Raw genomic sequence first — 144,179 nt, forward strand, 5'->3', positions numbered from 1 at the left:
AACACACGTGCTCAGAGACAGAATTTAAAGCAGCAGTTTTCTGTTAAAATCTCTAGTATGATCACTGGTCTTAGAACACTAAGCACTTCAGTGGTGCCCATAACCTGGCCATTCTCTGTCTCTCTTCATTTTGTCTCATCTAAACCTGTTTCTCTTCACTTTTTTGGTCTTTATCACAGCAAGAATATGGAACCAGCCTAAACTTCCATCAGTCTATGACAGAAAAGGAAATGTGGCACCGATACACAATTACACTGTGTAAAGACTTTAATAAAACTATGCGGACCAGAGATGGTTCAGTGGCAAATTACATGCCCAGTTCTTGTGTGGTTTGGTTTCAGTTTCAACTAACAGTAACTTCAGGTCCAAGAAGCCCATACAGGTTTCTGCTCTCAGGAGGACCCTGCAATCATTCACACACACCCCACACCCAGGGCATATTACATGTTTTATAAAAACGGAAATTAGGAAATTAACAGGAAAATGAATTTGGAAAGCATTATTAAGCAGGTAATCCAAACCCAGAAAAATCCACATTCTTGAATATGCAGATTCAAGTCTGCAATTTATGCATATAATGTACTATATACAGGTGCTGAGTGGGAAAAAGTCTAAAAAAAATAGAAGAGACCATGAGAGGGTAAGACTAATTGAGAAACTATAGAGGGAGGGGTGAGGGTGGTGGTACAAAATGACATACGGGATATAAAGACAGACTGGATGGGAATTTTAAAGTCGGCAGAACCACTGGGTGAAGACTAATATACTAAAACACCGCTGGGAAATGCCACAATGCTAATACTTTGGATGTTAGTTTAAATAATTATCCAATTTTGATGGGATAAATTTTGTTTCTAAAAGATGTCACTATCTTGTTTTATTTTTTTCCCTAACGATTCTATCTACATTTGTGCCCATTTCCAAAACCTGGGTAATTCACTCCCAAGAATCCTAATTTCTGAAAGCTGAGCATATGCTAGCAGGGTATAGTTTTTTCTCCACTAATTGTTACTAAGCTGTATTGTTTTACACTGGGCTGAAGGCCCCATTAGAGGACAACAATATATCTTAGTGTCCATTCACCACCAGTTGTCCATGCTGACAGGTGGTAATGTTGGATGAAGGGATGATCCCCAAGTGGCTAAAAGATGTGAGCAAAGGATTTCTACTATTTTTAAAACGATGGCATGGGAGACAGGAAGAGTGCCCGTGCAGAAGTCAGGTATTCGTGGCAATTATGCCTGTGATCTCAGCAGAAGGGATGCCGAGATGGCATTTCCAGAGCAAGCTAGTAAAGCAAACTAGTGTATAGGGCAATAGCCTCAGGTTCACATGACTTCAAACATGGACACCTGTTTGGGCATGTACATGCACGTGTGTACCCCTACCCACTCTCACCAAAACAAAACATGACGTTTGTGGTGGCAGCAATTCTAATTTTTAAAAGGGGCTATTTGACTTGAAAGCATACCACCGGATTAAATGACACAATCCTTAACGCTAAATTTTGCCTCTTCTACTCTCTTTCAATTCATCTACAATACAGAAAAAAATAGCAGGTGTTTTGAGGATGAAAATTACTCACTTAGAAAATTGTAATGTCATCTAAAAGTTAGTGCAAAAAGCATTACTAAACTTTTATTTCCACAGCACTTGATAATTTATAGTGGATTTACTAAGGCTACCCTTTAAAAACTTCACCTAGTAAAGACAGATTAGCATCAGCTTCATCTCATTGACGAGGAAGGGGCTTGGGTGGCTGACCTGTTTGGTCTGAGCTACACTGGAAACAAATTCAATCTTGTTTTCCAACATCGAACTTAACATCTTTTTTGCTATATGCTGCAACACCTTGAATGGTCACTTTTTTAAAAAAACAGTATCCCTATTTCTTATCACAACAGGCAAAAATACAACATAAGGAAAAACAGTAAGATTGCAATAAAACACTCAAAATCTTCCTCAATGACACAAAGACTTAAAACACCAGTATAATTTTCCATGTTAAGTGGCCTAAGAAATGTTTACTACTATTGGCACTTTATTCTGAAAAGGCCTAGGGATGTATTTGATGGAGAGGGCACAGGAGGGCTGTAGCCGATGTGAAGTGTTGGAAGGAGGCTTGCCTGAAATAAGAAGTTAGCAACAAAGACAAGTGCATCTTAACACATGCAGAACTCGGAAGCTGCACACACAGTATACATGGCATCTTTATAATCCTACCCAGCTTAGTTCAACTGGGTGGTTTCCAGTTTCCATTAATAGCATCTCAAAAGACTCACATATAAGCTAACATGAAATTCACATCTATTTAAGCTGTTCCCGGATAGGTCAAACATTTTTATTTTCAAGACGTCCTGAGAAACTAATTATACTGGGACTTTTTTTTGTCTTTGTATTCCCGACAACTGAGAACATACATCAAGTATCTCTTGAAGATTTAAGATAAGCCAAAAATCAGTTGAGGTGGAGTAGGGCCCCCTTCCTAAATGGAATGTCAAAACTATGTAACATGGGAAAAATAAAACTGACAATGAAATGTAACTATTTTACATAACCTTCACAAGCAACCACAGTGGTTATCACTATGTCGTAGATTAAGAAAATTCAGGCTTATGAAGGTCCCACAGCATTATCATTTAGTGTCATCAGTGCTTACACTTTAGAAGATGCCACTATAATTAAGTATACTTTCACATTAGAACATTCCAGATTTAGAAAGGGGCTAAAACCAAAACAGTATTATATATTCTACCTGAGTCAACTTCTACTGATGTTACAAACTTGAGGCTTCATAGAACTGTGAATTCTTTAGCCAACCTGACCAACTTCTCTCCATTAAGACTGAATACATTAGGGACAAAACACCTTGAAATTTAAAGTTTTAGGAGGCGTAAACCATCACCATCTTGTGTGTGTGTGTGTGTGTCTGTACACAAGAAAACTATTGAGCCAAACAAGACAAAGTAAAACAGCTTATTACAAACATATAATGCATTGTCACTTGTTAGAAACTTTTTATAATCTAATTGATTACAGTTTTAAATTATAAACCAGAGGAGCAAGAGAAAAGTTCACTTCAAAGAGGATGGTGACACAAATGGAAAAATAGAGGGCAGGGATGGGTGGCTGAAGCAGTACCAGGCTGACACAGCAATGAGGAAGGTAACAGGCAATGGCAAAGCAAGACAGAACAGACACCTGCTGTACTGTATGTGTGGGGGAACGGCCCCTGCTGGCACAGTACTCACCAGCTAAGGCCATAGCTATCTGTGCTTCCAAGGGAAGTCAAAGGGGCATTTAAAAGGTGCAAAGTGAAAAAAAAAAAAAAAGACCCAAGGCTGCCTTCCCTCTTAATACGTTGACCAAGCTAGGGCTAGAGTTAATTGCACTAACTTTTAAGTCAGTTCTAGTAGAAATTTCCCTCCCTTCTATGCTAACACTAAGTATTAAATACAGAGCCACAACGATTTCAGCCATACTGACCTATCAACTCAAATATTGTTTATTAATACTAACAGCAACTCTGCATTTCCTTTAATCGGTACAACGCAAGTCAAAAGTGGACTAAAAACCCAGAACCTGAATTTTCGTTACAATTAAGTCATTACTAACATATGTGGCTTCCTATTTATTCTTCCCGTCTCACAAGAACTGTCTATTCTAACTTAAAATTACTATGAAATGCAACACTTCCTAAGGGAAGAAAACCGGAAACAAAACCATATCCACTCCTGTTTTACAGTGTGCCTCATGTTTTTATGTCTAGAAATCCTGTTCATATGCTGTCTCTCAGCTGGTGAGAGGTTCCTTATGATAACAGGTACTAACTGTCCTTGGTTTGTGGTTTTATGTTAGGTAGCAAGGGAGAAATGCAAGACTGCCAAGTTAAATGAGTTCAGATATAAAAGGAGAGACATCTGAGACAAGGGAGAAAATACTGTGAAATACAGTCTTGAAAAAGGTTCTTGGGCTATGCAATTAAAATGGGGGAAGGCTGGGGGAAGTAAAACCAAGGTTATATAAGGCTGCTGTATTTCTTTCAAACTCTTTTAATAAAAAATTCTAATTTTCTTGATTTAAGAACAAAAATGCTATACAACACTAATACCAGATAAAGGGGACAAGCTGAAACAGAAAAGGAGAAAGAGAAAAAGCAGTGTCCTAAAGGAATGAGGCTGCAAGATACCTTTGTGCAGCTGATGGGTAAGTTTATATGTAGACTTTAAATGTAGCAGTTCTTCATTAGTTATGAGCACTTATTTTCACATATATACATGTATCTTCAGAAACACTTGAGAGTCGCCAAACTATTATTCACTGAAAAGAACAAAACTTCCTTAGAAAAGTATCAGTGTCTTCATATTGCAATCGTCACAATTATCAACTGTGATGCACAAAGAGATTACACCGAGTGGCTTGGCTGTTACAATACTTTGTTCACTAAGAAGGAGAGGATCATACACAATGACAGAATATGGAACAAACTCTTTGATGGGAATGATTGTCAATGGCAAAATGAGGAAGGTACTGGGAAAAGAGGTACAAGTCAGTCTGCAAGGTTCAACAGAGCTGAGTGGACAGGTTTCTATCAATTATGTTTTTTCTCTTCATCTTTACAGACTTATTTTCACTTTGAGTAACTGATAAATCTATAACATATATTTCTTATAAAACCAAACTAAGAAGATAATTTAAGGAAAATAAAATCAGATTTAAGTGTTAACTATTCAAGATTCTGAAATGATTATGTAATGAAGACTGACAACTAATATTCTAATACCAGTTTAATAATTTTTCTCATTTCTTTTCAGACTTTCTAGAAACGAGTGTTCAGTTAAAATAGAATCCCATGTGTGCTCAATTTCATCAAACAATTCTATATTCTCATCTTCTAAATGGAGACTGATGCTCCCATTAAATCTCCTGGGTTATTCACAAAAACACGCTGTTTCTTCCATCTTACACTGAAAAACCTTTATTAAGTAATGTTAGCACTACCTTCAAGTTTCATGGCAAATTTGAACGGTTTATAAACAATCTCCTTTTTATGGGTAGTCTTGTAACGAGAAATAGCTATACTTTATTACTCAACTATCAGATAGTAGAAATGGAAATCTGAAGCTATATCCAGAGAGTCCTTTTCTTGGGCAGTGAAATGTAGTCTGTAAGTGCATGCTACACCCTTTCCTTAAACAAGTGACATTTAAACGATCTTAAAACATTAACAAGGGGCTGGAGAGATGGCTCAGAGGTTAAGAGCATTGTCTGCTCTTCCAAAGGTCCTGAGTTCAATTCCCAGCAACCACATGGTGGCTCACAACCATCTATAATGGGGTCTGGTGCCCTCTTCTGGCCTACAGGTGTACACACAGACAGAATATTGTATACATAATATTTAAAAAAAACATTAACAAACATTTCTTTACAATACTAAGAAAGACACTGGGATGATGTGGATTGCTGGTAACTAGGTTTACTTCAGGCAAACCTGGCGGGCTGGGAATTCTAGCATTTTAATATTTTTGTTTGTTTTAGAGACAGTGTCTTACTTATCCCAGGCTAGCAATCCTTTGCTTCAGCCTCCTGAGTGCTAGGATGTAACCTTATAAAATAAACTTAAGAGTTGACCAAAAGCATAGCATGTTGGGACATATACTACCTGAACTTCACAAAAACCGTTGGAAGGAAGCAATGAATGTACAGGCTTAATTTTACTTACAGGCTTAGGAAAATTATTCTTCTCTTGAAAACTATATACCTGGTAGTCCAAATAGATCTACATGAACTAATTAAGTTAATTAATACTTTTCTACCCTAACCTTAAATCCTCAATACCGTTAGTTAGTATAGCTTTTAATAATTTACAGATGTTTATTACAATCTTCCTGGCAAAGGTCTTTAGCTGTTTTCACACACAAAACTAGGTTTCCAACACTGAATGTAAGCAATATGAACCCCTTACTTAAGGAGGTGATTTGAAAACATTTTCAAATAAAATCTTATCTAATATGAAAAGAAACAGTTTTTCTCAACTATGTATTTAAAGTCAAGTTATTTGTTTCTAAATTCCCAAGACAAATCTTCTAACAGAACAGTTATCCCTAACAATATTTTAACGTTAGCTACTGGGAAAGGGAAGGTTGAGGCAGTGATAATATAAAATTGATAGTACTTTTATTTAATTTTTTCTTAACAAAGTGGGCTATTTTAATCAAATGCATTGAACTTAAAGAATTCTAGAGTATCAAAATTCCCACTTCAGTATCTTGATACTTTTAAAATAAGACTGTGTTAGCGGAACTATTTTTAAAAAAGGGTAAAAACTAGCCACCACATGCTTGAGTGGGAAAACTTGGTCTCGGGTTATCCTCATTAAAGACATCAGCAAATCCTTCAAGGCCATCAACTAGCATGGAGATAAAAACCCCCTTTCGAGTCCTGGAACCATCATGCAATACTGAGGCAAACACTGGCTGTAAACTAACAGAATTAAGGCACTGGCGATCTCCCATACCATGTCACTGTATTGCCACAGCACTTTAGGAAAAAACACAAATGATCACTCACGGCTTCCAAGCAACACTCAAATTCTTAACTCTAAAACAGAATCATTTTTCACTTACTGTTATTTATTTCTTGGAGCTGAGTGAACTCTTGCATTAGAACAGTACTTTTAAACATGCTCTTCATTTTAAAAAATTATCTTAATGTCTACATTGTGTGACTTTGAGGTATACATGTGTAACTCCCAAGTGAGTTAACACCAATATTTGTATATAAAAAGTAACCAAATAAATAATTTAACTAGCACCCGACAGCATCGGTAGAAAGACTGAACACTGCTGTGCCAGCACTTAAATACCGTCTGCCCAAATAACCTGAATGTATATATCCCCACCCAACTAAAGGCAGGTGACACACTCCTTTCTTTCCAGCCACACCAGAGCCCTTTGCTGTAGCTCAGAAGGTAGTCTAAGATTAGTAGGAAATCTTGAGCAGACACAAAGATGAAAGATGAAACTGCAGCAAGAGAGCATGGCAAATCCAAAAGATCTATTAGTGCATAAATCTATAGGAAAACAACAACAACAACAAAAGAGATAGAGAGAATTAACGAGCTACAATAGAAGTTATGTCTTTAAAGCAGATTATAAACAGGGTGGGAAATGTTTAATATGTGTCCTCCTGAAAAAGCAGTTACCGTCTTTTGCATTAAAAAAAGGAACAGCTGGTGCATTTTCACAGCATCTAGATTTATTTATGGTATAAAGCCATAGGATTGTAATATTATTACTCCTTTCCCACCCTGGCAGAGAGTAAACATGAATTCAGAAGCACAGTGGAGTGAAAACAAAGGAGAGAGAGAAAAGGCAGCAGAGAAAGACAGAAAGGTGAATACAGAGCTACAGAAGTGTTTATTGAGCATGCTACAGAGGTAAGCAGAGTACACACAAAATGAAATTAAACAACCATCAAACCTCCCAACTTTGTTAGAAAATTAATTTTTAATTGTGCCGCTTTCAAACTATACTGAATTTTACATTTCTAAGGATGTAAAAACTCAACTAATAGAAAATATACATGACCATTCTGTCTACATAGATAACAGAATCTATGAATCTTGAAACTAAGTACATCAATTTCAAAAAGTATTGGTCATTTAACAGAATCAACAATTCAGATTGACGAACTGTTCAAATAAATTTGACCTGTAGATTCTGAGCCATGTTTTTATTAAAGTCAGATCTATTCCTAAATACAAAATATTTTGAAGATTTATTAAAACTGAATATTACAATGCAAGGTAAATTAAGACTAAAGGCACATAAACTTTGGTCCCACCTGGTTGTCAGTTTTAGAAAACTGCCACAAAATTAATCTTCCTGCAAGTTTTCGCAGTACACTTTCTTTGTCTTTGAAAAATACATGCACCAGTTCCTGAACTAGCTAGACCAGTCTGCACATGCTCAGAAATCCACAACCATTTTCCAAATCTTAATTACAAACTAAGGATGGCAATATATATTTAAATGCACATAAGTCATGTCAACTTCAAAACATCTACGAAAAATATTCAGCCACAAACAAGACATTACTTAGTGCTGACATTTATATGATACGTCCCACAAGAGTGTGTACAAAAAGGTTAAGGTTCCACAACGCTTTCCACATAGGGCTCAAACGTACAGAAATCACTTGCTGTCTTAAGAAATTAATACTCTGCATCTTGTTAATTTTAACTAATGCCTACATTCATAACTGAATCTAGACCAGATTTGTGAGATACAAAAGGCCAATGTTTTCAAAAGCAATAAAGCCTAAGATAGTAGAAACTAAAAATGCTGCTTTATTCTTTCAGTATCAAGTATCTTATTAGAGTAAATAGAAAGAAATGTGATAAGCCAATAATTCAAAATAAGTTCCAAGCAGGAGAAACAAAAACTTAACCTTTTGACACACCCCTGCCTAAACATATTTTAATTCCCATATAACGATGTGCCCTAAACAACCAATTCTTTTTTCCTAGTAAATGCACAACAGCAACACTAGTTTTCCTTTGTAAGGCACGTATGTCAACTAAGTAGAAAAAAAGAAAAAAAGCAAACTTAAACTAAAAATTTAAACAGACAAGAAAAATGGCTTCCCTATAGAACAGATGAAACACAGCAGTTAGTAACTCTGCCTTTACATACGCCATTTCACTTTATAACCAAGGAATGGTAACAGCATGAAAAAAATCAAACTCTGGTCCCCACTTTTCTGAACAGTCAATAGGTGATGACACCAAACAATGTGATTTGCCCACAATCTTCAGTTCCCTTCCTTAAATTGTTGACTTGGAGAAAGACACTCTCAGATGATGGTTTTCACCAAGGTTATAATTATGAAGGTCGATCAAAGCCTGAATAGCTTCCTCCACTGTTGCCATCTGAAGAAGAGCCATTTTGTGATCTCTTCTGAAACAAAATTATGAAATTAGATACTTCATAAGAGTTTAAACATTTGTTTTTTACTCATCTGAGGTTAAACAAAGACTACAAAAATGTTTGAAGAAAATTTTAATTTCTATCAAGTCACAAATTTAAAGACAAAGAAGCGTGCTTACTGAAAAAACTTAAACGCTTTCACAGTGCCCCCGGTGTTAGCAAACAGAGTTCGCAGATCCTCTTCTGCTACAGAAGGACTAAAAAAGATAGGCAGAAAGAGCAAAAATTAAGAGGAAACCAATAACAAGAATCATGCTTTGCTAAACAAGATGAATATCCTCAGTAAGCAGCTGAAATACTCACGGGATATTAGACAGGTGAAGGGTGGCAGAAGGAGGAAAAATGTTTTGAAAGTTTTTGGATCCAGGTTTTTTAAAACGGTGCAATGGGGAATTACCAAAATCTTTTGTTAGCCCTTGATCATCAAGTCCCTCTCGAGGTAGTTGCACAGTCTGATGTTTAGAGAGAGTAACACGAATAATTTTTCCATACATTTTCTGCCCATTAAGATGATTCATGGCTAGAAAATAAAGACTATCTATTAAAATATGAAAGTAATATTTCCAATTTGAAAAATTTGAATTTCCTTACAATTTAAAAATAAATCATGAATTTTGCATAGGAACTGGTAGTTAAAACTTAAATTTCATTTTCAATTTCTACTAGACAAGGTACTGTAGCAAAGAGCTTCTTCCACTGAAAAAGAAACTCTACAAACCAGCCTTCCGTGATAACACTAAGGATAAACTGGGCTAGGCCACTGCTAATGCTCCCACCCTTCTGCTGCTCACTTCCTACTGTGTTCTATCTCCTGGTCAGCAGGGTTTTGCAATGGTTCCTCTCAGTTCCCTATCAAATTTATGTTCCCTCTATTTCTCATTGGCCACTGGCATTTTTTAAAGATCTGGATAACTCAATTCTTTATCTGCCTTTCTGTTGAATCTTCTTCTTTCCACCCCACCCACCCATTCTAAACACAGAGCAGTAAAAGACTTTCACAGGTTATGAACCTGATCTTGTTAATACTCAGTACATACAAATACTTAGGAACACAATCTAAACTTACTTTTTAACATAGTTATACTTCCCAGTCTGAGCCTTATTTACTTTCTGGCTTCTTTGCAGATATTTATTGATGGTATGTAATAACAACTACTGTATCAGTGCTGGGAAGCGGTGAAGTAGTAAGACACGATCCAAGCCATTATGGAGTAGCATCTCGGACTGTATTTCTTATACTATGCAAGGCCATATTATACAGGCCCATATTTCTACATGGTATGGCAGCCAGAATTTCAGGCCAGTTTGAGACTGCCACACTGGAGGTGGTCACCTAGTGTTTCCAGACAAATGGATGCGATGCTTAACAAAGGGTCAGGATATGCTAATGTTGCTCTGCTCCTTTTTTGTAATTTGGGAGGTCCACAAGGGAAAGAGGTGTTAATTCAGTCCATGACAGAGCAGGCATAGGTATGAAGACATGACAAAAATGGGCATAGACAGGGGTGGACACGGCCACAATTAATCTCCTGGCTACCTAGGAAACAATGCTAATGAATTTCGCCCTCGGTTTGCGCTTTGGTATAAAAGCTGTCTGGAGAATAAACACTGGTGAAATTTTCAGGATTTCTTGAGGGATTCCCTAAAAACCCCCTCCCAATAAAGTCATGTGGGTTGTGTACTTCTTCCCACGCCTCCACTTTGGTCAGAGAAATAATTTATGGTACAGGCTGGTTCTGGACTATGACAAAAAGGCCTTTTAAATCATATGTTGTAAAAGTTCAGATCTCACTAAATATCCTTTATGGATATCCTATACCTTTAAATTCACCAAAATTTATTAAAATCATTATTTTCTCCCTTCAGATTGTGATACACATAAAGATAAAACAATTGTGCCTATACAGTAGTGTAAAAATAGGACATCACAGGGCTTCTTGATGTACCTGTCAGGTTGTCATTAAAAGAAGAGAACTTGCCTAATATTAGAAGTGGGGTTGTTTTAGTAAGTTTCTTCACTTTGTAAACAACACAATAGTTAATACTGATAGTGACAGGAGCTATAATGTCTAGAAGGCAAGCTTCTGAAGGATTATCTAGATCAGGGGTTCTCAACCTATAGATTGTGACCCTTTTTAGGAGTCAAATGACCATTTCACAGGGGCCCATAACAGATAACATACATATCAGCTATTTACTTTATGACTCATAACAGTAGCAAAATTACAGTTATAAAGTAGCAACAAAAAGAATTTTATGGTGGGAGTCCCCACGACATGAAGTGTATTAAAGGGTCATAACATTGATCAAGATTAACTCAGAAGGGAAGACCCACAATAACTATGGACAGCAACATGCCATGGGCTTGCATCCTGGACTACACAAGGTTATATAAAGCAAGCTGAACTCCAGCTAACATTCATCATTCTCTGCTTCCTGGCTAAGAATTCAATGTTGCCAGCTGCCTCAGCTCTTACTAATTTAAGTACCTCACTGTGATAATAAATACCTTTAAACTGTAAACCAAATAAACCCTTTCTCCCTTAAGTTTCTCTGGTCAGATATTCTGTTGAAGCAAAGAAAGAAGCGGACATATTCAAGATGCTCATAATGGGTAAAAACATTAATAGTACAAGTAAGGGTGGCTCTATCCAAGCTCAACAAGACAGCCTTCCATGTATGTTAGCACCCTGGTCTGGAACTCAATCATACTTTGAGCATTGTGTTATGGCAACCAAGCACAATAAAGACAAAAATATCACTTGTTTAAAGTAAGTCTTAGTAGTTACTGTAGCCGGGCAGTGCTGGCATATGCCTTTAATCCCAGCACTTGGAAGGCAAAGGTAGGTGGATCTCTCAGTTTGGTCTACAGAATGAGTTCCAGGATAGCCAGGACTGTTTCACAGAGAAACCCTGTCCTAAACCCGTCCCGCAAAAAGTTACTGTACAGAAGCAACAGTGATATGGGTCTATAGCTCAGAGGACCTGCCTAACATACGCAAGATCTCTGGATTTCTTGATTTGATTTCCAGAACCAAAAAACACAAAAACTACTCAGTGATAATAATAATGTCAATGAGTCACCTCAAAAGAGACAGGCACACAAACCAAGGAGAAAGCAGTAGCTCAAACACCCATGTTAAAAGATAGCACATTTAACATGGGTATTGTCATTTTAAATCAGAAACTCATATAGTTTTCTATTCTAACTGAGCTAAGTTAACAGTTTCAGATAGTTATAACATCAAAAAACATTAATCCTATTTAAAAAAGTAAATTTCAAAGCTTAAAAAAATGTGAATGCAATCAGAATAAGGTAGCATCACTTAAATCTTAATGAATTAAATTGTTAATTTAATTAGCTTGGTGACGCTAATACAGATTACAGATTATTACGTGCTAGGTATACAGGTGTATTCTAGACTGAAGCATGTAGAAAACAACAATATATATGTAACTGGACTGATTACATTTTACCATTAACCACTGGCAAAGGTTTCTCATTTTGTAAAACTTAGCATCTCTAAGGAATTTTCCTTTTCACTGCTAAGTTGAATCGATATTTATAAATGATTTTGGAATACAAGGACATTAACCAGGGTTTTATGACCTATCTGAACAAGGAATAGAAATCTTAAAATGAATTCAGAATATTATTCTTACCAAGCTGTGACTGGTTCCCATCAGCCATCTGTATCAGAGCACTGTCTTTCTTATTGTACAAAATCTTCACGCGCTGCACATCTCCATAAACACCTTTTTGTGGAGCCACAAAGAGGTAATCCAGAAATGGAATTAATTTTATATGTAAGCCAGCTAAAGATTATCTGACACATCAATGAAACACTCAGACATCAACATGATCACTCACTCAATCTCACCATTTGCACAAATGAATAAAGAAGGACAAGATTTTGAACAGTGAATTTTGAAAAGAATAATTTTTGATAAACCCTCAAAGCTATGTGAATGATATTAAATTAAAAACCATGCAAAATAAATCAGCATGCATTAAAACAAACTTTGTGTCTATGGAGAGTTTTAAATAGCAAAGAAAAATAGCAAAAGATTTACTATTCAACTTTAAGCCAAAGTGCTAGCTACAAATAAGAATTAAGGTGAAACAAAAAATCAAATCAATAATAAAAGTATAGTGCTAACAATAACATACCGAAGAGGGTAAACAGACTTTGGGGCGTAACCATCTTTAGAAGGAGAGAAGAGCAAGCAGCGTAAGACAAGAAGAGAGAAGAGTCGAGGAAGAGCGGAGATGAACAGATCATCCATAACGAAGGGTGGTTCCCGCAGAATGGTGAGGTGGTCATGGATCATGGTTCAAGGCGGTTAATTGGGGCAAGTTGGTCCGAGGAACATTTGTTCAAGCACAGAAGCATGAACATAGGGAATGGAGACAGGGAATGAAGACAAGGACAAGGAAAATAAAGGATAAGACAGGGAAGGGAATGGGCATTTGGGGAAAGACAAGGAAAGGGGAGGTGAACACACAGGGAAAAGGATGAAATGGGGAAGGGAAACAGCAATGCAGAAGAAAAAAATAAGGAATTGGGGAACAAAAAAAAAATAAAATATAGGTCAGTACATAGGAAATGCAGGAATTTGGTCAGAAAATGGTTGGTTTATGTACTGTACAAGAAAAACTGAGCAAAATGTAGTCATCCAAGACAAATATGGGTAAAGTACATCTATATCAAAGAGTAAATTACAGCATTTCATCTCAACATAGGGAAGGAATGCATGCATAGGAATTTTAAACTTTGAACTTTAACTGCATAAGCATGGCTGGTTATGAAATGCAGGCAAAGTCTTAAAACAAAGGCACTCTGATCCAAACACTTTAGCATGCAGAACTGTGAATAGTAACAGTATTAAATGATAAAATTAGTTATATCCATTATTAACAGAGGCCAATCATAAATGAGACAAATACTCAAATTAGACACCATAAACTGATACATTTGAGGGTCCCACATTTCATACCAGCTTTCATAGCAATCAAAATAAAATATACCAGACATAAAATGTACAACTGAAGAAAATAACAGCAACTTTATTTAACAAGAAGGGAGCAGGGTAAAGTTGATATATTTGTAGAAGACAATGACTAAAAACTGCAAAGAAAAAATTACTAAGAAAGACTGGAAGAGTGCCTCGTCAAGATCTTTGGAAGAACCTTCAAAGAAAAATGTATTAGAGTAGTTCACATAAAATAAGATTAAAAAAAATGCAATGACACATAAGCATGAAATGAACAAGCAAATCATTAGAAAAGGCAAAGGGCAAAATTGTTTTCGAGTTACATTTGCAAAATTAGATCACATTTGCCTTTGAGAACAACAGAAAAATAAAAAGCCAAACTACGGTACTTCACCATATTTTTCTTAGGAAAAATAGGTAGCTATATTAAAATATATAAACATATATAAAGATATATGACTGTCTAAAAAAACAGTACTACCTAAACAAGTATGTAAATTTTATTCAGAAGCAGAAATACAAAAGATATTTTGGCTAATGAATATACATAAAAGGAAAGGCAAGTGCAAAATGAAATAAATATGAAAACTTTCACAAATGAAATGGAGATGAAAAAGCATTAAAAATTATTTCACTAACCTCTTCATTTAAATTGCTAACCAACAGGACTGTATTGCCACCAGCTGAGACTCCAGGCATACCCACTCGGCCAGCGGCAGCTGCAGCAGCTGCTGCAGCAGCATTTGGAATAGCCAAAGGACTGAGAGCTCCTGGAACAGCTGCAACAGGAAGCCCTAATTTTAAAATAAAGCATATTTTACGAAACACACACAAGTCGTTTACAAAACCAATTTAAGCACGATGGCTGCATGGCTTATGGTTGGCCGGTCCAAATGGTTCCTGTAAGTTAATTTTTAAGATGTTTAGAAAAATGTTTTGTTGGTGTGGAGCAATTATAGAAAAATAACTGATTTCAACAGTCATTTATTATTTGAACATATTTGTACATATTATTTGTACATACCTGTAAAATGTTAGCATATTACAGACATGATAGTTCTGTATCTTCCCTATGGAAAAGCTAACAAAGTATGAAGAATCAATTTTCACTTCCATGATTTACAGTAAGAGGTAAATATAAGAAAACCTTCAAGACAAGGGTACTCATCATCCCATTTCTACAAGTGTTGTCTCTTTTATAACCTAATTTTGAAACCATTCTGCACTTAACAAATATATATATATAGATCAGTTCCTATAAATTTCAGCTACTGCAGACAAATCCTCTTAAACAATTCACACAGAAATCCTAAAGAAAATCATAGACAATTTGCCTTAATTTCTACTCAAGTAAACACACAATGAAGCCCAACTACTTCTACCCTTAAATTCTTATTCACCTATTTTTCATTAAGTACAATGCTACCAACACCGAATTTACACTTTCCCATGAAAATGACACAGATCTCATGACATACTTGCTTAGAAAGAGCCCTTTGCTGTGGCTGTGTAAACTCTTTCTCTCTTTGCAGCGTTCTTATGTGCTCCTGTGAGGCTGCAGCTACCTTCAGGGCCAGAAACTTACACTTTCTTAGCAAGGTTGAGGTGGGCTTTGCATCGTCTGCTCTGACCTTCCACTGAAAGTCAAGGACAAAATTCCTAAGTTTCTGACATGGTCACCTCCTCCAATTCTTCATTCAGCTCTTCCTCCTTTCCTGTGAGTACTCGATCACTAGAATGAAGATTCTCATTTATGAAGTTGTTCTGGGTGGGGGTATTTTGCAGCTTTTTGCCCACTTTCCTTGGTTGTTACGTTTTATTTCAGAATGTTCCAGCTTAAGGAAAAATAAGAATACAGTAACAAACCACCAAGTATCATCATATGTGTTCAGTAATCCCGGCCCAACCTTTTACTGGCTACTAAGCCATTTTATTCATTCTTGTATGTGGTATGTGTTCTTGATAATAATGGAAGTGTACTTTGTTGCAGCCCCAATGTTTTGTGTTGCTCTTTGGCTTCATGTTTTAAGCTAGGTTCTCTGGGAACCTGAAGCTCACTACCTCAGCGAGCTAGGCTGGCTGGCAGATAAGCTTCCACAGCCCCTGACCCCTAGCACTAGGGTTACAGTAGTACTGCCAGTCCAGGCTTTTTCTGAGGGTTCTGTTCTTTGGGCTTGACACGGCAGGCACTTTACCCACTAAGCCATCTCCTTGTCCCTGACTTATTAAATATAACACTTCTCATGACATCTCACAGGTTATGTCCATTTAACAAAATATAATTGTATTTTTTGTCAAGGTATGTATATATGTATATACACTTATTAACTAGATACTTGTACTCAGTAATTTTTTTTTCTTACATTCTTGTGCTAAGTGACCTTTGCATGATTAGAACAAAAAAGTAACAACATTAGGAAAACACCCAGTATTTTCATGCAGTTTGGCTGAATGTACAAAGCATTCAACTTAGGTTGACAATACAATTATTTAATAATAGTGGAAATACCAGATGTAGTAATTATATTGTCAAATCATTTCTTTGTTTTAGTGGCTTTAATTGACTACCTCTTGGAAGAAAAGCTAATTTAAAATGCTGTTAAATTCCATGGTCTTTATGAAACTCAGAATTAGTCGTGGCAAAATTAAACAAACAAAAACAAAGCCACCAACTGCAATACACTGAGTGCAATAGAAAAACAAGTGCTCCATGTTAAGCATCACATTTTAATACAAGGATTTCAAAATTCAAAAACAATTGTTTGATAAGTTCTTTCCCACAATAATACATAAAGTCAACTTCATTTATGGGCTACTTTCAATTCATCATTTATGGGCTACTTTCACTTCTAACAAGCAAGGAAAAGCTCTCAAAGCCATTAACCCAGAAAATTTTCCCTGAAAAACCAACCATAACACAAAAAATAAAATAACATCAAGAATCCCCAATCCCCTAGTATTTTCTCTGTACATCTGGCCTCTTAACTTAGCATCTTCTGTTTACATAGTAGAGTTTTCCTGTGCTTTATACCCAAGCTAAAGAAATTTTGAAACCTTTCGGTTTCATGTCCCCCTTTACACTTAAAATTACTGAGAAAAACAAGCTTTTGTTTACCTAAAGTATTTACCTGAATTATATCTACTGACATTTGCTACAATAAAATTAAAAATAAGAGAACATACAATTATGCACCCTATTAGCCTTAAGGGTGATATAGAAAACAAGACCCCTAAATACACCAGTAAGAAAATCAAAGTCAAAAAGGCAAAACTTATTTTAGTATTAATGTCAGAAATTTTGACTTTGTGGACCCCAACAAGCATTAGGAGACTGCCCACAATCTTCAGTAACACTTTGTAAACATTATGCTTTATATAAAAAATACAAAGGAATTTAAAAGACAAACAACTCATTTCAAAGTGCAAAAGAATACCAGGGTATACGGTTAAAATTACTACTAAGACAGTTCTAAATCACTTCTTACTCATTTACCTGTTGAGTTTTCAAAAAAAATATTCTCAAAATATAAACAAAATCTACTTAAATTTTCTGAATAGATTTCCTACTTTACTTTTGGCAGAAAAATAAAACTTCTTTTAAGATACATTTCTACCATGACAGAGATTCAATAATCTAACAAAATTATCAAAAATTTAAAATTCAAACCTCTAACTACTTAAGCATAATAGTTTTAAAAAATACTTCAGGCTTTTAAATTTGCATTTTTGGGTTTTATAAGGGAGCAAACTTAATGGTAAAATATTTAGATAAAGCTTTAGAACAGGAAATGCGATAAAACTAAAAAATTATCTAAATGAACCTAAAATAATTGAGAATTAAAAGGCAAATGCTAATTGTTATAGACTCAAGAGACAGTTTAAACAGTCTCAGCTGATTTCAATACATATTATGCCTTAATAAAAAGAAAACTTTCATGAAAGAAAAGTTTGGGCTCAAAACAGAAGCAACTTACCTCCCTCTTAGTAAGAAAGGAGGTAATAAAAATATTACCAGAATGTAAAATTTAAGTTTTGAAGACCCCAATACTATTTTTATCTATTTAAATGATAATTCACAATCTATTATCACTACTCCTTGGTTATCAAGCTACAAGGTAGGTTAATCAAATTATGTCAAAGGATGTGGACAGTTATGTCATAAGCAACCTGTTTATGGAACCAGTCGTTTAAGACCTGTGGTAACCACTACTTTTTCGTAATAACATGCTATGCTTTTCTATAGTTTCTTCCCCTAGGTTGGTAAAAGGAAAACTACCTCCACTTCCAAACTATAGGCATAGCTTAAACGCTTATCAAACATTAAAACCTCTGTAGACAGACTTCAGCTTTTCTTCCCAAATAATTTTCTCTGAGAAATTATCTTTGATCAACACAGACATTTTTCAGATTTTACCTAAGGCTATAAGAAAACTTAAAAAACGTTTCACGGTGCATTATCTTTACCAATAAAATACAACTTCTATATAAATGCCAACTGAGTTATTTTACAAGATAACTGCTCATTTGTAAAACTTAAACACATCATATACATAAGATTTACAATTTAGGAGAATAAACTATTATTTTAATGATTTAGAAACTCTATAAGCTAAATACATTAACATATCTTCCATTACTGTAATAAGCTACTTGAAACCAGGTACTGTGAAAAGTTTATTTGGCTTTTAGGCAGTCACATATGGTAGGAGCGCCTTTAGGTACTGGTGTTAGGAAAGAAGTACCTGTGGGAAGAGATGGCAAGGGAAGGTACGTGGAAAGAGCCAGTCCCATTGTTTTTCAGAAACCTTATCTCAAGAAAACCACTAAAACAATTCTTTCACAGGACATCCCACAAGAATCTCCTACCAGATTCCTCTAAAAAGTCTCATCACCTCTTAATACTGCCACAAAGGCTTTGATCAAGTCTCTAAACCACAAACCTTTGTAGAAACAATATCTTAACTATCATTAGCTATTGTCAGTTTTGGCCCTAACTTTCAGTATGAACACGATAAAAATTCCTTCTAGGTCTCATAATGGTCCTATTTAAAAGGTGTATTTTCTAAGCCTCAATACCTTCATTATTTCTTGATCCAATATACAACCAATTCTATTAATCTTAGCCTGATAAAAACAAGTACCTGCCATTTTAACCTGAAAAACAAATACCTGCCAACATGTAACAGACATTTACTACATGCTAAACACTGAGTAAAACCCTTCATATGCACCATTGTATTTAATTCTGGATTATCGCCATTATGTCCATTGCAAATGTATAAGCCAGAGGGTAAAGCTAAGTCAGATTTTCAATGTAGGAGTGCTGGAGTTCAACTCCCAAGTGAACTCTGCCACACTGCAAATATTCACCCTTGGGTAATGCTTTACTTTATTAGGCCATTTCTCCTTCCTTTGACACACATCTTCTGGGTATTAATTTACTGTTGTCTTTTAATATCATCTACTTCTTCCTAATACACTTTTTGGGTGAATAATCTTATGGCACATACTGCACCGAAGAGCCACTTCTAATTTTAATCTATTACAGCCATCAATTTTCATTTTGAGAACTGGAAATTGAAACCACGGCCTTGCAATTGGTAAGGAAGAAATTTTACCACTATTTTCTCAGCATCAATCTTATTTTGATACACAATATGATGTATACTTCCAAAATTTAATTTCAAAATTTATCTTGTTCTCTTATATTTGGAAAATTGTAAGATGAAGTTTTTGTATTAACCTCTGGCTTCTAAACTCACAAATCTTGCCAAAATTTACACTAAAACTCAAAATTCTCCATTATACTAGGCACGGTGGTACATGCTTTTAATCCCAGCACTGAAACACAGAGGTAGATGGATTTTTGTGCATTGGAAGCCAACCTGGTCTATATAGTTAAGTTCTAAGTCAGCCAGGGTAACACAGTGAGACCCTGCTTCAAAACAAAATTCGACACTAAATCTCCTATTGTCTGATAAAGATCTTCATATTTCATTCTTTGTAAGTAATCATCAATAAGATATAATACTTTAGCACTAATTTCCCACATTTCTTCATCTCATGCTACTATTTTAGACTCTATTAAGAGTAAAAGCCTTTAGTATTCTTGTTTTTAGCTCCCAAATATACCCAGCAACCAGTTTAAACCTAAATAGATCATCCTTATTCAACTGCTCTGACTACTAACAGATCCTTCCTTCACAGAAAGGTTCTTAACCAATTATTTTGATTAAATGCATCTTAATAAGATAGTTACAGAATACTTGTAAATTTATCTCTTTTGACGCTAAGAGGCTAATAATTCCAATATAAAATTCATATTTCACAGATAACAACATTCCTAAGATCTTGCTCTGTAAATTTTTGTGGCACCATTTCATTCATATTTTCCCAGTTATTACATATGCCATTCAAAATATTTGCCTCTCATAAAATAAAGCAGAAGCTTTATAGTGTATTTGTTTATACCAGGTCCTTGGTGCATAAAACCCTCCCAAAGGAAGATCACTCATTTCACTGTACTCAAAACCACACTACGTGTATTGGTTCACCTTCAAATTACAACCAGTCTTGTTAACCTCTTTCCACTTGAATACAAAATCTGTGAGATCAGAAACCTTCACAGTAACATTAAGAAAAAAAATACGCTTAAAAATCAAGAATCTAATTGGAATGTTTTGTTGCATCTTCTGATTTCTATTTTGTGAAACTCTCCTGCAAAATCTTCACCTTAAGCCACAGACTGTATACCATGTCATCTTCAACTGCATAGAGAGGTCATGCACATCTTTTGAAACATTTCTCTATTTACTCATTATTATCTGTAGCTGTCCATTTTTAAAAATACAAATTTCTGGGGCTGGAGAGATGGCTCAGCCGTTAAGAGCATTGCCTGCTCTTCCAAAGGTCCTGAGTTCAATTCCCAGCAACCACATGGTGGCTCACAACCATCTGCAATGAGGTCTGGTGCCCTCTTCTGGCCTTCAGGAATACACACAGACAAAATATCGCACACATAATAAATAAAAAATAAATAAATAATATTTTTAAGAAAATACAAATTTCTGTTTTATTATTCTGGGGAGATAAGGTCTCACTAGGTGGTCCCGATAGTTCTTGAACTCATGACACTCCTGCCTCAGCCTCCAGGTAAAAGACTACATGTGTTTATGATTACAGTGAGTTTCACCTTAGAGTGCACTGTCATGGAATTCAGGCTACTACTCAGTCTTAAAAATACTAACTCTTTTGAGTACTGGGATTATAGACTTGAGTCACCAGTTGTTCCCCAACTTCTTTTCTAAAAGAGTTAGGATTTAAACATGTGAAGAGTTTTAAAATTCAACTACAGTAAAATAGAAGACCGGTTAATAAACCAACACTCTACATCATTGTCTAAGATCATCTTTGTTCAAATATCACACTCACAAACAGGAGATGCATTAAGATTGCTGCTGAAATAACATGGTATATTAACTTATAATAAGTTTTACAAGTAACTAAAATAATGTTTAAAAGGTATAACTATATAAGCAAGCAAGTCATTCAAGAACATTATCAAGTTATAATGCACTGTGATAAAATATTACTAGACCGTAGAATTTCTTAGCTACATAATAATCTTATAGGAACATCCTCATGAGATGAGCCCATTGCTGAGGGAAACACTCAGTGGTTCTATTTCATGTTTCTGTCCAACACATGACATGAAGAGGTTTAAATAGAGGTGGAATCTTAAATCATTATTTTTTAAACTGGTATTTTTCTAGTCATTCTGCAGGTAAAAACTATTCCCGAAAGGATCTGTCTAGATATTTAACAGTGGGGCCAAAACTTTAAATAGCAATGAGAGAAGGGAGACAGTGCTAATCCTTGTACCTAAGATTCATGTGCTTACAGCTTTTTTCATTGGCGCTTCTTTTTAGAAAGGTACTTAATTTCACCACTGTCTTAATTCATTGATAGGAGCCTTGCTTACACACAAAACAAGCAGCATTTCTGTATTTCTAAGCACTGGTTCTACTAATGGTTCAGTAAGACATTTCTGAATCCCTGAACAAATTTAAAAAATATTAATATCTAAAAATAGCATTCTTTGTTTTTCTAACATACGTTAAGTGAAAGCAGAGGTGCTAGTACATATACTTGAAACAATGAGACCACTACTATTCCTCACTGCTCCAATACTCATTTGCTACTGTCTGCATTTGCAGTTTTTCTCCTGTGACTGTTATAAAATAAACATAATACATATAATGTCTCATAAAAGTTGTTTAAACACAGAATAACAAAAAAGCAGGCCAGTAGGCAAATGTAATTTCAGGAAATGCTTTGTAAAGAGAAAACTGACAGAAAGGCACTAACACATCCAAAGTAATCCTGAAAAAGAAAATGACAAAATGATGGGAACCTTTTTATATTAATACTTAATATGGAGCTAAAATAACCAAAGCAATCTGGTACCGACAAAAACATGGAAGCATGGATTGATCATACACTCATACACAAACATACAACCAAAACTAAATCCAAACCGTATTTCTAATTATTATTTGAAAAAGTAAAAATGTAATTCAACAGACATTTACTGTTGGTCTACAAGAATCTGCTAGTTTAAAAACAACATAAAAAACAACAAACTGTCCCAAGCCTCATTCCTCATACAAAAATAATTCAAAATGGATAATGAAATTAAACTATATAACTGAAGAACACCTTCACAATCTAGCACAAGTCACTGAGACAAAAGCCAGTAAATAAAGACTTCATTAAAACGATTAACACGCTCTATGAATGACTCTGTGGAGAGGATGAAAAGACCCAGCCCACATGTTCTGTCATATATGGATTTAGACTCTAAAAAGAGACGAGAAAGTAGGGACGGGGAAGTGAAAGAGGAACAGGGAAGGAGGAGTAAACAAGGAAAATAAAGGGTCAGATCAGTTATAATTAAATGACATTACAAGCTTTCATCATTTTACTAGCTCACAATCACATCTGTCTTTTGTTCCCACAATTCTTGGTAAAAGAGATGTGATATAAATTCCTCTGCTATTTATTAAAAACCAATACATAAACTTGGCAAAAATTAATACTTGAACCCATCCATTCATAAATTATTGTAAAAATACAACTATTTACAGCAAATGCTATGTCTAGCAACTATTTTCTTTAGAAAAAGAGAATGAGGAATTTATTGCTCTATAGACACCTAGGGATACAGCTGAGAGATGCAGTGTATCTCTAAAAAGGACTGAGGTCTTAGATTTAATCTCCAGTACCACCTTCAGCCCTGAAAGTCAGTGAATGGAAAACCAGAATTGTTCTGCACACACTTTATTATATAAAGTATAGATCTAGTTTATTAAGGAGGAAAACATCTAGGTTTTACTAACTAAAGAAAAAAAAGTATGTGAAGGGAGACAATCTTTGTAACTGCTCGCTCACTCTTATGAAAGACACTAAGGCAGGACTCCTTACTAAACCCATTAGCTGGAGAATGAAGGCTTCATATTAACACAAGGAGTCACAATCAATCTCCAGCATAACTAAGTTAGTAAACATGGAAGAACCAGATGTTACAGGTCTTTTTCCAAGATAAGCCCAAATGAAGAGAATAGAGGAACAAATTATGATACACAAGAATATAATCAGAGCAACATAAAACTAGCAATATCTTTTTTTTGGGGGGGGGGGGGGTTTCGAGACAGGGTTTCTCTGTGGCTTTGGAGCCTGTCCTGGAACTAGCTCTTGTAGACCAGGCTGGTCTCGAACTCACAGAGATCCGCCTGCCTCTGCCTCCCGAGTGCTGGGATTAAAGGCGTGCGCCACCACCGCCCGGCTAAAACTAGCAATATCTTAAAGTTTAAGGATTATCAAGCCAAAGAAACTGATGTTGGGGCAAAGAGAAGGGACTGTCACATGATGAAAAGGAATTAAGGAGACAGCAAAGAATTAAGAGCTGGAGGGGGAAAGGGCACCAAGGAAACAAGGCCCTTTAAATAAAGAGGATCAGCACCCGTAGTGAAAGGCAGCAAGCACAGTGTCAGCATGTGTCTGCACCAGCTGGGGTCCTAGAACTAAAAGTCAAAGTGGACACATGCCCTGTACATGTCTCTATCCCTAACCCAGAAGCAATCTCCAATAGATACCTTCTTGCAAATGAAAATTAAATTTTCTCCTACGGAGCCTTACTGGGGAAACAAACTGCTCATAAGGGTAGGCCTCGTGCTCAGCAGTTAGATGGCCAAAATGAACTCAACAGTAACTCTACAGGTTCCTTGTTTATAATATCACTTCACGGCCTTTTGTTTTCCTCTTCTTTATTTTTGTCTTTTATAACACTACATATATCTTCTATTGTGGCTTCCAGTTCTGTGTTTTCATAGGATTCCTGAGAGTGTGAACAAGTGAGTTTCTGTGCTTCTAGCTGTTATTTATGCCTTTTTTTGGGGGGAGAGGGGTTTTTGTTTGCTTTCTCATCTACTTTATTTTATTATTCTTCTTTAAACCTGTGTGCTTTCTACTGAGAGACAGAAAGGGATTGGATCCAGATTGGGGGAGAGGAACTGAAATAAGTAGAAGAAGGGGAAACCATAATCAAGATTATTATGTAATAAAAAACAAATCGATTTTCAATAAGTGAAAAATAATTTTAAAAAGAACAAAAATCCACTGCCTGTCTGGGTTATGTAAGCATGTATGAGGCTGACAAACAAAACATTAAGATTGAAGGCAGTCTGCACTACAAAGATTTGCAAGGCCAAACTGTAGACACAGTGAGATCCTTGTTTCTATTAAACTAACCAGACGATTCTTGGTGTGGTAAAGATATATTATGTTTTGGAAAGAAAATCTGGGAATACTGTGGTGATAGTTGAGATGTAACACGTGGGATCAATGCTTTTATTCAAAACCCCAAGTAAACCCATGGCTATCATTACTGATATGATTACAGAAATGCAGGATTCATTCTAAGACAGTGATTGAAATATAAACGCAAACTGTGAAGTATTACCATGTGAATGACCCATTAAAAAGCAACAGATAAAAGCTTTAGAGTTTTGAAATAAGCTTACTTGGGAATTTTAAGGTTAGGCATACAAAAGAAGAAACACAGTATGTCAAGAAAACTCCTAGTAACTTAAAACATGTACTACTTCAGTCACAATAAGAAGTAGTGGTTACAGAGATACCAAATACTACTATATAAGGGGTCAGTTTATGTGTTCATTAGAATGGACTTCAAATAACGGCAAACATTAAACTCATATCACATACATATACCAACCATTTTACCTATTTGCAAGTAGATGTGATAGTTACACATTTACTGTATTTTCAACATTTGTCTGGTTTTTAAAATGATGGACATTAACATAAACTAAAATTATAAGAGCTACTTTCTTCTTTCTCAAACATAAATTTTGAATTCTGTTTAAATAATAATCTTGAATTAAAAGTAGTATTAGTTGGGGATGGAGACTGTCCAGTGATTAAGAGTGCCTGTTGCTCTTGCAGAGGACCTGGGTTTGGAATCTGGAGTTCACATGGCAGCTAACAACTGTCTGTAAACTCCAGTTCTGCAGGATCTGATGTCCTTTATAGGCATTGGACACACATGGTATACAGACATACATAGAGAAAACACACATAAATAAAAATGAAAATACTACAAATACCAAAATAAAAATCCCCAACACACATTAAATTCATGAAAACTATTAAATTCTGACACTATAAATCAGGTTGCTTATTCTAACAAATTTTCCTCCAATCTTCAGTCCATCAACAATCAGCTGCTCATTTTACACTGCATTTTACATAATTAGCACAAATGCACTGCAGGGCAAGGTAAGAGTCCAAAGGAAGAGCAATACACATTTTATAGAAAAATCCTCAATGACAAATTTTCAAGATTTATGGTACATTATACCACACTCCCATTTTTAATTGTGTTAATACTTTTGTTGTTTTTGCACACTGCTAAAGCAATCAGATTAACCCTAAGAAGTAGGCATAAAGGGCTTAGGCTTAAATATCAAATCTGAAGCATACATATTTTGATAAACTTAACATTCTTTTTCATTCCAATTTTTCTCCTTTTGTTTTAGGTGAGTTATAAGGACAAAATGAGGTGACAAAAAGGGGATAAATGAATATACTTTTAATTATACTTAGCAAGTTAAAGTTTTCCTTATAATGGAATTCATATACTCTTCTGAACAGACAAAACAAAAGCTCGTAAAATATGAACATAATTTTTTAAGGTTTAATATGTAAAATTAATTATACTTACAGGAGTTTAACAGGTACTTTTCCACCGAACAATGGAAGAAAGTTGGTATAGACAGTAAAAATCATACCTAAAAGGGATGTCTCCTTGGCAAATGCTGCAGCAATAGCTGGGTCTAATGCAGGCTGGCCATCTCCAGATGGAAGATCGGGTCGTGTATAATCCCTACTTTTATCATTGTTGTATTTTACATTCAAATTCACAAGTTTGGAAAAATCAATCCTTAGGGTACAGCAAGCATTATAAATATTTTGACCATCTAGGGCCTGTGAAAGTGAATAAAATGAATCAGCCATTTTAAATTTGAAAATAAGCAAAAACAGGAAAGGGATTACAATTTCATACATTAAGCCAGGCTACTTCCATTCTAAGTGTGTTAGTTTTTACCATTCACTGCCTTCATTAAACAGGAAATGCTATGTAACTCTAAAATACCATTTCATCATTGATGCTAACACTTTCTAAGAGCTTAAAAAAAAAGTAATAGTTACACAAAGTCAGCCCTAATAACATTTATTCATTTGAACAATCTATTTGCACACATTTTATTAAGAGTAACACTAATATGAGTTGTTACAACTACTACCGGATGCCACACTGTATGAAGTTGCCTCGGACCAAATAAATGCAGCCCCAAGATTTGTAACAAATCTCACGAAATGAAATAAACACTTAAGATGAATTGTTTGACCTGAATCAGAATATCCTGATAAAATTAGAAAGATCAATGTCATTCCAGGAAATTCTGGAATAAAAGAGCATCAAGTCTAGAGTTAAAAGCCTAGACTTAAACCACTATTTAACCCTGAGTATCAATATACTAATATAGAAAATAAATATGATAAGGACCACTAAGTTTCCTTACAGGGCTATTGTTAAGAATAAATTAAGGATGCCACATGTGAAAGTTTATCATGAATTATTAACTATATTACTATTATAATGACTTGCTGCTGTTGTATATCAATCATTTCTAGTCTAACAAGATATAATGTAGAAACAAACTATAAATGGGAATGAGTTAATTTTAATTAGAAGAGAGACAATATCTATTAATAAAAAAGTAAACTTCTACAGTTGGTTAGGTATTTAAAGTACATAAAGTTTGGAATTCATTCAAAACATTAAAATATTCGTTCTTTCTGGAACAATAACCTTTTCCCCTTGATCTACAAAAATGTTAGGACTATTTACTAAAGAGCAGGAAAAAAATTCATCATCAGAAGATGACAGGGATGGTGAAAACTAAAGATATTTCATACACATTATAACAAATGACATTTGGATCAAGCAAATCATCACATAATAACCTATCATGTAAAAGTAGTCACCAAATGTATCAACTTCATCAACATTTAAGGTAAGATAATCCAACATCCTCCTATGGAGGCAAATAATGCACCAAAAATAAGTTGTCTCTTTACAATAAGTAAAGGCATTACTGTAGGGAGAATGCGAGCCAGGAGACAGAATCTGCAATTTCTATACAGTCTGAATGGCACTGTTAGTAACAAGTGTTGCAAATGTCTACCAGTGGGTGAGTAGACAAATTTTACTCCTAGGTAAACATTTAAATATTATCAGGGAGCATACTAACTATTTGATTATTATTAAAAGAGAAAATAACATATGAGAAGAGCTGGCTTGGATCACCATCCCTAGGTTAATGCTAACAGTACTGACAGAAATTACCCAATCTAAAACAGATTTCTGAAAGCATTATTTTAAATTAAAGCAATATTAAGGTAGTGTTCCAAATTATCCACAGTCAATATAGCAATTGTTACAATACCCTTTGATATTTTCAATTTTAACTTTTAGAAAATATCTGCATGCAGATGAAAGATACACAGTTACACACAGACTGGTACGAGCTGGAGAAACACCGAGACGAAATTGAAATTATAATCAGGTGGAACAAAGGAGAGCAAAGCAGAAATCCAGACATTTTTCAAAAGGTTTCTGAAGAAAGGGAGAAGGAAAATTAATGCCTAAAAAAAAATTATGCAAGCTTCATTTCAAGCTGTGCTTGTATCTCTAAAGAGGAAGTGATACACAAACCCGTCCTGTGGTGCAGCCATTAGGAATGCAATGATCTGGCTTGAGCAAAGATTACTGGCAATTAAAGCTCAAGATAATGTGTAGCAAGCAGACTTCTCAAATGTTCCTACTTTCAACAAAAGTTTAGACACTAAGCAAAAATAACTAGGAAAAATTTGCCTAAAATTAAATTAAAATTTAATTAAAATTAAATTTTATAGACCAAACACAAGCATCAAAAATAAAGTTAAAATGTTAAAACAGAGTATACAATAAGTATACAGCGAATGTGCACTAATTGTATGTAACTGTTATAGTGAGAGACTGTTGGGCATAAGACTTAGCTGATGCTTAAGGGAGCTCTAAGTTAAGTCCAAGTTCTCTAAATATCTTACTATCCTGTCCAGTAGTTGATGAGAAAAAAATTTACTCATCAAAAATATAAAATAGGGCTTTTAGCAGTAATAAAGTAATTCAAATCAACTAACCGCAACAAAACTCTACACTAGATTATGTACAATTCTTTAAAACTGAACCATTATAAATTCTTATGAAGGTGGAAAGTTAAAAACTAAAAGGTAGTATTATTAAGCAAGTTTAAGCAAACCATCCACAAAGCATGATCTCATTATGTCTCTCAAAAACATCTGCATAAAACTGATTTCTTTGTAAGGACTGAGGGACATGCTCTTAGTGCTACAACCACCTCAGTTTTAATGTTGCTGTAAAAGCTGAAGAGTAACCCACAAGTATGCAAAAGATTCTAGAAGATGCAGCACCAACGTCTAGTATCTATAAGGAAGACATATTCATGAGAAACTGTTTCTAATGAAAACAAAAAACTGTTGGTACTCACACATTGGTGCTATAACTTCACTGCAAAAAGCAACCTAAATTCTAGCACATATCTTGCTATTTAGAACTGGGGTATGTAAATGCAGTTAGTTTTATTCATTCCAGTTTTTACAATGTTATTAGAAAGGCAATGGAAGAACACCTTTGCTGCCCAGTATACTGCATGAGTTTTCTTACAAAATTATGAAGACCATATACTTTATGTTAATGCTTAAGAATTATTGTTATGGCTTCAGTTTATCACTTTAAACGTCAGAGCTCAATAAATGAAGCAAAGAACAAAGAAGACATAGTATCTACTCATTCTAACAGAAAAAAAAAGTCCTCCTTGTAAGAAATAATTATAAAGAGCGAATATAATTTAAAGTACAATATAGAAAGAGTTCTCTACAAAGAAATTCCTAAGCTGGAATTTGGTTAAAACAAACAAACAAAATAAAACCCAGTTGAAGTTGTGTAAGAGATGAAGAGAAAAGCCATTATTAACAAATGAAATGGCAACTAAGTCTCCAAGATCAGAAAATATACATCTACACAGCATTTAAAGACGTTTAACATGGATGAAAAAGAAGGAAATGAGACTTGAGAAACAATTTCCTAAGCTATGCTAATGACTACAGACTTTATTCTAAGGACAAAAATGTTGTCACTGAAGGACATTAGGAATGTAAGTAATCGGACTAAATTGAGGTCATCATGTATGTAGTCTGTGGAAAAATATTGGAAATGCCAAGATCTTGAACTGGTGGATTTCAAAAGAATACCACAGATGCTAAAGCAGAGATTTGCAAAACGATGTGTCTTGATGACTTAGACCAATGCTTCTCACACTTTTGGTCAGGGACCAGCAGCTCAGGTCATTCTCCATAAAATGAGTTTGTGTCAAAAATTCTGATATTCTCTAACAGCCTTTTAGGTATTTTTTAATGCCTGCCTTCTTTGTTGCATGCTCCCCGCCATGATGATAGTTATGGACTCTATCCTCTGGAACTCTAAAGTCTTCAATAAAGTCTTCTCTAAGTTGCCCTGGTCACAGTGTCTATTCACAACAGAAACGAAACTAAGACCCCTGTTCCTGTAAATAATCCTTGACACACACACTCATACATAGTGCATAAGTGTACACACAGACATGCACACAGCAGTTAATATGAAAAAGAAAGGGAACTAGTATGGAAGAGGAAAGAGATCAATAGGAATGATAGGGGAACAAAAAAGGTCATAATAAGTGAGTCTGATTAAAATATATTGTATATAGGTATGAATGCTATAATAAGGGTTATATACATTATTAAGCAAGACAAAATATACATTACTTGTTATTAAACACACAAAAAATTCTATCAGCATAAGCACTAAGTAAACAACAGCTACAAATATGTGATTTTGCACTGACATAAGTTTATAAAAAAAGAAAGCATTTTGAATAACACCTGTTCAAACTAGGATGAAAACAGCGTTGAGGAACACACCAAACAGGAATTCAGGAATCAGAATGAGTATCTTGAAATAGGATGGCAAGAAAGAATAATAACTCCATGTTTTCTGGCTTGTTAATGAGAACAATGTTGGCATCTTGTGCTGAGAAAGGGAAATGAGAAACCAGAAGTTGCAGTGAACATTCTATGTTTGAAAGTGTACAATGATTGCCTAGAATCCTAGTCTGGGTCTTTTAGTAAAGTTCTGAGTGAGACAAGTTAGTGTAAGCACTATTCTAACTAAGCTGTGTGAATAGAAGTCTACCCAACAGAAGCAGGGTGTGGAAGGGTGAAAGAATCACTGCAGAGGAAGGAGAAATCTGGGTAAAAAGTATGAGAGACGAGAAGGGAAAAAAACAAGGCAAAAACAAAAACAACAACAACAAAAAAAAAAACAAAACAAAAAAGTGGGATTTCAAGCTGGGCAGTGGTGGCGCATGCCTTTAATCCCAGCACTGAGGAGGCAGAGGCAGGTAAATCTCTGTGAGTTCGAGGCCAGCTTAGTTTAAAAGAGCTAGTTCCAGGACAGGCTCTAAAACTACAGGGAAACCCTGTCTTGAAAGATCAATCAATCAATCAATCAATCAATCAATCAATCAATCGATGTGGGATTCTCAGTGTCAAATATTATCTACAGATTAAGCAAGATAAAGAATAGAAACTACTAATTAAACTGAACTACTCTAATGACCACAGCTAACAGTTGAAGGGGAGTTTTGGTAAGCATGAATAAAACCAAATTACAGTAGAAGAGAAACGAGAAGGATATAAAAAATGAGCAGCAAACAGCTTTCTTAAGAAGTCTGATTATAAATGAAAACAAAGAAAGGATGGGGGATTGAGAAACATGTAGGGCAGGAGAATCAGCAAGATCTGAAGTAAATTCACTAGAGCTGAGCATATTTGAGATCCTGGAGATAAGCAGTTGAAATTGGAAGATAAAAATCAAAGTAAATGAGAAAACTGTAACTAACATAGCCCAAGGCAGCAAAGAATGAGGTCTAAGAGTCTGTTCTTTACTGATTTTAAACTGGTGATGAAATGATGAAATATGCCTTTTATTAGAAAGTCAGGTATAAGTGTCAGATTTTGCTAGAAACTACTAGAAGTCCCATCTGATGTTTTAAAAATCAGACAAATTAAAAGTGAGGACACAGCGAAGTGTAATCTAAAAGTGCCGACTAAAAGATTGTGCAAAGATTGCCCCAAGAACGACTACTTTCTGACCACACTAACAAAACGGAAAGCATTTTAAGTACCAGATAATATTATTGAATGTAATAATCATCAAAGGGTTTCCCATATCATTTACATGTCAAAAAAACAGAGCAAGTTAAGAGTGGAAAGGAAACACCCCTTTGCTTCTCTAATAGGCTGAGCTGCCAGAATGTTTGCTTAAGAAAGTGTATTACTGAACTGTGTGGTGGTGGTGCACATCTTTAATCCCAGCACTTGGGAGGCAGAGGCAGGTGGATATCTTGAGTTCGAGGCGAGTCTGCTCTACGGAGTAAGTTCCATGATATCTAGGGCTACACAGAGACATCCTGTCTCCCAAAAGTGTATTACTCTTAAAATTATCACTTTTTTAGACTTCTATCATAAAGAATATTACTGAGTATATGTAAATAATCACAAATGTGTATGGTTGGATGATTATCTGTACAAAAGAATATATATAACAATTCTGGTTCTTTACCAATGTTAACTATAGATTATTTCAGACAAGATACATAGAACAGCTATTTTATCTGTAACAAATGTAGCATAAATTCTAATATCTCTGGTTTACTGATCCTGTCAGTATTTTCCTCTGATTAGGCAGATAAGAGATACACAGACACAAACAAACAAATATATAATACATATCAAGAAAATGTATACGATTTACAAATGTCTGACATTGTGGAAAATGCTATAAACTCACAGTGTCTAGTCATTTCCAATAGTATAATTTCATACCACATTAATTTTGGGAACTCGATAAATATAAAAACTGTCCATAGTTGGGAGGCAAGGCATGTGAAGAATAATTATTTAGTGCAAGAAAGAATTTTAAAAGTTAACCGGTATCTGAAAAGAAAAGCATAGTGAAATAAGATTATATAACCTGAGAACAAGCAGTTTAAGACTGAAATCCCTGAAAATTTTAAAAATAATAAAGCTATTTAAATCTTAATACTGTTTTATATTAAGAAAGTGAAAAGTGCTATTATTACAATTATGCCATTGTTACTATAGCCTTTTGCCATCTGAAGCATTTTTTACTAGCCAAATATGACACTGTAAGTGAAAGCAAATGAAAACAATAAAAAATTGGTCCAACTTTCACAAGGATAATTTTGATCTGAAGGAATCAATGAAGTAGTAAAGAACATGATTAGTACAAAAATAAGTAAAAAAAAAAATAGGTTGAGACCAACATAAAGAGCTGACTTAACAGTTTCAAAACATTTACATTAATATGAATTTTTAAGGGTTTAATATTTAAATGAGATGGTATGACAAAAGAAGTTAAACAGTATAAGCATCATTGAATAAATTACACAGAAAGATTTAGGCATTCAGAAAGAATCTGAGTTTCCAATGGCATCATGACAAGTGGTAATTTTATTTCTCTATAGTCTCAACTTCCATATCTAAAAATAAAAAATGATATGACTGTAACACAGACTAAGAATCTAAAAATAAATTATTAAGAATTCTTTAAAAGACCGCTTAAGAAACGATGTAATTACAGCTGATCAGAATGTCTGCACTACATCTATATTGAAGTATCTGAACCAAATTACCTTGAAAAGTTACTCTCAAACACCTATCAAAAGCTACATAAAACTGTTTGCACATACAATGCAATCCTACCATCTTACCAAGATAAGAAAGTTTTGTACCAAATGAACAAATTTATAACACAAGCCTATGTTACAAATGACCATAACAGCTACAGTTATTTCTAAAAATAAACTCTACATTAAATTAATACCAGAAGTCAATGAAAAACACATCACTATCCCAAGAGGCTCAAACTTACTAGTTTTGCTTGTTGAGCATTTACTGGATCACCATACTGGAGCAAAGCCTGAAACTGGTTATTTTTTGTAAATGTGATTATCTTCAATACAGCACCAAACTTAGAAAATATCTGTGAAAACATTTAAATCAAGGCATTATTACCTACTATATTATTTCTTCAAGTTATAAACAAATATGCAAATTACATTACACTTACTTGGTGAAGGACATCAAGTGTTACAGGGTAGTACATATTGTCAATAATTATTCTAAGTACTGGACTCTGGGCCGGAGTCACTGCACTCTCACTGACTGTGGTGCCACTAAGAGGTGTATTCGCTGTCTGGACAGCTGTCACAGCTTGAAGAACTGCTTGAGCACGCTGAAATTTGACAAGACAAGAAGCTTAGTAGCTCAGCCATTATTTACACTTACATTTTGTTGCATATTATACTACTGTCTCTTTATAGTTCAAATATTCTACTATATTTGTTTCAAAACAGTTACCTAAGTACTACAGTATCAATGCTGACACAAATAGGAAATGCCATTTATTTAAAAACAAACAAACAAACAAACAAAAAGTACCTGGACAGATATTTACACCCAGAAACCATTCAAAGAGAAACTCACTGAATTACAAAACCTTAACTTCATATTATTCACTCTATGAAACAGATATACTGCAGGAAGGGACTGTAAGTGATCTTTCACTAAAATTACCATTAACATTATTTCTAATACAATCTTAGCAATTGGACACTGGATTAAAAACAAGTATTTTTCATACTAACACTCTAGAATTTTCTGAGCAGAAATTAATGTGGTCTCCCAGAGGTTAGGCCAGATCTAGGAACCTTAGTCTGTACCCCCCTCCCCTGGCCTCCATATCCTGATCTACAACTTTGAAAGAGGGCTTTGGCCTTACAAGAGGCCAGGCCAGAAAGGACATATAACCCCCCAAAAAACAGAGGACATCCTACTGAACCTGAAGACACGCTAGTCACCAAACCCTTGATTATTTATGCCAGAAGACCAGAGAGAAAAGAGAAGTCAAGAAACAAATCACCCATCTAACAAATACAAATATAGGAATTAACACCTAGTTCTAAAATCATCCCAAATTCAGATGCCTACATGCAGTAATCAATAACAGAAAAGGCAATCTTCCATCACTATACCCAGCTATCCTACAGCAGCAAGACCTGAGCAATCCAACACAGCTGAAGCACAAAAAAACAACCTAAAATATTACTTTATGAAGATAATAGAGGTCCTTAAAGAGGATATGAACAAATTCCCTTAAAGAAATTGAGGAAAAGACAAAAAAATGTGAAATCAGTAAATCCCTATAAGAAAACAAAACAAAACAAAAAAACAGATAAAAGAAACAATTTAAGACCTGAAAACAGAAATAAAAGCAAAAAAGAAAACACAAACAGAGGGAATCCTGAAAATTGAAAATTTGGAAAAGTTAACAGGAACTACAGATGCAAGCATCACCAACAGAATACAAGAGATGGAGGAGAATCTCAACTGTTGAAGAAAACAATAGTGGAAATCGATTCTCAGTCAAAGAAAATGTTAAATCTAAAAAGTTCCTAACACAAAACAATCAGGAAATCTGGGACACCATGAAAAGACCAAGCAAAGAACAATAGGAATAGAGGGAGAAGAAGAAACACAGCTCAAAACGCACCAAATATATTTAACAAAATCATGGAAGAAAATTTTCCCAATCAAAATAAGGAAATAAGGATATGCCTTTTAAGGTACAAAAAGTTTACAGAACATCAGATAGATTGCATCAAAAAAGAAAATCCCTTCTCATAATAATCAAAAAACTAAGCATATGAAATGAAGAAAAAATAATAGTAAAAAATATTAAAAAGTAGGTCAAGTAACATATATAAAGACAGACCTACTAGAATCACAACCAACTTCACAAAAGAGACCCTAAATTCCAGAAGGGCCTAGACTGATGTCTTGCAGACTACAAAACCAGGGATGTCAGCCCAGACTACTATATTCAGTAAAAACTGTCAACGACCATAGATGGAGAAAACAAGATATTTCATGACAAAGTCAAATTTAAACAAAATCTACACAAAAACCCAGCCCTATAGAAGGTACTAGAAGGAAAACTCCAATCCCAGGAAGTTAATTAACTACACCAGGAAAACACAGGCAATATATTTCACACCAGCAAAACCCAAAGACAGACATATAACCACACCCACACATACACATACCTCCACAACCACCAACACCAACAAAATAACAGAAATTAACAATATTGGTCATTAATATCCCTCAATACCAAAGGACTCAATTCACCAATAAAAAGACATAGGTTAACAGATTGTCTACAAAAACAGGATCCAAGGAACACTGCATACAAGGAACACTCACAATCAAAAACAGACATTAACTCAAAGTAAAAGTGTGGGAAAAGATTTTCCAAACAAATGGACCTAAGAAGCAAGCTGGTAAAGCTATCCTAGTATCTAGCAAAAGACTTCCAACCAAAATTAATCAAAGGAGACGGAGAAGGGCATTTCACGTTCAATTCACCAAGATGATGTCTTAATTCTGAACACATTTGTAAAAGAAACATTACTAAATCCTAAATCACTCAAAGAGCCCCACACCATTAATAGTGGGGGAATTTAACTGAATGAACAAGTCATCCAGACAGAAACTAAACAGAGAAATTACAGTATAATCATTATGATTCAAATAAACCTAACAGGTATCTACAGAACATTTCACCAAAACACCTTCTCAGCACCGCATGGAACCTTCTCCAAAAATGACCATATACTTGGCCACAACTCACAAGATAAAATTAAAATAACCCACTGTATCTTTTGACACCATCATGGATCTAAAGCTCAATTTCAACAATAGAAAAGTCTACAAATTTCATAAAGAGGAAATAAAGAAGTTAAAGACTTCCTAGAATTCAATGAAAATGAACACACAACATGCCCAAACTAATGGAACACTATGAAAGCAGTGCTAAGAAGAAAGTTCATAGAACTAAGTGCCTTTGTGAAGAATTTGGAGATCTTAACAGCACACTTGAAGAGCTCTAAAACAAATAAAAAAAGGAGACACACCAAAGCAGACAGCAGGAAATAACCAAACAGTGCTATAATTCATTAAATAGAAACAAAGAGAATACAAAGAATCAATGAAACAAAAAGTTGGTTCTTCAAGAAAAAAAAGATAAACTCTTATCTAAATTAACTATTAAGAGGTAGAGAAAGAATATCCAAAACAACAAAATCAAAAATAAAAAGGGGAGATAAGACCCTGAGGAAATACAGAAAATCATTAGGTTATACTTAAAACCTATACTCTACAAATTGGAAAATATGAAAGAAATGGACAATTTTCTTGATATATACTACATATAAAAAATTTAAATAGAACGATAACCCTTAAGGAAATAGAAACAGTCATTAAAATCTCCCAACCAAAAAAATCCTACCACGTTTTCAAAGATGAGCTAATGCCAATACTCTACAAATTATTCCACAAAATAAAGACAGATGGAACATTGTAAAATTATTTCAATGAGTACCTAGTCACCCTGATACCCAAACCACAAAAAGACCCAACAAAGAAAGAATTACAGACCAATTTCACTCATGAACATTAAATACAAAAATACTCAATAAAATACTGGCAAACAAAATCCATAAACCCATAGAAAAGACTATCTACTATGACCAAGTAGGTTTCATCCCAGAGATGCAGGGATGGTTCAACACACAAAACCTGTTATTGTAATCTACCATATAAGCAAACTGAAAGGGGGAAAAAAAAAAAAAAAAAAAAAACAATGATCATCTTCTTAATCCTAAAATAGCCTTTGACAAAACCCAACATTCCATCATGGTAAAAGTCTTAGATCAGAGATACCAGAGACATACCTAAACATAAAAAAGGCAATTTACACTAAACCGATAGACAACATCAAATTAAATGGAGAGAGATTCAAAGCAGCTCCACTAAAATCAGGAATAAGATAAGGCTGTCCACTCTCTCCATATACAGTCAATATAATACTTCAAGTGTTAACTAGAACATAAAGAAATTAAAGGAGATCAAGGGATTACAAGTTGGAAAGGACTAAGTCAAAGCATCATTATTTGCAGACGCTATGATAGTATACATAAGCAAGCCTAAAAACTCTACCAGGGAACTCCTCCAGCTGATAAAACACCTTTAGTCAAATAGCTGGATAAAAGACTAACTCAATAGTTCCAGGACAGGCTCCAAAGCCACAGAGAAACCCTGTCTCGAAAAACCAAAAAAAAAAAAAAAAAAAAGACTAACTCAAAAAAATTAGTAGTTCTCCTATATACAAATGATAAATGGGTTTAGAAAGAAATGAGTATGAATACCCTTTATAATAACCACAAATAATAAAAAAAAATCTTGGGATAACTCTAACCAAGTAAGTGAAAGAATTTATGACGTGAATTTCAATACTTTGGAGAAAAAAATTAAAGAAAGTATCAGAAGAGAAGATGGAAAGATCTCCCATGCTCTTGGATCAGAGGATTAACATAGTAAAAATGGCTATCTTACCAAAAGCAATAAACAAATTCAATCCAATCCCCATCAATATCTCAACACAATTCTCACAGACCTTGGAAGAACAGCACTCAATTTCGTAGGAAAAAATAAAAATCCAGAATAGCTAAAATAATCCTGTGCAATAAAAGAAATTCAGGAGGTATTGCCATCCGTATTATAGTTTTTATAGTAATAAGAACCACATGATATTGTCATAAAAAGAGACAGGCAAATCAATGGAATCGAATCAAAGTCCCTGACATATATCCACACACCTAATGGACACCTGATTTTCAACAAGGAAGCCAAAATTGTACAATGGAAAAAAAGAAAACATCATCAACAGATAGATGGTGCTGATCTAATTGGATATCAGCATGCTGAAGCATTCAAATCAAACCATATTCATCATCCCATACAAAACTAAGTGGATCAAAGACCTAAACATAAATCCAGTTACACTGAAACCAATACAAGAGAAAAGTGGGAAATAATCCCCTACACATTGGCACAGGAGACAGCTTTCTGAACAGAACACCAAGAGCAAAGGCGCTAAGGACAATTAATAAATGGGACCTCATGAAATTAGAGTTTCTGTAAGGCAAAGCACACTGTCAGTAGGACAAAAATGGCAGGTTACAGAATGGGAAAAGATCTTCACCAACCCCACATCCGACAGGGAACTGATTTCCAAAGTAGAAAATAAACTCAAGAAATTAGGTATCAATAAACCAAATAATCTGACTATAAAATGGGATATTAATCTAAACAGAATTCTCAACCGAAGAATCTCAAATGATCAAGAAACACTTGAGAAGTACAACATCCTTAGCCATCAAAGAAGTGCAAATCAACATGAATCTGAGAAACCACCTTACACCTGTCAGAATGGCTAAGATTAAAAACACAAGCAACAGCTCATGCTAGAGAGGATATGGAGTAAGGGAACACCCCTCCATTGCTGGTTGAAGTGCAAAGTAAAGTCAGTGTAGTGGTTTCTCAGAAAACTGGGAAACAACCTACCTCAAGACCTGGCTCTATCACACTTGGGCATATACCCAGAAGATGCTCATTCATACCACAAGGACAAATGCTCAAGTATGTTCACAGCAGCTTTTTTTGTAATAGCCAGAACCTGAAAACAATCTAGATCTTCATCAATCTAGGAATGGTTTTTAAGACACCAGGAAAACAGCAAATGGACAGAACTAGAAAAAATTATCCTGAGAGAGGTAACCCAGACCGATAGAGACAAACATGGTATATAATCACTCATCAAGTAGATATTAGCTGTAAAATAAAAGCTAACTATACTACAATTCACAGAGCCAGAGAGACTAGAAACAAGGTGGGGAGGTGCGGGGGAAAGGAGGGCGACCCAGATCTCCCTGGGAAGGGAAACAGAGAGATTTCATGAGTGGACTGAGGGCAAGTGGGGATGAGAGCATGAGTGATCAGGATGGAGGGGAATGAGCGGAGAGGAAGAGTGCTGGGTGGGGGAGAATTACTACTAGGGGGCATTTCGGGGTCAGGTCGAAGCCTGGCACAGGAATCTCCCAGGAGACTATGTGGAGGACTCCAGCTTAGACTACTTGCAATAGCAGTTAAGTAGCCTGAATTGGCCATATCCTGTGACCAGACTGGAGCCTGGCCCAACTGTCATCAAAAAGGCACCGTCTAGCAACTGATGGAGGCAGATGCACAGAACCATAGCCAAACAGGCAGCAGAGTTCAGAATCCTGTGGAAGAGGAAAAAAAAGTGTAGGAACCAGAGAAGACAAAGGACAAGAACACCACATGAAGGGTCACATAATCAATTAACCTGAGCTCACAGAGATTGAACGGACAACTAGGAAGCCTGGGACTGACCTACACTCTGCATATATGTTACAGTTGTGTAGCTTGGTCTTCTTGTGGGACTCCTAAAAGCTACATCAGGGGCTGTCCCCAACTCTTTTATTGGCTTTTGGGATCCTATTACTCATATTGGGTCACCTTGTCCAGCCTTAATACATAGGGAGGTGCTCAGTATTACTACAACTTGATAAGCCATGTTTTATTGATACTCATGGGAGAATAGCCTTTTCCTGGATGCAGACTGAAGAGGAGGGGACTGTGGAATGGGAGAGAAGGGGAGGTGGTGGAAAAAGTCTGGGGGAATGGGGAGAGGCTAAAGTTCAGATATAAAAGAAATGGATGAATTTAAAAATTAAAAGTAAAAATAAATTAAGGTGGTTTCTAGTATAACTGTTGAAAAAATTTCCAGATATATTCTGAAGGATATTTTTTAGAGTATTTTATGGTAACACATCTTTACTTGCCTCTCTTTTATTATGAAATATCAAAATGCCTATAAGTGAATACAATGCATCAAATACTAAACAATAGGGTGAGAATGATTTTTATCAAATTTCCAGAAGCAAGAAAATGAATGGAAACATACTAAGAAAACAGTGAACACACAGCAAGCTGGGAATTGAACTGGCAACAACAACAAAGGAAAGGTATCAGAGCAACAACTGGCAGGATGAAAAAATAGGGAGCACAAACACAGATTAATAGAAAGTCTAGAAGATGAATAAGCAACACAATTCTTGCTTCTGACTCATCACCTCAACATTAAAAACAACAAAAGATCCCTCAAAAGAATCAAAGGTGCTAAAAGGCATGTTTGCTAGTTCAAAATAAATGGCTCTGTGACGGGGATGGTGGGGCAGAGTGGCTCCATCATGACATCTAATTCCTCATTACTTTAGTCTGGAGAAAATCATGTAGTCTCAGAAAATTCTAATTGTGCATTCTAACTTGAATAAAAATGAAGAGCAAGAACGGAAAATAAGAACAAGTTAAACTAAAAGATAAAACTGAAGGAGATACCACTCAAACTCTGCAAAACTATTTTAAAAATTAACTGTACTTAGAATCTTCAAAGAACTGAAATGTATTCTCCGTGCTCAACTACAATGTAAAAACACACAAAACAAGTACACTAAAGGGCTTTTGAAAATTAAAAACTTGACTTAATTTGAACATTCCTTCTGTGTGTAATCAAATAGACTAGACTAAGTGATTTATTCCCTAATCACTTTGAAGTTCATTATGCTAAAGTCCCCTCTATGTGGAGCTTTAAGTAACCATTACTATTTAAAATTATCTATCTAGGGATTCCCTATTTTTGTTCCCTTTCTTGTATATTTCTTTCTTTTCAATCTTCTAAAACTGATGAAGGAAGGCACAGCCCAGTGAGAGTATTCAACTACCACGTTCAAGACATTGGATTTAATTTATCCATAATAATACACAGAATGATGTGTTCAAATATCAAAAATTAAAACAATAAATAAAACTAGGATGAGTTTCTTTTTAAGGAGACAGTTTACTAAGTGTAATAAAATGCACATAGAAAGACATGCTGTACATGACCTCACATCGAGAACCTCACATAATCAAGCTCATAAAAGTAGCAAGAAGACTGGCTTCCGGGGCAAAAAAGATCCTTGAAGGATGCTCTTTGATCAGGATAGGTCTGAGTGGTCTATGCCAAATCATGAAAATTACAGCTACTTGTAAATTTCAAAATATTTTAAACATTCTCACCATTAAGAAATTAGGTATTTCAGGTGGTAAAGAAGCTAATCTGATTACCCACAAAGGACAAATATAAAAATATCACACTGTACTCCTTAAATACGTACATTCATGATTTGCCAATAGATATTAAATAAATGCAAAAAAAAAAACTGAATAAGAGGTACAGAACAGATACTTCTTTTGGCATACTAACTTCTTTGATTCAAAGTGAATGAAATCTTTATTACAAATTAAAACAATAAAAGCACATGGCATGTTAACCCTATCCCTTAAGAAAGTTTTACAGCTTATTTTTCGTATGCTATTAAAAATAATTTCAAGTCACTTTTCACAAAGTGAGAAAAATCTACAAGAAATGAAGTTTTTGATATAACAAATAGCCAGATACATTCCTATCTTACTGAAGCAAATACATATAGTAAGCTTTAAAAGCACTATATTAAAGAAAATGAAAGTTCTTAGACCATTACAGCAATTTAACATGTTTGTGTCTAAAAATATTCTTATCTATTTTAACAATAATTTAAAATATTTTCTGTACTATATTTTCAAAAGACAAATTCATACAATCTTGATTATTAGTTTTTTTCGAGAAAATATATCTTTAGGGTAAAAAAATAAAAGCAAAAACCTTTGATAATGAAAGAATACTAAGAATCAATCGCCGACACTGCATTTCCTAACTTAAGTTTAAGCAACAGAATAGTACAATTTATAGTAACAAATTCAAGCTCATCAACGGTCTCTCCAACCTCTCCAGCTCCCCTCCTGCATCTAACTTCTAGATCCAGCTGTGACTACAGATGCTTGTCAGTGTTGGTTCGTTTTGCTGTTTGGTACTAGGAACTAAATAAACCCAGGACCTCAAATATGTTCAACCAACCCTCAGTTCTAGTTTAAACTTTAAAATGTAACAAGAAATAGAAATTTCTGACAAAGTACTTAAATAGTAAAACTAATCTAATATTAACTTAGACCATGAAAATGAGTATCAGAAAGTCACATATTTTTATAAATAAATACTTAATATGTACACATATAAACTAAAATATTCTAAAGATAACAAGAAAATGCATACAGAAGTTTATTTTCTATTCATATATACTATTTATGAGATTCATAAGATGCTATCAGCTCTATTATATATATACCTATATACCACTCACTTGGTTTAATGTATTATCTGTCTTTAGTTCTTTGTGATTGGAGTACTGGATGTAAATTGGTTGGTTACGAAGATGAGGTGTCACAGCAGAATAGTAATTAACCATAGTAATAGCTGCTTCCTCTGTTGCCAGTTCCAAAAATGCCTGAAAATGAGTTTTAAAAAAAGCACAAAACCCAAAAATATGAATTAAATATTTAAATAAGAATTACAAATTTTAACCCAAACTCAAGTATTTGTGTAATCTAGTTTGCTAATTAAACATTGCCTAGACTATAACCCTCAATTTACATCAGTATTTTAATGAAGAGAATTTAGTATCTTATTGAAGGACTGGAAGAGGTGTCTGTTAAAGAGTTTGTTGCTTTGGACCCAAGTTTACATCCCAACATCCATGTATATAGTGCCTCACAAGTGCCTTAAACTACAATTCTCTTCGGCTACCGTAGGTACCTCCACTCACATACATATACCCACACACATATAAATAGTTTGAAAATAATACAACTTAGAAATATTTTAATTTTAAATGTACAATTCGAGGTAATTCAAGCAATACCCTTTGAGAACAAACTATGTCTGTGTTCCATCTATGACTTACATGATATGCTCTGCCCCATAAATCTGTTTCTAACAAAAACTAGAAAAAAATAAACATTTTCTAGTACCAGAATTTTACCATTACTACCCTAGAGGTCTAATTTAAAAAAATATAAAGGGAAAAATTTAAAATGACCACCATAATTTTAACATTAGCTATATTTTAGAGAATGTTAAGTTTCATAAATTCTTCTAAATAGAGTCATTAAATATTTTTAAACAAAATTTCATGTTTAATATATCTGGATCTTATGCTACTGTTACATTTACTGAACAAGTATCTAAAATTTAAGACTGATTTCTACTAATGCTACCAATAAGCAAGAGATGCTACTAGTGTCCCTCGTTTCTGCTATTTCAAAAAGAAAAACGACTTTTTAATGAGGTAACAGACAATTCTCCTTCTGTGTGAGGTTTAGCATGTTAGCAATGCTTGAAGAACTGTACCTGGTTTTTTCCTTTCAGCATAAGGATGTTAGTCACCTTACCAAAAGGTAAACCTAAAGCAATGACTTCCGTTTCAGTCACTTCACCAGGCAATTTTCGAATATGGAGTACACGAGAGGGAGCCCCATCCATTTTATCTTCTCCTTTAAACTTCTTACTATCATTACCGTTGGCTGAAAGATATTCAAAAACACTCTTTATATTTTAGTAAGACAAAAGTACACAGATTTTCCTTATTTTTATGAAAAGCCAAAAATAATCTTAGAACATAGGTGAGTAAATATGAATTTTTGAAAGCCTAAAATTAGGCTTTTAAAAGAATGGAGAAATTTTAGCCATGTGCACAGTCTATGTAGAGAGAATAAGTAATCAGCAGAAAAATTAGAATTCAATTTCCTTTTTTTGTTTTTTGAGACAGGGTTTCTCTGAAGCTTTGCAGCTTGTCCTGGAACTAGCTCTCGTAGACCAGGATGGCCTTGAACTTACAGAGATCCCCCTGCCTTTGCTTCCAGAGTGCTGGGATTAAAGGCATGAGCCACTATTGCCTGGCTAAGATTTAATTTCATACAAAAACTGTCCAATGACTAAAGTACGTAAGTATATCACCATTTAATTTGTTTTATAGACTAACAGATAACAGCAAACTCCCTTAACCCAAAGAGATACATTGCAAAGCCCCATTCTATATCTATGAACAGCTAGGGAAAGCTCTACAGATGGTTTTTCTATGTTACAAGCATATGGCAAGGTTTAATTTATATTGGGCACAGTAAGAGCTCACTAAGAACAAGTAATAAAACAGAATGAAACAACAACATAATGAAGTAAAAGTACGTACTTTTGAATCATTAAAGTAGACTGGCAGTATCCATTTCAATAAATAAATCTGCATTCATTATAAAGTTTCACCAAAAAAGAAAAACTCTCTGTAATTACAGATGCCTATAGATTAGATAATATTTCATATGGAATTGTGTGTAAGGCATCTCTATATCTAATCAGTTGGTCGTAATTTACTAAATACTTAAGTGTATTTCTAAGACTTCAATTGACATAAAAAATTCTTATACATGCTAATATATTCACAGATACTTTTTAAAATAAAATTTAAATACTTTATGATGCCACAGTGTACACGTGAAGTCAGAGGACAACTTGCCTAAGTCAGTGCTCTGCTCCATGTGGGCCCCAGGAATCACATGTAGGTTACTAAGGTTGGCAGCCAATGCCTGCTGAGGCTCCCAGGAGCCCGGAAGCCTCTAAGCGTACCATTTATCATATAGTAAGTACTCAGTTCTGAAGCACGTTAAGGACAGTTTCTACTTTTAAAATCCAAACAAATGAAACTTTAAAACTATTTCTACTCTTCTCTTAAGTCAAATCCTGTTTCCTATTTCAATCTAATATCAAAGTCTTAATGAGTAAAAAGAGCAATCTCATACTGGACCCTGTGAAAGAATCATGTTGCTCTGGCTTCTTTTGTAATTATCTTCCTCACAACTGCCTATGTTATATTGTTGTTTGTTCAAAATATTCTTAAGATCTCCTATAATTCATTACAAATTACCTTTGCATTAAGATAGCACTCTGGTTAAAAACAATGTTAAAAAATGAAATAAGCACGCACCTTCATCTTTAAGTCTATCACTTTTCTGGACCAGCCTTTAGGGACCACCACTGACTGAGGACTATTTCTCTTTTATTTAATTAATTTATTTTATATCCTGACTACAGTTTCCTCTCACTCCTCCCATCCTCCCCCCCTGCCTCCCATCCCAATCCACTCCTCTTTCCTCTGTTTCTGTTCAGAAAAGGGCAGGCCTCCATGAGTATCAACAAAGCATGATAGTATCAAGTTGTAGTAAAACTAAACAACTCCCCTTGTTTTTAGGCTGGGCAAGGCACCCAGTATGAAGAATATATTTCAAAAGCCAACCAAAGCATTAGGGATAGCCCCTCCTCCCATCATTAAGAGTTCCGCAAGTAGACCAAGCTACACAACTGTCACTATATGTAGAGGGCCTATGTCAGTCCCGGGCAGGCTCCCTGGTTGTTGGTTCAGACTCTGTGAGTTTCTATGAGCCAGGTTAGTTATTTCTGTGGATTTTCTTGTGATGTCCTTGACCCCTCTGGCTCTCTTCAGCAGGATTCCCGAAGCTCAGCCTAATGTTTGGCTGTGGGTCTCTACCTCTGTCTCTACCACCTACTGGATGGAAACTCTCTCATGACAACTGGGGTGGTCTTCGGAGATGACTGACAACGAATGGATCGGTCAGCAATCTGATCACAGGAGATGGCCAGTTCAGGATATGTATCCACTATTGCTAGGAGACTTAGCTGGGGTCATCCTTTGAGATTTGTGGAAGTTTCCCCTTGCACCAGGTTTCTACCTGACCCTGAAATTTCTAGTCCTCTCTTTCAGTACTCTCCTTCTCTATTCAGTCCTCCACTGGATTGTTCCCATCACTACCCGCCCCCAATCTCCATCCAGGAGATCCATTCTCCTTGAGCCAAACTGAGGACTATTAACCTTCCCTTACTGGATCTATTTCAATCACTTGAAATTTAAATATAAATATTTAGATTGTTCTGTAGTTACACAATATAGTTTTACAAATATGGGTTACACAAAAGTGACAGAGCCATTGTTCTAATTCTCTATTGTAGCCTTTTATTTACAGTGTTATGGTTAAGCTTGTATATCTGACTGGATTTGGAGTTATCATGGAAACACATATGGCATATATATAATGGTATATTCTGGATTAGTGAATATGATTTAGTGAATATGAACTTGATTTATTGTGAGTAAACAATTTCTAGGAGAGAAAACAGCAGAATCCTATCGTTAAGTTCAGATCCTGCCAAATAGAGAAACCAACCTTGATTGATCAGAATTGTTTCCCTACTTCCAAAGTGCTAGAAGGAACTATGCAGGCTGCTGGCAGAGAAAAGATCAATGGTCTCATCTGGCAATGGACCCACATGCTACAATACCAGCCTGTTTAGAAAGATGTGGGTGGCTGCCCACTGATGCAATAGTAGCTCAACAGCTATAGCAATATACCACCCACTTTCTGCTTCTCTGAAGCCTGCTCTACTGTAGGAATTCCATGTCTGTTACACAAACCTGTTCAAAAGTCTGAGACCATAGGCACTGGGGAAAACTCACTATTGTTTTGCTAAATAGTCATGTTGTCAAACTACCTTCTAAATATCTATTCATACACAGAGATCTGTATTGCTCTCAAGTCTAGTAAGAGGCTTCTTTTTGCAGTGTGTAGCAGACTCACAGCTGATCAAAGTAATAAGCACATTAATGCCTTCTTGTGGATAAATCATCTTATTAACCTTCCCCTATTCAAGGTTCAGTATGTGTAGAAACACGGGCAGAAAGATAAGAGCTGATGAAAAGGGGTGAAAGTTGTGAAATACAGATTTCTGGATATGACCAATGCTGATGGACACATTAATTCACAGCAGCTATGGTTACCTATTTAAGATTAAGCCAAGCAAAATTCCAACACAGCATGTGGAGGAGGCACAAACTGCACATGCTAATGATGAATGGCTAATGAAGGTCTCTTTTGGAGACATGTCTGCTGGCATTTTACCAGTGCCCCAGAAGATGACCATACAGTCAAGCTAATATGGACAACACTAACTAAAGGAGTTGTTGGTAACAACGACAAAAGGAATCACTAAGCTGGGAAGAGGACAGGATAACAGGCAATAAACAGGAGGGAGGTAATGGTGGATAGATATCATCAACATATAATATATATGGACTTTATGAGTAAATTAAATATATTTGAAAGAGAAACTGCCAAATTATTTTCTAAAGTAGTTTTAGAATTTTACATTACAACAGTATAATTATCAAAACTCTTACACTTTCCAATACTTTATGTGATTATCTTCTTTGCCTAATATCTGTTCAAGATTTTGATCAATTTCTAAAACTGGGTTGTTCATAATCTATAATCTTACTGTTAAACATGAGTTTGCCCATTTATAAGTTTATATACAATCTTGTTATTAGTTTTTTTGTTTTGGTTTTTGTTCTTTTGGTTTTTAGAGACAGGGTTTCTCTACGAAACAGTCCTGGCTGTCCTGGAACTTCCTTTGTAGACCAGCATGGCCTCAAACTCACTGAGAGCCACCTCCCTCTGCCTCCCAAGTGTTAGGAGGCATGTGCCACCACCTCCCAGCTTTTAAAATTAGCTTTTATAGCTATACTCTTTGTAAAAAAATATTTGGCTACACATGGCTTGCCTTTGTCTCTGAAGGGCAGACATAGTTAATTCTTTTGTTTTTCAATGACTTTTTGAGTCACTACCTACAAAGTTTGTTTTCTTCTAAAATTTTTTAAGCTTTTAGATTTACATTTACAACACAGAGTTCATTTCCACCTATATCAGAAGACATAAATCCAAAAATCACTTGCAATGGGATAAGAAGGCAAAAAGCTACATAGTATTCCTTTAAATCTCTTTTCTCCTCACAAGACTTTGTACCTCCCATAAACCTGCTGCCCATAAATCTGTGCAGACTTACTTTTGAATTCTCTCTATTGTGGTCAACTGACCAACCCATTTATCTTTAACCCAAAACAGTATGCTATGTACCGCAGAATTATGTAGTGAGAGTTTAGCGTATACTTTAGGGGTCAACCCATCAGAGATGCATACCTTGTTTAGTCATTATCAAAATCAGACAATCTTCCAGCTTTTTCACCATTTTGTACTAGCTACATTTTTATCTTTTCATAGAGATATCACTAAGATTTTAGTATATAAGCCCAATTTCAGAATATTTTTATGTTAAAGTCAACATTATATTACTTAATGTAAAATATTAAGAACTCTGTCAAAGTAATCCCATTTGTTTTCACTTTTGGGCTGTTGTCATAATCTCATCTACATAATAAAGCCTACAATACAAATGGAACCTTGCTAGTATCAAAATTCTGATTATGACCCCTACACCAATTCTGTCTGCCTAAATTTCTACAATTTCCTTTTCTTCAGGACCCATGCCTCCAAATTCCACATGTTTATAATTCCAATGAGTTTCTTGGTTCAGGGAAGTTTTTCTGCAGAGAAGCAGAAGGAGTAGGAGGCTCACTGCAGGAGTTTCCACTCAGTTAAACATACTTTCTGTTCATCAACTCCAACAATCAACTTTGATCTGGAAGATGACTGGAAAAGGGGTCAAGGCTACTACAGTTACTCATCTATAGCTGTAGATATTAATTTTTAAAATATTCCTAGTACAAATTACTATTATAAATAAAAAAACTTAACAAAGCAGAACTGCAGATATGTGAATTTGTGTGTTCATTCTCAGAATCATGGCACTACGATAGTTTCAGAAGTGCTATACAAAAAAATATTAATACATACTAGAAATTCATCTTTACACCAGCATACTACAGTTAGCAAATATAATCTTACCATTTTTAGTTAATTGAAACATTAGGACTGTTTATAAACAATTAACTGAAAGATAATTGTTTATTTTATCCTTTTTGTTTATAGAAAAAAGAAAACTGGCTTCAGGAAAATAGGTGTAAAATGTAGTTTTAAGGTAAATTAACCTAATAATATGATGTGGGAGTCCCCTCTGTATGCTGTGAATACCATTGGTTAATAAAGAAGCTGCTTTGGGCCTACTGCAGCGCAGAATAGGGCAAGACAGAAATTCCAAGCAGACAGAGGAGGAGAGGGTGGGAGGAGTCAAAGAGAAGTCATGTAGCTGCCAAAGGAGAAGGATGCTTGCGGGAACTTTGCCAGCAGGCCACGACCTCATGGTGATGCACAGATTAATAGAAATGGGTTAATTTAAGATGTAAGAGCCAGCTAGAAATATGCATAAGCTAAAAGGCTAAACAGTATGGTAATTAACAGTTTCTGTATGATTTTTTTGAGTCTGGATAGCCGGGAAACAAACAGCCTCCACCTACAATAACAATAATGATAGAGATATTAAAATATTTCTGATTTACCCAAGAAGAGCTCTGTGTAGATTAAATAAATCCTAAGTAGACGACAAAATGGAAATTCATGAAAATATTATTAGCGCAAAGAAATAAAGATGAAAATAGATAGAAAATAATTGTGTTGGTCAATTTTGGTTTTTTATTTACAGTACAGGCAACAAGGTTTTGATTATAAAATAATAAAGTTTAAAATATTGTCTACCACCAGATTTGATCATTACAGTGTATGTGTTTAATGTTAAACTGTAAACAAGTATATAGAATCTGTGTCACTTAACAAAAATAAATTTTTAACAACAGTAAGATAAGGGAAAGTTTCAATACTGGATATGACCAGTGGTAGAGTATTTCCCTGGCAGGTGTAAGCACTTGTTGTGCAACAATCTTTGTGCACTGTAGATATATTATTCTCATCGGTTACTAAAGAGCTGACTGGTCAACAGCTAGACAGGATAAGGTTAGGTGGGAGAATAAGACTAAGAAAATGCTGGGGAGGAGGAGTCTGAGAAGACACCATGAGCCGCAAAGTGAGCAGGATGGGAAGTAAGGATATAAGGTAAAGAAGTCTTGGGGCAGCACAGGTTAATAGAAATGAGTTCATTTCAGTTAGAAGAGCTAGCTAAAAACAAGTCTAAGCTATTAGCCGTGGTTATTTGGGGAGTGGCTGACGGGACAGAAAAGTCCACCTACAAGTGCTTGATTCAGTCCCTAGCATCAAAATAACAAATAAATTGAATCAGATTTAAACTCTGCTTCTTCATAAAATCATCAATTTCGGGTTTCAAAACAAAAGCTGTTCTAACCGAAGTTTTAACGTTCTGTCCTGGAAAACAGTAAATGAGGGCTGCTAAGACAGCAACACTTACCTGTAACTACCATGCCACTCATATTAGAGTTGGGACTACTGAGAACACTGCCTGAGAGTAGCTCGTCAGATCCTCTCTATAAACAAGCAAACAAACAAACAAACAAATTACCATAAGACACTGCACTTAAACAATACCAAAGCATATCTTTTATTTCTAAGGTTTCAACTACTGCACATGACAAATCCCTAAGACAATGGTTCTAAACCTTCCTAATGCTGCAATCCTTTACAGTTACTCATGCTGTGGTGATCTTCAACCATAAAATTATTTCATTGCTACTTCATAACTAATATTGCTACTATTATGGATCATAATATAAATACCTAATATACAGGATATCTGATATGTGACCCCTGTCAAGATTGTGACCCACAGATTCAAATTGATGCCCTAAAACAAAGGATAACTTCATCCTTTTTTATTTTTCTTTTCCACCTGTATCAAGAGAAAGTGTTCATTTCCTTCTTTTTACCCAAAGTTCAAGAAAGGAAAGGTTAAAGTTTCATAATCAATTTTTTCAAAGGCTACACATCAACTGCCTGCCAAAAAGGAAAGAATAGGACGGAGGAGATAGTCTTTCTCAAAAGCATTATTTGAATCTTTCATTCTACTAGTTTTATGCATTCAGATAAATCAGGTCTTTAGGAAATTCAAAATTCAAAATGGGGAGCTATTAGTTACCATAATCCAAAAAAAGAGGTATAAATATCATCAACAAGAACACTGAAGACAAAAGCAACATCTAAAGAATGAGAAAGTTCACTACACAAAATAAGAGAGAAATTGACTCATTTTAAATACTTTAGGGAAAAGTTATGTCTTATATGTTCAAACTACTCAATGTTTTAGGTATTTGAAAGTATCTGAATTTTATAAAAATATACCTTACTAGACTAACATTGAAAATAAATCAACTGTTTTGTCTATTTTAAAAATGTATGTATTTGCTAGATGGACACTAATATTTAAAATAACTAAATAATAGTGACTGACTTAAAGAACTTATCAGAGTAAGTTGAACAAAAAATCAAGATAATGAAGTATAAAATAGTTTTATATTACAAAATATAAAAAGACAAAATCAAATTGTTATATACACAAAGTTGGCTTCCAACTATAGGGTTTCCTACAGTAAATAAATTCAGCCCTTATCTAAATCATTCCATATCTGATTCTAAAAGTAAAAGGTGGGAGGAAATAAAAGGGGCAAGTCTTAGTGTTTTACTTAGCCAAAGAAGCCATACAACCCTTTAGAAGGGTCAGAGTGTGATGTCTAAGCATTCACTACCATCCTTACAAATAAATACCCTAGTTTCCAAAAGAAAACACAACATCCTTTCAGATGTGTATTATCACTGTATCCTTTCTTTCCACTCTACGAAATGGTAACTACAAAGCGATGGGTAGGAAATCCCTGTTCTGAGTCAACTCAAAGCCTCTAACTGACTCATTGCATGCAGAAGGCTTCTCTCTTCCTTCTCCCTACCACAAACCTTCACAACGTATGGCAAAGTTGTTGAGTTTTTTAAATTTTTTATATGGTGGAAACTTTTCTACAATATTGATGTTAAAATTACTACATTAACTAATGGAATTTTACATGAACTCTTCGCAACATAGTCATTTAACTTTGATGCTATAAAAAAATCACACAATGATAAGTGATGGCTGTTTCACTGTAGTGTCTGTTAAGAACAAATCAAACTTGTAATATTTAAATTCAGAATCAAAACCTATTCTAATATGTAATCTGTAATCTCCAAAACTCCAAAACATCTAAAATGTCAACCTGTTTTACACTCCACTAAAAAATTTATATATAAAAATAAGTTTGAATGTCTCTTGGTAAATAAGTATGATTAGAAAAACTAAGACATCTATTACAGTACAAATAATCATTTCAAAAAATTATATCATTGAATTAAGAAAGTTTTTGTCAGAGGAATGAATATGATTTTTTTTTTAAAAAAATGCAAGTCATGCTGGGTGGTGGTGGCGCACGCCTTTAATCCCAGCACTCGGGAGGCAGAGGCAGGCGGATCTCTGAGTTCGAGGCCAGCCTGGTCTACAAGAGCTAGCTCCAGGACAGGCTCTAGAAACTACAGGGAAACCCTGTCTTGAAAAACCAAAAAAAAAAAAAAAAAAAAAAAGCAAGTCATTTGTCATTAATTTAAAAGGTATGAATGGGTTTTTTTCTGTTATTAAATCGTCTTCTGCTTATCATAATTGAACCTAACTACCATCTACTGCTTCCTGCAGGGAGTTCTGAGGGCTGCCAATTGTAACAAGCAGAAGTTGAGGAAGTTGGGAAGTCCATGGGCCCTACTAAGTGGAAGACTGACCTCTAGCCAAGCATTTTCTACTCTAAAGATGCCAGCCTAAGAAATCATGACCTGCAAAAATTAAAAAATATCAAGTTCCAGAGAAAAACTAGACTTTAAGAAAATGATGTTACTTATCCTTAACAAAAAAAGATGAACAGGTGTGAGTGTTGGCCTCTCATGAAATGCTGGAAAAGCATATCACACTACCCATAAAAATACACAGAACAATGACACACCAAACAGAACTATCACAACCAAAGGTTACATTTGAAGAACTATTAACAATACAGATAAACCTACAGGAATAATAGCAAGAAAAAAGAAAAATTAGCAGTTACACAATATCAGACCCAATTAGCCAAGAACAAAAAGCATAGGGATCATAAATGCAAGATGGAAGAAATCTGGTTTGTTGAAATCATTTTCTTACACCATCAGAAACTTATTTAAAAAATTATTTTTATTTCAAGAATCCCTACAAAGAAACTAAATTGGAAAGGAAACACTAGTAAAGACCAGAAATATGTAGTCACAAAATCCCCACTGGAAAAACTATTAAAGTAATTAAAAATGATTAAAGTTCACATAAAATTGCAAATATATGTATATGCACATCATACACATATATGGTCTTCATTTTCATTTTCTGGCATAAAATTCCTTACAAAAATAATACTAATGAGACTACTGATGGTTGCAATGCTCAAGGCAGGTTCAGGATAGCAGCTGGTCACTGGAGGAAGACCAAGGATGAAGAGAGGAGGAGGAAAAGGTTAAGTTGATCATCAACAGTCAATGGTTTGATCAAACATGCCTATGTAATGAAGCCTCCAGAAAATATTAAAAGGACTAGTCCAGTTTCCAAGTTTAGCATGTAGAGATTCCCAGACACAGGAAACCTAAAAAAGTTCTACAGCCCTTCTCCCTCACCTTGAGCACCTCTTCACCTTACCATTAATAAAGCTTTAAGTCCTTTTCTTTAGTAAATTAAGTGAACCCAAGAAGATAACTGTGGGAACTACACATTTCAAGCAATGGCACACAACCAGGGGCTTTTGACAGGCATACCAAAATGGAGAGAAACTTGAAGACTTGATTATTTTTTTTTTTGCATACAGAACTAGCAGCCCACAAAATAGGAGAAAATCTTTACCAACTATACATCAGACAGGTGTCTATATATAGAATTTACAAAGTGCAGAAATTATATAACAAGGAAATAAAAAACAACCAATCAACACATAACAAAGAATGAACAGTGTTAAAAATAAATATGTCCAATAACTATCTTTAAAAGTATTCGATATCGTTAACAACCAAAGAAACACAAAACTACTTTGAATACCACCTCACACCAGTAAAAATTACTACCATCACCAAATCTCTCCCTTTCCCTTTTAGTAGGGGTGCAAACTAATACAGCTATTGTGTAGAAAACAGTTTGGAGATTTCTCACAGTTAACAAAGAACTACCACATGACCCAACTCTTTCACTTCTCATTATATACCCAGAGAATCCCCCCCCCCCAGTTTACTGCTGCTTTGTTCACTATAACAAATAGGGATTAAGCTAGCTACCTATCAACAGACGAATGGATAATGAAAACAAATATTTACAAGTAAAAGAGAATATTAAGTTATAAAGAAAAAAACTAAAAAAAAACTGCAGAAAAAAATGGACTTGAAATGTACAGTATTAAGCAGGATCACACAATCTCAGTAAGGAAAAAAAAACCTGCATGTTCTCTCCCATATGTGAAATGTATTTAATACATGCTTATGTGTAAATAAATGTACATGTGGTTAAAGTAACATGCTATAGAGAAGAAAGCCTAAACATAAGGGAATGAAGGAGGCCTGAAAGCAGGCAATGAATATGAGTTATGAAAGAAGATAAATATAAAACAACTTTATTTCTAGTTCTAATTCTGTCATGAATTTTTTGTTCTTGGTAGTAGTAAGTGTATGAAATATATTTGACACTGAAAGTGAAAAGTTTATGTGAAGCTCCACATTAAAAATAAAAGCCAAAAACAATGTACACTTCATTAATCAGGAGAAAACAGTAACAAACAAAAAAAATCACAACACACCAGACTAGCAGAAATTAAGAAACTACATACTTAAAGTACCAGTAAGAACTTGACATGTAACCCTTCTATGTTAATCTGAGACATAAATCGGAATGAAACGCTGGAAATAGTCTACTACTACTGGGCAAAGTTAACATACTCAAGTCTCAGTGCATACTTTTCAAAAAACAGTCATACATATACCAGCACTGTTCAACTTCATAAACCTTATCACAAATATCTACCAAATGAGATAATTTGAACATTTCCACAGAAGAGCTCTCCACAGTATTATGCAACTGCACATATAATTTAGCTAATTACGGAAATCATCACTGAATGAAAACAGAAGTCACAGCCACAGTCAGGTGTAATGGCTCACACTGGGAATCTCAGCACCCATGGGGCTGTTGCAGGACAGGCACAGGTTGAAGGCCAATCTGGGCTACATAGTACGTTCTAAGCCAGCCTAGACCACAGTGTAAGACCCTGCTCCCCACCCCCGAAAAAAAGACAAATTATAGAAAACATATGAGCACATTATTTTCATAAAATGAATTACATTTGTGCACTCGTGTTCCTAAGTTCCTAAGAATCTGGGAGAATTAGCTTTTGGATCCGTAGGGGGGATCAAACAGGTAAATGCTCATAGCCTGTGTATGATGTGGCATAACTGCTTACAACCTGTACACATTTCCAGATATATATTAAGTCTCTAAATTACTTAAAATATGTAATATAGATAAAAAATACATAAGACAATGTAAACAGCAGAGATAATGCATTGTTTACATTAAGAAAGTCTTCACATAAACAATTTGGAGGTAGTATTTTCAATCCAAGGTTACCTGCAGGCAGAACATAAGCCAATGAACATGGAAGACCATATGTTAACCTTTTGCATTTACATGACAAAAATCATATTGGAAAGAGTAAAGAAAATCTTTAGAGCACACCTATGTTAAGATACAGAGGGAAGTAAAAGCTGATACAGGCATACACCTATATGGTAACATTCATATTTTTAAGTGGCAGATAAGGGTCCAATTATATTCTCACAAATTAATTATATTAAAGGTTCCAGGAAGAAAACAATGAATAAAAACAATGCATTTTAATAACCCCAACAAGCCACTTCTGTGAAATAATCAAATAATAAGAAAAAGGAATCAGAACAAACTACAATCAATACTATAGATTAAGACATCATATCATCCAAGGCCAGGTATAGGGATCACAGGTAAAACTGCTAATAGCACAAGCCTGATGACCAGAATTCAGATCCCCAGAACCCATAATTAAAGATGGATGTGTGGAGCCCCTAATCTGTAATCCCAGTGCTGCTACAGCAAGATGGAAGCTCTAGACTGGAGTGATCCTCAAACTCCCAGGCCAGCTAGGCTGAAATAAATAGAAACAAGAGAGACACTGCTTCAACAAAGTGGAAGGTAAGAAATTCCCAGAAGCTGTCCACTGAACACCACGTGCACAACCTGAAATATGTGGCCCCCCATAAATAAATAAGTATTTTTAAACCTGTCACAAAATTATTTCATAAGCAACAGATACAACTTGACACTACATAAAATTTGCCTCTGGTCATTTCTCCTACTCACCAAATAAGACTTATTTATAAATTTATTTTTATTATTTAATGGGTATCTACATGCATTTGTGGCACATAAGTACACAGGTGCCCACAGGTTATAGAAAAAAAATGTTGAATCTTATCTTAGTTCCTCAAACGGGAGGAGAAACCTGCAGGCAGAAGGTGATGGATGGCCATGGAGGGGTGCTGCTTACTGGCTTACTCATGGCTTGCTCTGCCTGCTTCCTTATAGAGTCCAAGACAACCAGCTCAGGTTTGGAACCACTGCCATGGGCTGAGTCCTTTCCCCCATCAGTCACTTAAAAAATGTCCTACAACTGGACCTTATAGAGGCATTTATCTCAATTAAGGTTCCCTCTTTTAGGATAACTATAGTCATCCTAAAGTAATACTAGCAGGACACATCCCTGGAGCTGGAGTTATAGCCTGACAAGAGTTTTGGAAAGGAGACTTGAGTACTCTGAAGAGAAGCAAGTGTTCTTAACTTCATCAATCCAGGTCTAAGATTTGTTTTCTAAAGACAATATATACACAATATTTTTAAAACAGAAATATGCAAAGGAAGAAAACATGAGACTATACTCTTTCTGGCCAAAGGAAAACTTCAAAACAGTAGACTGAAAATCTGTTTCATTCCTTCAACATCATCCTAATACTGATTTAAATGCCCATGAAATCCAGTGTAATATGAATTCTAAAATACATCCCCTATTTAGCCAAACACAGTAAGATATTTTTAATGAAAAGCATAGTGAAAAAGAAAAATGCAGTCAAGTTCAACTGGTTTAACCAGATAAAATTTTGAAATAGATTTTAAATGAATCATAAAGGAAATCTAAACTTCAAACACGAACTTAAAAACTTGGAAGTTTTTGGCATAGGAAGTAGAAAATCTGTTTAATCTTCCTCACGGTAAAACAAATCCAAATTAATTCTGTATTTGAATACTTTCTCACCCACAAGACTAGCAATACTTCTAACTTTTCCTTTCCTGAGAGACTAGCAATACTTCTAACTTTTCCTTTCCTGAGACTGGGACCTAGGGTTCACCTATATTCCACATGGGCTAACCAGTAAACCCATGGGATCCTACTGCCTTCCCCACCACCCACTTGAAGCTACAGGCACATACTGTAAGATCTGTTTTTGCTATGAGACACTAGCATTCATATTTCTGGATAGCAAACAAACCCCCCACACAAAAACATTTAGAATATCTAGTAAAACTGTATTTGTATTACACATTGACCAAACACTTCTTATTCAGGAGCTACTCTAAAGAAATACAATAATTTTTTATACTAGCAAGAGTAGAAACAGTGAAAGACAACAGAAGGCAATGAGAATGTTTCTTTATTACAGACATGTCCTCTAAGGAGATACTATGAGATATATACATCATTTAGTAAAATGTCAAGATATAAACATTATGCACACCGTGCTACTTTCTACATATTGTGGGAAAGAAAATGAATATATAACCTCAAATATAATGGATGAGTTGAATAAAACAATTAATGAAAATATATGTAAGAAGGAATACAACACAGTAGGCTAGCTAAGCTTCTCTGAATGTAGGTTGCTGCAGAGGTCATTTCTTTACAGCTTCTTTCAGAGAAAATTTAAAAATTTTTACAAATAAAGACAAATCTACCATTAATGTAGTGGTAGAACAAAGAGTAATTTCAATAAACTTTAAAATTCAATGATTATACTATGCCTTTTTGTATCAGAGACAAAACATGACTACAAAAATAATAAATTATATTAAATGTGTAGTACAATATAATATTGCTTTAAAAAACTTTTAAAAAGCTACTGTTTTTTAAAGTGCTACGTGTGGTATACCAAGGTTAGTATTAGCAAACGAAGTTTTTCAGGGAAAAAGATACAACCATAAATCAGGGGGCTGGAGTAAAGGCACAGTGTTTAAGAGCACATTTTTTGGTAGAGGTCTGGGGTTTGATTTCCAGCACAAGGGTCAGTTCACAACTGTCCATAATTCCAGTTCGAGGATACGAGCACACGATACACAGAAATACATCTGAGTACAACACTGACACACATAAATAAATCTAAAAAAAATCAAATAAGAAAAAACTATAACTTTTAAATACAAACAAGAAAATAAGAGACCATAATATTTTTCTATCAAAAAGTACTAACTGTCCACTGAAGAAGTAACAATCTTAAAGCAAATATCCCCTTGTCTCCCCTCCACACACACTATTGCAGTTTCTAAAGAACATTTTCCACATCTTGGACACAGAGACTTTTTTAAAGCATGGTAAATTTTAAAACAGATTTTCAACCACATTATCAAAGTTACTGGTATTTGAAGCTCCACCTGCTCAAGATGTAATAGCATTTCTTTTTTTTCTTTTACTTTTTTTTTTTATTTTTTGAGACAGGGTTTCTCTGTGTTAACAGTCCCTAGCTGTCCTGGCTAGCTCTTGTAGACAAGACTGGCCTCAAACTCAGAGATCCACCTGCCTCTGCCTCCCGAGTGTTGGGATTAAAGCACACGCCACCAACACACCATTTACAATAGCATTTTAAAAATAGTCGCCACAATGGACTAGAAGATTAACATTAAAATGCCTGATTTCATAATGGTAGTAACAAATAAAGAGAAGGAACTCACACTAACTATACTGGAGGTCAATCATCAGAAAAACTGGAATGGAGGAGAAGCTTATGAGACCCAATTCCTCCCTCCCCAAGGGAGTATTGGCAGTTAATGGTTGCTGGGAGAGGACTCAGTTTCTTCAGTGGTATAGGCACTGAAAAATTGTCCATACTCCAGTAAATAACCTCCCACCCAGGCTCATTCAAGAAATCCCAGGTAAACCAGTGGGTTACATACACACACACACACCCAAAAAATAAAAGGAGGGTTACAGCAGAAGAGGGAAGGTAAGAGGGAATGAGAAGAAAATGGGAATGAGAACAACTATGATGCATTTTATACATCTATGAGATTATCCAAGAATTAAATCCAGCCTACTTCCAGTTTTAAAATGGTGTGTGGCTAAAAGTTCATGGGCAAAGTTCTTAAAGGAATTTTTACTGCTGTACCCTGTCACTTAATTTTAAATAGACACTGATGGGACAGTAGCCAGGCAGGAAGTAAAGGCAGGGCAACGAGAATTCTGGGAAAAGGGAAGTTTCAGACTGTAATTGTCACCTAGTCACAGAAGAAGCCAGACACAGAGCAAGCAAGATGTGACTGCCTCACTGAAAAAGGTACCAAGCCACGTGGCTAGCACAGACAAGAATTATGGGCTAATATAAGAGTTAATAAGAAGCCTGAGCTAATAGGCCAATAAGTTTATAATTAATGTAGACCTCTGTGTGATTCTTTGGAACTTAATGGCTGCAGGACTAGGTGGGACAGAAACCTCAGTCAACATTTTATAAATGAAAAAGAAAAATATATTACTTTCACTATACCAATAAAATTACATATTACTAAATGTGAAATGATAGGAGCATTCTGTAACGAGTATATAACACCTTACCCTATTGATAAATGTTAATGATAAAAATGATAAGGATCATATTGTATTTGATCAAGTCTCATCTAATTTATATATTCACAATCAATACAGAAAACACAAGGAACAGATGAAACCATCTGTATATAATCAGCAGAATACTGAAGAGTAGAAATTGTTCAGGTGACTCATTCTCTAACAAGTTATAAGGTGGTGTTAGAAAAAGAGATTTATTGATTAAAGCGACATTAATCAACATGTTGGCTTTTTTGTCCTTAATATCAATGGAAAACTACCCATGATATTAAGTTACTGTAAATTTTACTGTATAAAAAGAATGGTGTCAATGTAATCAATAGATTATTCTTCACTTTTGATGTATTTTTAAAGAAAACTACGAAAGAATTCAAGATCAATTTAATATAGACAAAATAGGGTCTATTTGTGTGGCAAAATTTTAACAGCATTCTTAAAAAGTTCTGAGCAAGCAGTTTCTCCTGTAAGTTTGTTATTTTAATGATAACATCAGAAACTATAGGAATCTTCAACCCATAGCTAAAGTATGAAACTCAGCACAACCAACTTTTCTCCAGTTACTGTGACAACTTCCATATACTTATGATATTTCCTAAGAAAATGTTTCAGTGTTTTCCTTTCAAAACATGAACTCTCAAAAACCAACCAATAGCTATAAAACCTATTGGGACATCCAAAAGTTTGTAATTGCCTTGTATTGTCAAAGTTAAATCTGTGTTACAATTTGTAACTTTTCTTAAGTATTATCCTGATGGAGGAATGTCTATGTGTTACTTTCATTATTAATAAAGAAACTGCCTTTGCCCTTTAAGAGAACAGAAAATTAGGTAGGCGGAGTAGACAGAACAGAATGCTGGGTAGAAGGCAGTGAGGCAGACGCTTCAGGCAGTCGCCATAGTGAGTCGCCATGCTTCTCCTCTCTGAGATGGACGCAGGTTAAGATCTCTCCTGGTAAGCCACACCTCGTGGTGCTACACGGATTACTAAATATGGGTTAAAGGAAGATGTGAGAATTAACCAATAAGAGGCTACAGATAATGGGCCAGGCAGTGTTTAAAAGAATACAGTTTCCGTGTAATTATTTTGGGTAAAGCTAGCCGGGTGGCAGGACACAGCCCCGCACCGTTCCCTTCTACATTATCCTACTTCATAAGGTTTATTAAGTGGGAAGAAGGACCAGAAAGTAACAAAAGTCACAGTGAACGAGTTGATATTACCTCTTAAAACATCTTTTTACCCAGAAGTTCTCCATCTTTTTTTTAATTATTACATCTCATCTGCTACAGAGAACTGATGCGCACTTACAGGATTTACAGAACTGCACAGAGCCTGCATTCAATTGCTGTATTCTGTTCTCTGCACTTTCGATGAACTGGGTGGGTGGTAGTGTACACAGAGACTGACATCGAGTTTGGGGGTAGGGGGAATGCCGATATTTTTTATTAAAATAAGGGGCATTTAACAAATGTGTGTATGCTTATCACCAAGAATATTCCTTTATGTTTTGATTCACTTTGTTTTCCTAGACTGAAAGGAACGTCTATTGATCAGTAAGTACTTTTACAGAAAAAAAAAAAAATCACGAAAACTATTAAACTTAATGCTAAAACTGAATTTCTGCCCATCGACACGGATTTGTCACTACTTCAATGTGTACTGCTCTGTGTTCTTCCTGTCTCTCAACCCATCTACTACAAAGAACAGCTTACGATTTCCTGGGAGCATACTGGGATTCTATCAATATGGCACTTACTTAAAACCATCAACAGTTTCCCAGGAGATGTAATCCATCTAAAGACTAATCTTTTGGATCTTTAACAAATAGGAATGTAGTGAAATAAAATTAGTATTTATCTTTTTAATGCTAAATCGTTCATGGACTATAAACATATTAAAGCTCAAGACACTTCCACAATCATTAAGTATTAACCGAGTTATCTACTACTTAATATGCACACTTAATAACAGAAGAACAATCAAACTATTTTAAAAGCTTATACTCAACAGAGCTGTCATTTAATAGAAATTATGCAATAAATTGAAATTTTAAGAAAAAAATTCTAGCATAAAGTATACACTATGGCATTACATTAAAATAATCAAAATCTAAAAAATAAGCAAACAACTTTTTGAAACACATACCTTATTAAAAATCAATTATATTCAACTATTATCAAAAAATATATGCTTAGCATTATTTAATAACTCATTAAAGAGGCCAATCATGAGGAGTTCAATACTCATAGTAGAACCTAAACTTTTGAGTTAGGAATATGTAATTGATAATATTTTTAAAGACAAATCCAATTTTATCAAAAAAAATTAAGCTACTTTAAACAACACTATCAGCACTAGCACTCCAGGTATAATTACATCTTGATTTTTAGTTAACTCACTAAAAAACAACTTCTAAGAATCTGGCCATGCAAGTCTGCATCCAAAGTTGCTGTATTAAGTAGCTACAAACAAATGAAAAACTAAGATAATTCAATGAAAAGCAACAATGAAAACTTAAGAGGACGCCATAAAAGCATCACTAAGAAAGATATAAAGCAGCAAAACCACGTTTAGAAAAGGTTTGTGTGTGTTAAGGTTTTGTCAATTTGACACAAACCAGAGACACCAAGTAGGGGGAGCTTTAACTGAAGAACTGCTCTATCTGACTGGCCTATGAGCAAATCAATGGGGCTTTTTCTTTGATGATTGACATTGAAGGGCCCAGCTTCAATGTGGGTGGTGGCACATCTAAAAAGGTGGTCACAGAATGTAACAGAAAGCTGACAGCAAGCAATGGGAAACCAGACAGTAAGCAGTACTTCTGCATCGTCTCTGCTTCAGTTCCTGTCTTGAGCTCCGGCCCTGGCAGAGATTATAACTTGTAAACATCCCCAAGATGCTTTTTTCAGTCATGGAATTCAGTCACAGAAATTGAGAAGCAAATAAAACCACCTGGTAGAAGAAGCACATGCCTTTAATCCCAGGATTTGATGAACCAAAGAGGCGAGGGGTGGAGGGAGCAGGCATGACTGTGAGTTCTAGGCCAGCCTGGTCTACATAGTGAATTGAGACAGCCAGGGCTACACAGAACCTCTTTCAATAAAAAAGAAGGAAAAGTATAAGTTAATATGAGACAAAGGCAGAAGGGAAAAAATAATCAATGAAAAGGACAAAAACGTGACGAAAACTTCATGAAGTTGACCACTTCGAAAACATTAATAATCGACAATAAAAACAAAGTAGAACAAAACATGAATAACCAGTATTAGAAAGCAGAGCGCTCAAGTGATTACAGGTTCTAAACCAGTGGTTCTCAACCTTCCTATTAATGCGATACTTTAATACACTTCATCATGTTGTGGTGACCCCAATCATAAAATTATTTCGTTGCTACTTCATAACAGTAATTTTGCTACTTATGAATCATAATGTAAATATCTGTGTTTTCCAATGGTCTTAGGTGACCTCTGTGAAAACCCCCCAAAGGGGCCCTAACTCACAGGTTGAGAACCACTGTACTAAACTATCAAAAAGTACAGTGGTGGGACTGGAGCACAGTGGACCACAACTCTAACCCAGCCTCATTAGGTGGCAGCTCTGTGACCTTAAGACAGGTCTGGTCTACACAGCAATTTAGACCAACCAAAATAACAGTAAGACCTTACCTCAAAAAGAAGGAAACAATATAAAGTGTAACAGAGTCCAACGAACAACTCTATCCAAATACATTTACCAAATCTACAGAAGATCAAACTATAACAGTTACCCAAGAAGAAATAGGTAGCCTAAATAGCCCTACTCTATTAAATTATGCAGCTTAAAAGTTCTTCATAGAGAAAACAAACCCGAGACCTACAGAGCTTCACTTTGCAATGACTTCCTTCCACTGATTGTTCTGTACAACTTACAATTCATAATTTGGGAAGAACACAGTAAACCTGACAACTCTTACCAACTTAATACTTACTGGCTGTCATAGGCAAGGAAAGAAAAAATGGTACCCAAACAGCCAAGAGGGAAAACTGTCTAAGTACAACTGGATATCAAAGGTAAATGTAAAAATTCTGTTAGAATCTAAAACAAACACATCAGATTTACAAGGTAGATTAAATTACTAAAACTATTTTCATTGCTACTTCATAATTTTGCTGTCATGAATACTAATATCTCTGTTTTGAATAATCTTAGGTGACCCCTGGGGTCATGGCCCACAGATTTAGAACTAATAATTTATAACAACAGAAGCTGTGAATACTTAGGGATGAATCCAATCTCCCCCCAAAAATTAATAATGTATAAAACTTTACAGTGAAATAATAAAGAACAATGCAAAAAAATTAAAAGGTCTCTGTGAATGAAAAAACTGTATTTTGTCACTTGCAGGGAAATTCAGTATTAAATTATCAGTTTTCCTCAAATTACTTAACACATTCAAGTCAAAATTCTAGCATGCTTTCTTTGAGTCAGGGGCAAGAACAACTTTGAAAAAGAACAAAGTTGGCAAATCAAGGCAACTTGATTTTAAGAGTCAGTATGTATGTAACTAGTAATTACAACAGTATGCTTTTGGCAACTAGATAGATAAAAACCGGTCAACAGAAAAGAGTATAAAAATAAAACCATATATAGGCAAATATTTTGTTGTTGCTGTTGTTTTGTTTTTCAAGACAGGGTTTCTCTGTGTAACAGTCCTGGCTGTCCTGGAACTCATTTTACAGACAAGGTTGGCTTGGGACTCAGTGAGATCTGCCTGCCTCTGCCTCCCAAGTACTGGGATTAAAGGCATGTGCCAGCATACAGGCAACTTTTTGTAAGGCAACTTGTTTCTGACAAAGCAACAAGGTTAATGAATAAAGAAAACATTATTTTTAGCAAATGTGCTGGAAAAACTGATGTCCACATATAAATCAAAACTTTCAATCCATGCTTTGTATCCTTTTTAAAAAGTCTGATTTGTGGGGCTCTTGACTTTTTCTCCCTTCTTCCTGATTCTCATGTTGTAGTCTATCTTTTCTTCACCATCTTTTCCCCTACTTCTTCTAGGGTTTTGTTTTGTTTTATTGTAACAAATATAGAAAGGCACTTAAAAAAAATTCATCCCAAACGCAGATAAGATTTAAGTAGTAAACTAAAATGAAAACTCTTAGAAAACAAAGAAGTCATTTTACTTTAGGTTAGAAAAGGCTTAGATAGGACAAACTGCACCATCCATAAATGAAAAAGTTGATGAACTACAATGGAGCTCACCATAGCTACTACTTTTCAAAGCATTGTGCAAAGATTGCAACGAGATGGAAAAAATTGTACAGGCTATTAATAAAGAACTTGTCCAGAGTGAAGCCTGTCAAAATCCAAAAGTAAAATATGAACAAAAGACTTCAACAGATACAAGTCAGGTGTGATAGCTATTAGTTGTCAACTTGACTACACCTGAAATTAACCAACACCCAAGCTGCTGGCCACACTCTAAGGGACTTTTCTTGGTTAGTTCATTGGAGGTGAAAGACCCACTTTCTGGTGGCAGCCTATCTGAAGGACATGGAGGAAAGCAGCTTTTGCTTTTTGTCTGCTTGCCCTCAATCCCAATGGCAAGTTCATATATCCTGGAGGCATTCCTTCACTGATATTAGCACCTGCTTCTTCAGGATTCACAAATTTACACAAGACCAGCTGGGAAAGCCAGCCTGGTGAACCGAACAACCATTGGTTTCTTGGATTTTCCACTAGGACACTGCCACTGTTAGATTAGCTGAACCACAACTGTGGTAGTTTGAATGAAAATTGTCCCCACAGGCTGATGAGTGGCATTATTTATTGGAGAAGGAGTGGCCCTGATGGAGGCCACTGGAGGCAGGCTTTAAAGTTTCAGGCACTTAAGCCAGGCCCAGAGTGTGTCTCTCTCTTTCTAATGCCTGCCAATCCAGATGCAGAACTCTCAGCTCCTTCTCTAGCACCATGACTGCCTGCAGGCCACACTGTTCCACCATGATGATAATGAACTAAACATCTTAACCTGTAAGCCAGCCCCAATTAAATGCTTTCTTTTGTAAGAGTTGCCATGGTCATGGTGTCTCTTCACAGCAATAGAAACACTAAGTCAACAACCTATAAACTATCCTAATAAATTACATGTGTGTGAGTCTGTGTACACACACATGGATGAGAAAGAATGATAAAGACTGATGCATTCAATCAGTTCTATTCCTCTAGACTAGAACCCTGACTACAATACACCAGTCACGGTAATGCAAGCCTTTTAATCTCAGCACTCAGGAGGCAAGAAAGCAGAGTCAGGCAGATCTCTAGTCTAGTTGGGAGGCCAGCCTGGTGCACATAGTAAAACTTTGTCTCAAAAAACCAAGAGGAAGAAGAAGAGGAATCAACAACAGCTGGCAAAAGGGACACTAAAAATGCTCATAAGAGATTCCACACAGGAAGTAAATTAAAACCACAATTAAATTATCACTTCACAGCCACTAAACACTAAAAAGCACTGAGAAGTCTCTGGAGGAACTGAAGTTTTCATACCCTGTTGATGGCAAGATGGTCCAACCACTGTGGAAAAGAGACTGCAGTTTCTCAATTAGTTAAGCATATGCCAAACATATGATTCAGCCATTCTTAACAATGGGCCCCAAGAGAAATAAAAGCATATGTCTACACAAAAATGTACAGAAATGTTCACAGCAACCTTTTAATACCCCCAAACACAAATGCCCACCAGAGTTTTTAATTACCAGGAAGTATAATACTAAGGAAAGGGTGGGAAGGGAACAATCAATACACACGTGTAAATAACTTAAAATTTTCTGTTGCGTGTAATAGGCCAGAAGACCTCCCCTTTGGATCCCATTTGTTTAAAGTTCTAGAAAGGCAAATGACTCTGGAATGCCAGCAGATTCCCTGGCTTCTGTGGGAGAGTAGAGAGGACAGACTACAAAGGGGCAGGATGGCATTTCTAGCAGTAACAGAAGTTTCTACCTCGACTGTAGTGGTGGCTTCACATGTGTGTATAAGCAAAACAATGCATACTTTAAATACAGGCAATTAGATCATATACTGAAATATTTATTTAACCAATGTTCTAGAAAAGTATATATTAGTTTTAACTTTGCAAACTTTTATATAAAATAACCTTTTAAAATGGGTAGTATTTTTAGTGACATTTCTAATAGTTTCTCCTTAAACTCGAATACTTAAAAACTGGTAAAGCCAGCATATCCTATCCAGGCAGTCTAGCCTAAATCTCCTCCCTTTTTTCCTGACTACTAATGAGGTTTTGTGTGTAAACTTAACTGCTAATAACAGACCATAAACTTATAGTAACTTTTACAAAATACCGTGTATCATTTATTCTTTTACGAAATTCACAGAATCATCTATTTGGATAAAAACTACAACATCAACACACTGTCCTCTTGAGCTATTACTGACTGCAAAGCTCTTAGCTATCTCAACTTGGAAAATGACTGACAATAAAACTAAGTGTTCCATACAATGTGAATTCAAGAAATAACTGAAACCACAGTAACATCTACTAGTCTGTTATGAAAATTAAGCCATCAAAAATTCAATTTTTTTAAGATCCAAGAAAAATATTGAGGGTCAACCTCAGTAAATCAGGAATATCAACAGTTCTCCTACAGGTACTTATATATGAGGGGTTTTATATTTATGCTTATAATATGGTTGAGAGGGAGGAGAAATGATGCCCTAACAGGGCAGACAGACTTGCAAACAAGTCTGTAATACACCAAGACAAAATCTCTGTCTTCCAGGAAGGGCCAGATGGTAAGCAAGCATGGAGTCAACTGTAAGGGTTGAGCATTTTTCCTACCCAAGAAGCGAGTACAAACCTAATACAGACAGGACAGCTGAAAGTACTTGTGCAACTCTTCTTTTTTGGCGTCAGGGCAACCAATTTCCAACTGGATTCATCGCTAACATGCACATTTCACTTTAATCAGAGTCAAACTATTTTAAACTAACAAAGTTAACACTACTTAAAGAATTCAAAAAAAAACTTATTATGAAAGCCTACAGTCATTTATAATATCCAACTGCATAGTTGTCTATAGACTGACTTTACAAATTAAAGGAAACTATTTCAACTGGGTTTTGTTGTCAAAGCTAACTGAAATTCTCAATTCTTTGTAATGATAGTATATTCGAAATGTCTAGTTTCCACTTCACTTCCAAACACCATCTCCTACCTTCACACCAACAGCAACCTCAGTGACAATTCTGTAAAGGAAAAAAGAAAAGGGTCAACCTCTCATTCTTCTCACGGCCACTGCTTAACTTTAAAACTTTCAAGGTCTTTCATAAATCCTCCAGACACTGGCAATCAAGTTAGAAAACAAAGAGAGATGCTCAGTGATTATTTTTTAAAGCTAGATAAAAATCCAGAACACTGCCATTCCTACAGTGCTTGAATACAGACGTAAGCAGCATAACTCAAGTTCTTTGGTAATCTAGACAGAAGCTGGGAACGGGAAAACACGAATTTCTGCTCAAGTTTTGCCACCAATTGTTTGGTGGGACTTCAAACCATGTCTGAATTTACATTTCATGTGGGAAATTATACCCCATTAAGGTAATCTGTGGCACGATTTCTAATGTTTGTTGTTACTTTCCATTATCTTTTTTAAAAAAATTAGAAAACGCTAGATTGGTAACCAACTTAAGAAACTCAGATTTGACTTTAGATTCTTCAATTCCTGACCCTCATTTTCCTGTTCATGTTACCTGAGTTTCTTTTAAACCCCCTTCCCCCTAAATGAGCCGTGAGTAGGGTCATATTTTTATCCAAACCTATGCCCCCTTCTCTTAACAATGAGTTGAACTGAGTCCTTAGAGATGTGGTCTTAGCAGGGGCGCGACTCTGGTCCTCATCTTTTCTCACAGCTCTCTCCTCACTCTGCATCCTATCTTCACGCCCAGGCTCGCAAAGATGCATCACGACTCTTCCATATTTGATTGGGCTTTCGTTTAAGTTTTTCCCCCCAGAAACTAACCAAAGTAGCTTTAAAGGGAAGAAGAAAAAAAAAAAAAAACCTGTGTGGAATATCTGTTCTTGTCTCTGCCTCGGCTCGGTGGCCTTTGCCCATGTGATTGATGCTACCTCAAACACTTCACGGTGTTTTGTTTTGTTTATGGTTTAATTTCTGGGCCCTGTGGGCCCAGCCTTCACATTTTTTGTTGTTGTTGTTGTTGTAAAGGCATCTCGATGGCCTCCCGCCCCCGCTCCCAGACTCGGATGAAAACAAAGGAGTGTGACATGTGCCCTCCTCCCTCCCGCCGCCACGCGCCCTCCCTTTCCCCGCGGCTCCCATTAGGCTCTCCCGCTGCGGTGGTTCGGGCGAGGCCGGGGATGGCGGGCCTCGGGCTACGGGCTTCCGCACAGGCCTCCCCCCCGGCGTTCCCAAGTCGCGCTCGCGCGGCCGCCGCCACCGCCGCCACCCCAGGGTTCGGGTCCCCCCGCGGCGTCGACATGGCACCCGAGGGGGCAGGGCCGCACCGGGCTTCCCGCCCCATCCCCCGCCGCCCGGCCCCCACCGCGTCCCCGCAGAAGCCCAGAGGCCTCCCCGGCCTCCCGGGCCCGGCTGCGGTTCGCGCTCGCCGCCCGAGCCGCTGAGGGAAGCCCGGGGAGGGGTGTGTGTGATGGGGCGGGGGTTGGGTAACGGCGGCGCGGCCTGGGAGGGGCCGCCCGAGCCCCGCTCCCCGACCCGACCAGGATCCCAGCCGCGGCCCGGACACCCTCCTCTCCCTCCCCCATCTCTTCACGGGCCCCGGTACCTACCCGTCCATTGCCGAACCGGACAAAGCTTCGCTCCCAAGAACCGAGCCACGCAGCCAGCGAGCCACACAAGCGGCGAGAAAATGGCGGCCAGGGCCCGACGGAAATTGCCGAAGGTGCCAGAGCGCACGGGGCAGCGCGCGGCGGCGGAAAGAGCCGAGCGCTCGGGCGCCCGGCGGCGGGAGACGAGCGGCGGGGCACAGGGACCGGGGGGAGTGGGCGCCTCCGCCGTTGGCTGCCTCCGCCTGCCCGCGCGCCTGCTCCCGCCCTCTGCGACGTACCTGCTGCAGTGGCTGGCTGGGCGTCCTGGGTTCCCTTCTGTGGGCGGCGTGAGTAGGACAGCCTCCAGCCTGCACGCACCCTTATGCCTCAGGCTGGCCCGGGCTGCGGGATTGCTCTCAGGCAGCCTCCACTTTTCCCTTACAACCCCGAGCTGGGTTCCTTCCACCCACACAGGTCAATGGCAGCCCCAGCCTGGTGACCCTCTTCACCCTCTCAGCCCCAGGGAAAATACTTAACAATTGCATCCTCTACGGTGCGTGTAGATCGTCCGTCCTCCAAAGTTTTACCCCACTGAACAAGACCCACTGCTTAGTAAAAACAATATTTCTAAACGAGGAGAGCTCATCAGATTGGCGTTTGCTTCCAAACCTGGAGTCAACCCGGCCAAGTGGATGAAAACGTGATCCTCATTTCGGTTAGTAATTACTGTGCATCTGTTAAAAATCAATAAATAAAACAAACAAAAAAAAAAAACACGTATCTCCCAGTTCCCTAAATGGGAATGGTCATACGCTGAGTGAGGTGTCAGTGTTTGTACATTCCAACACTCTTGGGGATATGGAAAAAATGAGAATGGGGGTGAAGACAATTGAGTTAGCGTTGGTCAGAGAGGGTGAAAATGTTAAAATGGCCTAGACAAAGTCGCTCTTTTTCCCATAGGACTCAAGGCCTCAAATTTAATAGTATAGTGCACCTTTTCCGATTTCCTTTAATGTATCTGTAGCATAGCATCAACAAGGTTTTGGTTTGGGAGAATGCTCCCTGGGTGACACTAATGCCAGCACCCTCTTGCGTTCGTTTGTCACTACCTACTTTTCAACACTCAACCAACCTTGTTTCTCCAGTTGTTCTCAATGTCCCCGCTAGATCTGCCCATGTCTCCTTCAGGAAAACCGCTTACCTTACCTGCTGGAATTTCACTTCACTAAAGGGTAGGTTGTGGATAGACTTTTAAAAATAATACATCAGAACCAGGCCCCATCTACTCTAGAGGATGAGGCAGCTTAGTGAAAGCCTATTTCAAAAGCAAAAACAACACACACACGCACACTCTGGTGCTATAATAACTTTTCAAAGCTACCACATGGTCAAATATTCTTGATTTGCCTCAGGGACTGTCAATTGTTTTTAAAAATCTAATTTCCTTAATGCCTTTCTTTTGACTACACTATTGTAGGACGCATCATAATTTCCATTAGTAATAGTTTTTCATGTGTTGTGGTTTTGTTCATGTGGTTTCACTCAACAATTAAATTTGTATGCTCCCAAAGGGGTGAGGGGAATGCAGCATTCATTTTCTTTATATCTCACATCGGTTCAATCAATATTGATTAATTGGTTCTTGCTTTATCTTGGGGAAGACAAACTGTGTGATGAGGGACAGAATTTCTCTGTCAAGTGTCAAGTGTTTGTTGAAATACATTCTTTGTTTTTCTTCCTAGTAAAGTAGGAGAGCAAACATTCAATGTAATCAATGTGCTGGCTTATTTAAATCAGTACTTCGTAGAAAATATTTGAGGTAGTTCACAAGTGGTAGTTCACAAGTTAACATACATCAAGTACTAGATTTTAAAGTGTAGTAAAGAAAGTGTAGACAGGCCGTGGTGGTGTGCCCCTTTGATCCCAGCACTTGGGAGGCAGAGGCAGGCGGATCTCAGTGAGTTTGAGGCCAGCCTGGTCTACATAGCGAGTTCCAGGACAGCTAGGACTGTTAAACAGAGGAACCCTGTCTCGAAAAACCAAAAAACAAACAACAACAACAGCAAAAAAGGGGGGGAGGAAATAAGAGTGTTTTTTAAATATATTAAATATATTGTAAGTTGGCGATGATAGTATGCATCAACACATAGCAGTAGGCTCCCTTGGACATCTGCCTGAGGTCTCAGTTTCAGCCATTTGTTCAGTGGTAAACCTTGGTTGGAAATATTTGGTGCAAATTCCAGGAAGAAATGGTTTAGAAGTTGTAAATTATGCACCATTCAAATAAAGCATAATGAAATCTCCTCTCTGTCCAGTCAGGACCTGAATCATCTCCACGTCCAGTGTATCGAGGCTGTGTATGCTATCTTCCAGCCAGTCAGTCACTGGACAGGTATCTCTCATCAGTTTAACTGTCCTAGTACCTCAGGGTTTATGTGTGCAAGAGCTTCTTATTTTACTCAACAGTGGTCTGAAAACACAAGGCTAGTCATCCTGGCAGTTCACAGATGCCAAGAAGTTGGGAAATGCTTCCTTGCAGGTGGAAATGCAACAAGATATTCTAAGACACCATCAAAAAAACCACATTCCCCTGGCTTTCATTGGTATGTTCTTGCATTCCTCTGTTTTTATTAGTTATTGTTAATCTCTGGTTGTGTCTAATTTATTAGCAGTGTGAAGTTAACTTATCATAAGTTGTATAAAGAAGATGGATGGACAAGAAAGAAATAACAGAGGCGGAGTTTGGTGCCATCTGCAATTATAGGCTCTTGGTGGTGGGATAAGATTATATTCACTATGTGCTATATATACCACAAGAACATACCCATGAAAGCCTGGCTTCACATTTAAGATGTTCCATTTATTAGCTATGTGACATTAGACATGTTCATTATAACCCAGGGATGAAGAATTCTTTCGAGGAAATGAGAATAAAGGTGATGTCATCATCCTCAGTGGCTGTGAAGCCCAAATGGTTTGACTGGCTTCAGTAAATGCTACTGTCACCCTGATTATTGTTCTTAATATTCTTACTGGTCTGTTCTCTGGAGAAGGAACAGGTCATATGTTTGGCTTTTAGAATTTTTTCATCAGCCCATGTCCATATAGATATATCTGTATGGACATTCTTCACAAAGGTTAAACGTGTCACTAATGAAACTAGTGTGCCAATGCATAAACCAAGGGAAATGTCACAGGTGAATCTATAAAGTCCCACCCAAATCTCAATCTGTTGGATTTTATGGGTTAACTGTGGCCTGGATTATTAATCTCAACAGTAGAGGGTGGCCAACCTTTGTAATTTCTGACAGGATTCTCTTCATTTTATGGACTCCTAACAGAATAAGGCTATAAAAAGATGAAGTGTCTGGACAGTATTATTTTCATACCCATATCTTCTTTCAGTATAATGATTTGTTCTTTCCCATCTGAATGGTAAATGTTTTGACCTTTTACAGAGATTTTCACTTATGTGAACAATGATTAAATCTAAATTTCAGCACAGGCTAAGCCAAAATGAGGTCTAATATTGATGCAGTAAAAATAGGAAATGGGACCGTATTCACAACATGAGGATTTTATTCTTAGCCCCACTATGGTCTGCTTAGAGTACAGAAGAGAATCATTTAACTTTTCACAAGAGAAAGAATAATAATGCCGATTAGATAATGTTTTATTTTTAAATAGCTAATATAAATTCAAAGTAGAGGAAAGGAAATTCGAAAGCTATAAAAATGTGTGCAAACTCCCTGGAAATGGAGAACAATTAGAAACAGAGGGCAGATACTAGGCTACTCTGCCCTGGGAATCGGGGTGTAAAATAGATGAAAATAAGCAAAACATTTCGTTTTTTTTTTTTGTTTTTTTTTTTTTTTTTTTTTGGTTTTTTCGAGACAGGGTTTCTCTGTGGCTTTGGAGCCTGTCCTGGAACTAGCTCTTGTAGACCAGGCTGTTCTCGAACTCACAGAGATCCGCCTGCCTCTGCCTCCCGAGTGCTGGGATTAAAGGCGTGTGCCACCACCGCCCGGCTAACATTTCGTTTTAAGATGAGAGATTTCGTTCGCTCTCTGCTTTGACTGTGGATGTAACTAGAGGCTTGAAGTTTCTGTTGCCTTGACTTCCCACTAATGATGGACTGCAGTGGTCTGAATGAGAGTGTCCTCCCCCGAGGCTCGCATATTGGAATACCTGTTCCCCAACTGGTAGAGCTATAGGGATTAGGAAGTGTGGACTTGCAGGAGGAGTGTGTCACTGGGGTGGGCTTTGGGGTCCAGTCTTATTCTCTGTCTCCTGTTTTGTGGATCAGCTACTGCTATAGTGCTATGCCTGCCTGCCTGCCTGCCTTCACCCTCCCCATCATGATGGCTATGGACTCACCCTCTTGAAACTGTAAACCAGCCAACAATTAAATGCTTCCTTTTTTAAGTCAGTCGTGGTGTCTCTTCACAACAATAGAACAGTGACTCAGTGTCACCTGAATTGTAAGAGGAAGACGGCCTTTCCTCTCTTTAAGTCGGTTCTGTCAGTTATTGTACCACAGTAATCAGAACCTAAACTAGGACAAAAATATTTGTTCTTTTACTCAAAGGTGATAATCATTTTGTGTCTGGTATTATTTTGTAAATTAAAAATATGTATCCTTGAGATCTAAGAGATAAAAATACATTATGGAGTTTAGAAGTATCTTGTTCTTTCTACATGGCTATGTATTCCACAAGTAAATGATTTTTTATTTAACTAGTCATCAATGAAGCCTTAGGTGGCATTTATATTAAATTTTGTGAATAATATTAATACAATAATTAATACAATTAATTTCATTGTTCTTTAGTCACTTTTCATACCTGAATACATCTACCTGTTAGGTGACTACCATAAATAAAAACGTCCAAGAGGACGTCAGATGTGGGTGAGAAGCCCCAGGCCCTAGCTATAAACTGCCCCTATGTTCCTGTGGAAGGAACAGAGAGCAAACGCTGCAGGAAAGTCTCTAGGAAAAACATGGAGTACACAGGCACTAAATATATAGATCCATTAAAAAGAGACTTGTAGTTCTTGATATAGGAAAAGAAGCAAAAATACATGGAATTTTTTTTTTAAGTTTAACATGGATGTATTTATCCTGTGTTACGTGTGTCCAAGTGTGGGAGCAAGTGCCACAGCATGTATATGAATGTCAAAGGGCAACTTCTATGAGTCAGGTTCTCTACATTCACCATGTAGGTTCCGGGGATCCACTCAGGTCATCAGGTTGAGGGGCAAGTGCCTCTAGCGGATGAGCCATCTTTCCCACAGCAGTTTTCAAAAACATAAAATTCCAGAATAACTAAAAAGCAATGAAATATCATCATAGTACACTCAAACTTAAGACTGTGAAGCAATTTTGCAGACAAGAGTAGAGAAATGTGGGTGCGCACACATGTGCGTGTGTGTGTGTGTGTGTACATGTGTGTGCACATGTATACTCCAATGTGTTAGGGTTAAAGTATTTCATCATCCGAAGCAGGAAATCAACAGATAGTTTGTATACAATCCACAGCTGAGAAATGGCAGATAAGTGTGTACACCAGAGCTGAGGAATAGGAGGTCACTAGGTCAGGGAAATGTGGGAAACTTGAAAGTGGTCACTCCTACCTGAGTCACTAAGGTGCAGTTTAGGTTCAGTTTATCTCCTGACGGGTCATGCAGAACTATTTGTTTTAAAAGCTATGTGAATGTTTTACTTTGATAGAAACTAAGTTTTATATTGAAAAAGAGAATCATGCAGGGTTGGGGTGGGGACTGGAGAGATTGGCTCATTGGTTAAGGGTCCTGACTGCTCTTCCAGTAGACATACCTAGGACCCACATGGCAGCTCACGACTGTCTTTAACTCCAGTTCCAGGGGCCTTGACATCCTCACACAGACATACACGCAGGCAAAACACTAATGCATATAAAATAAATAAGTTGTTAAGAAAGAAAGGAAGGAAGGAAGGAAGGAAGGAAGGAAGGAAGGAAGGAAGGAAGGAAGAAAGGAAGGAAGAAAGAAAGAAAAAGAAAGAGAGAAAAAGAAAAAGAAAAAGAAAAAGGGATTAGGTCATAGGAAGCAAAGTATGGTTTTAATGCAGTGCTGCCTTCTTTGTATTCAGCAGCAGTACTGCTTGTCAGCATGTTTACTGAAGGAAAGTTCAGCAGAGATAGTTGCCCTTCCCATATTGTGCACATGATAAAGATTATTCCTAGAAGAGCATACAATACCTTTGATTGGATCAGCATTTTTTCAGAATGATACCACATAAAGACTCAAACTAAGGGTGAGACAGAAAATAAAGAACACACAGAAAAGTGAAAGAGACGTGGGGAAATGAGATACAAAGGAAACAACATCACCTCACTTTGGAATACTGTAAGCCGTCAAATGAAATCTGAAATCCATATCGTAATATATGTGGCTGTGTGCAAACACTCACATAAATGGAAGCTAAGCATAGTGATTTGTGAATCTACAGATTTTAGGTCATACCAGGAAAGAGTAAGCCTTACATATTAAATTCTTGTATAACTTTACAAAGAAAGGAACCAGATTCCATCACTACGTAAGCTACCCAGCAGGAAACTTCTCATGGTTAGTTGAGCTTGCTTTTTTTAATGTCCTGCATCCAAAATAAAGAATGTCTTCAGCAATGGGGTTTTATCACTTAGTAGGAGTTCCTTCTGTCTATGTGTTGCTTTCATTGGTTAACAAAGAAACTTCCTTGGCCTGTTGATAGGGCAAAACTTAGGTAGGCGAGGAGGAATGAACTGAATGCTGGAAGAAAGAAGGGTAGAATCAGAGAGACACCTTGGATCCACCAGAGACAGATGCTGGGAATTTTACTTGATAAGCCACTGCCACGTGGTGATACGCAGATTAATAGAAATGGGTTAAATTAATATAAGAATTAGTCAATAAGAAGCTAGAGCTAATGGACCAAGCAGTAATTTAATTAATACAGTTTCTGTGTGATTATTTCGGGTCTAAGCTAGCCAGGTGGCCGGGATGAACAAGCTGACTCCCTACAATAGGCAATCAAGAGTAATGGCAGTAGCCTATGTTATTTTGTATGATTCTGGCTTCTGGAGGAAAAAAGACATCAATGGTTTCACCCAGCACTGGACTCAGCATTAGACCGTGCTGACCTACAAGACAAGATGATCCTATTGGTACAATAGTGGCATGAATGATGTGGTTGTTACCAACTACTTTCTGGCGGGTTATAGCCTGTTCTACAAGAAAGATGTCATTCCCAGGACTGTAAACATGGTCAAACATTATGGGAAAGATTATGGGCTCTAAAAGGAAACTTGCTATTGTTTTGCTAACTGGTCATTCTATTAAACCCCTTTTAAATATTTAAGTTTATACCCATAGATTTGTGTTACTCTCAACTTGGCTCAGAGACGTTTCCTTTTGCCATGGATAACAGTTACTGTAGAGGCTAATAACTGGTCAAAGTGTCAAAATATGTAACTGAGGATGCTTAGCTATAGCTAAATCATCTACAGCAACCTCTGGTAATCCAAGGCTCAGGGAGAAGAATCACAAAAGACAGGATAGAAAAAAATGTAAGAGCTGACAAATGAGGAGAGCTGTGAAATCCAAATTTCTGGATATGACCAAGGCTATTATACATACTAACTCACAACAGTTGTTATTACCTGCATAAGATCTATATTAGGTCAAGGCAGTCAGAACTCCAGCATGGCTTGGAAAAGGACCCTCAAGATTCTACTCTAGAAATGAGGAACTATTGAAAGTTGATGACTGCTGGTAAGAGTCACTTTTGTGTGGGACATGACCCCCATATTCATGCTCATATGGGTATCACTATTTGAATTCAGAAAGTTGTTAATAACAGCAACAACAAGGGAAGATATGAAACTTGGAGTAACACAAGATGGCACCTTAGTGGGAGTTGGACAGAGGTAGTGTTGGATAGATATGATCAAAATATCTTGACTACATGTAAGAAATTTTCATAGACTAAGTAACAAATATTACCAAAAAAAGGACATTACAAATAGAAGTAGTTAGCCTCTTAAAAATCTCTCACTATTTCTAGCTTGCAAAGGATGAAATGAGAAATGAGGGATGAAAATACTCCCGATGTGGTTGTCCTTAATTGATTCATAATAGATGTCTCTGATGGAGCACTGTTCCTCCAGTCTGTGGTTTTCTCACCCCATGCCTATTTTTAACCATAGGAATAAAAAAATTAAGAAAAGAAAGGGAATGCAATTTTGTCTTATTGAATATTTCCAATAAATAATGTTAACCGGATTTTCAAGTGATAGATGACTTATACTACAAAAGTAAAATAAGGGACACAAAACATTGAATTGAAAGGACTGCACCATGAGCATACATACAAAATCTTTTATTTAGATTAAGACAAAACTTTAGTTACCTGTTTTAAATTCATGTAGTGATATTTTATTTGTATTTTAATAGAAGAAGATCAGAGTGCAGAGCTAAACCGCTAGAGACTAGGGAGTGGTGGCAAACACCTTGAATCCCAGACTCAGGAGACAGAGGCAGAGTGATCTCTGTTAGTTCAAGCCCTACCCCCCCTCCCCCCGGGCTATATGAGATTGACTCTGTTTAAAAGAGAAACAGAGCTCACACAAAGGTGATCCCAACACTTGGGATCCCACACCTTTACTCCCAGCACTAGGGAGGTGGAGACAGGAGTGATACGGCTGGGTGGAGAGAGGAATATAAGGCAGGAGGAGACAGGAGCGCAGCACAGCCTGAGGTTTGGTGGAGTCAGATGGAAGTTTGGCGCCCAACGTGGGGCTAAATCCACTCAGGTTTTTAACCTGAAAAAGCTTTAAATAAAGGAGAGAGAGAGTTTAACACGGCTTTTTGCTGTTTGCCTGGACATGCTGTAGAGAGATCTCCTGTTTCCGCAATAGCGGCACAAAAAAAAAAAAAAAAAAAAAAAAAAAAAAGCTTCCTGCGCTGTGCCGCCAGTGCAAACTCTGGCTATAAAGCATTTCAGTGGCTTTTATGGACTGGATGTTTGTGTGCCCGCTGGGGATCGGAAAGAAGGTTCTCTGAGACCATGCTCTGAGGCAGGAGTGGCTCCGGCTCTGCTCCGCCACGCTGAATTGTGCTGACCTCAGGCAGGAACTATCGTAATTACCATGATAACAGCGCAGTTAAGGTTTAGACTTGGCTGTAAACAGGCAGTACCGTATTACCCCTACCTGGCGCAACTTAAGTTTTTAAGAAGTGGTTAACATTTTAAGAAATGCTCCTGGATAGTAAAAAATTACAGATTCACAATAGGACAGATTCAGACACAGAAGACCCCCATATGGGTCACAATGTTGGATGACTGTACGTAGGCTTGAGAGAGAGAAAAAAATAAATATATAGAGAATAAAGTTAATGCCTTAAAAAAGGGGTAAAGTCTTTAAAGAGACAGAATAAAGTAAAGTGATAGAGTGAAAATAAGCCACGTAAAAATGAAAAATTCACAGAGAGTCTGGATTATGTATTTTGTTGTGTTTTCTTTGATTTTTTTGACTGTAAAGGAGCTAAGTACAGAGAGACATTTCATTATATGGGCTGCCAGGCTAGATCAGAATGGACATCTTAACGGTATGACTTCAGGATTTGGATCTAAGAACATGATGCTTTGGAAAAGAGTTTCTTCTTTTGTTTTCACAGAGGACGAGACTCTGTGGATTGCTTCTATCCCAATATGGTATGATAGACCACGCCCTCCTGAAAGCTTGCTGTGAACACCCTCAAAAAATTACTTCGCTCAACTGCCGACTGGGATGAACCTAGCAGACAGGTTATACCATGAAAGACCTAAATAACAACGCCCCCATTCAGCAGGAAGCAGTTTGGAGAGAAAAAACTGCGCCCATTTTCCCAAATATTGTTTATAAATGTTCTTTTACATTTAAAGGGGGATATGATATAGATATGAATAATTTGCATTGGTATGGATTTTAAGGTCAATTTTGTTATATGTATATGTATTTCTGATCTTGATTAAGCTATTGTGATTGTAGTTCATTTTAAAAACTGTAATGTATAATTAGGAAATATAGGTTGTTAATGGATAATCATTGATAATAGTTAAGCTTGTAGTCATGTTATTAGATTTTCTAGATATGTAGAGATATATTTCAGTTAGATAGACATTCTTCATATCTTTCAAAGACTGCAGAATATGGCATTTAATGTTTTAATAACTTAGGGTTTTTCATGACAATGAGACACGTCTGCTCCTGGCAGCACCAATCTACTTCGAGAGGAAGATGGGCATTGAAGAGGCTACTTATGGAGTTTGTTAGCCATTTGGGCAAGAAACTGCTCTTGCCTGGACTGTTGCATAAACTGGACACAAGGAATCCACAGAAAGAGGACTGCTGAACTTGCCTAAAGGTGAGATGGCCTTTTGGGGTTCCTGATTCATGAAAGAGTCTGCGAGACGTTCTGCAGGACACAGCAGAAAGTGACTGAACTGTCTTTGGAATTTCCTGCTTCATGAAAAAGTCTGTTGGACACTATGGGCCTGAAGGCTGAAGATGGATGCCTCAACGGTACAGAGGAACTTTGGGTGACTGTCCAGGCAGCGAGTTGTCTCTGTCATTTCTAGAGTTTTATAAGTTACTTATTTCTTATTTACTTAGGTAGCATTATATCCTTCTGGAGTCTTTGATGGAGTTGAAGAATAAATAGATAGTTATAGCTTTCCTTAGTTATGATAAAAGATAAAATAGATTTAAATATTGTAACTGTAATACTTGCTTGATAACTGTTTTGTTACATGTAATTTTACTATGTTAAAGTTAAAGCCTTTCTTTTTTGTTTAAACAGAAAAAGGGGAAATGATGGAGGAGTGTTTATGTGTTACTTTCATTATTAATAAAGAAAACTGCTTTGGCCCTTTAACAGAAAATTAGGTAGGTGGAGTAGACAGAACAGAATTGTGGGAACAAGGAAGTAGAGTTGGGGAGACGCTTCAGGCAGTCGCGTGGTGAGGCTCCATGCTGCTCCTCTCCGAGATGGACGCAGGTTAAGATCTCTCCTGGTAAGCCACAACTCGTGGTGCTACCCAAATTACTAAATATGGGTTAAAGGAAGATGTGAGAATTAACTAATAAGAGGCTACAGATAATGGGCCAGGCAGTGTTTAAAAGAATACAGTTTCCGTGTAATTATTTCGGGTGTAAAGCTAGCCGGCGACTGGGCGGCGGGAACGCACCCCGCCGCTTCACACTACAGTTCAAGCCCTACCCCCCCTCCCCCCGGGCTATATGAGATTGACTCTGTTTAAAAGAGAAACAGAGCTCACACAAAGGTGATCCCAACACTTGGGATCCCACACCTTTACTCCCAGCACTAGGGAGGTGGAGACAGGAGTGATACGGCTGGGTGGAGAGAGGAATATAAGGCAGGAGGAGACAGGAGCGCAGCACAGCCTGAGGTTTGGTGGAGTCAGATGGAGTCTGGAGATGCAGTCTGAGGTCAAGATCACCCCTTTGGTCTGAGCATTGGTAGAGGTAAAAGAACTCTCTAGTGGCTGGTCTCTCTGTTTCTCTGCTCTTCTGCATTAACCCCTATATCTGAATCTGGGTTTTTATTATTCAGACCAACTAGAATTCATGATACAAATTCCCCAGACACATCATGGAAGAAGAGAATAAATTTCTACAAGTTGTCCTCTGACTTCTACATGTGTTATGTGACATCCCCCAAATAAATAAATACATGTAAAAACAGAACTACATAAAATATTAGGGCAGCAAGACAGCAAAGTAGAAAAAGATGCTTGTCAGCACGCCTAATACATTACTTTTCTGTTGCTGTGATAAAAATAGCACAAACAAAAGGAGATACTTTAGATATTATAGGGAAAGTTTGTTTTGCCTTCCAGTTCCAGAGAGGCATCCATAATGGTGTGGGAGGCAAGACAGCAGGCAGTTGAAACAGAAAGGTGAGAGATCACATCAACAGCAAGCACAAAGTAAAAAGGGTGAATTGAAAGTGGAGACTATAAACTTTTCATCCCCAGCCCTGCAAAAATGGAGGGAGACAATTGACTCCTTCAAGTAGTCCTCTGAAACCACACATGTGGTATACGATACACCTTCACACATGCACAAACACACATACACACATGCACACACACACACACACACACACACAAATACATTTCATTAAAAATAAAATACTGTGTTAAGTGCTTGACGTATCAGGAGATTCGTGCCTTTATAACAATTCCCATAAAGAAACCATGAGACACTGACCTAAAGCAATTAAAGTGTTAGATCTTGTTAATGAAATTAATGTACTCAACTAAGGGCACCATAGTCCCATTGGCGTCTACTCAGATTTTGCTGTTTGTCTTGAATTAGAATAAGCATTAAGAAAGCAAATACTATTTATGTCAAGATGACTGTGGAAAGTATTGTGATGGGCAGATTTACTTTCATTCTCTCCTTCCCTTAAGGAATCACCAACAATTTGGTTGCATTTGACCTTCTTTTCCAGCTCTGGAATAAGCTAATCAAGGTAAAGTTTCCCAGCTACCATGATAGCTCCGGTAAGACCCAAAGTCAAACTAAGCTGAAGCAGAGATCGCTTCAGAGGTAAATCAATGACCCTGAAATTGATGTTTGATGATGGCACAAATGCATTCATTGGGAACTTGCTGATGGACACCAGCAAGCACACAGAGCACACCGGAAACTTACCTAAATGTAAAGCCTGCAGAAAAGAAAGAAAACAGTGCTATGCCTTAGCCACCTGTTCTTCCTAAGAACCGAGGAGATCATTTTAGGACGCATGGCCGTCTCAGCTCTCTGCTTAGTCACCTCTGAGGTGAAACCTTCCCTCATGTGGGTAGAAACTAATATCCTAACTGAGGTTTAGAAGCCAGTATGCACTGCTCCGCTGCCCTCTCCCTGACCTCATTCCTCACAACTCTCTTGTTTGTTCATTCCTGACCGGAGCATCAGCCTCCTCTACGGTCCCTGATGTGGTTGGCATGCAAGATCCCGTCTCCTTTTAGGGTTTTAGTATAAGCTGTTCTGTTCTTCTTCAATAGTTCTCGTCTCCCTGACAGATAATGCCTTCATTTTCTCAGTCTTTATTCACCCGCCCCCGCCATCTCAGAGGGTTACCCAAATCATGTTATCAGGATCCCATGCTGGCCTTTGTTCAACTCCCTTGTCCTCTTTATGTTTCTATCAAAAGAATTCAGATGAGACACAGAGCATAGAGTAAAAGATAGAGGTTATTTTTAGTAAAGTGGGGCATGAGAGTGGGCAATGGCCCAAGAGACCATTGCACCAACCTACATTTTTAGGGTAGGCTTTAAACGCGTTCCTTAAGTCTCCAGCACATAGAGCTTTTCCTGCCCAGGTGATTGACAGGACCTTTTGAATTAACTCTTAAGGGGAGGGACAAATGGTATGGGTTTTTGTTGTTGTTCATTACCAGAAAGCATCAAGCTAGATAGCAATTTTATATTCTTTGGGGGCAATTTAGAACTTGCCATGTTTCTGAGAAAGGCCAGAGATGTAATTCAGAATCTCTTCTTTGACTAGTAATCAAAGCCCTGCAATTTCAGTTTCAGGTTTTATAAGCTGTTAATGATGATGGACCTTTTAACCTGCTAATATCTGATTAGCTACCTAATAGCCATCTGAAAATATACTTGTAGTATTGACTTTCTCAAAGCGCATGTTAATATTAGAGCATGCTATATAGTCATTTTTTAAAAATATCCATTGCTTGGTGTCTGCCTCCCTCCCCTGGAATGTAAGACACCTGGTGAATGGTAGATGTTTCCTACACCTTGAGAGAGGCATGAAGGAATAATGCCACTGCCGGCTCACGTATCTGCTGAACACTGAATCTGGCGGGAGCCAAGGTAATTCTTTTACACCTCATGTGTTTGCGTCAGAATATGTTTTTAGACATTTGAAAGTCAACTACCTACTAAAATAATGAAGAATGAGCCATCCATGACATCCAGAGAAGGTTGGAAGGAGTTAGTGATGTTTACCCTGGGGAAAACCAGAAAAGAACACAACACTTATCTTCAGACAAACAAAAGGCTGCCATATACAAAAGGGGGAATTAGGCATATCGTAGCTTTTGTTCAACAGAGCAGAGTGGATTAAAGTTATAGAAAGGCAAATTTCAGCTCAGCACAAAAACTAACTTCTAACAATGAAGCTACCTCACACTGGAATGAACTGCCTTCCACTTTAGTCAGCTCTGCTAGTGTGGTGCACAAGCAGGAGCTGAGTGTGTCTGTCATTGAGGGCAGAGGGCATCCCTGCACTGGGCAAAGCCTTGGCTGGACCTGGTGATTTCTACTCTAGAATGTGTTCTGAAGCATTTCAATGTGAACTCTGTGGGTGATCCATAAACAAAACCTCTCTCTGTGCCATGTCCTTCCTAGTTCCCTCTTCTCATAGAGAGGCTACCAGCGCTTGCACTCTCTGAGCAGAATACTTTTGCCCATCACTGATTCAGTCAAGAACAGGCAGCTTGTCAGTCATAGTTTCCAGCCTACAAATTCAGAGAGGAAGACTCCAGTGCTCTGGTGGCAAGCATCCTAACACAGGACTAGTGAACAGCCATATTCTAAAGTATGCTGAGAGGCAGATACTTCTTCAGAAGGAGCACAAGAATGAAGCCAATGCAGAGAGATGAGAACTTGGTAGAAGGGACTTGAGGAACAGAGGATACTTACTCCCTGGATTGCCACACCTTAATTCTGAGACTTGCCAAGGCCCATCTGATACTGGTACCTTGGAGTTTTTGCTTTCTTCTTCCTTCCCTGCCTCTCTTTCTCATCCTCTACACCCAGCATTTTTCTCTCTCCTTTTTTACCTCCTTCTGGTCATCTAGGTTTTTTTTTTAAAGCTAACTAATTACTTCTGTTAGGTGTAGTCTAACAGTCTTAAGCCATAAACATTTTATTTTGATTTTCACTTCTTCTTATTTGTATTTAATTGACTGAATCCACAAAATCTTCCATAATTTACATTTAAAAAGTAAAACTATGGTCCTTTCTCTGCACTAGTTGGAATGAGAGACTGTACATTGTAAAATAGGTTACAAAACATCTCTCAAAATGGATCACTGGCTTGCCCATCATCACCATGCACCTAATGCAAAGTTCTACAAGTACATATTTGGGGATATCATCAATGTGCCATGCACTCTCATTTTTCCTAAGGCAGTTATTACATCCTACTCACTCTGAGGGGTGACATTTGTTCATTGTTGTTGGTCCTCCCCGTTGCCTGGCCCTTTCTTCTTTTCAGGTTTGGGTACTAGTAGTGGTGGTGTGGCTGCGGTAAAACAGGTGTTAGGGATCAGAGACTTTTTAAAATCACCTGTGGTACTGCACGTCTTTAACCTAAGCGCTTGGGTGGGGCTCTGTGAGCCTGGTTGACATTCCAAGTTCCAAGACAGTCAGGGCTTCATAGCGAGGCCCAGTCAGCAAAACAACTGGACTTCTCAATTAGTGTACAAAGTCATGGGTTTTATCATGGCATTTTCACGTATGCTTCCTTCTCGTCATTAGTACACCTCCCCACTCCCTTCTCTCTGACCTCCCTAAGTGCTTTCTGCTAATCCCTCTCCCACCTCCACAGCCCCCCTTCTGAGCTCATCCAGTCACATGGACTTTATCTCCACTCTCGCCCACATAGGAGTTTTTCTTCTGCCCATCATCCCTTTCTAGCTGTCTCTAAAAAATGATTTAATATCTATTTACTTTTCCTTCGCGTGTCTGTGTAAGAGTATTTGTACATACGTTCAGGAGCCCATGGAGACCAGAAGAGGACATTTACTTCCCTGGAACTGAAGTTATAGACAACTGTGGCTCCATTCCATCCCGTAGGGACTTGTTCTGAACAAAAAAGAAAAAGTGAACCCAGCACAAGCATGCATATATGGCGAATTCTAATTGGTCTTAATAATAATAAAAAAAATCCAGAGTCAGATATCGGGGTGAAAGATCAGAGAAATGAAGGATCCAGCCACTAGAGAGACTTTTTACTTCTGCCAAATCCTCAAACCCAAAGGGGGCAAGACCCTCTCTCCATGAATCCTCAGACTGAAACCCCAGACTGAATACTCTGAGCTCCTGTCTCCTCCTGCCTTATATTCCTCTCTCCACCCAGCCATATCACTCCTGTCTCCACCTTCCTAGTGCTGGGATTAAAGGCTTGTGATTCCCAAGTACTTTAATCCTAGAACTAAAGCTACCAGCTATCACCTACTGGCTCTGTTTCTCTTTTAGACGGATCAGTCTCCTGGCCTTGAACTCACAGAGATCTGTCTGCCTCTCTCTCCCCAAGTGCTAGGATTAAAGGTGTGTGCTACCACTGCCTGGCTTCTATAGCTAACTAGTGGCTTAGCTCCGCACTCTGATCTTCAGAGAAGCTTTATTTGTTAGATGACAAATGAAATATCACCACTCATACATGCATTCTTTCTTCTCCCTTTCTGATCATGGATGTGATGTGATCAGCTCCTTCATGCTGTGCCCATGGTGAGTTCCCACTCTGGCGGACATTAACACACAACAGCGAGCCAAAATAAACCCTTTCTCCACTAAGAAGCCTCTGTCAGGCTGTGTCTTCATAACAACAAGATATGAAACTCTTCACTCTTTTTTTTTTTTTTGCTTCCTGTGCTAAGTACCTGATTTAATGTAATACCACTTACTGCTATTTGAGATTATTTCTACCCTTGAAAGGAAGTTTTTGCCTACGCCTATATCTTAAAGATTTTTTTTAACCTAGCAATTTTTTCTCTAGCAATTTCAACATTGCTGTTCTTATATTAATGTCTTTGAATCACTTTGAATTGATTTTCATGCACATTGAGAAACGTGCATCTGTGTGTATATCCAATTTCCCCAGCCCTACTTTGTCAGACAGGCTGACTTATTTCTAATGTGTGTTCTTGACACCTTGGTCACAAAATAGATGGCTGTAGCTGTGTGGGTTTATTTCCTCTATTCTGTTCCATTGGTCTACTCATCTGTGCTTGTTCCAAAAGTATGCTGTCCTTGTCACTATAACTCTGGAGTATAGTCTGATATTATGATAGCTCTAGTATTGCTCTTTTTACTTAGCCCTGTCTTGGATATTTGGAGTCCTGTGTGTTTGCACACAAATTTTTATCACTTTTTCCTAATTCTGTGAGGAATTACTTGGAGTGTGTATATGGGTGGGTTGCATTTAATCTGTACACATCTTTCAATAAAATAGTCATTTCCATGCTATTAATCTTTCCAACCCCTGAGCTTGGGAGACCTTTTTGTTTTCTAGTATCTTCATCAATTTATTTTTTTAGAGTCTTCAAATTGTCATTATAGAGTCCTTTCACTTTGCACGTTAGGCTTATTCCAAAGTACTTTTTAAAAGCTACTGTTAATGGGGTGCTTTTTTTCTGCTTTCTTATCAAGTTCAATATTGATACGTAGCAGAGTTATTGATTTTTATACATTGGTTTTATAGATATTATAAGAATTTAGCGTTTTATAATGGAGTTATTAGGACCTTTCAGGTATAGAATTATGCCATCTACCATAGAGATATTTTCCTGTCCCTATTTGTATTCCTTTAATTTATTTATATTTTCTTATAGCTAAGACATTGGGCATTATGCCAACTAGGAGTGAAGAGAGGAGGCATCCAAATATTGTTCTAAATTTGAAAGAAATGTTCTCAGTTTTCCTGCATTTAGTGTAATGCTGCCTATTACATGGTTGTTGTGTGTAGCCATTATTCTGTTGAGGTTTGTTCTTTCTAACCCTAATTTCTTTAGGATATTTGTCATGATGGGATGTTGAGCTCTGTCAAAAGCCTTTCTGAGTCTACGAAGTGACTATATGATTTCTGTCCTTCGGCCTATTTACAGGATGTATCATATTTAATGATTTGTGTATGCTGAAGCAAACTTGCATCCTTGGGATTACACGCACAAGGTCATGTTGCACGATCGTCTGTGTTCTTAACTTCAGTTGCAAGAATTTTGTTGAGAACATTCTCATTTGTGTTTACTGGGGGAATTGGCACGTTGTTTGCTTTTTGTTGTTGTGTCTGTGTCAGCTTTGTTATCCGACTATTGCTAGCTTTGCAGAATGAATTTCTAAGTGTTCCATCCCTTTCTATTTGTTAGAACAGTTTGAGGAAGTATTGGCATTACTCCTTCAAAATTTGATTGTTCCTTAAAAGTTTGCTAGAATTCAGTAGTGAATCCATCCAGCCTTCAGATTGTCTTTACAGAGACTTTTAATCACTTAATATTGCTGGCTATGTATGGGTCTGGTTGTGTTGCGGCTGTTTTTCTTGACTTCACTTCTGTAGACCACATGGAGTTAGAATGGAAAGTGGTGTTGCCCTCAGGAAGTGGAGCCTCACTGGAAGAAGTGGGCCGCTTCCCCCAGGCTTTGAAGCTTTATAGCTGAGTTCCACCTTCTGACTCTTCTTTGAGTGTGGGTGTAGTGTGGCTAGCCAGCTTCCTGCTCCTGCCGTCTGCCAAGCTTTCTCTACCTGCTTCTATGCCTTCCCATCATGCTTGGCATAGCCCTAGGAACTGCGAGTCAAAATAAACCCTTTCCTGTTAAGTTGCTTAGGTCAGGATATTTTATCACAACTAGAAGAGAGGAGCTAAAACACATTTCACACTCAAACCATGATGCCCATTAAAAAAAAAAGTTAAAATCAAATTACCTTTAAAATTCTACAGCATTTAGATTTTATAATAATTTAGGATTTCTGAAGCAGAACTGGACTTGAATAAAATTTAATTTTTGCCACATTGCTTACAGTTATTACAATTTATTTCTAAACAGTGTGTTCAGAACAGCGCAGAACTGAAACTGTTTCTAAGTACTTTCAACAACTTCAAGTACTTCACAAGTAGGGAATTTAAATACAATTGATATACTAATGATTAATTTATGAATAATTATTATCTATTCATTAAATCATCCCCCTAAGAATTTGTGTTCATTGATATGTTGTTTGTTAGCTATAAGAGTTTAGGTTACTTAAGACTTAACTGATGAAGCTGAAATTATGAACTATTTTCTGCCTTTTATCTTTGTAAAATGCGCTAGGGCATTTTTCTTTTTCCTTCTCAATGACGGTTGGAGTTTGGATCCAGAGTATCTCTGAAAGGTTGGAAGTTTGGTTTCCAGGGTGCAGCTCTTGGGAGGTGGTTGAAGTAGGGCCTCATCCAAAGTCATTAAGTCATCGGGCGTGCCCTTCACGAGCTAGGAAGAATAGGGTCCTTTTTTCCTTCTCTCCTCTCTAGCCATCACGAGCTAAACATGTTTGCATCACCACATGTCTCTTATATGTTTTGCCTTTCCATTGTCCCAAAGCTACTGAACCAAGCAATCATGCATCAAAGTTAGCATTTCTTCCACCTAATTTGTTTATTTGGGGTATTTATCAGAGTAGCAGAAATTTGAATCACATTGCAGTTACCTTAACCTGTTCAGTTAATCCACTCCTTCATCACCCAGTGCTACCAAGTGTGCTGATAACATCCATCCACAGATACAAGTGATAAGTCTTGAAGTTATAATTGCTCACAAAAGCACAACTTCTCTCCGTAACCTCTGATAGGTTCCCAGATCCCCCAAACTCTAAACCATACCCAACACATTTTTCCTTCAGTCACAGTTTGGAACTGTTTCTTTAAAAGAGAAAACTATGGTGGCCCTGCTTTGCTGACGTCCTGAGCACACATTTAGCTTAATTCCAGGTTAGTCCAGCCTGGCTATAATAGCAACAGACTTGAGGAGCCTTCTCCAGGCAGTGTCTTGGATCCACCAACAGAGACCTGACAGCCAGCCTATGCCTGTAAGGGCCAATGCCTGGATCTGTGAACAGAGGGTCATTATGAGTGTGGCTTTCTCACCTAGTCCAGTGCCAACAGTCTGTAGTGGCTCAGAATGCACAAATAGTTCTGCTCGTACAGCCTCTCTCAGAGAGTGCTCATACGCTCTCGCAGTGCTCTGCTGTTTGGAAATGTCATGGCCGTGTTATATGAAAATGACAGTACGGAGCTGTGCTTCAAGTTGTTTACTTAGAAGCAATAAAAGGTCAGGGATCCAGTCACTTTCTCTTCAGCTGCTCTTAGAAAAGGTAGCAGATGCCCTTGAGAAAGATAACTCGAAATGGTGTCTATCAAGTAAGCATCCTTGGGGGTATAAGGCCTATGTAAGGAGGTCAGGAGACACAAAGTGGAATCTTTGAATTGTGTCAACACAAAGCTGCAGGGGGCAGGGCATCATCCTAATCTTGAGGTTCAGTTTATGTGAAGCATCACTGCCTGGGCCTCGGGGCTTTTTTCCCATCTGATCAACCCTGGCTACAGTTCGTGTGTCTGTCTCCTGCATCTTTACACTTGGTCCTGATGTGCAAGTGAAGTTCAGTTCCTTGTCTATTTACACAAATAAAGCAATATTCTCTAGGTATTTGTGAGGCTGTCTTCTGTGTGTGTGTGTGTGCGCGCATGCTCGCATACACACCCAAAGAGACCAGAGATGGAGGATGTTGGGTGTCCTGATCTGTCACTCTTCCTTTTGTCTTTTGTAGACAAGACATTGATCATGGAGCTTGCTGATTTTTTCAGCAAGGCTGGTTGGCCATCGAGTCCTGGTAGTCTTTTATTTTTCCTTTCAAAAATCATTTAATTGGTATTTATTTCATAAGAACATGAGGTATTTCAAAGGGCACATGTTTTGTAGAAATTGAGCACACAACTTCGCATTTACTCATTTGTACACATCACACATGAACACTAACAGAAAGACATAGACTTGGAGAAAAGGGAATATGCATGTACCTATATAATTTCTTTAAAAAGTTTCTCGATTCAAAAACGTGATAAAGTCATATCTCCTAAAAACCTTCACTCTTCATTTCCATATGGAAACATAAACATCAAATTTAGTTACGTATCAGCATCATATTAAAGTACACCACAGACAGTGTAAGACTTAGCACAGTACGTAACAGAGATTGACAATATATCTGTATACAAAACATGCTCCTCTAACATTGAGGTGTTACTATGATACTAAGGTGTGGACTTCCAGTGCAATACTGACCTCTTGGTGGGTGAGTCTATGGAATTTACAGAAATATTCCCCCAAGGACATCAAATGAGGATTCCCTTTCTGTGGCATCTATTGGAATGTAATTACTCCTGTAAAGGAGAAGTGCCTCTGGGAACTTGGAGTAAATATGACTTCAATAGCTTTCCAAGGTTTCCAACTTCATGGTACTGAACCTTTATGGTCATCACTGCGGTTGGAGGAAAGAAAGAAGTCACCTAGCATCCTACTCCTAGACTTTCCAAGACTCCACTAGAACTCCATGACTTGCCCCCTATCCAGCTCCAGACTCGACAACGGAACAATATGAGGGTATACCAACATTCTTAATGTTAACACAATAGTTTATTTTTTTCCCAAGTCAACATATGCAAAGTAGCAGTGACTGTTCATTTAAGAAACATTTGTACTTCTTGGAGTGTTTCATTTTCCTCAGCAACTGCTGTCTCTCCCTTTCCATCAGGAGCTTGTACTTACCAGTCTGCAGTGTGCGAATGTACTCTGTGGCCTTTTTCAGGATGACCACCTTCTCATTGGGCACCAGCTCAGGCACAAGGTCCCTGAGGATCAAGAAGCTGGAGCTCATACTGTCATGGGGTTGGCCCTCCATCATGTTGTGGTTGCGGCGATGCTCAAGGCTGGGTTGCAGGGGATCCAGTCTTGTAGGCTTCAATGGGAGACCGCACTTGAGCAGCCCTAGTGAAGCCTCACTCTTGAGCTTCTTGTGATGCAGCGAGCCCTTGCTGTGCACAGAGGGCTACGGTAGCTCAGCGGAGTTGTGCAGCTCCTGAATGAAGACGTAGTGCGCCTCTTATCTATGCATCTTTCCTTTAGTGCCGGAGGAGCCAAGCCACACAGGGTGTTTTTATGTGAATGCAAAGGGTCTGAACTCAGTCAGATAACAATGCAAGCACTGTTATCCACTGAAGCCTCTCCCCCACACCCTGGCCTCACACTCTTAAGGATGACAATGAAGAGGTCTCTGGAGCAGTGTTTGACTTCTGCAGTCTTTCTTTCCCTCCTTCTTCCTGATTTGTATGCCCTCTCCTCTCCCTGTTGAACAAAATGGAATTTCTCACCCTCCTCTTGCAAATCATTTTAGTGAGACATGGTTTGGGGAGCTTTTAGAATTTACTCCAAGAAATAATTCTTTCAAATAATACTGTACCTTGTTTCTTTCATGAGGGCCACTCATAGGTAACATTCCCTTCCATTATGGGAATATTACAGGCAAGCTTCTTTTAAAATAGAGTTTTCTTTTCCTTTTTATTTTTTGGTATGAGGGAAATGTTGATTTTGATAACCTCAAGAGGCTTTGACTGCTGCCCAGGGAAACTCTGAAACCCCGTGCTCCCACCTCGATACAAACCCCAACCAGGCTTCCGCTGGTAGTCTTCCTTCCTACGCTTAGACACGTGTGTGTCACTAGTGGAAAGTGTCCCAGACTAGGGCTGCTCCACCAGAACATGATATTTCCAAACCTTCAACTAGATAATAACACGTATCATAATTGTTTCTCCTACTAACCCTTTGATCTGCACTGAGCCCCCCTGCAAAAAAAAAAAAAAAAAAAAACCAAAAAACCTGCTTACATCTTAGTAATGTATCTGCTTTCATGAAGACCACTCAGATCGAAAATATTAGCCGTGAGGTAAACCTTTCTCAGCTGGCAGACCTCATGCTGATTAATGCACACAAACCTTTAGCTCCCGTCTTGAGCTTGAAGAGCACAGCATTCAGTTACTTGATGATGATGTACCATCTGTGCTGTGTTCTCCTTTCCATCAATAACCCCCCCCATTATACTCTGCCCATTGTTGGGGGGCAGGCATGATCACCTCTTTATTTATTTGCTATAGTAACTTTTGGATCGTTAAAGTTATCATTATCTAAATTAGCTACACGTTCCACTCTATGTAAAATCTAGAACTCTTTATAGGACCACGTGTTTTAGAATCCTTTGATGACTCTCTTTCACTATAGATGAAGTCTAATCTTGTTAGCATGGGTTGAAACCTTCATAGCATTAAGCCTCATTCCCAGGTACTCCAGCCTTCCACTTGATGGTACAAATAAAGCACTGATACCAGCATCCTCCACACCATCTCTTGCTTTAGTGCCTGTATCGAACTTCTTCCAGCTTTCCCATGCTCAACTATGCCACATCATGGTACACTACCCTTCACCTAACTAATATCTGCCTGCTTCATTGGAGTCCATATTGCCACTCCTACACAAGAGCCTTTCCCTTTGGGCTATGGTACTATCCCTTGGTTTTCTATCATCCAATTCCCATCGACAATGTACTAATTACCTCCCTAAGTCTGTGTTTCGTGTCCTTCGCTGCTACACTCTTTGTAGTATCTCAAGGGTGGAAACTTTATCGCATTCCTTGATAAACCAATTTCTTGATTTGTACGATTTGTACTATAGTGCTGAAATATATTTAACCAAGTTACACATAACAATTCATCATTTCCTCTGTATACCTTATCTTTAAATTTGATGATCCATTGGAAAGAAGATTATTACCTCCCCTGCCCCAAGCTATGTTTGCTTTGCTTGTTGTTTATTTGGTAACAAAGTATTTACAGGAAACAACCAACTCAGAAAAATTAAAATTCAAATTATGAATTTCATAATTACAAAGTTTATCTCACTATAAGTATGTGTTTTATAAAATATTTCATAGCATTTAATGTAAGTACATAACATAGCATGTAAGTATTTACAGTGCTAAACGTTTAAAAATATTAATTACATTGTACCAGCTGGGTAAGAAATAATGGCCAAGATCTTGCATGAATCTCTGGTAGCAATAAGGTTCACCACAGTCTGGGCATTTGGCCTAATTGGAATGGGGACAAGGTTCGTGAGCCACAGCGATGATGGCCGCAGGGAGCAGTACTCTTTCCCTTTCTCCCCACGCAAGGTGACTGTCTTCAATCTGTGACTCCCAAACTGAACACATTTTCGTATGAGAATATCTGGGTTCTCAGCTAACCCCCTAACCCAGCTTCACTGGGTGGAATGGAAAATAGAAAATTCATTGCTAAATAAAACAAATTGACCACAATAAAAAGGCACTGAGCTGGTGTCTCTGAGTGATAGGTCTCCTTTCATGTTCAAGCCCACCTATCTCTTACATATCATTTTGGTGACACGTGTTGGGAGCCTTTAGCATTGACTCCAAGAAATAATGCTCTCAAATAATGCTGCACTTTCCTGAGGCGCTCTGATAGACACTGTTCCCTTCTTCTATAAGAATATCACAAAGAAGTTCTTCTTTTAAAAAAATAGAATTTTTTTCCATTAGAGAATGAAGGCTGATTCTTTAGCAAATCTTAAGATTTAAAATCGGAAGCAGTGGAGGGACTTTGTAAAATTCAAAGAACAGTGTTTTCATATATTGGACAAATAGTGCAGAAGCGAGAAAAGGGAGACATTGAAGCAAGCCCTGGGAACCCTCCAGCTTGTACCTCAAGGCGGTTATGGGACTGTCATGAGGTGACAGTCAGGCAAAACAGAGACAGTATCGCGGCGTTCAGATCTGGGCAAAGCTAAGGCACCTCAGGTATGAAGTGCTGAGGACTGGATGCGAACGGAGCATAGAAAAGGTCCAGCCGTCAGAAACAGGGATCTCCGATTCTGCTGGTGCTCGGTGAGCTGCACCTGTACCGGGGAAATTTTACAAGACCAGTAGATGGGAACAAATACAGAGACCCACAGCCAGGCATTATAGAGAGAGAGACTTTGGAACACACAGCTATAAATGGGAGGTCTTCATCAAATCCCTCCCCTAAGAGCTCAGGGAACCCCTCAGAAGAGGAGGCAGAAAGAGTGGAAAAGCCAGAGGGGACGAAGCATACCAAGAGAACAAGGCCCTTTGAATCAACTGAGCAAAGCTCATAAGAACTCAAGAGACTCAAAAGAACAGAGATGGAAACAACACGCACAAGGCCTACACAGGTCTGCCCCAGGCCCTCTGTGTATGTATTATAACTTTCAGCTTAGTATTTGTATGGGACTCTTGAGTATGTGGACAAGACGGTCTTTGATTCTTGCGTCTTCCCTTGGGCTCTTTTCCTTCTGTTGGTTTGCCTTGTCCAACTTCGATGTGGTGGTTTTGTTTTATCTTACTGTGTTTTATTTTGTTATTGTGTTGTTGTCTCTTAGAAGCCGGTTCTTTTCTAATGAGAGACAGACAGAAAGGGAGTGGATCCAGTTGGGATGGGAGATGGGAAGAAAATAGAGGAAGGGGAAACTGTAGTCAAGATACATTGTACGAGAAAATGATTGAAATGTATTTTCAATAAAGAGGGGAAATCAGAGCAGTAAAAGTGACTGAGGAGGTGTCAGCTGAGACACCCCAGTGCCACATAAGGCTGAGAGAGACTAGAATCCCTGCAAACTGGAGTCTGTTTCCCTGGGTATTCAGGAGAGATCCATGAAAGGCCACAGATGAGCTATGAGCCTGAACTGGTGTTAAGATTCTTCACAATCATCCCTACCCAAGCTATAAAAAGAATCTTGAAAGTTTTAGTCTCATCCAAAAAGACCTTAAATGTCTGCCAAACAAATGTCAACATCCACCAAAAAACATGAGAGCTGGGGGTGTGGCTCTGTGGTAGAGCAAGTGCTTAACATGGATGAGGTTCTTGATTAACCCCTCAGCACTGACAAAAGAGGACAGGAGGAAGAAAGAGAAGGAGAGAGGGAGAAAGAATACAAACATACACAATGTAAAAACTGACGTGTCCACAATTCAATATAAAACCAAAAGCCATCCAAACAAGCAGAAAAAAGAGTCTCATATCAGAGAACTCTCAATCAAAAAATTATATGCATCAATTATCAAGGTGATGGTTTTTGTTTATTTTTGAACCAGGATCTCATAGTCCAGGCTGGCCTCAAACTCACTATAGAGCCAGGGATGACCTTAAACTTCAGATCCTCCTGCCTCCATGCTCTTTGTGCTGAAATTACAGACTTACACCACCACAACCAGGTGCGTGCAGCTGAACCCACAATTCTGTGCATGCCAGGCAAGCGCTCCCCTAGCTGAGCTATAACCTAAGCCTGAGATGACGAGCTTAGCAGATACTTTAGATATTATAATATGCTCAAAACTTTTAAATAAAAAAAAAACAGCATAAAGATCATGAAGCATTAACAAGTCTGAGATCAGGAATAAAAAACACAAAGCATTATTACAGGCCTGATGATGTACTTTAGTGGGAGAGCTTTTGCCTCGAATGCATGAAGCCCTGGATTGGAAACCAACCTCTGTGAGAAGAAGGTAATTTTCTTTTACCATTTTATTACATAAGATCAAATATACAGTTGGGTTTGCTTTTTAAATAACATGTAGCTTCCAGAGTTTAGAATTTTAAATTTACCTGAACTGTAAAAGTTGCTAGGTGGGCATATTGGAATGTAGACGTGTTAAAAATAATCTATTAAAAATTATAATAGGGTGACAATTCAGCAGATGAGAGCTCAGGTTCTGAGAGCATCGAGGACTGGACTTTGAATATTTAGCACCCATGTACAAGCTGTACATTGTTGTGTACGCCTGTGACTCCAGCACTGGAGGGATGGAGACAAGCACATCCTGCTCCTGGAGGAAAAAGTAGAACCGACTCTACGATGTCCACTTAGAAACACCGCTTAAATACAATGGAAGTAGAAGAAGGGCATGTAGCTGTTTGAATTGGCAGCAAAATGATAGTATTTTATTTATTTGGTTATTTTGTGATGTAGGATTCAATGAAAGGGCCTTGCACATGCTCAGCAGGTACTCTACCACGGAGCCTATCTCTAGACCTTAAAATAATAGTGCCATCTTTTAAAAAATCTATCTTATTTTCCAAGCAAAATGAAACTGTAAAGCATCATCAGTAATAAGTCGCAGTTCAATCACCTTCTCACGTGTAAGCAAATTATCATTCACAGAAATAAGAACTTTTTCCATTTTTCTAGAATTAAGGTGATAGTAAACATCCCCATATGCCACTGCTAATTTTAATAATACGAGACGCTGTTCTGACCTTTCCTTTGACTGGCAAAATGCACAGGTCTGTTTTTAACCTGCAATTTTCGAGAGATGCGTTTGCGTAGTACCTAATCTTGAATGCATTGTTATTCGGTGTCTTTCAAAGGTCTGGCTGCTCGGGGAAAGGCATTTTTGAAGAACTGGCTGAAAGCAATCTCATCTATTTCCTTGCATGCTACAAAACCTATCCTTGTGCTGTGACATCTGAGATCACCCGTCGACAAACCATGTCATGTTGACCTTCTCGTGTGCTGGTGGTTTACTTTCAAATGCCTTGGTGAGTTATTCATAGAGTGACTACACACCCTGATTTGTTTAGGACAGTTCTAACTCCCATATGCCATCCCACTGGGATTATCCTCAGTGTCCTCTTTGTCAAAGGTGTCACAATTTTGTCCATTTGTCCAAATTATATGGCCATGCTACTTATAAATGAATTTCTCTTCCCTACATGTTTTTCTTCTTTCTTACATAATCACCTCTCTCCCATGTTCCACGTTAACCTGTCGAGGTTTATGTATTGAAACACCACAAGTTCTGGTTCTGAGAAACAGGAGAAGTCTTCTTGGAAGACCAAGGCTACATTCAGTGTGTGAGAACCTGCTTCCAGATTCAGGGATGGTGCTCTCTAACCATGTCTTCACACGGGTGCAGGGTAAAGGAACCTTGACATTTCTCCGGAAGAGCTGCTTGTTCTGTACTGGAAAGTTCCAGCTAGGAGGGTGAGGGAGACTCGGGAAACGAAGGCAAGAAGCAAAATACCACGTTTGGGGAAGGAGACACTGGGAAGATTCTCCAAGCTCTTCCTGAGAGTCACCGGAATAAACAACTGATTGGGAGGGCTCCGACTGGCCAACCAGCAGAAAGGAAATCCTGGGACCCATGGAGCTGTCTGCAAGCTGTATACAGTGCTCCCGGGTTGTAGGTTTCTTGAGTCCTAACCCTTGTTGAGGTAGGCTTTTCAGTTATACAACTCATGTTAAGCCACCCATGCTCATGTATGTCCTCATGTATACTCCTGATGGTAACCCCCATAAAAACTTCATTGTTTCACCAAGTTGTAACCTGGTTTGTCATGGATTCTCTTTCTGAAGTAAATGGACTCTCTCCCTCCTCTCCCTCTGTCTCCCCTGGCTCGCTCTCTCTCTCTCTCTCTCTCTCTCTCTCTCTCTCTCTCTCTCTCTCTCTCTCTCTCTCTGTGTGTGTGTGTGTGTGTGTTCAGGAAAGTCTCTCACAAAGTAAAGGTAAGAATGTGATTTAGGAAGGCTTCATGTTAATGGCTTCCTAACTTACCACAGGCCAACATTTTGACTACTATCATGTTGCGAGTTAAGATCGACATAGTAATCTGGGTGGGGGGGTGTTCAACATATAGTGTGCTTGCTAACTTAGAAGTCAGAAAAAATTGCTATAAATGTTACTTTAAAAAAGAATATAGAAACTTTCATACCATCTGTATAGCCTTACAAAATATCAAACTTCCTATAAAATTTACTAAACTTGTAGCAAAAACTACTGGATAGCTTGAAATGATTTTAAGGGTAGGAGGATTCTTAGGTACTCTACTTTGTCTTAAAGGCAAGAGGCCTGAGACCAAAGTTTCATGCACTTAACTGTAATCATTCATCTAGGAAGGGACAGCAGGGAGATTTTCAGTTCAGAGCTATGCTATTTAGTACATTACCTATTAGTCATATGTCAGTATTTAAATTTAATTTAAGGTGAATATTATCATTGCCAGTATGTGTGCATCCTAACCATTGTCTAGTATTGAACAGTCATAGGTATCTAGAAACTGCCATCATGCAATCCTTATACGGTTCTTTAACTATAGCAGATGAAGCAGTGAGATTTTTAAGTACTGGCCAATGGTGGCTTTGAAGGACATAAATGTTTATATGAGTCTCATTGTGCAAGAGATCAAAGTCTGGCTGCAAACATCAGTCCCTTACTGTATCAGCTGGGATTATGGTGGGTATGTGAGGTAGGAAAATATGTGTAAGCCTTACTATAGAGGGAATATGTTAATTCATAGAAATATAATGTCTGAGAGGAGAACTCACTTTAGGCCCATGAGGGAGCCCATTCTGTGTAATCCTTCCTGTATTCACATGTAGTGTGAAGCGGCGGGGCTGCGTTCCCGCCGCCCAGTTCCCAGCAACCAGCTAATCCGCCGCCGGCTAGCTTTACCCAAAATAATTACACGGAAACTTTATTCTTTTAAATACTGCCTGGCCCATTATCTGTAGCCTCTTATTAGTTAATTCTCACATCTTCCTTTAACCCATATTTAGCAATCTGGGTAGCACCACGAGGTGTGGCTTACCAGGAGAGATCTTAACCTGCGTCCATCTCGGAGAGGAGCAGCATGGAGACTCCTCTCGCGAATCCTGAAGCGTCTCTCTCTAACTCTACTTCCTTGTTCCCACAATTCTGTTCTGTCCACTCCACCTACCTAATTTTCTGTTCTTAAAGGGCCAAGGCAGTTTTCTTTATTAATTAACCAATGAAAGAAACATAGACAGATAACTCTCCTCCATTATTTCCCCTTTTTCTGTTTAAACAAAAAAGGCTTCAACTTTAACATAGCAAAATTACATATAACAAAACAGTTATCAAGCAAGTATTACAGTTACAATATTTAAATCTATTTTATCTTTTATCATAACTAAGGAAAGCTATAACTATCTATTTATTCTTCAACTCCATCAAAGACTCCAGAAGGATATAATGCTACCTAAGTAAATAAGAAATAAGTAACTTATAAAACTCTAGAAATGACAGAGACAACTCGCTGCCTGGACAGTCACCCAAAGTTCCTCTGTACCGTTGAGGCATCCATCTTCAGCCTTCAGGCCCATAGTGTCCAACAGACTTTTTCATGAAGCAGGAAATTCCAAAGACAGTTCAGTCACTTTCTGCTGTGTCCTGCAGAACGTCTCGCAGACTCTTTCATGAATCAGGAACCCCAAAAGGCCATCTCACCTTTAGGCAAGTTCAGCAGTCCTCTTTCTGTGGATTCCTTGTGTCCAGTTTATGCAACAGTCCAGGCAAGAGCAGTTTCTTGCCCAAATGGCTAACAAACTCCATAAGTAGCCTCTTCGATGCCCATCTTCCTCTCGAAGTAGATTGGTGCTGCCAGGAGCAGACGTGTCTCATTGTCATGAAAAACCCAAGTTATTAAAACATTAAATGCCATATTCTGCAGTCTTTGAAAGATATGAAGAATGTCTATCTGAAATATATCTATGCACATCTAGAAAATCTAACTAACATGACTACAAGCTTGACTATTATTAATGATTATCCATTAACAACCTATATTTCCTAATTATACATTACAGTTTTTAAAATGAACTACAATCACAATAGCTTAATCAAGATCAGAAATACATATACATATAACAAATTGACCTTAAAATCCATACCAATGCAAATTATTCATATCTATATCATCTCCCCCTTTAAATGTAAAAGAACATTCATAAACAATATTTGGGAATGTGGGCGCAGTTATTTCTCTCCAAACTGCTTCCTGCTGAGTGGGGGCGTTGTTATTTAGGTCTTTCATGGTATAACCTGTGTGCTAGGTTCCTCTCAGTTGGCAGTTGAGTGAAGTAATTTTTTGAAGATGTTCACAGCAACCTTTCAGGAGGGCGTGGTCTATCATACCATATTGGGATAGAAGCAATCCACAGAGTCTCATCCTCTGTGAAAACAAAAGAAGAAACTCTTTTCCAAAGCATCATGTTCTTAGATCCAAATCCTGAAGTCATACCGTTAAGATGTCCATTCTGGTCTAGCCTGGCAGCCCATATAATGAAATGTCTCTCTGTACTTAGCTCCTTTACAGTCAAAAAAATCAAAGAAAACACAATAAAATACATAATCCAGACTCTCTGTGAATTTTCCATTTTTATGCGGCTTATTTTCATTTTATCACTTTACTTTATTCTGTCTCTTTAAAGACTTTAGCCTTTTTTTAGGCATTAACTTTATTTTTTATATTTTCTTCTCTCTCTCTCAAGCCTACATACATTCATCCAACACTGTGACTCATTTAAAAGTCTTTTATGTCTGAATCTGTCCTATTGTGAATCTGTAATTTTTTTACTGTCGAGAAACTTGTTTGATTTGAGCCTTTACATTGCTAAGCGCTTAAGACTCTAAGCTGTGACATTCCTAGGTCAAAAAACAGGTACTGTGAGCTTGCCACGCCCAGTCCAACATAGCTGAGCCGCTTGTGACTCTGAATTGGTTGCAGCTCTGAGCTGCAGAGCTGCGGGCTGCTCTGGATGTTGGCTCCACCTCTCTCCAATTTCAAAATGGAGGATGTACCATTTTCTACTAGCTCTGGGGCCGCCAGGTAGGAGCCGCACTCAGCACTTTAACTCTGAGACTGAGCGTGCAGCACAAAAACTCTTTTAATCCAAGTTACAGCCAAATCAGATGCGCAGAGCACTGCGCAGACTGAAAACACCCCTCTCTCTATGGCGGCGGCAGGAATCCGCAAACGCTGTCCCGCTCGCCTAAGCCTGATTCCGCCATCTGCCCAGGTGCAGGCAGGGAGCAGTGAGCCATTGGCATGGTCTCAGAGAACTTTCTTTCCGATACCAAGCGGGCAAGGTTTTTAAGTGGATTTAGTGACCACGTTGGAGCGCCAATCTGTAGTGTGAAGCGGCGGGGCTGCGTTCCCGCCGCCCAGTTCCCAGCAACCAGCTAATCCGCCGCCGGCTAGCTTTACCCAAAATAATTACACGGAAACTTTATTCTTTTAAATACTGCCTGGCCCATTATCTGTAGCCTCTTATTAGTTAATTCTCACATCTTCCTTTAACCCATATTTAGCAATCTGGGTAGCACCACGAGGTGTGGCTTACCAGGAGAGATCTTAACCTGCGTCCATCTCGGAGAGGAGCAGCATGGAGACTCCTCTCGCGAATCCTGAAGCGTCTCTCTCTAACTCTACTTCCTTGTTCCCACAATTCTGTTCTGTCCACTCCACCTACCTAATTTTCTGTTCTTAAAGGGCCAAGGCAGTTTTCTTTATTAATTAACCAATGAAAGAAACATAGACAGATAACTCTCCTCCATTATTCACACCTCTTCTGGTGTGACTTTGCAGGGCCTTCTCTTCGGACTGAGTCCATTTCAGTCTCCTTTGCATCTGGGCTTTCCTGGTGATCGCTTTGGTTAGCAGAATTTGGTGGATGTAATGGTCAAGGGTAAAAAGGCCCCCTGTACACTCCTGAGACCACTGTTGAAATCCTACCATTGTCAGGGAAATGGGTAAAGTCAAGCTTTCTAGATGGAGACGGACCAGCTGTCTTCCTGTATTGTTGAAAACGAGGAATGCCAATATGACAGATACTATAATGGACTCCAGGAGCAATCAATGTCCGCCTATGACACCATACCTGCAGAGGTTCTTGTACGTGTTGCCATCCTGCTTGTTCAATGGGATCCTCTCAGTTATTTGTTACGTTAATGCGGCACATACCTTTCCTATCCTATCTCTCAGCCTGCTTGCCTTTCTTCTCACCTAATCACCTACGAATACTCCTCCAAGGTCTGCCAGGATCTTCTTAAGGAGAATGAAGAGAAATGTAACAGGGGCAGAATTACCAACATGCCCCCATCACCACACTCCTCAGGAAGAGTACTCTTTCCCTCACCTTGTTCTTAGTGATCTCAGGAATGTGGTTAAGACCATTGAGGAAAAGTGCTGTCTCTTTCGTAGGGTGGATGGCATCCGTTAAGGTCCTGAGCTCACCGTTCAGCAAATCATGAGAGCTAAGGCATGCCATGTGTTTCCACAAAAGAGTGGGAACAGTTTGGGGGTTCCAATGAACAGAAAAGGGTGAGGTTGTTGCTCACATGTGGTCAATCCACAGAGTAAAGCTCTGCAGTGTTTGCTGTGTAGAACAACGGTGCTCATGAAAGTTAGCAACAATGCCTTAACGATTACAGTTATCTTCACATTGACATGTTTTACTCATAATTACTACGGATTTTCAAGTGTACCATCTACTTTAAAGCTCACCATTATTACAAGCAAGATCTAATTGTACATGACAGCAGATTTTCCACTATTGTGCTAATAGAAAGGCTATACATTGGCTCACGGAACTGATAGGAAAGGTCAGAAAGACATGGCATCAGAGATCCTAAATCTGTCTGGGAACTCGAGACATTCCATTTAGCTGACAGCTCTTTTCTCTTCTGCTTGGCTCTGTTCGGTTCTGAGGTATAGTTTCTTAATTCAGTCACTCTATAAGAAGATTCTCTCCTTTCTCACAAACTCCAAGAAAATCTAAGTATTGATTTTGACCTGGTCAACCTTGAACCACATTGCTACTCGAGTTAAGGTCTGGTAGAGTGGAGCCTAGAAGGAGGACTTGTATGGTCTTCCCAGTTATCTGCACACCCAGTTGTTACTTTTGTAAGAGAAAGGGAGGCAAAGCTAGGAAAGGAAGAAAGAGTGAACTCCATTGGTCTAGTCAGCCATCTATTCATTTTAAAATAGATAGTTGAGAATCCACAATAGGCCTAAGCTTGTTGTCTGGCCTCAATTTGAATGACAAAATTGAAAGAAACATGAGAAAACACAAGACAGACTTCATGCGGTACTTAGGCGACTGTGGACATTCTCCCCGAGGCCTGATAGCATCCTAAGAGGGACGAGTGTAGTGACAGGCAAGGTATAGGGGCCCCTAACACAAGAACAAAGGAGACTTCAGGTTATCTCTGTGCATTTGCAAGTGGAGAAAAGAGAAAAAGAAAACAAAGCACCATTATCTCTCTCTGATCTCTCAGATTTATCACTTTGCCCTTTGAAGTCCAAATCTGAATTACTTGATATTTACATTGAATAGTTCCTTAGCAACCGTCTCAGGTATATAGAGAATGGTACAAAACTGATTTAATGGAGCTGGAAATTAAATATCTCAGCCATTTCAAAATATTATCATATAAACATATTCACAGAGAGTTTTTTTGTCACCATAGAATTACATGTGCGATTATCAAGCATTCTTCAAAGTGACCAGCGATGCTTCAGTGACTACAAGTGTTTTAAAATAATAAAGAATTCCAATCCTCTTAGCAAATCTCAACATGTTAATGCTTAGTGAATATATCACAATAGCTGATTACCCCAGAAGCATTGGGAAGGATGCTTTGGGAGCTTGGGAGGAGGAGATAAATGGTCAGACAATGTGTGAGACATTCAGGAAGGTCCAGGTTCACAAATTTATCAGTCCAGAAACTGAAGTGTGGCAGCACTGGAAACAGACAAGGGTGTGGGTGTTTGAACTGCTCTTCAGCAGGTGGTGCTACCAAAGGCTCCCTTTAGCTTCCCCCCCCCCCTTTTTAAATAGGAGATTGGAAACTATTAGCCTGCAGAGAGACAGCAGGAAGAACCCCACATCTCTGGCCTGCAGAGAGCTAGTGTCAGATAAAGCACGAAAGCCTACAAGAGGATTCCAGGGAATCCTTAAGTTAGCATCTAATGAGATGCTGTAATAAAAACACATAGTCACATTAGAGAGGAATGAAATTCTGATGTGTGATACAACATAGGGAATATTGAAAGCATCAAACTAAATGAAATCCTAAAATATGAAATCATATACTGTGTGATTTTACTTATATGGGTATTCTGCAGAAGCCAAAGATGAAAAAAGCAGAAGTAGTGGTTGCCATAGGCTATCAGAATGGAATGAAGAGTTGTTTTTAAAGGAGTTCATTCCTTTAAATAATATTCATTTATTTCTTCTTCTCAAGTGCATATACACATGTATGGCACATACGTGTGCGTGTGTGTGCACATGGGGTAAATGTCAGAATCTTCCATGTTACGCTTTCAACGTATTCTTTTCTATAGTCTCTCAGCTGATCTCAGCTTGGTTTGTGGATCTCTTCTAATTTGTAGGCTGGAATAGCAAGAGGGACTGCAGTCACCCAGTTTTTATGTGAGTTCTCTTGCTTTCATGGAAAGTACCTGTAGTATTAGCGTGTGTGTGAAAGGCTTTCTGACCTCAACGTGGATGGGGAAAGGGTGAGAGACAAAGAGCCAGGAATAAGAGTGCTTAACAACGCACTTCCAGTGGCTGCTCCCTCCTGGGAGGTCCCAATTCCTGAAGTTTCCGGAATATCCCAGAATCACAGCTAGGGTCAAGCACAAACTTGTGGTAGACAAGTTATGGTTTCATATTTAAACCATAACAAATAGGGAGATGTCTTAAGTTAATATTAAGAAAACCAAAATTAGTTGGCTGGAATCTAATTTCCGAGGCTTAGTGTTTACTTCTTGTTGCTATGGCATGCTTTTTAATTATTTTTTTAAGATTTATTTATTTATTTATTTATTTATTTATTTATTTATTGTGTATATGTGTTCACCTGAATGCATGGATATGCACACCATGTGTGTGCCTGATGCCCATAGAGGTCAGAAGAGGGCATCAGAATCTCTGAACTGTAGTGACAGACGGTTGTGGGCAGCCATGTGGTTGCTATAAAGAGAACCCAGGTCCTTTGGAACAGGGGCAAGTACTCTTAACCACTAAGCCATTGCTCCAGCCGCACTGTAGTTCAAAATCCATACATCCTATTTGAAAGAATATAATCAAAGTGAAGATTTTTTTGAAACCCACCTTTTAAATAAAAGGAAAATCTATTTGGGACTGCAGTGATTATGGTGATTATGATTTCCTCTATGCTGGTATTCTAAAACTCACAGCGTGTTTATTCTTCACATATATTTCATTTTTGAAATAACAAACACCATGCTCGTTCCCTTAGTATTGCAATACCTCGTAATTGCTCCTTTAATGCTAATATCTTGCTGCAGTCTATCACAATACTTTAATTATCCTGATGCATAGCTCTGCTTCTGCATTGCTTGTCCAGAACCCATCAATGCCTCTACTGTGCTCAGAATAATACCCCAAATCTTTGGCTTTGATGTCAAGTTCACCCCCTTTTCTCCACTTGTTTTATTTCTCCAGTCTTTCCTCTGTCGTTCGGAAATCCTGTCTTCCAGAAGGTGAGCTACTGTGTCCTTCAACCTGTCTCCATCTTTTCGTCTCTGTCCAATGTGTCTTTTCTCCCACATTCATTTCTTCAAATTTTTCCATCATTAAACATGATTTTCCATCATTAAACATAGTAGCTTTTCACTTTCTGTCAGTTTTATTTTGCTGAGAGCTACTGCAATAAATAGTATTGCAACCCAACACATACATACACATAAATTTAAAAAAAAAGAAAAATTCAAGAGAAAAAAGCATACTTTCTCTCACTTTGGGAGATCGACATGCATATCATCTTTTTATTGCTCTTTATTCTATTTTCTACTAATCTGTCTTGTTAAAAGAAGAGTGCAGAGCCGTGTTCCATCAAATTGCCTCCTGGTCCACTTGTGAATCATGAGCGTCTATGGGAAAACCTTGCTGTAGTGCTTACCCAAAGCCACCTGCTGAATACAGACTTGATCCTGGGTCTTCCTTTCTTTAAACTCTGATACAGTCTTTCCACTACTCCTGTGCTTATTAACACAGAATTCTACGTGATTGGCACTTGCGGGTATTTTAGAGTCTTAATCAAACATAACCTCTTTGAGAGGAAGACTAGGGCTTTATTTTAAGCACCCTGGCATCTTGAAAATATCAGAGTCTTTTAAGAAGTTAGTCTTAATGAAAGAAACTTGATATTAATCATCCCAAGTCATCATATATATATATATATCACAATATATGTATATGTATATATATATCACACAATGTATCTTAAGAGATTCTTTCTTCTTGAGTCATATATGACTTCAAAATATGATTAGGATGATATCATTCACTGAAGGATACTGTATTAGCTGTAATCAATTTTGAAGTTATTAATCCCTGAGGCATCCCTAGTTCCTACAAAATTCTTTAGTTTTGATACCTTTGCCGCTGCCTTACTCCCTTCCATCAGAGTAGCAATAGAGATCAGCGAAAATACATCCTGGTCAAGAGACTAGAATGTCTGGTACGGTGGAGACCTAACATTTGAGTTGGGCCAGGTCAATCACCTGGCTAAGAGCTAAGAAGATGAACTCTCTTTAAACCATGCTAAAGTGGCAGGTGGGATATTTTGTTCTTTAGTAAGACACTGTACTTTTTCTTCCCCTGCTCAGCCCCCAGCATAGTCCCAGTGAGACACCCTAATGTTCAGCCGGATGTTCCTGCCTTTCTGAGATCGGGATCAGAAAGATGTGAGTTTCTCCTTTTCTTTTCCCAGTTCTTTCATTTGAACTCTGGCTACAAGTTAAGGATGTTTTCCCCAATTCTTTGGCGAGTCAGCTAGTTTTATGTCAGCTTGACACAGCTAGCATCACTGGAGAGACAGGAGCCTCAGCTGAGAAAATACCTCTGTCAGTTTAGGAAACCTGTAGGGCATTTTCTTAATTACTGATTGGTGTGGGAGGACCAAGCCCACTGTGGGTGGTGCCAGCCCTGGGCTGGAGGTCCTGGATTCTATAAAGAACACAGGCTGAGTGAGCCAAGAGGAGCAAGACAGTAAGCAGCACTCCCCCATGGCCTCTACATCAGCTCTTGCCTCCAGGTTCCTGACCTGTGTGAGTTCCTGCCTTGGCTTCCTTCAGTGGACTGTGGTTCAAAATACGCAAGTCAAATAATAATAAGCCCTTTCCTCCTCAGTTCATCCTGGTCATGTGTTTTGTCACAGAATAGAAACCCTAACCAGGACACTTGGGCGTCATCACTTTCTCTAAACCCATCCTCCCCACCCTGGGACTCTTGTCTGCCACATGGGTGACTTCTGTCATGCTTTATAATGTGGGTTATTTTCTTCCCTTCTCTCTTCCATTCTTCTCTTCCAGAAAGCTGTAAGATTCACAGATTTATTGGCTGGGAGGTTTTCTTTTAAACGCTGATAAAATTATCTGTGCGCTTCCGTTCTGAGTCCATTCTTAAATTCATTTATTAATGAGAACAAGAACTCCAAGACAGGGCTTCGACTTCCCATGCATGCTGGCTAAATGCTCTACTACCACACCACATCCTTATTTCTTTCCAATTATTGAGACATGGCTTGGCTAGGTTGCTCAAGATGGTCCTGAACTTGCTTTGCAGTCCAGACAGGTGTTAAATTTGTAAGCTTCCTACATCAAGTTCCTGAATATCTAGGATTTTAGACCTATATCATGGGACATAGTGTTATTTCTACATTGGTTACTTAGGAGTTAGTAATTTTATAATACTTCTAAATCTGAGATGACACAGGAAGGGGCTGGGAATCCCCATCTTATTTTCATAGTATCTAGAAGTCTTGTTATAGTAGTCTCGCCAGAACAAAATAATCGGAGGTAGAGTAATAGAGAGGGGGGAAGAAAAGCAAATGGCTCTAGCAGAATGAATATATTCCTGGAAAACCAGTCTCTGTATCATGAAAACATCCGAAGGGGGGAAATCCTTTAAATATTGTTTTTTTAAAAAAGCTTCAAAGAGGATACCCAAGACATGCAACTGTTTTTTAACATGAAAATCTTCAAAGAATATATTTCCCATGCAATACTTAAAATTCTCAAAGGGGGCTCCTTTGGAAAGCAAACCCTTTGAAGGTGAAATCTCTTCAATCATGTGAGTTTTTTCAAAGAGAAAACCTTTTTCAAATTTTCTTTAAGCCAGGGACATTTTTAAGAAGGAATTATTTCAGAAATGGGGAAGAGGAACCCTGTCTTTTCGGTGGCATATGTTTTATTGGACTTCTCCAAATAGAACCATAAAAACAACGAAAAAAAATTATCGCCAGTAATTAGGCTATAGGTTGGTCTGGAAACAAAATAGAAAATGTTTGCCAGCCCTACCCACATTATACTTCATTTTAATAACTTGTAAGTGCTTTAAGGTTGTTAGATATTTGTATATTTAATTAAAGTAATGAAAGCAACGTTTTGTCTTTCCAGGATCCTCTTTTTGTTTAAAAAAGAAAGCAGGAATGAACTTATTATGTGTGATTCATCTTAACTTCTGGATTTTTTTTCTTAACCTCAGATGAAATCACACTGGTGGTATCCTGCCAACACTCATTATTAAAGTTAATTTTGTCAGGTTACTATGACATCTAAAAAGAAAACTTGCCAGGCATGTTGCATCAGATCCAATGTCCGCAGAGCCTAGTTCTCTTGTTGGCACAAGAAGATGTACTTCCAGGGTCTGGCTACTCGGTCATCACTCAAATGATCACTTAGCAAACCTTTGTTGCTACTATTGTGTGCTGTACCCAATATCATGCCTCATGACATCAATATAAAAATAACGAATATAGGCCACCAAATAGTTTATCTTTCTTTCTGGTCTCTAGGTGCTACTATAATTGGAACAAAACAATCCAGACAAGGGTTGTCTTACCCAGACTCCAGACTCCTCATTTAATCTTTGGCCTTCTCTCTATTGTGGAGGCTCCTAATGGATCTTGTGTATCTAAAATATACTTTCAGTTCTCTCTCTCTCTCTCTCTCTCTCTCTCTCTCTCTCTCTCTCTCTCACACACACACACACACACACACACACATACACAGAGAGAGAGAAAAAAAGAGAGGGAGAGAGAGAGAGAGAGAGAGAGAGAGAGAGAGAGAGAGAGAGAGAGAGAGAGAGAGAGAGGGGGCGAGCAAGCAATACCTGTGGAGCATACAAAAGGCAAGAGGGTGTCAAATCCCTTATAGCTGGAGCTACAGGGAGAGGGCAACCTCCTAATGGAGGTGCTTTTAAGCACTGGCCCATCTCTCTAGTTCATCATTCAATTTGTTTTCTAGTAAGTCTTACAGATGTCTAGATAGTGTCCCTTAACAGACCACACTAAAGGACTATTTTTGATGTCTTTGCATTTTTGAAGACAGACAATTGTAATAAATGTTCTGTTTTATCAATCAATTCCCAACATTTATTGTAGCTTCTATGTTTTTAAACCTAGTACTTTTCCAGGTATTCTTTCAAATATGATGTTCGTGTTTATATTAATAAAATAACAATGAACCAACTTGTGAGACATGTTTGACATACAAAGAAAAATGTTGTATCAGGAAAACACAGCCTATCTGAAGCATGGTTGCCTGTTTAACAGAGGTTAAACAGAAGGGAAGTACAACAAACTCACAGACACATCAGCATACCCTCGAGAGCTGCTTAAGCATAAGAAATTCCATTTCTGACAAAAAAAAAATCCTTTGGCAAATTTAACTCTCTTTGACCTTTACTAGAAGGTGGTAGTTCCTATAAAAACCTTTTTATGTAAAACACATTTTACAAAAACAAGCATGACTTACCATCAAGACAAATTTAGATCTGCTAAAAAATAAATGTAAGTAATTCCTAGCCTCTGAGATGTAATGATGATAACTTCAGATGGGATTGATTGACCTTCAACAAGTTGGATTCCCCTTCAGAAGCAGGAACCATGTGGGCCAAAAGACAAGTCAGCCATATTTCTCTTGATCTTTCACTTCTTTCTCTTCAGGTTCTTTCTTTATCTCCAATCCAGGGGCACAGCAACATATGGAAACCTAGTCGAAGAGCTACTTTGAGATCACCTTGCTCTACTACCCACCCCAGTCCCAATAAAATAGAAATTTTAAGATGTTAAACTGAATTCTGTCACTTTTCCTCCTTCCCTTGCTCCCTCCTTTCTGTATGTTTAAATGCACATACATAGAGATTTTTATGTATAAACATGCCATCTGTGCTAATATATGTATCTATCTTGGTTATTACAAGAATTCTATAAAGGCTCACATGATCCTCAAATCCCAGACTTTCTCCTGAGTTGAATTATTTGTGACCTTGGGGAATGATTGGTGAAGTGTAGGATTGGTACCTGTGAGGGAGAAGAGGAAAACAGAATCAGAAGGAAGAGTCACAGATTGAAGTTCAGGTAGTCTGGGTCAAGGCAACAGACTCCTTGGGCATAAGCTATTCATTTAAATATTCATTAAATAGTGCACTGCCTTGGAACTTAAGTGCTGTGGGAACTCTTTCAGCCCATAGCCTTTAAGATACCGGCCCACTTTGGGCATAGTCTCAGGTCTATAAATGCAGATGAAAAATGTGCAAGGGCCTCTTGGCTGCTGGATTCTCTTCCAGTTCCGAGCGCACACAGAGGACTGCGGATCACTACTCTTTCTGTGAGTTGATCCCCAGATAAACAAACCTTTGTTATACTCCATTCCAGGCCATTGTGGAACTCTTTTGTACACCAGCACACAAGCTCGTCCACAGGCAGCACACTTCCATGATCACACCAACAGAACTCCTTCACCCCCTTCACAGACCATCTTACACGCCGCAAGAAGCGCTGTTCCACAATGTCCCCATCTAAAATGGCTTGTACTCACCCCACTTTAAATGTATTCCTGACTCATGAATTAATGACAAATCAATAATTTAAAATACCAATGAGAGTGAGGAATGAGATGATTGTTCATGAAATATATCAGGAAAAAAATTCATCTTGCCTTGGCTACATGAATTTGAGGCCAGTCATAGCTACATGAGACATTATCTCAAAAAAGAAAGCAAAATGAAAATAACCCCAAAGCTAAAAACAAAACAAAACAAACAAACAAACAAAAACAAAGCAAAATGAAAATAACCTCAAAGCACCAAAACCTGAACCCTAAAAGTAGAGTATGACTTTTGGGTAACTGAGATTTATAGTCTAGGCTCATCAAATAAAGTAAATGTGCCACTCTGGTGGGGCAGGAAATAAAGGAGAAATTATACCTATTCAGGGAGGTAAGAATCTCTATGCCTTTTCTCAAATGTTGTTGTAAATCTTACATTCCTAAAAAGCAAAGCCTTAAAACCAAGTCAATAAAATGATAACAGTTTCTCTTTTAGTAGGTGAAAGGAAAGATTAATTGCTGTATGATAATTCAGAGTGGGGTTACATGTTGTATTTTCTATATTTGAAGTCTTCAAATCTATATGAAGAAATTCTCTGTCTAATCTTGGCTGACCTGGAACTCCTCTGTAGACCAGGCTGGCCTCAGACTCCCAGAGCTCCATCTGTCTCTGCCTCCCGAGTGCTGGGATTTACGGTGTGTGCCACCACCGCCCAGCTGTCACTTTGCAGATTGCTACTAGATTCTTCTTTCATCACACCAGACCCAAATACTAAAGAAGCTGTCCAAGACGACCTTCTGATTCCCATGCAAATAGTGACAATGACAGTAGAGCTTGGTATTGAGGAATTTGGCTATTAAAACAAATAAATATTTTAAATACATTTATTATTTTATGCAATCTTTGCTTATCTGACATTGTTTATTCTTCAGTTCAATTAAGAAATGGTCACTATTCTGGAATTAATGCCACATAATTGATTGTTTTCACAATATATGCTTTTAATTTGTAAAAACATGTTGTTTTTGAGCCAGATGACTTGAAGACTAATTAACTTCTCTGTTTACTATTTTAGCCAGGTGTTACAAAGGTGCCAAGATATTTACTAATTTTATAGGAACACTTGTTTGTGTATTATACAGTTTGTTTGTTCTAGAAGCTTTCCATTATATCTCTTAATAACATTGTACACTGGCTGCTCTGGAATTTAGATGCTATTGATGCAAACGACGCTGGAAATTGAAAGGGACCCCAATTACATTTCCATCCAAATCTCCTTCTCCTTCCCTCCCACTCCGTTTATTATATTAGGTGATTGTCATCGTCTTGGTTAGGTTTCTATTGCTGTGACAAAACACTGTGTGACCAAAAGCAACTTGGGGAGGAAAGATTATTCTATCTTACACTTCCAGGTAACAAACAGTCCATCATGAAGGGAAGTGAAAGCAGGAACTCAAGGCAGGAACCTGGAGGCAGGAACAGAAGCAGAAGCCATGGGATGGGAAGGAAGGGGCTGTTTACTTCCTTGCTCCCCATGGCTTTCTCAGCCTGCTTTTTTGCACAGTCCAGGATCACCAGCCCAGGTGTGGCACCACCCAGAGAGAGAGAGAGAGAGAGAGAGAGAGAGAGAGAGAGAGAGAGAGCTGCACTGTCCCACACCAATCAAGAAAATGCCCCACAAACGTGCCCACAGAGCAATCTTGGGCAGGCATTTTCCCCATTAAGATCTTCTCTTCCATGTCTAGGAAGGTGAGGATCCAAACAGACTAGGTTCCCACAAAGCCCGTACATACAGTAGAATCAAAACCCAGTGCCATTGTCCTTGGCTTCTCAGTCAGACCTCCTTGTCAGCCACTTCAGAGAGTCTGGTTTGATCACATGCTCCATCACCTTCCTAGACCTGGATGGAGGGGGGAGGAACTTGGACTTCCCACAGGGCAGGGAACCCTGACTGCTCCTTGGACTGGAGAGGGAGGGGGAGGGGGATGGAGGGAGGGGAAGGGAAATGGGAGGAGGGGAGGAGGTGAAAATGTGTAAAATTATATAATTAATAATAATAATAATAAAAAGATCTTCTCTTCTTAGGTAACGCTAGCGTGGGTTAACCTGATGCAAGGTCAATTAGAACAGTTGTAATTTTAAATATTAATATTACTTTTCTTGATGTAACATATTTCAGTAGAATCTCTTGAGTTACTTTTATACAATGTGAAGAATAAAGTCCCTTAACTTGTCCTTCCAGCGCTCCTAGTGGTCTCCTAAATTCTGTCATTCTAACATTGTCCATTGTAGGAAATTTTTATTTTGAATCATTGTATAAGTAAAATCAGAACTTTTGTGATTTTTGAAAATATTTTGACTCAAAGTTATAAGCTAAAAATAGTATTTATAACTAATTACAGAACATGAGACATCAGTACCCAAATTGTGTGATTTACTGGTTAAAAAAAAGGAAAACATAATCATATGTGATTAAAATTACACTCCTCAACACTGAATGTTCTAACATTATGTCAAGTGGATTTACAAAGAATCACAGAAAGTCATTCCCCTGACTCAGTTTAGAACCCAGGCTTTCTGGTAGAGCTTTATGTATTCTCTTGAGTTCATTGTTGAATTTTCTTTTCTCTATTGGTAAAATAGATTGACATTATAGAATCATATTTTTACTGAAATGATACTGCTTTTGTCTGTATGATGTGTGTGTGTGTGTGTGTGTGTGTGCAAGCATGTGCATACCACAGTGTAGGTGTGCAGGCCAGAGGACAATTTCTGGGATGTGCTTCTCTTCATCTACAGTGGATTCCAGGGATCAAATGTAGGAGATCAGGTTTGCAGACAAGCACTTTTATGTGTGAGCCTTCTCACTTGCCTAGATGCTTCTTATTAAATCTGAGGTATTTGTCAGGCATTGTGGCACTTACTTTTAATTTGAGGGAGGCAAGCAATTCTTCCATTAAGGTTTCTTTTTAGCAGATGGCTCTAGGTTTACAGATGGAGCTAACTATGACACCTTGTCCTAGATCAACTTCTCATATATAAATGGTGTCAATCACATTAAACATTATGCATGCTACCGTTGCTAAATTTTCTGGGATTACTTTACCATGACCAGGTGTTAGCAGTTGGTTTCATGTTGTGTCTCTTTTATTCTTCAAGTGTAGTTGTATTCTGAAAATTTCAACAATATTTTAGACTTCCAAGATCTTTTTATTTTCTGAATTTTCATCTTTCAAAACAGGTTGATTATATGAATTGTTATGAAGGTAACAGCCCCTTGAATCTTTTTAAGGGATATTATTAGACATCTACTAAATAATTTCCCTGACTTACTTTGCTTCCCATAGTGTTAATTGTTCTGTTTGATTATGTTAGCAGCTCTACTTGGTGTTACATATCCCCCTCAAGTGTCTTGTTTTTCTTCCTTCTTGTTCCATTAATGAAGGGAAAGCCAAAGGAATTAACATGAGGAATTTTCTTGGATTTCTTCCACCAAGGCTTTAGTGGTAAAAAGTACAGAGGTATGGAGCAAAACTTTCTTGTTTCATATCTTTTCACTTGAAATCTGTGAGGATGGGCTGATCACCTCACCATTTTAACCTTATCTGTAAGATTATCGATACCTTATGGAGCAGTTCTAAGAAAGGACAAATTAACGTTTAAAGGTAAATACTATGCAATAGTTCACATCAATAATTGGGCAATCGGTTTCCAAATAGTTTTCTTCCATGCATTTGGTAGACATCTGGGGTTTTCTCTTTATAATCATGACTGTTTCAACTTAGATGAATGAGAGAGGAGGGAAGCAGAGCAGAGCAGAGAGGTGCATGCTGGAAGGAACACGCTGATTTCTCTAGAGCCTTTCTCTTGGGCAGAGTTGTCCTTTTCATCTCTTCCTTAGGTCTAAAGTCTCTGCTACCATTCTCCTTATGTAGAGTTTTATAATAGAAAGTCTGGCTATTTTCGGAAAAAAGTCTTCACTGGTAACTATCATATTTTAGTTTTGGGGCAAAAATGCTGTAAGTTTTTCTGTATGGGCCACAGAAAAGTGTGTGAGTGTATGTGTGTGAGTGTGTGTGTGTGTGTGTGTGTGTGTGTGTGTGTGTGTGTGTGTGTGTGTGATTAGAAGTGTTGTGTAGACAATCCTGTAAATAACTTCGCTTCCCCCTATGGCTTCTCTAGTCCATATGATAAATCCAAGTATGGAAACTTGCAGGATTACTGAACCTTCATGTGGCTTATATTCTTTTCTAGGATGTTGTCACATCTTAGACAATGTCCTCACTATATAAGATGCATGAATTCTATATCATTATGAATTATGAATTCTATAACAGTATCAGGTACTGTTGAGGACGCAAAGATTAAAAGGCAAAGTCCCTACCGTTACTAAGCTAAGACTATAGTAGAAGAACAGATAATAAAAGATAATGAAGGGTTAGGCATATAGTTCAAAAATAGCATGTTAACCTTCCCTGGAGGAGATCCTGGGTAACACCCTAGCAACACAGACACACACACACACACAAACACACACACACACACACACACACACACGGGTTATGGGATACAAACAAGTCCTCAATAACATTTTAGATAGGCATTTGGGCACTGACAGAAAATAAGCATAAAAAATGAAAGGACCCCATATGGAAAAAAGAACAGTGTTTTAGACAGAGTTCTTTTTAAAACCTTTTTTATTTATCGATTATTGATTACTACACTAGAATTGACTTTAAATGGAGCAAGAACTGATGCAGAAAGGAGAGGTAGGAGGCCATTTCTGGAATCCCTATGGAACATGATAGAACATTCTTGAGCCACAAGAATGTCAACTCCCTGGGAACAGGACCTTTAGTCACTGCTGCTTCTCAATCCATCACACTCGTACTAGGTGCTCAGTCAACAAGTGCACTATGAATGCATGGAGGACCAGGACAATATATTGACCCAATCATCAAAATGTTTGTATCTTCCTTCCAAAAATTCATATATGTAGAGACCTATATCTTAAGGTGGTAGGTACTCTTAAGCAGTAGGATCTATGGAGATAAGTAGGTCATGAAAGCTCTGAATGGAATTTGTGCCTTTATTTAAGTAACAACAACAACAACAACAAAACCCAAAGGAGCTGTGCACCCCATCTATCATGTAAAGATCCAAAGAAGAGGCACCATCTATGAGAAATCAGCCACCATAACACAGACTTGAATATAAGCCACCCCATTCATGACAATTTTGCCATACTAGTCCAGGACTGACCATGACACACTGCTAAGGGAGGAACAAACTAGGCATTTCAAAGAAAGAACCATAGGTAGTGTTGGAGGTCAGAGAATGAGAGGTGCAGACAATGTGGGAATCTAGGAAATTAGAGTGTCTTAGATGAGCCCAGAAAGCTAGAGGACGACCAGACCTGTGGGACTTATTCCTCAGAAGTATAGAGTTTGTTCTAGGTGTAATAGGAAAAAGTTGGCAAGTATAGCTGCAGTCTGCTTCATATTTAAGAAATTACTCTGCTGTGGAGCAATTGGATAGATTGGATAGATTACAAGAATAAAAGTAGAGAGAAGGGTTAGGGAACTGTAACAGATCTGATGAGTAATGGTGGTCACTTATGTGAGTGAGAGACAGGATATAAGGATGATATGAATCAGGATTACGGTGATTACTGATCTTATAGAACTTGTCTCATGGTTATAGAAGGAGATGGGAAAGAATTGAGATTGGCTTGCAGGGTTTAAGGCTGAATAGATGTATGATGCATAGCTATAGTAATTGGCATGAAAAATGAAGGTTCAGATGTAGATGCATAAAGTGAAATAAAGAGTTTTGTTGTACTGACTTTGATAGACCACTAAAATATGAAGTCTAAAGTAGACATGCTGCATGCTATCAGAAGTTCAAGCAGACAAGTGCAGTTGAAAAAAATGGCTGCTGATATTGGGGTGGTATGAAAGAGCTGAGAATGGCCCCAGCAATGGGGCAGATAGATGAGAAGCCAAGAAATTAATACTCAAGGCTCATCTATATTAGAGAGGCAGAATATGCCCTCTTTTGACCTTTGCCTGCTTTCCACAAAGATATTACATAGGGAGTACCTAGTGTGTAATCTCACCCACCATCTGCCATGAGACAGTCAATGCTTTTCTCTGGAAATTTATAAAAATTTCCGATCCTAACGACACAGTGTGCTCAAAATGAATTCTTTTGTTTTGAATCTTTACTCTGTAATTAGGAAACACACACACACACACACACACACACACACACACATCCCTCCAATTGTGTCCCTAACTATGGTGCTATCTGAAGGAGGAAACAATAAAAATGATTCCTGTTGGTTGGTATTGTTTGGGGTTGAAGTGTCCACAACCATGAGGTGTGAGCAGGTATGGTATGAACAGATGTGGAGTGAATAGGTACAAGATGAAGAGGCACGGATTGGGGTAGTGTTTCTATCCTGAGCTACCTGCTGTGGCACTGTGTTGGACTTCACTGAACCTACCGTCATGCTGTGGAGTTACACTTCACTCTTTGAAGTGAATTCTTTATAGAACCATAGCTTGAAAAGCCACCTCCACCCTGATGCACAGCACAAAGCAGCATCAGAACCCCCAGTCTACCCACTGGCCTTGCTCTCCAGTTTCATTCTTAATTCCTCTAAGCAGTTGTCTTGGCAGTGACAGACAGGGCCGACTTCAGTGACAGGCTGTAGAAACAGAAGAAGTAATACCCAGAGTACAGATGAAATTAGATTATTTATTAGTAGTAATGATGAGAATAGAAAAAGATAGGCAGGGTGAGTTCGAATAATTCTGTTATTAGAAGGATGTCACTATATATATTAGTATATATATTTATGCACATATATGTACATTTGTATATCTTATGTGTATATATGTATGAGGGATTTGGCAGGCAAAGGAACTGGATTCTGTGATAACAAAATCTATTCTTTGAGGAAATCTGATACTGTCACTCTTGATATGTACTGGAAATATTTAAATGATTGGACATTTGCTTCTTAGTCACTGACAAGTTATGGGAATTAATCCATAATAGACACACGATGGCTGTTATTGCTTTCAGTTTAGCAGAACAAACAGAAGAAAATTTGGGGCTGTCACTGTGACATTCAGAGTTTGCCCCCACCCCTTTGTATTGTCGCCTTTTCTCCATAGGCATTGTTTCATTCAGCTTTGTTTTAAATTAACATGTGGCTCGTTATATGGATCCTGAGCAACCCACTCAGAGAACATTAACGCATCATGGATGGTGTCAGTATGTCATTAGAAACATCCAGAGCCCAAGCCAACTGTAGCAAAATTTTCCTTACTCACACTGAATTTAGTGCTTATGATTTTGGTTCTTAATAGGAAGTACTAAGGTTATTACTTTAACAATGGTTAATTAGGGGCATTGGGTGCTTTAAGAAAAGGGTGTTTCTACTTTCATTTTCGGGAAGCAAAGCTACAACCATTATTTTAGATTCCAATATTGGCATAAGGAACAAAACCCTAAAATAGTCACAATGAAAATGTGTATTGTTATAAAGCTGCTTTGTAACTTCAGTATATTATATATAATATATTACTATATACTATATTACTATATAGAATTACCATATTGTATATTTATAAATATGTAGAATTATATATAAATATACTATATGTCACACACATATAAACTTATAGAATTAATATAATATAAGTATTTCCTATTACTATACTATCAGAATTACTATAATTCTTCTCTGAGTTTCCAAGACTGATACACACACACACACACACACACACACACACACATAAGTATACACATACACTATTATACTAAATAGACCTCATAGGCCCTTTTAAGAAATTTATGTTAATGTATATTTTATGATGGAATAAGAAAAATATTACAAAACAAAGTAGTGACAGAACAGGATTAGAATTTTCATTCATCGTTATTTAAAAATATGGATTCCTGTAGACAGTAGAAGTTCTACGAGCCATCTAGAAGTTAGCTGATCTCCAGGATTTTTTCAACTTTTTTTTGTTTTTGTTTTTCTAGAGAAGGTTTCTTTGTAGCTTTGGAGCCTGTCCTAGAACTAGCTTTCGTAGACCAGGCTGGTTTCGAGCTCGCAGAGATCCGCCTTTTCGGCCTCTCAAGTGCTGGGATTAAAGGCGTGCACCACTACCACCCAGATTTTTCAACCTAATTCCTCATAAAATTAGACACTAAAATTAGGCACTAGTATCATGATAGGTTTATAGTTAGTCTGAAGTGGGTGTCTGTGTGAATTTCTTTTCTATTGCTGTGCAGAGATGTCATGATCAAGGGAATGTATAGACAAGTTTATTGATGACAACTTTAGAGGGTGTCTGTCTCTCTGTCTCTCTGTATCTCTCTTCCCACTAGGCCGCTCTGTCTGCATGGTGTGTCTGTTTCTCACCTGCCTCCAAAGTCTCTCTCGGGTGGTTTTATAACAAGAAATATTCCTTGTACTTTTGTCTTTTTTTCTTAAACGCTATCAGGGCCTAGGTATGTCTTTTTGGGACCTTGTGCTTCCTTACTCTTTCTCTAAAGCTCCCTGCCCTGCAATATAGCCGACCTCAATGCTGAGTCATCTCAATGGCGTGTTCTTTTTCCTTCTCTTCTTCATTTTCACCCTCAGGCAGCTGCAAGATCCATGGCTTGCCTGCCTTGGAGGTTTTAATTTTAATTTCTAATAAATTGTCCTTGAGCTTCTCTCTCTCTCTCTCTCTCTCTCTCTCTCTCTCTCTCTCTCTCTCTCTCCCTCTCTCTCCCCCAACCTCCCTCGGAGGGGGAGGAAGAGGAGCCAAGTGAATCTAATCAGTTTCAGGGACTTCCTGAAGCTATTGAGTTTTTTATTTCCTGAGCCTCAATAGTTTCCCTACAAGATGGAATATTTTACCTCTGTATACAACATCCTGCATCTTAAGGAGCATTCCTCTAAATTGGAATGTTTTATTTAGGATCAACATGCTATAATAATTCTATGAAATAAATGGAATTATCCTCCAAGCCTCCAGTTCTACAGTACAGAAAAGGATCCATTCATTCATATACTTATCTATTGGGCCACAAGGAATTGTACCTATGGTTTTGTGCACACTAGATAAGAACTTTGAAATAACATTCTCATTCCCCCACCCCCCTAACACCCCCCCACACACACACACACGCACGCACGCACATGCGTGTACTCCCTGCTCTTTTTTAAACTTTATTTTGAGAGAGGATCTCACTAAATTTCCCAGGCTGGCCCTGAACATGTGACCTTTCTGTCTCAGCCTTCCAACCAGATGGTATTCCAGTTGTGTCTCACCCTATCTGGCTGCTCTGTGGGAGAGAAGGAATCAGCTGCCTAGCTGCCAAGAAATGCAGCAGAAAACAGAAACAAATGCGCTGAAGATGAAGGCTGGTCTCATCCATTCATCCCAAAATGTCTGCTGGGCACTAACCGTGTCCAGATACCACAGTAGATGCTGACGGTGACTAGAGAAAATGACAGAGCCTATCCCTAGCCTCCTTAGCACAGGCCACAGTAAGAAAAACGCAACCGCAAATACTTGTACATCTCAGGTGCAGACGAGTAAGTCAGGTGAATTAATGAATTTAAAATGTGACCATCCTACTGTGATAAAATGTTAAATACTATTCACGAGAACTCTCTCAAATGTATTAATTATGAGCAATATTTTAAGCTTATAACATACTTTTAATTGTGGAATCATGGTATATGGATTCATATTAAAAGTGGATTCTGAAGTGCTTTGGAAAGTGAGAGCTTAATATAGTATTAAGATGTTAGAGACATAAACCTTAAAAAGGAAATAACAACTTTTGCTACTATTTCAGGATTGCATAATAAGTGTGTGGTAAATTATCTGTATATTTTCATGCATAAGGGTGTAAGCTGTGACAAGAAGAACAAGATATTAGAATGGCTTTTTTTTCTGTCCCAACTTAACTTTTAAAGACATAAAACTAAAAAGAATAATTTAAAAGTATTCTTCTCCTTAAACAGGATTCTCTAATATTCTCGTATTTTGCTTTTACTTGCAAAACCATATTGCTATTTTGAAAGTATGTGTGTATTTGGCCAAAACACTAGAGGGATATAGAGATTTGGTGTGTGTGTGTGTGTGTGTGCGTGTGTGTGTGTGTGTGTGTGTGTGTGTGAGAGAGAGAGAGAGAGAGAGAGAGAGAGAGAGAGAGAGAGAGAAGAAAAAGAGCAAGGGAAGGAGGGAATATAAAATTGAAGTCTGGAGTATAAGAGTGAAGTGAGCTTTGACTAATGGCCATGTCTTGTCTTTTCAGGCAGAAGTAGCCTTTAACTCATTATGTAGCTCAGGATGACCTAGAACTTCTGATCCCCACCCCTGGTTTCTGTGGTGCTGGGAATGGAACACAGGAATTCATGCACACTAGACAAATCCTCTCCCAGTTAACTGAGCTGCCTCCTCAGCTGGACTCCCTCTAGTTTCTGTACATAGCATAATGTTAGCAGGTCTCTTTTGGATACAGTTTAAAGGCTATTGCTAGTTTTGAATTCCTAAGAGACAAAAGAGAAAAAGATATTTTTGTCTGTGTTTAAATATTCTTATGCAGTATAATACAATCAATAATTTCTCTCTTTTAGAAAGATTACATATGTGTTTTTGTGGAGGCACTGAAATATCTGGATGTTTTTCTTTTCCGGCAGTGCCCTCATCAACACCCTGGGAAGAGAGACTGAGTGTGCTCTGACTCTGATTTTGAGAAACAAGCACTTGTGGCGGCTGTTAACTTATTGTCCTGACATCTGATTCAGTTTCTCTTCTTCTGCATCTCATTTCTAGCATTTCTTTCTCCATTGTTACCTTCTGCCACTTTCTCCTACCCCCTTTGCATACTTCTAGCTCTGTAGTAGGATCTTTAAGAAATTATTCTGCAAAATGTTTACCACTTGAGAATTACTCGTAGTGCCTTAGGGAAGGAACCTCGTCAAATCTAATATAAAATGTAAAAGACATACACATCATTATATACACAGCAGTATACATACAGTATATACAGCCCATGAATATAATTCCCTTAAATCAATGGAAGAGGTGGTATATTTGTAAAATATACTTCGTTATTTTAAAGGTTAGAAAAGTAAAATAACTCGTATCCTAGCTGTGGTTACAGACTGTCCAGGAGAACACAGTTTTGATCAGGAGTAATATCAATTTAGATCAGAGAGGAGAGAGTTGCCCAGAAGAGAAACCCTGTTGAGAGGAGGGCACATTAGTCTTCTGCAAGTCTGCTTCCTTCCTCTCTCAACATAGATGTGAGGCATGGAGGTGTAGTTGTTATTTTGCAAATGAAAGAAAAGAATCTTTACATTAAGTACACACAGCAAAAAGATGGAATGAACCTAGGTTTTCCATGGCATTTGAAAGACACAGTGAATGCTGGACTTATTTTATGCAAGAAAAGCAAGCTTGTAATTCTAATGTAGACTAAGTATCCAGATGAAGACTCTTGCACTTTTGCTTTCCTGGGAAGGGTCCTTAGACTGCAGGACCAGGTTGTCTTTGAGAAGATGAGATATCTGGAGCACAAAAGAGTAATGCTGAAGTGCTTGTTTGATTCTTCTTCGAAAGGAAATGGCTTTTACTTCTTGTCTTCCACTTTTGTTCTTGGGAAGGAAATAGATTTTACTTTTTGTCTTCCAGCCCAACAATTATGCCATATACATATCCTAGCATTTGAGAGAACAAAACAGGGACTTGAGCTGGGTGGTGGTGGCACACTCCTTTAATCCCAGCACTCAGGAGGCAGAGGCAGGAGGTTCTCTGTAAGTTTGAGATGAGTCTGGTCTATAGAGTGAGTTCCAGGACAGATAGGACTGCACAGAGAAACCCTGTTTGAAAAACAAACAAAAACAAAAAGCATAGACCTGAAAGTAAAGAGCAGACAACAAAGAATGCCCATAGCTTGAGAAAGGCTTACAGTGACAGTCACATATGATGAGAGAGAAAGAGCAAGAACGTTCAGGAAGACTGCATGAGAAGGGTATCACAAAGGTCCCTAGAGAACATTCAGGAATACTATATGAGATGGGATACCACAAACGTCCCTAGAGAATGTTCAGGAATACTGCATGAGAAGAGATACCACAAAGGTCCCTAGAGAACATTCAGGAATACTATATGAGATGGGATACCACAAACGTCCCTAGAGAACGTTCAGGAATACTGCATGAGAAGAGATACCACAAACGTCCCTAGAGAACATTCAGGAATACTATATGAGATGGGGTAACACAAATGTCCCTAGAGAACATTCAAAAATACTACATGATATGGGGTAACACAAACATCCCTAGAGAACATTCAGGAATACTGGATGAGATGGGGTACCACAAACATCCCCAGGAAAGCGTTTAGTATCTGTAACCACCATGAGTGATACACAACATGGCATAAGATGAGAAGTTTGTAATTTTTATATGTCACATGTTGTATAATACCTATTCTGTGTATTGATTGGTTTCTTATTAGCCTGCTAGTCTTAAGGATGCCACAGAGCCAGCAGGTCAAAGTCTGTCTGTTCTGTGTTCCAGAGATTCCTAGTAATGAGAAGAGAGGCTTGTTGAGATGTTATGTAAAAAACTACCAGGCTGTTGGTGGTACAGTTTCCCCTTAGAGGTTATTAAGGTGAAATAAAGGAAAATCACTTAGACATATGAGGGAAGCTTCCAGGGCAGAGCGTTGTTCTATCTGGGAATATGATTTCTAGGCATTTGGATCTAGAATCATCATATAGAGGCAACTGTGGGCAATTCAAAGAGAATCAAGATGGAGAAAGGGTAAAGAGGGCTGGAATGACCATGATTGATCAAGTTCAGTCTTGTAGGTAGGCAGAATCTGGTAGGACAGAGCCATTTTTTTCTTGTTCTTTCATTAAATGTTTGCCTATAAATTGTACTGAAAGAAATTGAAACTTACAAGTTTAAGGTCCGTGTACCGATCCATGGCTTACTCAAATTAACAGTGATGTCTAACAGAAAGACTTCCCTGTACAAGTCCTATGGATCTTGTGTTACAATTATAATTAATACTGGCCTGCCCTGTCACCTGGGTACCCTGTCTTTTAAGAGAAGCTCTGCCTACTCCCAGTTCCCCACTTTCCACCCTGAGGGAAGCTGATCTTGTGCCTCCTCTCTTTTTCTCTCTCTGTCCTTCTTCTGAAGAGGCAGCCTCTGCCTCCCCACCCTATTTCTTTCCTCTCTTTCTCTGTTCCTCTTTCTCCCTTCCATAACTTCCCTACCCTTATATCCTTCCCAATACCCACTAAATAAACTCTATACCCAAGCTCTCTGTCTGTCTCCCAGGGTCGGGAGACCCTGCCAGGGTCACCTGCACCACCATAAACCATAACATCTTCTGTCTAAGCTGAGCATAGCTTCTTCTATCCATACCCAACAGTCAAGCAAAATGACAGTTTCTTCAGAGATGTCCAGAAAGTGAGAAGAAAGGGATTTAGACACAGGCTGCACAGAACATCTTCATTTTAAGGAGTAGGGCTTTTAAAAACAAAGATCAAAAAGTAGAGGAGGTCAGAAAGCCAGGGAACTAGACAGGAGAATGTTTCAGTTTCCACGCAAAGAGTCCTCCACACAGCCAGGCGGTGGTGGCGCACACCTTTAATCCCAGCACTCGGGAGGCAGAGGCAGGTGGATCTCTGAGTTCGAGGCCAGCCTGGTCTACAAGAGCTAGTTCCAGGACAGGCTCTAGAAACTACAGGGAAACCCTGTCTCGAAAAACAAAAACAAAAAAACAAACAAACAAAAAAGAGTCCTCCACAGGCACAACTGTAGGAACATCTGAACTCCGGCTGGTGGGGCTGTTTGGGGAGGTACTGGAACTTTTAAGGGGATCTTCTCTGGAGGAAGTAGGTTGCAGGAAGCGTCCTGGAGTTTTTTAAAGCCTGGCTTTCACTTTCCATCTCTTCCTGACTGCAAAGGCAAGGCGAGCAGCTGCCTAACCCCCGCTGCTGTGACTTCCACGCGGTGCCAGTTACACTGTAAGCAACAATACCCCCCCTTCCCTTAAGATGCTTCTCAGATATTCAGCCAGAATGAGAAGAAAAGCAGTTAATACAGAGCGCTGTCTTTTCCTGAGGAGGAGAAGCCGGCAGGCTCATTCGATTCCTGTACATATGTGCTCTGTTGTGGTGAGGTGTCTTAGATTTTCCAAGTCTGATTTGACTGCACCATGCCTAGTTGAGATAAAACAGTAGCACCATGCAAGACAACTACTTTAGTTCCTTTTCCTGTTGCAGTGACGAAACACCTGACCAAAGCACCTTAAGGAAGGAGGGACTTACTTGGGCTTACTTGGGCTCAGAGTTCAAGGATACTGTCCCTTAGTGTGGGGCCATCCTGATGGCAGCTTGTCGGGTTGTATCTGTAGTCAGGAAGCAGAACAAGATGAATGCTGCTGCTCAGTTATGCTTCCTTAACTTTTTTTTAAAGATTTATTTATTATGTATACAACATTCTGCCTCCATGTACGCCCGCACGCCAGAGGAGGATGCCAGATCTCAGTACAGATGGTTGTGAGCCACCATGTGGTTACTGGGAATTGAACTCAGGACCTCTGGAAGAGCAGCCAGTGCTTTTAACCTCTGAGCCATCTCTCCAGCCCCCCTTCCTTAACTTCATTAGACCCAGCATCCCAGAGAATAGCGCCACCCATGCTCAGGGTGGGTCTTCTCACCTTAGTTAACCCAATTTAGAAAGTCCCTCCTGGACATGCCCTTAGGTTTGTTTCCATGGTGATTCTAAATCCAGACTGACGCTCAGGTTGACTGTGTCAGGACATTCAAAGCACAAAAGCTTCATTTTTGCCACACCGAAATGGTCAGTACAGACTGCCTCCTGTTTCCAGCCAGGTTCTTGTCTGATCTTAAAAGAATGGGGGCAGGCAAGACAATAAAGGGAAAACAAGGGCAGCTTTGCTTTTGTTGGTTACACAAATGCCCCTGTGCCCACAGATCATTAGGGGAACCAGGAATGTTAACATGCAGGCTTGTCTCTTCAAAGGAGGAAACATTCATTTCCCACCCAGGATGCTGGGAGTAGCCTGGTGACCTGGTGACATTTGCTCTCTGTAGAGCCAGAACTCACTGCCCCCCCCCCATGTTTATCCCAGACTATCTCCCCCCCCCCCGACTCTTTTCTTTAGCTTTTTTTTCCTTAGTCAATAGAACCCATTCTTAGGGGAGATGTCACATGGGCTGTATAGCCCAAATGACCTCTATGCTATCTGTGTGACCCAGCCCGCACTGAATCCCCTAGGCCCTTACGCTAGTAAATGAGGCCTATCTCTAGAACCCAACTTCCTGGAAGAAATGCCATGTACTCTGAGTTGAGTTTTGGCGTAATTATGCCTCCTTGTACACTAGGGATTGTATTGCACCAGAAAACCTTTTTTCCCAATTTGTACTGTGTTTAAATATGTTTATAATAAACTACCTCTGGGGTCAGCCGTGCTAGGAGTTTGACCCAGCGCCAACTAAGTCGAGTCAAACTGAATTTTGCTTCTTGCCTCTCAGTTTGTTTCCCTGCCTGCTGTGATGCTTGCAGGACCCCACCCCCCACCCCCCTCCATGATTTATCATGTGAAAGAAACAATTTGTACAGGAAGTAAGAATTCTGAGGCCCTTGGCAGCAACAGGATTCCATCCAGGAAACTGTAAGTGTCCCAGTTCGAATCCCTTAGCAGGCTTTGAGGCGCTCATCCCAGAGCTTGCAAGTGTTACAGCCCTGTCCTCTTGAAGGGCTTCATGGTCTTCAAGAGCAGACCCTTGCATTACAAGCCTGTAGGTCACACCACAAGTCACTGAGAGAAATACTAGCGACAGGTCTCCTGTCACCAGCAGGTCTCAAAGGCTGCAGCCACTGGTCTCTGGTGGAAGAGACCAGAATCAGTTCCTCTGCCTGCACTCATTGGCTGAATCCTAGAGTCTGGCTCAAACCCTTAGCCGTAGGAAGTCTTTGAAGAGGCCCTCTCCGTGAGTCTATACGGGAGCAGCAGCTAGGCCGAGACTGACTAGAGGTGAGTGTGCAAACAAGGTTAGAGATAGGGCCAATGAGTGAAGAATTGTCATGGAGTTCACATTGTGGCTGGCAGCTATGGCGGCAGCAGGTTACCTGCTGCCTTCCCAGCTTGGTCCTGCTTAGAACTCTGGCTGTCAAAAGCTAGAGCACTCAGGCGGCTTCCTTGATGTCTGTGCTTCAGTCTCCCACCAGGGAGCTCCGAAGAGGGCCATTGGTCAGGAAGTTCCAGATCATGGTCCCTCTGACCCCACTCAACAAGATCATTCTTAACTTCTTCAATGAGGATTTTATAAAGCAAGCTGCGGTGCCATCCATTTCTAAGGACACTACTGTGTGCAGTGTAGCATCCCATGGAGAAGGAAGCCGTCTGGACCTTCATGGCTTCAGTAGCCCCTGCTGAAGGTACATGCATCTGACTCCCATCATCGTTTTGCCAGCGTTTCTCTCTCTCTCTCTCTCTCTCTCTCTCTCTCTCTCTCTCTCTCTCTCTCTCTCTCTCTCTCTTTTTTCTCACTTGTGGCTTCTTTGCTCACTCCCTTGCTTATTGACTTGTCAATCTTTCTATTTCTTGAACATCGCAACACCTTCTCTGGGCCAGACATAATGGTGAGCGTTAATATCTTACTCTGTTTAACAGCGCTGTCAATCTTATGAACACATGCTTTTATTTCCATCTTTTCAAAGGAAAAAATCTGAAACACGGGAGAGTTAATAATCCAAGATCTCAAAATTAGAAAACAGAAGAATCAAAATTTAAACCCAGGTGTGATTCAATTTAAAATGCCAACTCTGTTCATTAAGATAAAAATTGTTTTTCTTTGCCAGAATCCAAAACTCAAATCATGTTCATTTAGAGTGATTATGAAGCAGGATGGAGTGTTACAAAACCTGTACACAGGGGGAAAAGGGACAGCAAAGCAAAGGAATAAAAAGATAAGAGAACAATAATTGATAGATCCAAGGACATGGGTTTCTATTTCTGTGAAGAGTCACCATGACCATGGCAACTCTTTTAAAGGAAACAACTAATTGGAGCTGGCTTGCTTACATTTCAGAATTTAGTCCATTATTGTCATAGTAGGAAGCAAGGCAGCCTGCAGGCAGATATGCTGCTGGAGAAGCAGCTCAGGGTCCTTACATATTGGCGAGCACGCAACAGGAAGTAGTCTCAGACACTGGGCATGGCTTGAACATGTGTGAGACACTCAATGCCTGCCTCCACAGTGACATACTTCCTTCAAAAAGGTCACACCTCCTCCAATAAAGCCATGCCTCCTAAGAGTGCCACTCCCTTTGGGGGCCATTTGTTTTCAAACCACCATACTAACTAAAGGACCCAGTGTCCCTGTTCCAAGAACCCAAGGACCCCAGGGATCTTTTTTGCTTATTTCCTATGAAGGATTATAATTCATCAAGAGGTAATACTGATCAAAAATAATTTATTGGTCAATTCCCCAGTCTTTAATGTGAATTGGTAAAGGCTTAAATGGCATGTCTACCTGTGTTCTGATATGGCGCTCCTACTGTGTGATTTCACGTGACAGTGAGAATGAATAGCCTACTGCGCTGGTTTGGATGACAATAGCCCAGATAGGTTCAGATATTCAAATGCTTGGGTCCTGATTGGTGGAACTGATTTGAAAGGATTAGGAGGTATAGTCTTGTTGAAGGAGGTGTGTCAGTTGGGGTAGGCTTTGAGGTTTCAAAAGCCTTTTGTCGTTCCCACTGTGGGCTCTGCCTCCTACTTGGAGGTCAATAAGTGAGGTGTTAGCTGTTCCTGCCACCATCCCTTTGTTCCACCACGGCAGACTCTAACCCCCTGGAACTACAAGTCTAATCAAATGCTTTATTTTATTAGTAGCTTTGCTCATGGTATTTTGTCACAGCAATAGAAAAGTAACTATAGACCTACATGGATTCCTCCTTGAGGCAGATCATTGTTTGAACAAGTGAATAACAGAGTGGTAACCTATTTTACAAATCTCTACCCTCCTTCATCAAACAAAATACTGTTTCATCCAACAAATCGGTGATGAAAAGCCATGAGAAAGGGGAAATGAGTAAACTGTGTCCCATTCAAGCTGAAAACCCGAGTTAGGATCCCCAGCTTAGGATCACAAAAGTGGGATACAGGAGACCACATATATAGTCTCCGCGTTGGGGAGATAGACAAAGGAAGATGCCTACGACTTGTTGGCCAGCCAGTTTAACTGAATCAATGAATTCCAGGTTCAGTGAGAGACTGTTTCAAAAAGGAATGAGGTCGAGTGTGATAGATAAAGACACCCACCATCCGCCTCTGACCTCCACACTCACGTACGTGTATAGGCACCTGCGCACACATTACAAAGATGCGCACATGCCCCTCCCCCAACAAACAACAATAAACATTTTTTTAGAGCTATAAGGAAAAACTATGGGAAGAATAAACAAAAGTTTCACAGTTATAGCTTGTGTCATGGGGGAGACCAAATGGTACAGGAAAGGGTAGATGCCACATCATTGGTTAAAAGCCTCAAGTTAAAAGTTCAGCTTGTAACTGTTCAAATTTGTGTCTCATAAATTATTTGTGCTAAATAAATGATTACAAACGTGTCAGATATTAGTCAGTAACAGAGAGGCAGTGAAGCCTCGCCGACTACCACTTGCCTTTTCTAAACTACCTTGGGCATTCCCAATTACCACTAATAAATATTTCTCTTTCTTTCTCCAGGAGCTTGTCAATCATGGTGTCTCAATGGAAGATTTTATTTTGAACCTTATAATTAATATAGATGAGGACACTAGAAGTAATTTTGGATGTCAATTATAAGAAAAGGAACCGTAAGGATATATGGTGTGGTGTGTGTGTATGTATTCCGTATGTGTGTGTATGACCGTGTGTGTGTGTGTGTGTGTGTGTGTATGTGTTTGCTGTACCATATTTCCTTTAGAAGAAGAAATAAAATTATTAAAAAAAAAACTGTGTTGGGTTCTGTGTGATCTTTTCTGTTAGGAGAGACTAAAGAATTGTGGGGAACTGGTCCGGTTGTTATCCTGACAAATCAGATATACTAATCAGAAGCAAATAACCAGGGAAGGTGAGCCTCTCTTTCAAATGCACAGCACTTCAGCTGGAGCAATAGCTGTCTTACAGCTTTAGTGGAGGATATACCGTACCTAGGAAACTATGATGTACTACTATTTAAGGACTGTTGTGGCTCAAACAACAAAGTCGGACTTCAGAGTTAGCTGCCTTTGATCATAGTGGAAATGTTTTCTCAGAACCCAGCATCCTAAAAAAAACTATTGTGGATTCTTGCCTACAGTGAAATCAGACTCAAGGCTTATGCATGGAAAATCCATTTTGCAATCAATTCAAATCACAAAATCATTTTGCTATTTTGTTTTTGGAATATCTGCCAAGAAAGTAGGGCCAACTGCAGTAATAATGTATTTTCCATGTTGGAATCTTCATTATTTAAGCTGCACATAACTTGTGAGATGATAACGTCCCAGGGATGAGAGAGCACACAGTAACACGCTTTCTTTACACGCTCTGGAAGGCGCGGAACGAGATTCTTGCTAAGCCTCGTAGCTTCTTTCCCTTATGCCTCAAGCAAGTCTTTGGGACACTACGCATCGCAACACAGCTTTTCTTCATTCATTTTAATGCGTAGCAAGGAGTTGGGAATTTCTTAGGTTCAGAAACCGATGCAGTCTGACTCTGACCTTTCTCAGTGTGTTAAATGCCCTCCAGTCCTCTGCACTGGAGTGTGGCGAGCGGAGCTGAATTCTCATCAATCTCACGGAGGAAGGCAATACATCTGATCTACTGAATAGTTTCAAGCCACCGCTTCAATAATTCAAAATATGTAGTTGCAGTCCATTTGCTGCAAGAGCAGCTGCGTCAGTGTCTAGAATCTGGGGCGTTGAATATTCATTCAAGATCTGATCCTTGTCTTCCACATCACCAATATCCAATTTCCTTATGCCCTTGCCTTAATCTTTAATTTACAAGAAGGATGGAGAATTTTAGCAAATGTTCTGCAGTATGAAAAAAAATTACCTAGAGATATTGTGACCTTCTTCTCTACTTCAACTATGGAGGTGGCGTAGCCTGCGACCTGGCAAAAACATCAGTCGGGTTCTGCCCAATGTACTCATCTGTGCTTGGAGGGAAGCATGATGATTGAGAAATGGCAGCTAGAAAAAATCAGAAGTACAAAGGAAAAGACAGAAGCACAGGATAGCATTGGGAGGGAAATTCAGTGAATACTAAGAATCGCTCACATTTATTTTCCATACGCTTATATATCCCAAATCAAAAGGGGCAGGGAGGCAAAGGACATAACAATCATTTGCTTCAATACTGGAAGCATCAAACAACTATATCCTTAGTTAAGTTCTCTGTTATTTAGACAGAACATGTAGTGACCACTCCTTAGACCAAGCATCCTGTAGGCAGCCATTCCCTGGGTCAAACCTCCTGTCATCTCCTTGAAGGAGCAGGAATAGGCTTGAATTCTCTGACCTTTGGTCAAGGTGGAACAGATCCACCTCTCTGGGCCATCCCAATACCCAAATTACCAAGAAACCATACCCGAAATCAGGATATCTTGGTTGTAGCCATACCTTGTGCCAGACCCGTTGTCAATAACTTTGAAAGAGTAGGCTCAAACTCTCTGACCTTTAATCAAGGCTCAGTGGACCCACATCTGTGGGCCCCCACATGGAGGGGTTTACTCTTAGCTGTTAGAAGAAGTGTTTGAAATCCAGGGATATTTCTAAGATCTTAAAACATTATGCAAACAATTTCATCCACAAGGTAACACCTTCCACTGCAAAATTTCCCAGATCTTAAAAGGAATTTTTGAAGAGACTAATAAAGATATGTTTCAAACTGTAAGAAATTTGAGTTTAAAGATTTGTTTTTGTTTATGTGTATGTGTGGTTTTCTTGATGTGTGTATGTGCACATATATGAGGGTGCCTGCACAAGTAAGAAGAAAGCCTCAGCAGACTCTACAGGAGCTGGAGTTACAGGTGGTTAGGAGCTGGCTGATGTGGGTGCTGAGCAGGAAATTTGGGCCCTCTGCAATTGCACTAAGTGCTCTTAAGTACTGAGTCATCTCTCCAGCCCCACGGATTTCATCTTTTAAAAAGCAAAAGATCAGAACTTCAAATTCCAGAGATTTTAATTATTAATTTAAATGATTACAAATAACAAAAACAGCTAATTAGAGTCAAATTTTTGATCTTTGGTTTTAGCCTCCCTAAATGAAACTCAATTTCTAGTGTGTGTGTCTACTGCTCTGAGTTTAATCTCCAACAAAGCCTCCAATATTAACTTCAAATCTTCTTACTCCTTCCTTTTGTTTCCAAAGCAATTTCCAGGCCCTAATTTCCCCCATGAGTTATTTTTATCCTATTAGGTTTAAAAAAACATTGTTTCTACTGTGAGTAGGTGCTACACTGAATAAGAAGCTGCCCTGGTATTTTCAAAACAGTCGTGTTATTTCCATTCTCTTCTGATTGTCAAGAAGTCTAGCAGTGTCAGAGGCATCACTTAGATCTTCAGGTTCCTCACAGTTCTGGTTTGTTATGGAGTTCAATATTAGTCTCCATGCTTAGTTTCTGTTTAGAACCATGTGTCTATACATACAGATTTGAGCTTGCTGATGGTAAGAGTAAGTTTATGCTCCACCCACATCACATGTGTGTGTCTTCTCTGTAGGCATGTATACATACATATCTATTCTTATACATATTTGTGTGTGCTTGTGTAGCTTGGGTGTCTTCCTTAGTTACTGTTCACGTTACTATCATTTTTTTTTTGAGATAGACTCTTACTTTGTTGCCCTGGATAGCTTAGAATTAGATACATGACCTTCATATGTCTTCAAATCATAAAAATCCCATGCCTCTTCTTCCCAAGTGCTGGGATTAAAGACATGTGCCACCAAACCCAGTTAAGTTTTGTTTTACATTTATTTAGTGTATATTTGATGTGTGTGTGTGTGTGTGTGTGTGAGAGAGAGAGAGAGAGAGAGAGAGAGAGAGAGAGAGAGAGAGAGAGAGAATGCATACATATGTAGAAAGCAGAGAATGATTCATGGGAGTCTGTTCTCTCTTTCCATCATGTGGATCTGAGACTCACACTCTCACACTCATGTCTTCAGGCTCGGTGGCAAGCACCTGCTGAGAGCCACATTACCATTTGGGGGCAGGGTCTCTCACTGAATCCAGAGCTCACTGAATGGCTAGCCTGCCTGGACAGTGAGCTCCAGGGAGCTCTGCCTCTGCTTTTCTGAGGCCAAGCTCTCAGAAGCCTGCTGCAAGGTTTGGCTTTTCTGTAGATGTGGTGGGTGCGAACTCAGATTCTCATGATTGTGCAGCAAACACTTTGCCAACAGATCCATCTCCCTAATTTCACATATACACTTAAAAAAAAAAAACTTATTTTGACGACAGACTTACAAGAGTTTGCAAAAACAGCGTGAAGATTTCCTTTGCATTCCTTTAGCCAGCTTTCTCCAATATCATCTTGCATCACCATATTAAATTACCAAACCAGGAAATTTGTCACTGCTATTTAATTAGTAATAGGGCCTCTTCAGATTTCACTAGGTCCTGAGGACCTACAACCTTTCTCCTTATGTTTTTTGTGTAATAATTCTGTTACTTTTATCATCCATACAGATTTATGTAGCCATTTCTGCTTGAGGATACAGGACTAATCTGTCACCACAATGACTGTCCCTCCAGCTAATATCTGTCATTCTTCTCAGTCCCAACCTCTGAGCCATTACTTTTTTCTTCCCCACTTTTCCTCCTCCACTGAATGTCATATACATGGAATCCTACAGGATCCAACATTCTGAGACTGGCTTAATTCATTTGACACACAAAAAGGATTTGCAAATCGATTTTTAGGTCATTGGTTCATCTTTTTTGTCATCTTAACAAGGCCATTCAGCTAGCAGATGCCTGACATTCTTTTCCTTTACTTTCAGAGCCTTGTCTGAAACTTTGCATCTAACTTGAGGTCACACATATTTCCTTCTAAATTTCTATACGTTTCATTTAGTGCTTTGGTTGTCCTGAAACTTACTTTGTAGACCAAGCTGGCCTCAAACTCACAGAAATCTGCCTGCCTCTGCCTACTGAGTGCTGGGATTAAGGACATGGGTCACTATGCACTGTTGTGGGAGGCTGCTTGTTCATTTCCTGGCTGCCCAGACTACCAAAATAATCACACAGAAAGCCAAGTCACTGCTTGGCCAATCACTTAAGCATATTGCTAGCTAGCTCTTGCATCTAGAATTAAACCATTTCCATTATTTTATATTTTACCACAAGGTTCATGCCCCACCAGCAAGGTTCCAACTTGCAGCTTACATCTTTCCCCTCTGGCAGCTACATGGCACCTCATGACTCCGCCTTCTTTCTCCCAGCACTCAGTTTAGTTTTCCCTGCCTAGCTCTACTCTGCCCTATGACAGGCCAAGCCATCTTCTTTATTCATTAACTAATGAAAGCAATGCATATACAGAAGGACTTCCCAAAACAACAATAACTATGCTTTTTATTTAGGCACTGTAATAAGTCTCTGTCTGGGTGAAAACTGCTCAAAATGTTTCCTGATGAGCATAATTCATGTGAAAAGGATGTGAAGAAAAAGTCCAAAGTCAAAAGTATCAATAACATGGCTGGAATTTTTCTTTACAATACCGTGATCATAACATGAAGAGTCAAACCACTCAAGCTGTAAGAGAAAAAAATAGAATATGTTCTAAAATGTTGCATTTTTACTATTTTAAATAGTAAGCCAGATTTATGAAAGCACATGCAATTAACAAGATCATAACCATTTATTTATTTTTATCTCAGTATCTAGAACTTTCATTAAAATATATCATTTGAACAAATATGACTTGAAATATTGTGTAGATCTGCGGAGAGTTTAAGGACTCTTTCTTTTTTATTTCCTTCTTTTTCTTTCCTTCCTTCCTTCCTTCCTTCCTTCCTCCCTCCCTCCCTCCTTCCATGCCTCCCCCTCCCTTCCTTCCTCCCTCCCTCCCTCCTTCCATGCTTCTCCCTGCCTCCCTCCCTTCCTATTTTCCCTTCTTTTATGTGTGTGTCCACATGTATGTGTTTGTATGAGGTATGTAAACTTGTATGTGAAGGTGCTTTTGGAGTCTGAAGAGGGCATTGGGCACCAAGGAGCTAGAGTTATATATGGTTGTAAGCTGCCCAATGTGTTTGGTGGAATCCAGACTCAGGTCCTCTGGCAGAGCGGCAAGTACTCTTAACCTCTGAGCCATCTCTCCAGCTCCATATTTAACAATTTTTTAAATTAACATTTCTAGTTAAAAACTTTAAGATATAATATAAATTACACGGGAATATATTTGTAATTTTTTTCAAAGAGCAATGCAGGACATTTAGAAACATTTGAAAAATCTTTAAGACATATAGTGGCAATGTTATAATAAAACATTAAGAAATGATTAGGTTAGCTACTTCATGACAAAGGCAATAGTCCTAACTGTATATGATGAATAAAACAACTTTTTAGATATTAATATTAGTAATAACTATTCCTATGGTACTTGGCAAGAAGAACAACTTACCGCATGGGGACAGTCACAGCTTCTGAAATACGTTGCCATCCCCATCACTATCTCAGATAAGCACTTTACACACATCACAGTGTTACAATCATGAATCTAATCCCTGTTCAATATTCTCATACACTCACTGAAAAACTTTAGTGCTCAAAGAATGCTATATTTTACTGTTATTGACCCTCATTCAAACATTACTATAACTGGAATTATTGTCCTTTTAGATTACAGGGACTGGTGTGACTGTTCATATTTGTAGTGTTCTATAAAGGGAAAAGAACTGCAGCTGATCCGTAGAAAAGCCGCTTTGCAAGATTCTATATGAACTGCTGGTTGCATGCACAGGCAGCGGTCGGCTGAGGGAGGGCTGGTGCTGAGCTGCGCTGGCGGCAGGCAGTAGCCGGTGGTTCTAAAACCCAACATTGGGTACCAGATGAAGTCACAAAATAATCCCATACCAGTAAAGAATTAGGGATAATAAAAAGGGTTATTTATTTGAGGGGGAAAACTTACAGACCACCATCCCAAACAACAGTCCTCTCATTGCAAACAGGAAACAGAGAGCCCAGTCACCAGAAAGGGAGCCAGAAGCAAGAGAGAGATTGCCGCCGGGCAATGGTGGCGCATGCCTTTAATCCCAGCACTCGGGAGGCAGAGGCAGGTGGATCTCTGTGAGTTCGAGACCAGCCTGGTCTACAGAGCTAGTTCCAGGACAGGCTCCAAAGCCACAGAGAAACCATGTCTCGAAAAACCAAAAAAAAAAAAAAAAAAAAAGAGAGGGAGGGAGGGGGAGAGAAAGAGAGAGAGAGAAATGGATAGGAAGCACACGTTTCAGTGTTTGTAAAATCTATACTCTTTTATAATGTGATTGACTACAAAGCATGATCCTTTGCATTTTCCACACTTATTATGTAATTGTGCGCACCTCTTACCTTAAATCTAGAGGGAATTCATGTTAGTTAAGAGAAAGTAAGACATTTTGCCATATACTGTGAATGACCCAGAATCCACTGCTGCCCAAGGCTGAGATTTAATTTACATAACAGACATTCTTGAAGGTCTCTCAAGGTTTTCAGGAGAGAATTTCCTAGAAAATGCGGAAGCGTCCCACTCAGAGCACTTGGTATGCATTGTATAGCTGCTATCGTCTGAACTGACTATAAAAAATAAGCAAAACAAAACCAATCCTTATGATTTATCGTCTGTTAAAAACACACAACACAGGAGACACTCTTTTGTAGGTGTGCGGTGAATGCTAAGATCCCTGAAGGACAGTGCTCTGATGTGGATGGAGCTGAGCTGGGAGGAGATCTTCATTCTGATTCCAGCGCTATACCGTGCAACTGTGAAATATGGCACTAGAAAAATGGATTCCTATTAATTCTCATTAAAAAGCAATTGATAGGGAGAAGGTTTATGTTATGGCTCAGGAGGTGATTTGAGATAATTCATGGATTTCAATCATCCCATACGCTCTCTGCTATTATAGAAAATTATCTCTAACATTATCTACATGTACATTATATTTGTTTCTTTGACAGTTAATTTAACCAATAGCAGAGGTGTATTTAACATATTATCCCTATTATAGTGAAGAATGTGAGAGAAAAAGAAAGAAGAAGGAGGGGGAGGGAGCTAATAGTTACTGAACCTTTACCTTAACAGGGCACTTTGCCCCTCATAAATCAGACCACCCTCATAAGAGCCTTGAGGGTTCACTTTTTTTAATCACTCATCTTTCCATAAACAAACTCAAAATCCCGAGGATGCCATGTTGTAGATTTTAGATGATCCTTAAAGGCTGCATGTTGAAGGCTTGATGCTGTTGGGAAGCCGCGGGGTCTTTATGATGCCAGGTTTAGGGAAACATCTAGGTTTTTAGGAGCAAGCCCTAACAGGGAACTGTGGGACCCTAGTCTCTGCCTCTCTTTCATGTTCTGCTTTGGGGTGAAGCTCCTTCTCACAGGCTTCCACCATGATGGTGTGTGCAATCACAGGTGCAAAACAATGAGTCTGCCAAAGTGTGAATCAGATAAACCTTTCCTTTTTTTTGTGAATTGTTTAGGGTCTTCGTTACAGTAAAGGAAACCAGCTAACACTCAGGACACCATGCTTGGGCTAAGTCTTCAATTCTTCAGAACCCTGCCCTTGGACTCTAAGGCTTAGAGGAACCCCTAAGTGTAGCAAACTTTCTTGTGGGACTATCTTTGGAGCACCAGCCCCCAAATAATGGCTAGGAGATTTATTATTAATTAGGAAATATTGGCCTTAGCTTAGACTTCTTTTCAAGTAACTCTTATAAGTTAATTAACCTATATTTTTAAATCTACATTGTCTTGCATGACACCTGTCCCCTCACCGCCATGCTACATATCCTGATCTCAGAGTCTGAGGTCAAAAGCTGCAGTGCCTTGATTCCCCTTCCTCTTCCTCTCTCCTGGGAATTCTGCCTATTCTCTCCTCCCTCGGTATTGGCCGTTCAGCTCTTTATTAAACCAATCACAGCAACACCCACAGTGTTGTTTACGCACAGTGAACAAATATTCTGCAACACCCAAGCTTGGTTAATGTGCTCCGTGCCATGTTGAAGTGTTTTGCCTGCACTTCTATCTGTGCACTGCCAGAAGCGGTCAAAAGGTTTCCAATTCCCTGAAACTGGAGGCACCTATCATTCTTTGTTTATGAGCCATCTTGTGGATGCTGGGGATTGAATTAAAATTAAAATTTGAATGGAGATCTGTGTCTCTCTAGTTCAAGGCCAGAAATAAACACTTACTTTGTTTTTCTCCCTCTGCAAAGCCAAACTGAAATTCTTTCTCTGTTTGACACAGAGGTCAAGAGGCTGAGGGGATGGCAATGGGGAAAGAGAAGAAAGGCCCTTCACGGCCAAACACAGCTTTTCTTCTTTGGATTTCAAACCCACATATCCTTGTTGAAATCAGAGTTCTGTCTCTTATAGGTCCTGTTTTCTGAGAAAGCTGGGAATTTCTGAGTTTCTTTGTCCTTCCTTCATGCCCTCCATCACATGTTAAAAAATTCTTCCAAACCTTCTATAGCTTTACAAAGAGGGTGTGTGTGTGGGGGGTGGGAGTCCAGACAGTTTCTCCCATCTCTTTCCCCTTCTTCTCATGTCTGAATGTCTTAGTATTCTAGAGTCCCAGGGTATCTGTACCACTGCCCTAGCTTTTAATCAGTTTCTGTGTAAACTCATGCCCTTTCTATTACAGAAGGCTGTGTCTGCCAATCAAAGGTTATCTTTGAGTCTCTGGGTAAAGAAGGAAGACTTGCCATGATAGATCCTTGCCTCCAGGCTTTTCAAATCACGCCTTAAGTCATTTAGGCCACAGGCTACAAACGTGCCTCGCCTGATGACTCCTTACGCAGGCCTTCAGCACAGAACAGAAAGTGTGTGGTATCTGTACACATCCTCTCCTCAGTTCGCCCTTCTTCCGCAGGTACTCATCAAGTACCAACTATGCACCAGGCACTGAGAAGGTAATACCCACAAAAGAAGAATGTGACAGCCCCTGCCTTGGGACACAGAGGGCAGGCAGGTTACAGGTTAAACACTGTGTGAAGGGTGGAAGATGATCAAGTCCATCCGGAGGAAAGCGGAACTTCTGCGAGCAGAATGGGGCAGGCCGTGCAAGAGCTAAGTAGGGTCTGCCAACCACAGGAGGCATTGATGATGTCATGCCCTTCCTGTGGGGAGGAGTTTGCCATCTTGCCTATAGCTATCCCTGTGGGATCTTCAGAAAAGATGAGAAGTTTGTGTTTCAATGGGCCTGACTAGCTTGAGTCGTTTTTTTTTTTTTTTTTTTTTTTTTTTTTTTTTTTTTTTTTGCAGTCGCTGCATTTGGTCACTGTGCCTGGCACTCACTCAGATTTTTCAGGATTAGCTCTATGACTAGAATTGCTATGATGGGGTATCACCACGGCCTGAGAAAAAGAATCTGACCCTGGCTGTGTATTATCTATGTAAGCAAGGTAATGCTGCACAATGCTATCACATTCTTGCAGTCTCAGCACCAGGGAAGCTGAGAAAGGAGGTTTGCAAGCTTGAAGCCAACCTTACCTAGATAGCTAGACTTTCTCTCAATTCTTTCCTATCAAGACAATGCAAACCAAACTCAAAGTGTATTTGAAAAGACCCCTGAAATGCAAACTACCCTGGGAGACGAGCCACAGACTTGTCATTGTAGGAGTCAGTCATGATAAGCTCAATATGAACAGATCACCCAAAGGAAGTTCTTTACTTCCAACCATTATCACCTGCCAGAGTAGGACTCAGCCATCGATAAATTTAATGGAGGCTTGAGTCTCAGTAGTTTACCCTGAAGCAATACCTGGTTTCAGGAAGGACCATAAACTAAGATTACCTGAGCACCACCCAAGAACAGACCATCCAAAGGAAATGCCTAACATTCCAACTGCTGTAGACAGGATCACCTGCCAGCACACACTCACCAGGACAACCCTAGAACCAGTCAAGGACCCCGAACCTCAGAAACCCCTCACCCCCACCTTTACTACTATAAAAACCCAACTCTAACTGAGCTTGGGGCTCTCTGTTCATTCAAATACGTTGGAAAAGCAGAGAGACCAAGTTTGCAAACTTGCATAAAATAAAAACTCTTTGCTTTTACATACGGCACTTGGTCTCCTTGTTGTTTTTTTGGGGGGGGGGACTTCACAAATTTGGGCATAACTTACAAGTTTCATGCATCAGAGTTGAAGGACTTTGTCAGGCAATGCTCAGAAACTTATATGAGCTCCATCCTCCCGTTGGTTTATTTCTATTGCAGCCTGAGAGAGCCATGTCAATGTTATGCATAAAGCGGAATTGTGGAGCTCAGGTGGATTGAATCCTTTCACTAGAATGAATGCAAGCCTGCCAGTCCTTCCCCAGGAGGTCAGTGTTACCTTTATTGCAGTGGATAGTTGAGCAAACCTGGGTTTTGTCCTATAGGGAGATACAATCAGTTCCAATGTTATTTTTACCTTATAGATATGCCTATGTCCAGAACAATGACAGTTACCGTATGTCCTGGCACACTGAATCACCACATTGTTCTTACTAAGAAAATGGAAATGGTCTTGCTAAGGAAATAATTATAGGTTTTAAAGACACAGATTATATTTAACTTTTTGAAAATGAAGTTCAAAAGTTCAAACAAAACAGTGGTCCCAGCTCTGACATCAGGGGTTGGGGGGGGGGGGGAATGCTGGTTCCCACCTCTATGCAAGAAACGATTTGCAACTGATGCATTCTGGGAAAAGGGGACATCAGTTTTTTTTTTTTTTCAATACAGTGTCCCTGGGTGTATCAAACACATTCTAGAGCATATTGTACGCCCAGGAGTAGTTGACCAACACAAAACAAATTCCATTCCATGCTGGGTTTGTTGTTGTTGTTGTTTTGTTTTTGTTTTATTAGGTTGTTCATTTTCTAGTTTTTGTTTCGTTCTTTGGGCAAAAAAAAATTCATGAAGTTGAGTGAGTGAGGAGAGGTGGCAAGGGAAGGGAAAAGCATAATCAAAATACATTGTATGAAATAAAATACTAAGTAAAAATTTTTACTATTATTAGTGTATAAACACACATGTTCACCGGGAAGACCAGAGGACAGCTTTTGCAAACTTGGTTTTCTCCCTCCATTTTTATGTGGGTTCTGAGGATCAAACCCAGTTTTCCAAGCACCATTACCAAGCATCTTTCTGACCCTGGGATTATGCTTAATTTTATTATCTTACCTCAAGATTTTTATTTGAAAAACCAACCTAGGGCTAGAGAGGTGACTCCTCAGTTAAGAGCACACAGGGTACTCCCACAGAACTAGGTACCATTACTAGTACTGGTGTCCCTGCCTCACAACTGCCTGTAATTCTGGTTCCAGGAGATCCGACGCCCTCTTCTGGCCTCAATAAGCACTACATGCAGAAAGTACTCAGGACAGAGAGCAAAGTCCTCTATCCTATAGTGTTTTTTGTTCTGTTCAGGGCCACAACATATGGTGTTCTTGTGTGCACCTCACAGGCACACTCAGAAATAATAAGGATGTAGGTACCATGTGTTCTAGTCAAGTGGACTTGCAAAATTAACCATCAGAAGGATATTCCAAAAAAAAAGCAAAATTTTTTAAATTAGTCTTTCCATTATGACCATTAAGAAACAATTGTGAATTCCCACAAAACCCCGGTGGGTGGGTGGGTGTGAAAATATGCATGTATAAGGCAATTCTAAATTTTAATTTGAAATGCAAATTGCCCATAGCAATGATAATTATGAAAAAGAGCAAAGTTAATGACCTTACACTACCAGATATGAAGATTTATTATAAAGTTATACCAATTAAAAACAGTGCAGGATTGATACAAGGCTAAAACAGACAGATGGAACAGAATGGAGAAGTCAGCAAAAGTCTCGTGCATGTGCAGCCACTTTCTGCTTTCTGGTAGTAAATACGCCTCTAGAGCACACGGAGGAAAAGGTAATGATTTCACTGAGAGGGGCTGAGTTAATTTATATTCACATAGATGAAAATGAATGTAAACCTCTATCTTATGCCACATATAAATTTCAGATGAATCCTAGGCTTAAGTGCAAGGAATAAAGAATTGAAGCCTGGACTGGATTGATGGCTCAGCAGTTAAGAACTTGTTCTTCCAGAGGCTCTGAGCTGGATTCCTAGCATTCACAGCTGGTGACTCACAACTGCCTTTAACCTCTCTCTCTCTCTCTCTCTCTCTCTCTCTCTCTCTCTCTCTCTCTCTCTCTCTCTCTCTCTGCATCTCTCTCTCTGCCTCTCTCTCTCTCTCTCTCTCTCTCTCTCTCTCACACACACACACACTCTCACACACACACACGTTCTTTAAAACAGAAATTAAATGTCATAGAAGAAAATTTGGAGGAATGTCTTCACCCCTTCACTGAAGGCGAAGTTTTATTTAAAGAAAGCAAACATGTACTGATCATAAGAAAAAAGATTGACCATCTTGATATTGAAATCTTCTACCTATTAAATACCTATAAAGGAATAGAAAGTCAGCAGTGAAGTGATATTTGCAATACGTGCACTTGAATAAAGAGCAATCCACACCCAGGACAGATAACAAATTCCTGTGATTCAGACACTGAAAAGCAGAAGATTCAACTGTACAAGATGGATGATTTACCTGAACAAGCATTTTACTACAAAACAGATGATACAAATTGACCACGAGTCTATGTATATACTGTATGGTATGTCAGTCGTTGTTAGGGAGATGCAAATAAAACCACAGGGGCTTGAGGCATGGCTCAATGGAAGAGGATGTGCCTAGTGTATGAGAGGGGCTACCTATACAAGAGCTACACAAACAAGAGCTTTACAAAAGCAACAGAAACCCAAGTGTATATAAGCTCACACCCACAGAAATAGATAAGCTAAAAACTGGTGACACAGTACTAAATATTGGTGTGAATATGGGTCAACTGGAGCTCTCAGCCTGTGCTAATGGGAGGGCAAATCAACCAAGTTATTTGCAAAAGCTGACACTCTCTTCTAAAACTAAACACATACCTAACAAGCAGCAAGGCAGTTTTAATTCTAGACATATACCTGGTAGAAATG

The 144,179-nt window shown here is 38.3% G+C and overlaps 1 protein-coding gene across 5 annotated transcripts; it reads right to left on the reverse strand.

Annotated features, from left to right (window-relative positions):
* Positions 1–7,489: 7,489 nt before the first annotated feature.
* Ptbp2 (polypyrimidine tract binding protein 2) lies at positions 7,490–70,377 on the reverse strand. Of its 5 annotated transcripts, none has more exons than XM_038311051.1 (14): positions 70,266–70,377; positions 68,677–68,707; positions 50,926–51,001; positions 44,059–44,231; positions 43,013–43,156; positions 33,883–34,047; positions 33,685–33,795; positions 26,354–26,549; positions 14,625–14,779; positions 13,162–13,195; positions 12,654–12,746; positions 9,294–9,510; positions 9,110–9,187; positions 7,490–8,957 (listed from the first exon to the last, which is right to left on the reverse strand). In XM_038311051.1, the coding sequence occupies exons 1-14, from the start codon at positions 70,271–70,273 to the stop codon at positions 8,828–8,830; spliced, it is 1,611 nt and encodes a 536-aa protein (XP_038166979.1). In that variant the 5' UTR covers positions 70,274–70,377; the 3' UTR covers positions 7,490–8,827. The 5 variants fall into 5 exon arrangements, with proteins under 5 accessions (XP_038166979.1, XP_038166978.1, XP_038166981.1 ...); XM_038311050.1 differs by having other exon boundaries at positions 7,490–8,960; XM_038311053.1 differs by having other exon boundaries at positions 14,625–14,764; positions 70,266–70,375.
* Positions 70,378–144,179: the final 73,802 nt, after the last annotated feature.

Source organism: Arvicola amphibius, chromosome 14, assembly GCF_903992535.2.
Source record: "Arvicola amphibius chromosome 14, mArvAmp1.2, whole genome shotgun sequence".
NCBI lineage: Eukaryota > Metazoa > Chordata > Mammalia > Rodentia > Cricetidae > Arvicola > Arvicola amphibius.

Excerpts from the sequence above, each read along its gene's own strand:
- Ptbp2 (XM_038311050.1), bottom strand. Across the intron at positions 12,747-13,161 it reads AAGTCTGTTTACCCTCTTCG|GTGTTTATGGAGATGTGCAG; the intron begins GTATGTTATTGT and ends CTCCACAAAAAG. Across the intron at positions 8,961-9,109 it reads AAAGCGTTTAAGTTTTTTCA|AAGAGATCACAAAATGGCTC; the intron begins GTAAGCACGCTT and ends ATTTTGTTTCAG.